We start from the raw sequence: 144,179 nt of genomic DNA, 5'->3' as shown, positions 1-144,179 counted from the left end.
AATATAGGCCGAAATCCCAAAGATTGAAGCTCAGGAAACAAAACAGGAGAAAACCCAGGATCGGCAGACACCGTTTAAGGGCCCAACCATACTAGTAGGCCCAATGCAGTTTAATATTAAAAATATAGGCCGAAAGCCTGAAGATTGAAGCTCAGGAAAATAACACAGGAGAAAACCCAGGAGCGGCAGACACCGTTTTAAGGGCCCAATCACACTAGTAGGCCCAATGCAGTTTAATATTAAAAATATAGGCCGAAAGCCTGAAGATTGAAGCTCAGGAAAACAAAACAGGAGAAAACCCAGGAGCGGCAGACACCGTTTTAAGGGCCCAACCACACTAGTAGCCCAAAATGCAGTTTAATATTAAGAATATAGGCCGAAAGCCTGAAGATTGAAGCTCAGGAAAATAACACAGGAGAAAATCCAGGAGCAGCAGACACCGTTTTAAGGGCCCAACCACCCTAGTAGGCCCAATGCAGTTTAATATTAAAAATATAGGCTGAAAGCCTGAAAATTGAAGCTCAAGAAAACAAAACAGGAGAAAACCCAGGAGCGGCAGACACTGTTTTAAGGGCCCAACCACACTAGTAGGCCCAAATGCAGCTTAATATTAAAAATATAGGCTAAAAGCCTGAAGATTGAAACTCAGCTTTGTTCAGTGGAGGACAACACCAGGGAGCAGTAGATACCATTAGTAGGCCCAACCAAACTAGTAGGGCAAATGCAGTTTAATATCTGATAATATCGTCCGAAAGCCTGAAGATTGAAGCTCAGGAAAATAACACAGGACGACATCAAGGTGCGGCAGACACCATTACTAGGCCCAACCAAAGTACTAGGCCAAATGCAGTTTAATATTTAAAATGTAGGCCGAAAGCCTGAAGATTGAAGCTCAGGAAAACAAAACAGGAGAAGACCCAGGAGCGGCAGACACCGTTTTAAGGGCCCAACCACACTAGTAGGCCCAAAGAAGTTTAATATTAAAAATATAGGCCGAAAGCCTGAAGATTAAAGCTCAGGAAAATAACACAGGACAACACCAAGGTGCGGCAGACACCATTACTAGGCCCAACCAAAGTAGTAGGCCAAATGCTGTTTAATATTTCAAATGTAGACCGAAAGCCTGAAGATTGAAGCTCAAGAAAACGAAACAGGAGAAAACCCAGGAGCGGCAGACACCGTTTTAAGGGCCCAACCACACTAGTAGGCCCAAAGCAGTTTAATATTAAAAATATAGGCCGAAAGCCTGAAGACTGAAGCACAGGAAAATAACACAGGACAACACCAAGGAGCGGCAGACACCGTTACTAGGCCCAACCAAAGTAGTAGGCCAAATGCTGTTTAATATTTAAAATGTAGGCCGAAAGCCTGAAGATTGAAGCTCAGGAAAACAAAACAGGAGAAAACCTAGGAGCGGCAGACACCGTTTTAAGGGCCCAACCACACTAGTAGGCCCAATGCAGTTTAATATTAAAAATATAGGCCGAAAGCCTGAAGATTGAAGCTCAGGAAAACAAAACAGGAGAAAACCCAGGAGCGGCAGACACCGTTTTAAGGGCCCAACCACACTAGTAGCCCAAAATGCAGTTTAATATTTAAAATATAGGCCGAAAGCCTGAAGATTAAAGCTCAGGAAAATAACACAGGAGAAAACCCAGGAGCAGCAGACACCGTTTTAAGGGCCCAACCACCCTAGTAGGCCCAATGCAGTTTAATATTAAAAATATAGGCTGAAAGCCTGAAGATTGAAGCTCAGCTTTGTTCAGTGGAGGACAACACCAGGGAGCGACAGACACCGTTAGTAGGCCCAACCAAACTAGTAGGGCAAATGCAGTTTAATATCTGATAATATCGGCCGAAAGCCTGAAGATTGAAGCTCAGGAAAATAACACAGGACAACACCAAGTTGCGGCAGACACCGTTACTAGGCCCAACCAAAGTAGTAGGCCAAATGCAGTTTAATATTTAAAATGTAGGCCGAAAGCCTGAAGATTGAAGCTCAGGAAAACAAAACAGGAGAAAACCCAGGAGCGGCAGACACCGTTTTAAGGGCCCAACCACACTAGTAGGCCCAATGCAGATTAATATTAAAAATATAGGCCGAAAGCCTGAAGATTGAAGCTCAGGATAATAACACAGGAGAAAACCCAGGAGCGGCAGACACCGTTTTAAGGGCCCAACCATACTAGTAGGCCCAATGCAGTTTAATATAAAAAATATAGGCCGAAAGCCTGAAGATTAAAGCTCAGGAAAATAACATAGGAGAAACCCAGGAGCGGCAGACACCGTTTTAAGGGCCCAACCACACTAGTAGGCCCAATGCAGTTTAATATTAAAAATATAGGCCGAAAGCCTGAAGATTGAAGCTCAGGAAAACAAAACAGGAGAAAACCCAGGAGCGGCAGACACCGTTTTAAGGGCCCAACCACACTAGTAGCCCAAAATGCAGTTTAATATTTAAAATATAGGCCGAAAGCCTGAAGATTGAAGCTCAGGAAAATAACACAGGAGAAAACCCAGGAGCAGCAGACACCGTTTTAAGGGCCCAACCACCCTAGTAGGCCCAATGCAGTTTAATATTAAAAATATAGGCTGAAAGCCTGAAGATTGAAGCTCAGGAAAACAAAACAGGAGAAAACCCAGGAGCGGCAGATACCGTTTTAAGGGCCCAACCACACTAGTAGGCCCAATGCAGTTTAATATTAAAAATATAGGCCGAAAGCCTGAAGATTGAAGCTCAGGAAAACAAAACAGGAGAAAACCCAGGAGCGGCAGATACCGTTTTAAGGGCCCAACCACACTAGTAGGCCCAATGCAGTTTAATATTAAAAATATAGGCCGAAAGCCTGAAGATTGAAGCTCAGGAAAAAAAAAACAGGAGAAAACCCAGGAGCGGCAGACACCGTTTTAAGGGCCCAACCACACTAGTAGGTCCAATGCAGTTTAATATTAAAAATATAGGCCGAAAGCCTGAAGATTGAAGCTCAGGAAAATAACACAGAACAACACCAAGGTGCGGCAGACACCGTTACTAGGCCCAACCAAAGTAGTAGGCCAAATGCAGTTTAATATTTAAAATGTAGGCCGAAAGCCTGAAGATTGAAGCTCAGGAAAACAAAACAGGAGAAAACCCAGGAACGGCAGACACCGTTTTAAGGGCCCAACCACACTAGTAGGCCCAATGCAGTTTAATATTAAAAATATAGGCCGAAAGCCTGAAGACTGAAGCTCAGGAATATAACACAGGAGAAACCAAGGAACGGCAGACACCGTTTTAAGGGCCCAACCACACTAGTAGGCCCAATGCAGTTTAATATTAAAAATATAGGCCGAAAGCCTGAAGATTGAAGCTCAGGAAAACAAAACAGGAGAAAACCCAGGAGCGGCAGACACCGTTTTAAGGGCCCAACCACACTAGTAGGCCCAATGCAGTTTAATATTAAAAATATAGGCCGAAAGCCTGAAGACTGAAGCTCAGGAATATAACACAGGAGAAACCAAGGAGCGGCAGACACCGTTTTAAGGGCCCAACCACACTAGTAGACCCAATGCAGTTTAATATTAAAAATATAGGCCGAAAGCCTGAAGATTGAAGCTCAGGAAAACAAAACAGGAGAAAACCCAGGAGAGGCAGACACCGTTTTAAGCGCCCAACCACACAAGTAGGCCCAATGCAGTTTAATATTAAAAATGTAGGCCGAAAGCCTGAATATTGAAGCTCAGCTTTGTTCAGTGGCGGACAACACCAGGGAGCGGCAGACACTGTTAGTAGGCCCAACCAAATTAGTAGGGCAAATGCAGTTTAATATCTGATTACATCGGCCGAAAGCCTGAAGAATGAAGCTCAGGAAAATAACACAGGACAACACCAAGGTGCGGCAGCACTGTTACTAGGCCCAACCAAAGTTGTAGGCCCAATGCAGTTTAATATTAAAAATGTAGGCCGAAAACCTGAAGATTGAAGCTTAGCTTTGTTCAGTGGAGGACAACAGCAGGGAGCGGCAGACACCGTTAGTAGGCCCAACCAAATTAGTAGGGCAAATGCAGTTTAATATCTGATTATATCGGCCGAAAGCCTGAAGAATGAAGCTCAGGAAAATAACACAGGACAACTCCAAGGTGCGGCAGCACTGTTACTAGACCCAACCAAAGTTTTAGGCCAAATGCAGTTTAATATTTAAAATGTAGGCCGAAAGCCTGAAGATTGAAGCTCAGGAAAACAAAACAGGAGAAAACCCAGGAGCGGCAGACACTGTTTTAAGGGCCCAACCACACTAGTAGGCCCAATGCAGTTTAATATTAAAAATATAGGCCGAAAGCCTGAAGATTGAAGCTCAGGAAAACAAAACAGGAGAAAACCCAGGAGCAGCAGACACCATTTAAGGGCCCAACCACACTAGTAGACCCAATACAGTTTAATATTAAAAATTTAGGCCGAAAGCCTGAAGATTGAAGCTCAGGAAAACAAAACAGGAGAAAACCCAGGAGCGGCAGACACCGTTTTAAAGGCCCAACCAGACTAGTAGGCCAAATGCAGTTTAATATTAAAAATGTAGGCCGAAAGCCTGAAAATTGAAGCTCAGCTTTGTTCAGTGGAGGACTACCCCAGGGAGCGGCAGACACCAGTAGTAGGCCCAACCAAACTAGTAGGGCAAATGCAGTTTAATATCTGATAATATCGGCCGAAAGCCTGAAGATTGAAGTTCATCTTTTTTCAGTGGAGTACAACACCAGGGAGCGGCAGGTACCGTTAGTAGGCCCAACCAAACTAGTAGGGCAAATGCAGTTTAATATCTGATAATATTGGCTGAAAGCCTGAAGATTGAAGCTCAGGAAAACAAAACAGGAGAAAACCCAGGAGCAGCAGACACCGTTTTAAGGGCCCAACCACATTAGTAGGCCCAATGCAGTTTAATATAAAAAATATAGGCTAAAAGCCTGAAGATTGAAGCTCAAGAAAACAAAACAGGAGAAAACCCAGGAGCGGCAGACACCGTTTTAAGGGCCCAACCACACAAGTAGGCCAAGTGCAGTTTAATATTAAAAATGTAGGCTGAAAGCCTGAAGATTGAAGCTCAGCTTTGTTCAGTGGAGGACAACACCAGGGAGCGCCAGACACCGTTAGTAGGCACAACCAAACTAGTAGGGCAAATGCAGTTTAATATTTAAAATGTAGGCCGAAAGCCTGAAGATTGAAGCTCAGGAAAACAAAACAGGAGAAAACCCAGGAGCGGCAGACACCATTTTAAGGGCCCAAACAACACTAGTAGGCCCAATGCAGTTTAATATTAAAAATATAGGCTAAAAGCCTGAAGATTGAAGCTCAGCTTTGTTCAGTGGAGGTCAACACCAGGGAGCAGTAGATACCATTAGTAGGCCCAACCAAACTAGTAGGGCAAATGCAGTTTAATATCTGATAATATCGTCCGAAAGCCTGAAGATTGAAGCTCAGGAAAATAACACAGGACGACATCAAGGTGCGGCAGACACCGTTACTAGGCCCTACCAAAGTACTAGGCCAAATGCAGTTTAATATTTAAAATGTAGGCCGAAAGCCTGAAGATTGAAGCTCAGGAAAACAAAACAGGAGAAAACCCAGGAGCGGCAGACACCGTTTTAAGGGCCCAACCACACTAGTAGGCCCAAAGAAGTTTAATATTAAAAATATAGGCCGAAAGCCTGAAGATTAAAGCTCAGGAAAATAACACAGGACAACACCAAGGTGCGGCAGGCACCATTACTAGGCCCAACCAAAGTAGTAGGCCAAATGCTGTTTAATATTTCAAATGTAGACCGAAAGCCTGAAGATTGAAGCTCAGGAAAACAAAACAGGAGAAAACCCAGGAGCGGCAGACACCGTTTTAAGGGCCCAACCACACTAGTAGGCCCAAAGCAGTTTAATATTAAAAATATAGGCCAAAAGCCTGAAGACTGAAGCTCAGGAAAATAACACAGGACAACACCAAGGAGCGGCAGACACCGTTACTAGGCCCAACCAAAGTAGTAGGCCAAATGCTGTTTAATATTTAAAATGTAGGCCGAAAGCCTGAAGATTGAAGCTCAGGAAAACAAAACAGGAGAAAACCTAGGAGCGGCAGACACCGTTTTAAGGGCCCAACCACACTAGTAGGCCCAATGCAGTTTAATATTAAAAATATAGGCCGAAAGCCTGAAGATTGAAGCTCAGGAAAATAACACAGGAGAAAACCCAGGAGCGGCAGACACCGTTTTAAGGGCCCAACCATACTAGTAGGCCCAATGCAGTTTAATATTAAAAATATAGGCCGAAAGCCTGAAGATTGAAGCTCAGGAAAATAACATAGGAGAAACCAAGGAGAGGCAGACACCGTTTTAAGGGCCCAACCACACTAGTAGGCCCAATGCAGTTTAATATTAAAAATATAGGCCGAAAGCCTGAAGATTGAAGCTCAGGAAAACAAAACAGGAGAAAACCCAGGGGCGGCAGACACCGTTTTAAGGGCCCAACCACACTAGTAGCCCAAAATGCAGTTTAATATTTAAAATATAGGCCAAAAGCCTGAAGATTGAAGCTCAGGAAAATAACACAGGAGAAAACCCAGGAGCAGCAGACACCGTTTTAAGGGCCCAACCACACTAGTAGACTCAATGCAGTTTAATATTAAAAATATAGGCCGAAAGCCTGAAGATTGAAGCTCAGGAAAACAAAACAGGAGAAAACCCAGGAGAGGCAGACACCGTTTTAAGGGCCCAACCACACAAGTAGGCCCAATGCAGTTTAATATTAAAAATGTAGACCGAAAGCCTGAATATTGAAGCTCAGCTTTGTTCAGTGGCGGACAACACCAGGGAGCGGCAGACACTGTTAGTAGGCCCAACCAAATTAGTAGGGCAAATGCAGTTTAATATCTGATTACATCGGCCGAAAGCCTGAAGAATGAAGCTCAGGAAAATAACACAGGACAACACCAAGGTGCGGCAGCACTGTTACTAGGCCCAACCAAAGTTGTAGGCCAAATGCAGTTTAATATTAAAAATGTAGGCCGAAAACCTGAAGATTGAAGCTCAGCTTTGTTCAGTGGAGGACAACAGCAGGGAGCGGCAGACACCGTTAGTAGGCCCAACCAAATTAGTAGGGCAAATGCAGTTTAATATCTGATTATATCGGCCGAAAGCCTGAAGAATGAAGCACAGGAAAATAACACAGGACAACTCCAAGGTGCGGCAGCACTGTTACTAGACCCAACCAAAGTTGTAGGCCAAATGCAGTTTAATATTTAAAATGTAGGCCGAAAGCCTGAAGATTGAAGCTCAGGAAAACAAAACAGGAGAAAACCCAGGAGCGGCAGACACTGTTTTAAGGGCCCAACCACACTAGTAGGCCCAATGCAGTTTAATATTAAAAATATAGGCCGAAAGCCTGAAGATTGAAGCTCAGGAAAACAAAACAGGAGAAAATCCAGGAGCAGCAGACACCGTTTTAAGGGCCCAACCACACTAGTAGACCCAATACAGTTTAATATTAAAAATTTAGGCCGAAAGCCTGAAGATTGAAGCTCAGGAAAACAAAACAGGAGAAAACCCAGGAGCGGCAGACACCGTTTTAAAGGCCCAACCAGACTAGTAGGCCAAATGCAGTTTAATATTAAAAATGTAGGCCGAAAGCCTGAAAATTGAAGCTCAGCTTTGTTCAGTGGAGGACTACCCCAGGGAGCGGCAGACACCATTAGTAGGCCCAACCAAACTAGTAGGGCAAATGCAGTTTAATATCTGATAATATCGGCCGAAAGCCTGAAGATTGAAGTTCAGCTTTTTTCAGTGGAGTACAACACCAGGGAGCGGCAGGTACCATTAGTAGGCCCAACCAAACTAGTAGGGCAAATGCAGTTTAATATCTGATAATATCGGCCGAAAACCTGAAGATTGAAGCTCAGGAAAACAAAACAGGAGAAAACCCAGGAGCAGCAGACACCGTTTTAAGGGCCCAACCACATTAGTAGGCCCAATGCAGTTTAATATAAAAAAATATAGGCTAAAAGCCTGAAGATTGAAGCTCAAGAAAACAAAACAGGAGAAAACCCAGGAGCGGCAGACACCGTTTTAAGGGCCCAACCACACAAGTAGGCCAAGTGCAGTTTAATATTAAAAATGTAGGCTGAAAGCCTGAAGATTGAAGCTCAGCTTTGTTCAGTGGAGGACAACACCAGGGAGCGCCAGACACCGTTAGTACGCCCAACCAAACTAGTAGGGCAAATGCAGTTTAATATTTAAAATGTAGGCCGAAAGCTTGAAGATTGAAGCTCAGGAAAACAAAACAGGAGAAAACCCAGGAGTGGCAGACACCGTTTTAAGGGCCCAACCACACTAGTAGGCCCAATGCAGATTAATATTAAAAATATAGGCCGAAAGCCTGAAGATTGAAGCTCAGGAAAATAACACAGGAGAAAACCCAGGAGCGGCAGACACCGTTTTAAGGGCTCAACCACACTAGTAGGCCCAATCCAGTTTAATATTAAAAATATAGGCCGAAATCCTGAAGATTGAAGCTCAGGAAAACAAAACAGGAGAAAACCCAGGAGCGGCAGACACCGTTTTAAGGGCCCAACCAGACTAGTAGGCCCAATGCAGTTTAATATTAAAAATGTAGGCCGAAAGCCTGAAGATTGAAGCTCAGCTTTGTTCAGTGGAGGACAACACCATGGAGCGGTAGATACCGTTAGTAGGCCCAACCAAACTAGTAGGGCAAATGCAGTTTAATATCTGATAATATCGTCCGAAAGCCTGAAGATTGAAGCTCAGGAAAATAACACAGGACAACACCAAGGTGCGGCAGACACCGTTACTAGGCCCAACCAAAGTACTAGGCCAAATGCAGTTTAATATTTAAAATGTAGGCCGAAAGCCTGAAGATTGAAGCTCAGGAAAACAAAACTGGAGAAAATCCAGGAGCGGCAGACACCGTTTTAAGGGCCCAACCACACTAGTAGGCCCAATGCAGTTTAAAATTAAAAATATAGGCCGAAAGCCTGAAGATTGACGCTCAGGAAAATAACACAGGAGCAACCCAGGAGCGGCAGACACCATTTTAAGTGCCCAACCACCCTAGTAGGCCCAATGCAGTTTAATATTAAAAATTTAGGCCGAAAGCCTGAAGATTGAAGCTCAGGAAAACAAAACAGGAGAAAACCCAGGAGCAGCAGACACCGTTTTAAGGGCCCAACCACACTAGTAGGCCCAATACAGTTTAATATTAAAAATATAGGCCGAAAGCCTGAAGATTGAAGCTCAGGAAAACAAAACAGGAGAAAACCCAGGAGCAGCAGACACCGTTTTAAGGGCCCAACCACACTAGTAGGCCCAATACAGTTTAATATTAAAAATATAGGCCGAAAGCCTGAAGATTGAAGCTCAGGAAAACAAAACAGGAGAAAACCCAGGAGCGGCAGACACCGTTTTAAGGGCCCAACCAGACTAGTAGGCCAAATACAGTTTAATATTAAAAATGTAGGCCGAAAGCCTGAAAATTGAAGCTCAGCTTTGTTCAGTGGAGGACAACCCCAGGGAGCGGCAGACACCATTAGTAGGCCCAACCAAACTGGTAGGGCAAATGCAGTTTAATATCTGATAATATCGGCCGAAAGCCTGAAGATTGAAGCTCAGCTTTTTTCAGTGGAGTACAACACTAGGGAGCGGCAGGTACCGTTAGTAGGCCCAACCAAACTAGTAGGGCAAATGCAGTTTAATATCTGATAATATCGGCTGAAAGCCTGAAGATTGAAGCTCAGGAAAACAAAACAGGAGAAAACCCAGGAGCAGCAGACACCGTTTTAAGGGCCCAACCAGACTAGTGGGCCCAATGCAGTTTAATATTAAAAATGTAGGCCGAAAGCCTGAAGATTGAAGCTCAGCTTTGTTCAGTGGAGGACAACACCAGGGAGCGGCAGACACCATTAGTAGGCCCAACCAAACTAGTAGGGCAAATGCAGTTTAATATCTGATAATATCGGCCGAAAGCCTGAAGATTGAAGCTCAGCTTTGTTCAGTGGAGGACAACACCAGGGAGCGGCAGACACCGTTAGTAGGCCGAACCAAACTAGTAGGGCAAATGCAGTTTAATATCTGATAATATCGGCCGGAAGCCTGAAGATTGAAGCTCAGCTTTGTTCAGTGGAGGACAACACCAGGGAGCGGCAGATACCGTTAGTAGGCCAAACCAAACTAGTAGGGCAACTGCAGTTTAATATCTGATAATATCGGCCGAAAGCCTGAAGAATGAAGCTCAGGAAAATAACACAGGACAACACCAAGGTGCGGCAGACACCGTTACTAGGCCCAACCAAAGTAGTAGGCCAAATGCAGTTTAATATTTAAAATGTAGGCCGAAAGCCTGAAGATTGAAGCTCAGGAAAACAAAACAGGAGAAAACCCAGGAGCGGCAGACACCGTTTTAAGGGCCCAACTACACTAGTAGGCCCAAATGCAGTTTAATATTAAAAATATAGGCCGAAAGCCTGAAAATTGAAGCTCAGGAAAATAACACAGGAGAAAACCCAGGAGCGGTAGACACCGTTTTAAGGGCCCAACCAGACTAGTAGGCCCAATGCAGTTTACTATTAAAAATATAGGCTGAAAGCCCAAAGATTGAAGCTCAAGAAAAAAAACCTGGAGAACACCAAGGAGCGGCATTAGTAGGCCCAACCCAAGTAGTAGCCCCAATGCAGTTTTCAAATTCCTATAGGCTGAAAACCTGAAAATTGAAGCTCAGCTTTTTTCTGAGGAGGACAGCTGTATTGAGTGGCGCAGAGAGACACAGGTAGTAGGCCTTAAACCAAAAAGTTGGCTCAATGCAGTTTAAAAAAGGTTACAGGGGTACACAGGCAGCATTGGTGTGGTCAGCGGAGGACGATTGCAAGGAGTGGCGCAGACTTACTAGGCCTAAAATAAAATAGCAGGCTCTATGCAGTTTTAATAGGTTACAGGGGTACACAGGCAGCATTGGTGTGGTCAGCGGAGGACGATTGGAAGGAGGGACCGCAGACAGACTTACTAGGCTTAAATAAAAAAGCAGGCTCTATGCAGTTTTAAATAGGTTACAGGGGTACACAGGCAGCATTGGTGTGGTCAGCGGAGAACGATTGGAAGGAGTGGCGCAGACTTACTAGGCCTAAAATAAAAAGCAGGCTCTATGCAGTTTTAAATAGGTTACAGGGGTACACATGCAGCATTGGTGTGGTCAGCGGAGGACGATTGCAAGGAGGGACCGCAGACAGACTTACTAGGCTTAAATAAAAAAGCAGGCTCTATGCAGTTTTAAATAGGTTACAGGGGTACACAGGCAGCATTGGTGTGGTCAGCGGAGGACGATTGGAAGGAGTGGCGCAGACTTACTAGGCCTAAAATAAAAAAGCAGGCTCTATGCAGTTTTAAATAGGTTACAGGGGTACACAGGCAGCATTGGTGTGGTCAGCGGAGGACGATTGCAAGGAGGGACCGCAGACAGACTTACTAGGCTTAAATAAAAAAGCAGGCTCTATGCAGTTTTAAATAGGTTACAGGGGTACACATGCAGCATTGGTGTGGTCAGCGGAGGACGATTGGAAGGAGTGGCACAGACTTACTAGGCCTAAAATAAAAAAGCAGGCTCTATGCAGTTTTAAATAGGTTACAGGGGTACACAGGCAGCATTGGTGTGGTCAGCGGAGGACGATTGCAAGGAGGGACCGCAGACAGACTTACTAGGCTTAAATAAAAAAGCAGGCTCTATGCAGTTTTAAATAGGTTACAGGGGTACACAGGCAGCATTGGTGTGGTCAGCGGAGGACGATTGCAAGGAGGGACAGCAGACAGACTTCCTAGGCCTAAAATAAAAAAGTAGGCTCTATGCAGGTTAAAATAGGTTACAGGGGTACACAAGCAGCATTGGTGTGGTCAGCGGAGGACGATTGGAAGGAGTGGCGCAGACTTACTAGGCCTAAAATAAAAAAGCAGGCTCTATGCAGTTTTAAATAGGTTACAGGGGTACACAGGCAGCATTGGCGTGGTCAGCGGAGGACGATTGCAAGGAGGGACAGCAGACAGACTTCCTAGGCCTAAAATAAAAAAGTAGGCTCTATGCAGGTTAAAATAGGTTACAGGGGTACACAAGCAGCATTGGTGTGGTCAGCGGAGGACGATTGGAAGGAGTGGCGCAGACTTACTAGGCCTAAAATAAAAAAGCAGGCTCTATGCAGTTTTAAATAGGTTACAGGGGTACACAGGCAGCATTGGCGTGGTCAGCGGAGGACGATTGCAAGGAGGGACAGCAGACAGACTTCCTAGGCCTAAAATAAAAAAGTAGGCTCTATGCAGGTTAAAATAGGTTACAGGGGTACACAAGCAGCATTGGTGTGGTCAGCGGAGGACGATTGGAAGGAGTGGCGCAGACTTACTAGGCCTAAAATAAAAAAGCAGGCTCTATGCAGTTTTAAATAGGTTACAGGGGTACACAGGCAGCATTGGTGTGGTCAGCGGAGAACGATTGCAAGGAGGGACAGCAGACAGACTTCCTAGGCCTAAAATAAAAAAAAGTAGGCTCTATGCAGGTTAAAATAGGTTACAGGGGTACACAGGCAGCATTGGTGTGGTCAGCGGAGGACGATTGCACGGAGGGGCAGACGCAGTTAGTAGGGCCAAAAAAGTAATAGGCAAAATGCAGTTAAAAATAGGTTACAGGAGTACGCAGGCGGCCTAGCTTTGTTCAGTGGAGGACAACTGTAAGGAGTATCTGACACAGTTAATAGGCCAAAATAATAAAGTGAGGTTAATGTCTTGAAAAAAAAAATAATTCACAAATAAACAGGTGGCATACCTAGGTACAGGGGTGGGCTCCTCTGCTGACTTGCAGACAGTGGTAGTTGGTGCAAAGTATTAACTGGTGTAAATGTAGGACAGGGCCCCTGAATATTTTTACTAGCAACAATCATGTCAACAAATTGGTATTGGCAGTGCCATTGAAGGATTTAACAGCACAGACTAAACAATGGTGGAGCAGTGAGAGGTAATTTTGCAAGTGGTAGAGCACTGTTTGAGCTGGGGGGGAAACACTCTCTCGTGGGCGGCGGTACTGGCCCAGGGCCCCTCATGTTACGACAGTGTGTCTGACGTTGGGTGTGCACCACCACCGCCAGAGACACTTCATTGTACTATGAGGGACCCTGTGCCAGTGCCATCGCCCAAAAGTGGGCACACCCACCTGTTCAGCCAAACGGCACTCAAACGGGTGCTTGCGCCAAGTGGTGACCACGGCCCCGTGGGGGGAGTCAGCCCATTTAGGGAGGTGTAAAAATGGCCTATGGTGGACATACAGCAGCTGCAAATGGAGAAATTGGAGCAGTCAGTAAGACGAGTCCAAAAGCAAGACCTTTTTACAGGAAAGCTAGGTGTCAGCAGGGAAAGGTGGGGCAAAATAATTAGAAATCAATGATTGGTAGTGTTGAGCATTCCGATACCGCAAGTATCGGGTATCGGCCGATACTTGCGGGTATCGGAATTCCGATACCGAGATCCGATACTTTTGTGGTATCGGGTATCGGTATCGAAACAACATTAATGTGTAAAATAAAGAATTAAAATAAAAAATATTGCTATACTCACCTCTCCGACGCAGCCTGAACCTCACCGAGGGAACCGGCAGCGTTCTTTGCTTAAAATGCGCGCGTTTACTTCCTTCCGTGACGTCACGGCTTGTGATTGGTCGCGTGCCGCCCATGTGGCTGCGACGTGACCAATCACAGCAAGCCGTGACGTAATTTTCAGGTCCTCAATGCCTAATTCTAGGCATTCAGGATTTTAAAATTACGTTCCGGCTTGTGATTGGTCGCGTCGCGGTCACATGGGCGACGCGACCAATCACAAGCCGTGACGTCACGGGAGGCAGGAAACGAGCGCATTTTAAAATTATGTCACGGCTTGTGATTGGTTGCGTGCCGCCCATGTGACCGCGACGCGACCAATCACAGCAAGCCGTGACGTAATTTCAGGTCCTGTATGCCTAATTTTGCATTCAGGACCTGAAATTACGTCACGGCTTGCTGTGATTGGTCGCGTCGCGGTCACATGGGCGGCACGCAACCAATCACAAGCCGTGATGTAATTTTAAAATGCGCGCGTTTCCTGCCTCCCGTGACGTCACGGCTTGTGATAGGTCGCGTCGCCCATGTGACCGCGACGCGACCAATCACAAGCCGGAACGTAATTTTAAAATCCTGAATGCCTAGAATTAGGCATTGAGGACCTGAAAATTACGTCACGGCTTGCTGTGATTGGTCGCGTCGCGGCCACATGGGCGGCACGCGACCAATCACAAGTCGTGACGTCACGGAAGGAAGTAAACGCGCGCATTTTAAGCAAAGAACGCTGCCGGTTCCCTCGGTAAGGTCCAGGCTGCGTCAGAGAGGTGAGTATAGCAATATTTTTTATTTTAATTCTTTATTTTACCCATTAATATGGATCCCAGGGCCTGAAGGAGAGTTTCCTCTCCTTCAGACCCTGGGAACCATCAGGGATACCGTCCGATACTTGAGTCCCATTGACTTGTATTGGTATCGGGTATCGGTATCGGATTAGATCCGATACTTTGCCGGTATCGGCCGATACTTTCCGATACCGATACTTTCAAGTATCGGACGGTATCGCTCAACACTAATGATTGGTTCATTTTAATGAAGGTTAGATCATCAACATTTTGGGTAGCCAGACGAGTCCTTTCTTCGGTCAGTATTGAACCAGCAGCACTGAATACTCTTTCTGATAGCACACTAGTAGCTGGGCAAGCAAGCTCCTGTAAAGCATTTTCTGCCAATTCAGGCCAGGTGTCTATTTTGGATGCCCAGTATTCAAATTAAAATGACGTGTGAGGGAGAACATCGATAAGGGAGGAAAAATAGTTAGTAACCATACTGGACAAATGTTGTCTCCTGTCACTTTGAATTGATGCTGCAGTACCTGTAGTGTCTGCGGTCATTGCGAAATCACTCCACAACCTGGTCATAAAACCCCTCTGTCCAACACCATTTCTGATTTGTGCACCTCTAACACCTCTGCCATGTTGCCCCCTGCAGCTCATGTGAGAACCATCACCGCCGCTGTGTGCTGGGAATACCTGAACCAAGCGGTCTGCAAGAGTGGCTTGTTTGGTAGCCAATATTTGCTCAAGGTTCTCATGTGGCATGATATTTTGCAATTTCCCTTTATAGCGTGGATCCAGGAGGCAGGCCAACCAGTAATCGTCATCGGTCATCATTTTGATAATGTGGGGGTCCCTTTTTAGGATACGGAAGGCATAATCTGCCATGTGGGCCAATGTTCCAGGTGTCAATTCACTGCTTGTGCTGGGTTGAGGAGCACTTTCTGGCAAATCAACATCACTTGTCCCCCTCAAAAACCCTGTACCTGACCTTGCAAAGCCACCAGTTTCTATTCCCCCCTGAGAAGCTTCCTCCTCCCATAAATATTCATCCCCATCATCCTCCTCGTCCTCCTCCTCTTCGTCCGCCACCTCGTCCAGGACATTTCCCTGAGCAGACAATAGCTGACTGTCATCAAGGCTTCCCTCGTCCTCGGCTGCAGACACCTGCTCCTTTATGTGCGTCAAACTTTGCATAAGCAGACGCATTAGGGGGATGCTCATGCTTAGGATGGCGTCATCTGCACTAACCAGGCGTGTGCATTCCTCAAAACACTGAAGGACTTGACACAGGTCTTGTAGCTTCAACCACTGCACACCTGACAACTTCATGTCTGCCATCCAACTGCCTGCCCGTGTATGTGTATCCTCCCACAAATACATAACAGGACGCCTCTGTTCGCAGAGCCTCTGAAGCATGTGCAGTGTGGAGTTCCACCTTGTTGTGTTGCAACGTCGATTATTAGGCAGTGGTGGGGAAGCTTCAAAGATCGCTGATGGTTCTGCATACGGCTGGAGTGTACGGGCGAATGGCTGATGTGCGAGCAAAGTCTTCGCACCTTCAGGAGCAGTGCGGGTAACCCCGGATAACTTTTCAGGAAGCACTGCACCACGAGGTTCAAGGTGTGAGCCTGGCAAGGAATGTGTTTCATTTGTGAAAGGGCTATGGCAGCCATAAAATTCCTTCCTTTATCACTGACTACCTTGCCTGCCTCAAGATGTACACTGCCCAGCCATGACTGAGTTTCTTGCTGCAAGTACTCGGCCAGACCTTCCGCGGTGTGTCTGTTGTCGCCCAAACACTTCTTTTCCAACACAGCCTGCTGACGCTTACCACTAGCTGTTCCATAATGGGACACCTCGTGTGCAACACTGGCAGCTGTGGATGGAGTGGTCGTGCGACTGCGGTCTGTGGACGAGCTCTCGCTTCTGCTGGAGACTGAGGAGGAGGAGGAAGGATGGTGATCGCCTACAGCCAACTGTTTCCTAGACCGTGGGCTAGGCAGAACTGTCCCACTATGGACCCTGCATCCAGCACATTAACCCAGTGTGTCGTGATGGACACGTAACATCCCTGGCCATGTCTACTGGTCCATGCATCTGTTGTGAGGTGCACCTTTCTAACGACTGATTGCCTCAGTGCATGGACAATGCGGTCTTTGACATGCTGGTGGAGGGCTGGGAAGGCTTTTCTCACAAAGAAGTGTCGACTGGGTAGGTCATAGTGTGGCACTGCGTAGGCCATCAGGGCTTTGAAAGCTTCGCTTTCAACCAACCGGTAGGGCATCATCTCTAACGAGATTAGTCTAGCAATGTGGGCATTCAAACCCTGTGTACGCGGATGAGAGGATGAGTACTTCCTTTTCCTAACGAGAGACTCTTGTAGGGTGAGCTGGACTGGAGAGCTGCATATGGTAGAACTAGCGGGGGTGGTGGTGGACATGGCAGACTGAGAGAGGGTTGGTGATGATATTCTTGCTGTTGGCCTACATACAGTGTTTCCACCCAAGAACCTGGTGATTCCCTGACTGCTTTGGCCTTGCGACGATACCTCCACATTTGCTGCAGGTGGTGTCGTAAACGGTGGGCTTACAGTGAGGGAAAAAAAGTAGCGTTGCTGACTAGCTTCATTGTGAGCGGGTGCAACAATGTTACGGGACGTTGGGTAGTTAGTCCAGGCTTGCAAGTGCATGGTGGTTAAATGTCTACGCATGCAAGTTGTTTTTAAATTTTTGACATTCTGACCTCTAAAGGTCCTTGAGCATTTCTTACAGATCACTTTGCACTGATCATTCGGATCTTGGTTAAAAAAATGCCAGACTGCACTCTTCCTACTATCGAATACCTTTTCAGGCATTGCACACTGTGCTACTTTAACCGGATGGCCACGCTGTCCTACAACTGTTTTTTGTTTTGACACACGTTTTTTGCCAGATATGGGCCTGCCAGATGAAAGGTGTTGCAATGTTGATGCCTGCTGCGGCTCCTCCTCCTCCTCCGCTTCAGAGCTACTGCCAGCGGCACCCTGTTCCCCCAATGGCTGCCAATCGGGGTCAACAACTGGGTCATCTATCACCTCCTCTTCAATCTCATGTTCAGCTATCTCTGTGTCACCGTGTAAGGTGCTATAAGGTTCGGGAAGGGGCACCATCGTCTCATCAGGGTCAGTTTCTGGCTCAGTACACTGTGAGGGCAATGTAGTGATGTGAGTCAACTGAACAGCATGACAATCTAGCTGTGGCTGTGCATCAGTGCACTCCATGTCCGAATCATCTTCTAGTGGGCTGTTAACTATTTCCCTTTCTAACCCAGGCACGGTATGTGTAAAGAGCTCCATGGAGTAACCTGTTGTGTCGCCTGATGCATCCTTCACTGTTGTTTTGGGGGAAGGACACAAGGAATCAACTTGTTCCTGACCGGGAGTATCCACCGATGACTGGCTACTTTTCAATTTTGAACTATCCGAAGAGGAGGCGAAAGAGCTAGAGGCAGAGTCAGCAAGGAAAGCCAAAACTTTTTCCTGCTGCTCCGGCTTTAACAGCGGTTTTCCTACTCCCAGAAAAGGTAGCGTTCGAGGCCTTGTGTAGCCGGACGATGACGCTGGCTCAACAACTCGAGACTTAGGTGCTATTTTGATTTTCCCTCTACCACCCGATGCTCCACCAGCACCACCACCACCATCATCAGCATTACCAGATGGCAATGACCGCCCACGGCCACGACCTCTTCCACCAGCCTTCCTCATTCTTGGAAAAATGTAACCAAACTAATAACCGTTATATGGTACTGAAAAACAAGGTAGAAGGTGTATGTTAACTTGTTGTGAATATAAATCTCCCTTTTTATGTGTGGATGAGTGCTGAATAAATCTGGCCCACTGTATGACAGTATGGTTTCTGTGGCAGAAAATGACTGACAGAGATACCACAGACAGGACTGGCGCAGATGCACAGATTTGTGTTATGATCTGGTGGCCTAAGAGCAGCATGAGACGTACTCTGGAGAAGGTGGTACCTGTACTGACTGCAGACCCTGAACTTAACACTAGAAGTAGCCGTAGAATGTACCTAGCGCTCCCTAGACATCTCGACACAGCCGGAGGACTAAATACCCCTAGAGATAGAAAAGGGAAATCTATCTTGCCTCAGAGAAAATCCCCAAAGGATAGACAGCCCCCCCACAAATATTGACTGTGAGAGGAGAGGGAAAAAACATACACAGACTGAAATGAGAATTTAGCAAAGGAGGCCACTTCTAGCTAAATAGAAAGGATAGGACAGAGTACTATGCGGTCAGTATTAAAACACTAGAAAATATCCACCACAGAAAATACCAAATCTCCACAGCTTACTAAAGATATGGAGGGTATATCTGCATCTCCAGAGATACCAGCTTGGCTAAACAAATCCTTATACAAACCAAGCTGGACAAGACAAAAACATGGAAAAGAACTAAACAATAAGGCCACAGCATGTGGACAGCAAAAATCAAGGCCAGAACTTATCTTTGTTGAAATGAACTGCAAAGCAGAAGAGACCAGGCAGGGATGTGAATCCTCCAGGAACAATGGACAACTGGCACTGACTAAAGGGTGAAGCAAGACTAAATAGCCCAGTCAAAATTGCAAAAAGTGAACACACCTGATAAATGCTGCGATTCAGACACAGCAGTGCTACCACTTACAACCACCGGAGGGAGCCCAAGAGCAGAATTCACAACAGTACCCCCCCCTTGAGGAGGGGTCACCGAACCCTCACCAGAGCCCCCAGGCCGATCCGGACGAGCCAAATGAAAGGCACGAACCAAATCATCAGCATGAACATCGGAGGCAACAACCCAAGAATTATCCTCCTGGCCATAACCCTTCCATTTGACAAGATACTGCAGCTTCCGCCTCAAAAAACGAGAATCCAAAATCTTCTCAACCACATACTCCAACTCCCCATCAATCAACACCGGGGCAGGAGGATCAACAGAGGGAACAATGGGCACCACATATTTCCGCAACAAAGATCTATGAAAAACATTATGGATGGAAAAAGAGGCTGGAAGGGCCAAACGAAAAGACACTGGATTGATAATCTCAGAAATCCTATAAGGGCCAATAAACCGAGGCTTAAATTTAGGGGAAGAAACCTTCATAGGGACATGACGGGAAGACAACCAGACCAAATCCCCAACCCGAAGCCGGGAACCAACACACCGACGACGGTTAGCAAAACGCTGAGCCCCCTCCTGAGACAACACCAAATTGTCAACAACATGAGCCCAAATTTGCTGCAACCTGTCAACCACAGAGTCCACCCCAGGACAATCAGAAGGCTCAACCTGCCCCGAAGAAAAACGAGGATGATAACCAGAGTTACAAAAGAAGGGTGAAACCAAGGTAGCAGAACTAGCCCGATTATTAAGGGCAAACTCGGCCAATGGCAAGAAAGCCACCCAATCATCCTGATCAGCAGACACAAAGCATCTCAAATAAGTTTCCAAAGTCTGATTAGTTCGCTCGGTTTGGCAATTTGTCTGAGGATAAAATGCGGAAGAAAAAGACAAATCAATGCCCAGCCTAGCACAAAAGGCCCGCCAAAACCTAGAAACAAACTGGGAACCTCTATCGGACACAATATTCTCCGGAATGCCATGCAAACGAACCACATGCTGAAAAAACAACGGAACCAAATCAGAAGAGGAGGGCAACTTAGGCAAAGGTACCAAATGAACCATCTTAGAAAACCGGTCACAAACCACCCAGATAACTGACATCCTCTGGGAAACTGGAAGATCCGAAATAAAATCCATAGAAATATACACTCACCGGCCACTTTATTAGGTACACCATGCTAGTAACGGGTTGGACCCCCTTTTGCCTTCAGAACTGCCTCAATTCTTCGTGGCATAGATTCAACAAGGTGCTGGAAGCATTCCTCAGAGATTTTGGTCCATATTGACATGATGGCATCACACAGTTGCCGCAGATTTGTTGGCTGCACATCCCAAAGATGCTCCATACAAGGCAGGATGTTTCCATGCTTTCATGTTGTTTACGCCAAATTCTGACCCTACCATCCGAATGTCGCAGCAGAAATCGAGACTCATCAGACCAAGCAACGTTTTTCCAATCTTCTACTGTCCAATTTCGATGAGCTTGTACAAATTGTAGCCTCAGTTTCCTGTTCTTAGCTGAAAGGAGAGGTACCCGGTGTGGTCTTCTGCTGCTGTAGCCCATCTGCCTCAAAGTTCGACGCACTGTGCGTTCAGAGATGCTCTTAGGCCTACCTTGGTTGTAACGGGTGGCGATTTGAGTCACTGTTGCCTTTCTATCAGCTCGAACCAGTCTGCCCATTCTCCTCTGACCTCTGGCATCAACAAGGCATTTCCGCCCACAGAACTGCCGCTCACTGAATTATTTTTCTTTTTCGGACCATTCTCTGTAAACCCTAGAGATGGTTGTGCATGAAAATCCCAGTAGATCAGCAGTTTCTGAAATACTCAGACCAGCCCTTCTGGCACCAACAACCATGCCACGTTCAAAGGCACTCAAATCACCTTTCTTCCCCATACTGATGCTCGGTTTGAACTGCAGGAGATTGTCTTGACCATGTCTACATGCCTAAATGCACTGAGTTGCCGCCATGTGATTGGCTGATTAGAAATTAAGTGTTAACAAGAAGTTGGACAGGTGTACCTAATAAAGTGGCCAGTGAGTGTACGTCCAAGGCCTCTCAAGGCCCGGCAAAGGCAAAAGCAACCCACTAGCGTGGGAACAGCAAGGCTTGGCCCGCGCACAAGTCCCACGGGACTGCACAAAAGAACGCACATCCCGTGACAAAGAAGGCCACCAAAAGGACCTACCAACCAAATCTCTGGTACCAAAAATCCCAGGATGACCAGCTAACACAGAACAATGAACCTCCGAAATTACTTTACTAGTCCATCTGTCAGGAACAAGCAATTTCCCCACTGGACAGCGGTCAGGATTATCAGCCTGAAATTCCTGAAGAACCCGTCGTAAATCAGGGGAAATGGCAGAAAGAATCACCCCTTCCTTCAGAATACCGACCGGCTCAAGGACCCCAGGAGAATCAGGCAAAAAGCTCCTAGAGAGGGCATCAGCCTTAACATTCTTAGAACCCAGAAGATACGAGACCACAAAATCAAAACGGGAGAAAAACAGGGACCATCGGGCCTGTCTAGGATTCAGCCGTTTGGCAGACTCGAGATAAATCAGATTCTTATGATCGGTCAAGACCACAATACGGTGCTTGGCCCCCTCAAGCCAATGTCGCCACTCCTCAAATGCCCACTTCATAGCCAACAACTCACGATTGCCGACATCATAATTGTGTTCCGCAGGCAAAAACTTTCGAGAAAAGAAGGCACACGGTTTCATCAAGGAACCATCAGAATTCCTCTGAGACAAAACGGCCCCTGCCCCGATCTCAGAAGCGTCAACCTCAACCTGAAAAGGAAGAGAAACATCCGGCTGACGCAACACAGGGGCAGAAGTAAATCGGCGTTTAAGCTCCTGAAAGGCAGAAACAGCCGCAGAGGACCAATTCGTCACATCAGCGCCTTTCTTCGTCAAATCGGTCAGGGGTTTAACCACGCTGGAGAAGTTGGCAATGAAACGGCGATAAAAATTAGCAAAGCCCAAAAATTTCTGAAGGCTCTTCACGGATGTGGGCTGGATCCAATCATGAATGGCCTGAACCTTAACCGGATCCATTTCTATAGATGAGGGAGAAAAAATGAAGCCCAAAAAAGAAATCTTCTTTACTCCAAAGAGGCATTTAGACCCCTTCACAAACAAGGCATTATCACGAAGGATCTGAAATACCATCCTGACTTGTTTCACATGAGACTCCCAATCATCTGAAAAAATCAAAATATCATCCAAATATACAATCATGAATTTATCAAGATAATTCCGAAATATATCATGCATGAAGGACTGAAACACAGATGGAGCATTAGAGAGTCCGAATGGCATCACAAGGTATTCAAAATGGCCTTCGGGCGTATTAAACGCAGTTTTCCATTCGTCACCCTGCTTAATACGAACAAGAATATATCCCCCTCGAAGGTCAATCTTAGTAAACCAACTAGCCCCCTTAATCCTAGCAAACAGATCAGAAAACAAAGGCAAAGGGTATTGGAATTTGACCGTGATGTTATTCAAGAGGCGATAATCAATACAGGGTCTCAAGGAGCCATCTTTTTTGGCAACAAAAAAAAAACCTGCTCCCAATGGTGAAGAAGATGGCCGAATATGCCCCTTCTCCAAGGACTCCTTAACATAGCTCCGCATGGCGGTATGTTCTGGCACAGACAGGTTGAAAAGTCGGCCCTTAGGGAACTTACAGCCTGGAATCAAGTCAATAGCACAATCACAGTCCCTATGCGGTGGAAGGGAACTGGACTTGGGCTCATTGAATATGCAGCGCCCCAGAGTCCTGGTCGTTGCAGTACTGTAGCTCCGCCACTATGGGGAGCTGCGGTGCGTCCGATGGCACTGAAGGAGTTCATCTGATCAGGTATCACAGACACCAATACATTTCACAGCTGGGCCTCCGGGGGGAGCTAAGGGTGCTATTCATTAGGCCACTCCCCACCATAGTGGGTAAACTGGGGGTCAGGAAGGAAGTTAGATGAGAAAGCTGACTGGATTGGACGAAGCAACACCTGGTGGCAGAGGGTGTTGTGGAGGAAGAGACAGTAGGGTCTCTGTCAGGGGTGGGATCCTGACATAGGCTTGGCATTGAAAAGAACGTAACGGGTCCGCGCCAGCTCCGGGAAGCGGCGGGACCCAAGAAAGGATTAGAAGTGAGATAGATTGTGCTGAGTGAGAAACGGGATCACGCAAAGGAGAAATACCAGTAGGAGTCGTGCTGTAAGACCGAAGCAACATCCTACTGAGGCGCACTACCGGTGGCCGGAACGCCGAGGGAGTAGAATAACATTCAGCTTCAAGCAATACTCCAAACAGCGGCAGGGCAGTCAGTCTCAGGCGGGCTGTCTAACTCAAATCACCTATGAAGTCTTGGGAGGCAATTGCGGGAGAGGGGCGTCTCTAGGGTCCCGGAAGAACTCCAGGCCTACCCGACAAACGGGTGCCGTTCCTACCCGAACCTCAGGGAGGGACGGAGGATTAGCAGAACATCATCTAGTCGAGTTGTGAGGGAACATCAGAAACAGACACAACAGTTGTGGGGTACTTTCCGTAAGCACAGCAGGGAAGGACTACAACACATAGCGCTAGGGGGAAGGCACAGATTTCCTCCTGTGAAGAGAACTCTGGAAGTGTCATTGGACCGGCCGGACTTGCGTAGCCTGGTGAGCCGTATTCTGGATTGAGGACTCAGAGATCTTCAGTAAAGAGGTAAAGAGACTGCAACCTGGTGTCCTCGTTATTTACCGCTACCTGCACCTCACAACTGCACCGTTACAACACCACTTATTGCACCGGACGTCCCCCACTGACAGACAGGGCCACGGACCGGGTCTAGCCACCGTGACAACCCCAGGACTGAGACCCAGAGGCCCGGCTCCGGGTACCCCTCGGCCCTGCGGCGGTGTGGGGGCGCTCCAAATACATCCTGGAAATCTGACAAAAACTCAGGAATTTCAGAAGAGGGGGAGGAGGCAATTGACATCAAAGGAACGTCACCATGAACCCGCTGACAACCCCAACTAGTGACAGACATAGATTTCCAATCTAATACCGGATTATGAACCTGTAACCATGGGAAACCCAGCACAATAGCATCATGCAAATTATGCAACACCAGAAAACGACAATCTTCCTGATGGGCTGGCGCCATGCACATGGTCAGCTGTGTCCAAAACTGAGGTTTATTTTTAGCCAACGGTGTAGCATCAATGCCACTCAAAGGAATAGGACTCTGCAAAGGCTGCAAGGGGAAACCACAACGTCTGGCAAATTCCATTAAGTTTAGAGCGGCGCCTGAATCCACAAATGCCATGACAGAAAATGACAATAATGAGCAGACCAGGGTCACAGATAACAGAAATTTAGGTTGTACAGTACTGATGGTAACAGAACTAGCGATTCTCTTGGTACGCTTAGGGCAATCAGAAATAACATGAGCAGAATCGCCGCAGTAAAAACACAACCTATTCTGACGTCTGAATCCTTGTCGTTCAGCTCTAGACACAATCCTATCACACTGCATAGGCTCAGGACTCTGCTCAGAAGACAACGCCATAGTGTGCACAACTCTGCACTCGCGCAAGCGCCGATCAATCTGAATGGCCAGAGACATAGAATCACTCACACCAGCAGGCGTGGGGAACCCCACCATAACATCTTTAACGGATTCAGAAAGACCCTTTCTGAAGATTGCCGCCAAGGCATCCTCATTCCATTTAGTCAGTACAGACCATTTTCTAAACTTCTGGCAATATGATTCTGCCGCTTCTTGACCCTGAGACAGGGCCAACAAGGTCTTCTCAGCATGATCCACTGAATTAGGTTCGTCATACAATAACCCAAGCGCCTGAAAAAAAGGTGTCTACATTAAGCAACGCCGGATTCCCAGGTTCCAGGGCAAATGCCCAATCCTGGGGGTCACCACGCAGCAGAGATATAACAATTTTAACCTGCTGGATGGGATCACCAGAGGAACGGGGTTTCAGAGCAAAAAACAGTTTACAGTTATTTTTAAAGCTCAGAAATTTGGACCTATCCCCAAAAAACAAATCAGGAGTTGGAATTCTAGGCTCTAAAACCGGAGTCTGAACGATATAATTGGAAATACCCTGTACTCTAGCAGCAAGTTGATCCACATGAGAAGCCAATCCCTGAACATCCATATCAGCGCCGAACTCCTGAGCCACCCAGAGGTAAAGGGGGAAGAAAAAAAAAAAACACAACTGACTACAGAAAAAAATGGCTCAGCACTTTCCTTCCCTTCTTCTGAGATGCGGTTAACTCATTGTTGGCCATTTGTACTGTTATGATCTGGTGGCCTAAGAGCAGCATGAGACGTACTCTGGAGAAGGTGGTACCTGTACTGACCGCAGACCCTGAACTTAACACCGCAACTAGAAGTAGCCGTGGAATGTACCTAGCGCTCCCTAGACATCTTGACACAGCCGGAGGACTAATTACCCCTAGAGATAGAAAAGGGAAAATTATCTTGCCTCAGAGAAAATCCCCAAAGGATAGACAGCCCCCCACAAATATTGACTGTGAGAGGAGAGGGAAAAAACATACACAGACTGAAATGAGAATTTAGCAAAGGAGGCCACTTCTAGCTAAATAGAAAGGATAGGACAGAGTACTATGCGGTCAGTATTAAAACACTAGAAAATATCCACCACAGAAAATACCTAATCTCCACAGCTAACTAAAGATATGGAGGGTATATCTGCATCTCCAGAGATACCAGCTTGGCTAAACAAATCCTTATACAGACCAAGCTGGACAAGACAAAAACATGGAAAAGAACTAAACAATAAGGTCACAGCATGTGGAAAGCAAAAATCAAGGCCAGAACTTATCTTTGTTGAAATGAACTGCAAAGCAGAAGAGACCAGGCAAGGATGTGAATCCTCCAGGAACAATGGACAACTGGCACTGACTAAAGGGTGAAGCAAGACTAAATAGCCCAGTCAAAATTGCAAAAAGTGAACACACCTGATAAATGCTGCGATTCAGAGACAGCAGCGCTACCACTTACAACCACCGGAGGGAGCCAAAGAGCAGAATTCACAACAGATTTGGCAATATTAAACTCCCTTTTGTTTTGTTTCTGGGAGACTAGTGAATAAATCTGGCCCACTGTATTACACCACAGTTTCTATGTCAGAAAATGACTGACAGAGATACAACAGACAGGACTGGCACAGATGCACTGATTGGCAATATTAATCTCCTTTTTATGTGTGGGAGACTAGTGAATAAATCAGGCCCACTGTAATACAGTATAGTTTCAGTGGCAGAAAATGACAGACTGAGATACCACAGACAGGACTGGCACAGATGCACAGATTTGGCAATATTAATCTCCCTTTTTTTTGTTTTTGGGAGACTAGTGAATAAATCAGGCCCACTGTATTACAGTATAGTTTCTGTGACAGAAAATGACTGACAGAGATACCACAGACAGGACTGGCGCAGATGCACTGATTGGCAATATAAATCTCCCTTTTTTTGGGGGGGGGAGACTAGTGAATAAATCAGGCCAACTGTGTTACACCACAGTTTCTATGTCAGAAAATGACTGACAGAGATACCACAGACAGGACTGGCGCAGATGCACTGATTGGCAATATAAATCTCCCTTTTTTTGGGGGGGGGGGAACTAGTGAATAAATCAGGCCAACTGTATTACACCACAGTTTCTATGTCAGAAAATGACTGACAGAGATACCACAGACAGGACTGGCACAGATGCACAGTTTTGGCAATAATAAACTCCCTTTTTTTTGGGGGGGGGGGAGACTAGTGAATAAATCTGGCCCACTGTATTACAGTATAGTTTCTGTGGCAGAAAATGACTGACTGAGATACCACAGACAGGACTGGCACAGATGCACAGATTTGGCAATATTAATCTCCCTTTTTTTTTGTTTTTGGGAGACTAGTGAAGAAATCTGGCCCACTGACAGAGATACCACAGACAGGACTGGCGCAGATGCACTGATTGGCAATATAAATCTCCCTTTTTAGGTGTGGGACAGTGCAGAAAAATACAGGTCCACTGTTTTACACTACACAGTTTCAGGGGCAGAAAGTGGCTGGAAGATATATATAAAAAAAAAGGGGACTGTACTACAATTACTATCTCCCTACAATAATCTCAGAAAAGTATGGCAGGCAGCAGTAAAAAGGACTGCTGCACACAAAAGTGTGGACGGACAAACAACAAGATAGCTGTGCAGAAAGGAAGGAGCAACAGGATTTGTGCTTTTAAAAGAGCAGTTGGTTTGCACAGCGGCGTACAAACAGCAATGCAGCTATCAGGGAGCCTTCTAGGGCAGCCCAATAAGCTACAGAGCTGATGAAGAAAAATCTAGCCTCCACTGTCCCTGCAAAGAAAAGGTGGTGTTGGACAGTGGAAATCGCTACAGCACAAGCGGTTTGGGGGTTAATGTACCCTGCCTAACGCTATCCCTGCTTCTGACGAAGCGGCAGCAACCTCTCCCTATGCTCAGATCGGCAGCAGTAAGATGGCGGTCGGATTGCACGCCCCTTTATAGCCCCTGTGATGCCGCAGAGAGCAAGCCAATCACTGCCATGCCCTTCTCTAAGATGGTGGCGGCCTAGACCTATGTCATCACGCTGCCCACACTCTGCGTCCACCTACATTGGCTGAGAAAAGGCGCTGAAAGCGTCATACGAAACGCGACTTTGGCGCGAAGATCGCCGACCCCACACTAGGATCGGATCGGGTTTCATGAAACCCGACTTTGCCAAAAGTCGGCGATTTATGGAAATGACCGATCCATTTCGCTCAACCCTAGTGCCCTGTGCTTGCCCCAAAAACAATTTCTGCCAGCCAGTAGAAATGGGAGAATCGATTCAAAGGACTTCGGTCAATTGACCAGGTCATCAATCTGTGATCATTTAAAGTGAGCTCCGCAAATCTCCTTATCTCCTGGAATTTACCTTTCCATTTGTAATGAGACATCACACCGGCATGACTAATCAAAAGAGGAGCAAGTAATGCCGGGAAATTCTCATTGTGCTTTTGTGAAATGTCATTTAGAGTTGAGCGACTTTTACTTTTTTCGGATAGAGTCAGGTTTCACTAAACCCGACTTTGTCAAACGTCGGGTCGGGTGAAATCGGCCGATTATTGCGAAAAGTCGGGGGCCGACTGAAACACGAAACCCAATGCAAGTCAATGGGGAATCAAAGTCGGCAGTGATCGGAGGACAGGAAAACACCTACAGTGCCCATTTTAATGCCAAAAACATCAATTCTTACTACTTAAGCTTGTCAATCTTAATTTACTTTATAATAATAGTAAGGCATTGAAAACTGGGGGTCATTTGGCTAAAGTTGTGGGGGGAGGGTAGGGCAAGTTGTGGGGGGGTAGGGCTTGCTCAAGATTTTCATAAGCCCAGGAAACGCAGAATACGTCACGGCGGGAGAGCAGGGAGAGGTAAGTATTTCAACTTTGCAAGTGCTGTGATCCTGAGCAAGCGGGGAGGGGCCACTCATTGGCACTGGCACAGGGCCCCTCATACTACGGCGGTGTGTTTGACAGCGGGTGGCGCCTCCCACTGGCAGAGGCACTTTTTCGTACTATGAGGGGCCCTGTGCCAGTGACGTCGCCAACGAGTATGCCCCCCCCACCTGATGAAGGAACCTGCACTTTCATCTGCACCTTCCTCTTTGTCCCCGTGTAAGGTGGTATAGTATGCGGGAAGGGGAACCTGACTTTCAGCAGGGTCAGATTCTGGCTGTGTAGAGTGCAAGGGGAATGTAGTGGTCTGGGTCAATGTACCAGCAGACTCATCTAGCAGTGGCTGGGCAATGGGCAGGATAAGGAGGAAACACAGATATAGGCCCAAATAATAAAGTAGGCTAAATACAGTTCAAAATTGGTAACAGGACTAAACAGGCGGCATTGCTTTGTTCAGTGGAGGAAAACTGTTATGAGTGGCAGACACAGTTAGTAGGCCCAAATAATAAAGTAGGCTAAATACAGTTCAAATGTGGTAACAGGACTAAACAGGCGGCATTGCTTTGTTCAGTGGAGGAAAAACTGTAATGAGTGGCAGACACAGTTAGTAGGCCCAAATAATAAAGTGGGCTAAATGTCTGCCAAAAAATTGTTCATAAATAAACAGGTGGCATAGCTAGGTACAGGGGTGGGCTCCTCTGCTGAGTAGCAGACAGTGGTAGTAGGCGCAAAGTATTAACTGGTCTAAATGGAGGCCAGGGCCCCTGTATATTTTAACTATCATCTATCATTTCAACAAATTTGTATTGGCAGTGCCATTGAAGGATTTCACAGCACAGACTACACAGTGGTGGAGCAGGGAGAGGTAAGTATTGCAAGTGGTAGAGCACTGTTCGAGCTAGGGGGGAACACTCTCTCGTTGGCGGCGGTACTGGCATAGGGCCCCTCATATTACGACGGTGTGTCTGATGTTGGTTGTGCACCACCACCATCAGTACCAGCTGGCAACCACCGCCCATGGGCTCTTCCACCAGACTTCCTCATTTTATGGAAAATCTAACCAAAATAACAACCATTATATGGTACTGTAAAACAAGGTAGAAGATATATATAAACTTGTTGAGAATTTAAATCTCCCTTTTTTTGTGAGACTGAACCAAAACTCAGGCCCAGTGTATAAAACAACACAATGTAAGTGGCAGAAAGTGGCTGTAGTACAATTTCAGTCTCCCTACAATAATCTCGGGACAAGTATGGCAGCAATAAAAAGGTCTGCTGCACTCAAAAGTGTGGACAAATAAACAAGATAACTGTGCAGAAAGGAGCAACAGGATTTTTGCTTTTAAAAAAGCAGTTGGTTTGCACAGCAGCGTGCAAACAGCAATGCAGCTATCAGTGAGCCTTATAAGGCAGCCTAATAAGCTACAGAGCTAATGCACTAAGATATAGCCTCCACTGTCCCTGCAAAAAAGGTGGTGTTGGACAGTGGAAATCGCTACAGCACAAGTGGTTTGGGGGTTAATCTTCCCTCCCTAACTATATCCCTTCTTCTGATGAAGCTGCAGCAACCTCTCCCTATGCTAAGATCGGCAGAAGTAAGATGACGGTCGGCGTGCACGCCCCTTTATACCCCCTGTGACACCGCAGAAGGAAAGCCAATCACTGTCATGCCCTTCTATAAGATGGTGGGGACCGAGACCTATGTCATCACGCTGCCCACACTCTGCGTCCTCCTTCATTGGCTGAAAAATGGCGCTGAAAGCGTCATATGAAACGTGACTTTTGCGCGCAGATCGGCGACCTCATGGCCGATCCCACACTAGGATCGGGTCGGGTTTCATGAAACCCGACTTTGCCAAAAGTCGGCGATTTTTTAATTTGTCCGATCAGTTTCGCTCAACCCTAATGTCATTGATTACTGACCTGGACCGGAGTCCGATGAACTGATTTTCCCATCTCTACCAGCCAGCCCCTAGTGTGGTTTATTGCAGTTGGTTACAGAATATGACCATAGACATTTGGACACATTACAGTACGTTATTTCTGATGAATTGTGGCTGTATCAAACTGTTAATTTGCAAATCAATCTGTACTGATACACTGACAATTCAGATGAGCTGCACCAACAGCCTCGTTATTATCTGCAAACCAGTGTTTGGTGCACGGCTTGGAAATGTGGATTGTGGGTCCAATATTCTTTGATGAAAATATGAACACAGCCATGTACACAGAGATCATTGAGCAATTCCATGAACAGTTAAGTGACCATTCACTAGTATTCTTCCTTTCAGAAACATGGGATAACGCCAGTGGCATAGCTATCATGGGGCTGAGGAGGCGATGTCCCCGGACTCCTGACCAGGAGTGACCATCACCATTAAGTGTATCAGTCTCCCTGCGATAATGGCAGAACTGTAGATTTCAGACAAAGCGACATAATTGTGTCAGGACATTGACGTCTCGTAGATGCCATGGCATAATAATATCACCTTGTCAGTCCACTGCACCTTGCTACTGTCTGCCAGTGCAGACTGCAGAGACCCGTGTGTCGTAAACAGTGCCTTTCCCCGTCCCGCCACTCCGTAATAAAAGATCCGACAAGCCTGGATGGGTTGAACAGGTCGGTCACAGTTTATTATTTGCAAAGTAGAGAAGTGCAATTACATTTCGCGACGGACTCATTGCTGAAGGCCCCGCCGATGACCGCTGGGCCAGCAAGCCGATGAGAGGTTACGAACCTTTGTCCCCCTCTACCTACCGCTGTGACGTATATATAAAAAAAAGTCAAATTTTTTTTTCTGCAAAATAATTTAAGACATTTTAACAATAATAGTACAGTACGTTCACAAGTTTATAAGGGAGGGAGGGTGGGACAACAGCTTCCAAGGGTCATCCGGGGAGAAAGAGGGAGAACCTGGTCCCGTTACTAGAATTTAACCCCTGAGGGTGTGGCCAGACTCCCCTCCTCTCCCCGGTTGGTCCGCTGGGCGTCCCAATCATGACATCACCTGGGGAAGTAGTGGGAGGGGGGAATTGGGCACTGCACAGCTTTCCCATCTAGCTATCCCTTAAGGGCTCTGCAGTCAGAGGCACGTTCCTTATACAGTACCGTGCCTACCAGAGTGCAGAGACCCGTGTGTCGTAAACAGTGCCTTTCCCCGTCCCGCCACTCCGTAATAAAAGATCTGACAAGCCTGGATGGGTTGAACAGGTCGGTCACAGTTTATTATTTGCAAAGTAGAGAAGGGCAACTACATTTCGTGACGGACTCATTGCTGAAGGCCCCGCCGACGACCGCTGGGCCAGCAAGCCCGATGAGAGGTTATGAACCTTTGCCCCCTCTACCTACCGCCACGGAGGATCATGTGTATGACCTACACAGGACTCCGACCCCCACACAACATTAGAGCCTGTTCAACACCATCCTGCAAACCCGCCAAGAATATGTCAAGCCCGACGTCCGTGAGGTGGATGCCATCCGGTCTTAGTACAGCTAAATTGTTCCCTTCTAGCTCTTGGTGGCGAACCACAATGCCGTAATTTTCTCTCACAAACTTCGACATCTTTGTGTTAATCCTTTTTCTTGATTTTTCGATGGCTTTCACGTCCTTAGTTCCGTGCCAAACCGCTCGAGGTATTATCTCAGACCACACCACCACCATATCCGGTAATAAACAAACAAACCGCTCAATATCTGTTGACATTACTGTGTACAGCTCGGCCCCTTTTCGTTTGTCCAAATCATTGCCTCCGGCATGTAGCACCAGAACCACCGGCCCCTTGGCCCTCTTGGCGATGTCGACCACCTCTGGGAAGATCTGATGCCACTGAAACCCTCTGATGCCTCTCCAGTTGACTTCCAGCTTCGGGAAGCCAAAATTTGTACCGCCCGGCCGCAGTTTGGCTCTTTCGTACGCCCAGTAGACAAAAGAATGCCCCACTACCCAAACTGTGGGATTAAAGCTGCCTGTAAGAGACAAAATGTGTTAAAGCAGGTCTGGTCTTATGTATCTGGCAAAGCATGCGGATTTCCAGCGGCCCATTCTCTGCACCTCTACTTTTGTTACCTCTGCTCTAGCTGCTTCGGTAGCTGCCCCTATTCGGAAGGAATGTGTCCCATATTCTTTCGGGGCAACGCCGACTGCCTCTAGGCACTGTTTAAAAATCGCTTGAAACTGATATTTTGTAAGCGGGGACCCGTCGGTGTGTGAAAGAAAAAATCTACCCATACGTCTTACTACCGTATAGTGTTTGACTATTTTTAGAGGGTATATAGGGCAGCCTGACGCCTTGACCAATACCCATGTCCCCCTCCCGGTTGGGTCACATTTGGATCTCCGTACTCTAATGCGCAGAGCTTCGCTGCATATGACAAGGTCTTCGTTGATTAACCCGCCTACTGATGCCGTTTTTGACTGCGGCACTAATTCGCTGATGCGAAGCGCCCCGAAGAAGGCGATTGCGAATGCTGCAGATATCAGCATTGCCTCGTATTGTGACTTGCACACTGATGAAGATATTGCAATAATGTCGTGCAGTAGCCTTAAGGAAACTGGGCGACGGCATTCCTGGCTAGGTTGAAGCCTTCTCCAGCCTTTAACGGCTTGTTTGATGAAAAAATATTTGGTTACATCCACCCACCCCAGCAGCTGAAAGAAGAAGGCTATTCCCGATAGATGATGTTGCGCTAATGTCCCTGACGCGCCCCTCCACCTGAGCCGTTCTAAGAGTTCTACTAAGACGTCGCATCTCGCCCGGTCGCACCTGTCGACTGGCCTTCCTTGAGTTAGCGAGCACCACTCCTCCCATGCCTTACCGTAAACCTGCCAAGTAGCCGGTGTCACTGAAGCGCAGATCAAGGGCATCAGTGATTGGCCACTATGTCCAAGAGGGAAGGAGGACATTGTAGGCCCGATGTTTGCGCCTTGGGGAGGAAGAGTTTGAATGCCTGCCAATCAGAAGATAACAAAGAGTTAACAATTTTATCATCTACAGTCGCTGTCAATCTGGCACAGCACCAGATGTTGTGTTTGAGGCATAATAGTGCTAGGCGGCGCAACAGCGCGAGTGCTGATTGAGAAGAGGAGGACATGCTGTTTAGGGTTTTTGCTGTTCTTGGCTGTTTGGTTAGAAATCTGATGTTCGTATTTTCCAATTGGGCACCCCATAGCTCGACTGATGTTACTATTGCCAAAATTTCTACCAGTGCTGGGTCACGGCCCCATGTGGCCGTGGTCCATAGTTCAGGCCATGGGCCTTTGCACCACTGGTCCTTGTAGATTGCCGTGAAACCATCTGTAATATTTCCACCGACCACTAGGCCTAAATCTTTGTTTTGCGTCTCCCGTGCCATAACGCATGTATGCCCATTGTAGGACTCCAGGAATGTCCTCCAGACCAGCAAGTCTGCCTTCAGGGAGTGGTTTAGTCTAATTCTGTGGCTCGGCTGGGCTATGCCCTTGGTTGCTTGTGATAGTCGGCGTGAAAAGGCTCTGACCGCCGGCATTACACGACAGGCAAAGTTGAGCAGTCCTAGCAGGGACTGCATCTGCTGTAGGGTGACTTTTTTTGCTTCGTGGCAGTTTTTAACCATTTGCAGAGTTTTTTGCAGTTTATCAGTTGGTAGTCGAAACACCATTGCATTGGTGTCTATTTCGATACCGAGAAAAGGCAGAACGTTACAAGGGCTGACTGTTTTATCCGGTGAAAGTGGTACTCCGAATTTACAAGCTAAAAACTTAAACTTTTGGAGAAGAAAGGAGCAGAGTCTGGAGTCCCCGGGACCAACGAACAAGAAATCGTCGAGGTAGTGAATCGTTGAATTGCTACCAGTTTCGTATCGTACTACCCAGTCTAGGAAGGTGCTGAAAAGCTCGAAATAATGTCAGGAAATGGAGCAGCCCATTGGTAGGCACATATCGAAGTAGAATAGCCTGTCCACCTCACAGCCTAATAAATGGAAACACTCAGGGTAAACGGGCAAAAGGTGGAAGGCTGCCTCTATGTTGGATTTCGCCAGCAGGGCACCGGGCCCAGCTGCGCGCACGAGCTCGACGGCCCTGTCAAAAGAAGAGTAGGTTACGGACGTCTCTTCCGCGGGTATCGCGTCGTTAACCAATGCGCCTTTTGGGTAAGAAAGGTGATGTATTAGCCGATATTTTCCTGGCTCTTTTTTGGGAATGATACCTAATGGCGAGATCCTGAGATTCTTGAATGGCAATGATCTAAATGGGCCCGCCATCCTGCCCAGTTCTACTTCTTTTTGGATTTTTTTATGTAAAATCTCAGGGAATTCGCGTGCTGATTTCAAATTACTTGCCGTAGTCGGTGAGGGGCTGGGTTTGAAGGGGATATAAAAACCGTATTTAAAAACGAAATATAGTTGCTGCGCCGCTTCTTTATTGGGATAAAGGTTTAGCCATGGGCCCATTGCGGTTACTTTCACCGGGGTTAAGCCTCGCGGGCGCTCTGTTTGCTTGGCGGGTACACCTGGGTGCAGGGTGTCCACCTCCGCAGGAGGAGCATTCGTGTCTATATTTACAGGACCCATGGAAACGGCAGTATCCATCGTTAAAAAGTAAGCAGGCCCCGGGTCCGCGTACTACCACTGCATTCTGGCCTGCTGCTGCTGCTGAGTAATAAGTGGTCGCTGCTGAAAAGGGGGGCTGTTTTTGGGACAGCATGAGTCGTAACCATACATCCATCGCTTTAACCCCCCAGCCCAAGTCTGGTTGCATGGCCAGCCGCCTGCGGAACTGCTTCCATGCAGACCCGCCGTGACACTTATATGAATTATAAATTAGGTCCTGATAAATAAATAGTGTGGAACAGCGTTCTGGGTGCTTTTGGCCCATGATGCAGCCGAGAGCCGCGAAGGCCTGAAGCCAGTTATTCATCGTTTGCGCTATTTTTTGTTTGTTCCTATCTTGTAGCCGCTCGCCTATCCTCCTATCCTTGTCTACGGACTGTTGGTCTGCTGATAACAGTGACCATATATCTACATAATCATTACCCCATATTTTCTGTTTTGTTTCTAAATCTACGTGTGTTCCCAGTGGGCTAACTCCACAGAAAAATACGTCCTTGTGAAGACTAGCTGCTTGGGTGGTGCTAGTGTCAGTTGGTACGCCTGGGTGAGTCAACTGCTGAACTAGGGCCTTTATAGCGGATGCTAGCTCGCTTTTTCCCACATTTTGTATGGTAGAGTGCTCACCGAAATCAGGGAATTCACCGCTGTCAGGTGCAGGCAGAGTGTCTCCGGACGAGGGACTCTGGCTCTGGCCATGGCGCTGTTCTGGTGCTGATCGCCTGCCCGGAAGGATGAAGGTGGCAGGCCAGTGGCCAGCACCATGGCACGGGGATGTTTTCTGCTGCATTGGGTCTGGTGCTGCGTGACCCCTGGAGAGGGAGGTGCTCCGGCTTCTATTGCCTCGATGGTTCGGTGCTGGCTGGTGGACCGGGGAGGTATGTATGGTAGTTCTCCCTGTGCGGCAGCCAGGGACGAAGCACGTGATGGATGAGATCTGTCGTGTGCTCGAGGACGAGAGGCTACTGGGGCTCCGACCTCCGCCTGGTCGGTGACGGGGGGTGTCAATGTCTGTTCCCACCGGGTAACCACTCTGGGTGACCGGTGAGACCGCTGTCTCTCGGCATGCGACAGGTACCGCACGTTGTGACTCCCTGATGTGTCTGAACCATCAGTTGTGGATGGCGAGCGCCATCTGGAGGAGCGGGATCTATGGTGGCTCCTGCGGCTCCTGTATGAGTGGTGTCGGCGACTGGAGTGGGAATGCCGACAGCTAGAGGGACAGCGAGGACGGTGGCAGGAATCTACTGATGAGGGTGAGGACGATCTGCGGCATCTATGCCTGCGATTGCCCTGTCTAGTGGTTGTGTTGGGGGCATTTAATTCGGGATTAGGGGGGATGTTATTTTGGCTATGGGGCGTGAGTGGCGGTGTAGGGCGTAGAGCCGGGGAAGGCGCAGCGACTGTTAGACTTGCACTGCGGGGCGAGCTTAAAAGGGGGGCTGATAGGAAACTGTCTGCGATTTGCGTTTGTGACCATGGGGGTGTTGGTGGTGCCTAATTTATTGTAGCTGTGTTTGTGCTTGGTGCGACTGTGTGCATGGTTGGTGCGTACACTCCTGGCTGCAGAGCGTGCTGGCCGGTCCGGTTAGACCAGTCATCACGCTCTGTGGCCGTATTCGTGGCTCTGGCCCCTGACCGCCCGCCCCCCCGCACAGGCAACGCTGATGTGCCTGCTGGGGGGACATGGCGGGCCAGGAGTGGGCTGGCCAGAGGTCCGCGGTGGTGCAGCCCTGGTGTGGCAGGGGCCGCTGCAGCACTCCGTGGCGGGACCTGGCTTGGGGGGTTAGGGAGCGCTGCATGTGAGGCGCCCCCCGAATGATTTGGCAGGCTGGGGCCCCATAGGCTAACACTGTGCTACTAGTGCGTGCAGGGGCGTAAGTGGTCGGGGGTTGACGGTCCCAGGCCGGCGTCAGGGAGGGGAGACCCCCCACCGCTGCAGGGGACCCGCGGCATGCCTGGACTGATTGCCCACGCCGCACCCTGGTCCTCTTGAGCGGCTGGGGCGCCGCCGAGGACACCGAGACGGCGGGCGGTCCCCTGCCTGCCCTCGCAATGCCGTGGGCCTGCAGGGAGGAAGTGGGGCCGGAAGTGGGCATGTCCCACCAGGCCCGCACTGCGCTCTGGGAGACAGGGCGGGCCTGGGCTATGGGAGAGGGCGGGGCTTCCACCACGCACGCCGGGCCCCGGGCTTCAGAGCGGGGACCGGAAGTGACCGGGGCCCGGGCGCGCTCGGAGTATGGCGCGGGCGCCCGGCACCGGCGGGCAGCGGAGCCCGGAGCAAGCGTCGCGACACCCGCCGCGCCCCCCAGAGCCATACGTGGGGCAAAAGCATGGCGGCTTGGCAGCGCCGGCTCCCCTCTGACGCGCAGGCGCTCGGGATGACGGGAGGAACGCCCCGAGCGTCTACCTGGCAGCGCCGCTGCGCCATGGTCAGCAGGAGTGCCGGGGGCTGGGAGCGGGAGCCCCGGAGGACCGGGGTCTGCCATGGCCGGGGCCGATACCACGGGCAGGTGAATGGGGATTAGCAGCACTGGGGCGACAGGAGAGGACGAGGCCCCAGGAGGGGGTGTGTGCAGGGATGGATCCCTGGAGGATGACGGGGAGGCTAGGGGGTGAGGAGAGGGCACAGGAAGGTGAGCACCCAGGCCAGAATTAAGGGATCGCGACCATTGCTCACCTTCCTGTGCAGCTCCCTGCTGTAGGGCCTCGATCGTAGTGGCAGCCATGGTGGTCAGGATGTCTGGGACAACAGCTTCCAAGGGTCAGCCGGGGAGAAAGAGGGAGAACCTGGTCCCGTCACTAGAATTTAACCCCTGAGGGTGTGTCCAGACTCCCCTCCTCTCCCCGGTTGGTCCGCTGGGCGTCCCAATCATGACATCACCTGGGGAAGTAGTGGTAGGGGGGAATTGGGCACTGCACAGTTTTCCCATCTAGCTATCCCTTAAGGGCTCTGCAGTCAGAGGCACGTTCCTTTTACAGTACAGTGCCTACCACTCACCACACAGAGAGGGAGCTATTGTGTGGGCTACTGTGAGTGCCATCTTACCAGGTGGAGGGTACTGCGAGGGCCATTATACAGTGTGGGGGCTACTATGGGGGCCATCATACATTGTGGAGGGTTACTGTGGGGCCATCACACAGTGATGGGGCTATGAAGGTGGCAATAATACAGTATGCATGCCATCATACAGTGTGGAGACAACTGTGGGGGCCTGCACACAGTGTAGGGGCTATTAAGGTGGCCATTAAAAAGTGTTGAATACCATGAGGGCCATCATACATTGTGGGGGGTTACTGTGGGGGACATCATACAGTGTGGGAGCTATGAAGGGGGCCAATAATACAGTATGAAGGCCAGCATACAGTGTGGAGACAACTGTGGGGGCCTGCACACAGTGTGGGGGCTATTAGGGGCCATTAAAAAGTGTGGAATACCATGGGGGTCATCATACACTGTGGGGGGTTACTATGGGGGACATCATACAGTGTGGGAGCTATGAAGGGGGCCAATAGTACAGTATGAAGGCCAGCATACAGTGTGGAGACAATTGTGGGGGCCTGCACACAGTGTGGGGGCTATTAACCCCTTAACCATGACTATGTCCATCATTGAACGCCTCCCCCTGTTTGGTGCGGGCTCTGGCGATAAGCCTGCACCTTTTCCAGGACATGACAGCTGATCTGATCAGCTGACATGTGCCCGCAACAGCCACAGGTGGAATCTCAATTCACCCGCGGCCGTTATGTTAAATTCCGCTGTCAGCATTTAACATGCATGCGCAGGAAGCCCATCATTGCTTTCTCCCATCGGCTCCCGTGTTACATGACCGTGGGTTGCCGATGGGTTCGCATGACAACACCGAGTCAGCAGGAGACCCCTGTGGTTGTCATTGCTGGATCGCTATGAGTGCTGCCTGGTGGTCGGTGCTCATAGCAAGTGAGCATGTCTGCTACATAAAGCAAAGTGCAGCCCTTCTCTATGTAACAGAGGTGATAGGACAAGAGCAGCTTGTAATCTGCCATGGAGATGGAGCGACCGCCAGGGCCGTGGGGTACTCGGTACCGGGTCTGATAGTTAAAGGGATGTGTCACGGCGGTAGTGACCCGGTCCGTGGCCCTGGGCGCCCATGTAAAATGGAAGGTCTTTAAAGGGGCTTGAATAAAGTTTGTTCATGACGCCACCTGTGGCACTCGGTCAGGGGTGACCGACGCTGCTTAAAGGGGTCCGCTGGAGTGATGTTATGGCAGCTGGGATGGTATGGCTTCCCACAGGTGAAGCTGGGTCCCCAGAGCTCCTGGTGTATAGATAAAGGTGGTAGGTGGTATAGCAAGAAACGAAGGACACAGGGTTGCAGTCTCTTTACCTTTTAACTGAAGGCTCAGGCAGCCACAATCCAGGGTACCAGATCACGGATGCTGGTGGTGGTCCGGCCGGCTTGGAAGCGAATCTGGAATCCCCCTTACCAGGTGGGGTTGGAAGCCTTCCTACTAACGCTGTGGTGTTGTAGTCCCTTGCTGCCTTAGGCCTCACACAAAGTCCTCACGTTATCTCTCTGTCCCCACAAATGGGAGCTCCTCAACACATATATAAGAAGATTTTTATATTATTATTTTAATTTTTATTGGTAAGTATCAAAAAGAGTTTACACGATGTATAAATCACAGACAATTGCCACACACAAGATTAAAAACACTTAAAAAATACAACACAGACCTATACACAAATCATGCCCTGATATAGGGGCTATGACATCCCACACCCAAAATTCCCCAAAATAGACAATCATGTAGTACAATACAATACAGCATAATATGGCACCTATCATCAATATAATGGCATTCTTTGCCCATGTCAAATCAATGCAGCAGCAAATATATAACCACAGTATCACAGTACCATATGAGTCCTTAAAAAAGGACCAGGGTGCTATTGGGCACAAAAGTACCTACTGCAAAAAAATACTGCAGGGAGTCAATCTGCAAGTTTGGCATAAATAAGGTCCATTAATAATGAAACATATGCACCAAGACAATTATGGAAAGGAGAAAACACAGCAAAACAATGAAGAGAGGAGATACTCAAATGAGCAGACCCAATAGTCAGAACATTAAGTACCCATACCCAGATTCAATATCACCCTTTTCTCCAAGTCCTGGAGTTAAAGCTGTAGCCATATATGCAATGAGGGATACAAAAAAAGAGGGATGTGGGAAAGGCTCCCACGCGTATCGCCGCCAAAAGTTGTGGCTTCCTTAGGGAAAGAATAGCATAATGTGTGCAATGTCCGGCGGATATATGTACACAAATTGACAATAATATAACAGCATTCACCCGTAGAACAACTCACAGCGAACCAACACATGGAGCAGAGTGGCCGCGGCCATCTGGTTCATGTCCATGGCTAGAGTTGTATCAATAAAGCTAAATGAAGCCATGGAACACGTATGCGCACCGCGATGAGCCAGAGACAAACAAGACACACGCGCAGATCGAATCATAAGCTCTTGCTCTAAATCCCTACTGCGCAAGTGTGCAGAAAGGAGAGAGACAGTATGTAAGCAGTACCGGCCCTCAACAAATCATCACTATAAAGGGCTACCTCAGCAATGTACAATGGCCATGCGCCTGCGCTGTTTTGGGCTCCACATGGAATATCTACGACGACCATTAGGAATTGTTTTCTTTGCAAGCATGTCATAAAAAATATATGTATATGTATTATTTTTAGTTTTTTAGTTTTTTGTTTATTGGATCATCTATGATTATGCATAAAGTAAAGAATTTTTTTTTTATTCTTCCTGGTTGTTATATGTATTTTCAAGCCCACAGTGAGCCCTCAGGCTTTATAATAAAGTGCGGTGCCCTCCACCTCCTTTCTGTTTTCATCTCTCTGTCCCCCTTTAGGTAGGACAATATCTGTATGACAGGTAACTCAAGCCTTTTCACAGGGTCTCCATCATGACCCGGGCTCTATGTGTTACTGTGTCTTCAGGTGTATGGTGGACAGGTAACTTACAATCTGCTGTCCCGCCGGTTTCTGCTGTGAGACGTAGAGTACTGCACAACCTTGGTCTTCCGGCTACCGGTTTCATGCGCTTCAGTGTGGAAGAAGTTCAGTCACAGCTTCTCCCCAACTCTTCACTTCGCCTGTGCCTCTTATCTACTTCACGCTCACTACAACCTGTTCTGCTTTCCTTTCTCTCTTTCCAGGAGCTGCAGCACCTCTTGTGGCTGCACAGCTCCACTCTTCCCTCTTTGCCTCAGACTGCTCCAGTCTGCTGTCTGGCACTCACTAACTAACTTCCCCTCCAGACCAGAATATATATATAGGGGAGCCACCTACAAGCTGGATCAGAGCTCCCCCTTCTGGTCTGGAGTATGAACATGTTGCATGTTTGTGATTATACCTGATAAAAGAGATCCTTCATCGCTTCGAAGCATGGCATCACTCTCCCCATGAGGAAAGCAATGCCACTGTAACAACCAGGAAGCTGGGATGTTACAGAGACTATTGAAGCGTTTTGCGTGGGCTTCGTCACACATAGGGGTCACACGTGCGACGGGCATCATAACTATGGGTAAGAATTATTGAACTTATGTGAGCCATAGTGGATGCCATGTGGTAATATGATTGGCTTTACATTTTTACTATATGTCACACTGACCACACTATATTTTGACATGGCTACCCCTATTATCACTATTTAACTCTGGATATACTTGAAGCACTGTCACTTTACTAGAAATGGTATATCTTCTTAAATGATCTTGCTTGGTTGTGCTGTTTGTCTGCATTGTACACAAAAAACCTTACATATGACATTTTAGCCATACGGGGCCTTTATCAAGCTATTGGCCCCTTCACGTCAAAATTTGTTTTTGCGGTTCCAATTTTTGCTCCCCTTTTTCCCAGAGTCATAACTTTTTTATTTTTCTGCCCACATAGATATATGAGAGGTGTTTTTTTTTTTTTGCAGGACGACCCCATTTATTTTATCACAGAGTGTACTCGGAATCAGGAAAAAAATTCCAAGTACGGTGAAATTGTAAAAAAAGCACAATTCTAGCATTGTTTTTTGGAATTGTTTTAACGGTGTACATTTTTTGATAAAAAATGACCGTGCTCTATGATTCCCTTACGGCAATACCAAACATGAACAGTTTTTTAATTATTTTAGTGGTAAAAAAAAAAATCAGGAGTTTGCAAAAACACATTTTGGGAGTTATGTCGCCATTTTCCCATTTATTTTTCAGCCGATGGAGCTGTGTGATAGCTTATTTTTTGTGAGGCAAGACAATGTTTTTATTGATACCATTTTAGGATAGATGTGACTTTCTGATCACTTGTTACAGCATTTTTTGGAGAACTGCGGCAAGCAAAAAACGGAATTTTGGAACATATGAAATTTTTCCGTTTACGGTGTTTACTGATCGGTTAATTGTTTTTATACTTTGATAGATCGGACTTTTCTAAACGTGGAGTTACCAAAGATGGGTATTCTTTTTATTTTTTATTATCTTTATTTTCAATGGGGGCAAAGTGAGATGCTTTAAACTTTTTTTTTTTTTTTCATATTTTTAAAACTTTTTTCTTCACTTTTTACTGTTCTTGTTAGCCCCATTAGGGGACTTGAAGATGCGATCATCCAATTGCTTGGGCTATCCACAGCGATACCTCAGCATCGCTCTATACAGCAGAAATCACAGTCGCCTTTGAAGCCCGGCCATATTCAAGGTTTCAAATGGGCCCATAATGACAGATAAGATGAATGGTGTCATTCCAAAGCACAATTCATCCCGCAAAAAACAAGCCATCATATGGCTATATCAACAGAGAAAGAAAAAAGTCACAACTCTTAGAAAAAGGAGAAGAAAAAACAAATGCACAAAATTGCAAAATTACTCTTAGAATGTGTTTCCATTAGTAATGCCTTATAGTTTGTCATCACCTAGTGGTGGTATGATTATACTGTCCACGAAAAAAATAAATGTTCTCGCCTATTAGTAAATTGTCTCTTCGGAGAGAAAGAGGACTAGAGCTCTAGTGTCACCTGTTGGAAGTAGAAATCCTAACAGTGAATGTCGACCCTGTTAGGATTGCTACTTCCAATAGGTAGCACTACAGATCTAGTTCTCTTCCTCTCTGAAGAGACAATTTTCATATTTCCCATTGGAGCATTGTGGATTTAAGTCTCCTCACCTCGACATGCTTAACATGTCACTCTCCGCAAGGAGAAACAATACTACTTGGATCCTTGCCTATTAGTAGAATAGGTGGTATTTTGCTGATTGCTGGGACTCCCAAAGATAACCTGCTGTCCTATAGATGATGAATGAAGTATCGGTGCACATGCTTGACCACTGCTCTACTCTACGGAAAGATGAACATTTTAAAGCTTGTTTCAAATCATTTCACAAACCCTCTAGGAAACAGTATATGTAAACCCAAAGTCTAACCATGGATTTAACCTGCAATACCAACTTAACCTATGGTCACCTACGGCTGCTCCTCCGTGTGATTGATTGCTTGTTGGTTCTTTAGTGACCGTCAATAATCCTTTGGCATGTTGATCGTACTAAAACATTTTATTTAGAGTGCATTGCTGCCAGTCCAGCCTATTTGCTGCTATTGTCAGAGAATGGTTCTAGGTGACAAACTTGGTGGGGTATTTCTGCATCACTATGAGCCCAGGCTGTGTGATGTTGTGCATCTGGCAAGTGTATAGTCACTGTGAGACAAATCGATGGGTGGCAGACACGTAGAGATCAAGTGGGTAAACTAGGTGGCTAGATAAGAGGCAAATTGAAGATTAACAAATTGTTATTCCTTCTGCACACCAGAGTTATGGTTTTAGTGTTGCACTGTGTTTTGCAAAAATATTACATCTTGTTGTAAGGGTGAACTTTATGTGGAAACCTGGAAGCTCTTAATAGGTGTTACGCTGCAGTACTGCAGGTAAATGCAAACTCCACTAGATGGCAGCAGAGTGGAAAAAGAGCTGAAAGATCTGCTCAGAGCAGACCAGCAGAACTGCAACGAGGCTACCACCAGGTGGCAGCAGAAAAGTCAGACAAGCTAGGTCGATGTCAGACAGTAGCTTAGTATCAAGGGAAATCCCAAACTCAGTGTCATAGGAGCGCCAAAGGTCAGTAACGGTCTGTAGCAGAAGTACTGGATGGAAGAGACAGAATCAGGTCAGAGCCAAAGCAGAGTCGAGTACCGGGGAATCCAAACACACAGGAACACACAGAGTCGGGGTGGGAAGAGAGGAATAAATAGAAAAGGGCAAAGAAGGCTAAATGCAGCAGCACAAATCAGGGTACCTCCAGAGCCAGCTAAACATGTCGTAGGCAGGACATATAACTGGCACTGAATACAGGGAGCAGCACAGATATATAGCAGACCTGACACGGGAATGAGGCTGTGAAAGTTAACCCCTGACATGACCAGACAGGGAATGAGGAAAAAGACCCAAAACTCAGTTTGGATCACGACAATAGCAGATCCCAGAAGAAACCTGGTCCTCTACCTTTAATCCACATGCAGGGATTGGGATTGTCTCGGGGCTATATGCGTAGTAGCCTTTGAGATCTTAACAAGGCTTCCTCAGTCAGGCTTTGCACTAGGCACTGTCTTCCAGGGACTCTGTCCCTGTCTACATAGGTTGCCCAGGCCATCACCTTCTAGCGCTCTAGCCCCTATAGAAATATCTGGACTTAAACAGAGCCCCATGGGTTGGGTATAAGGAGTAGGCTGTTGGTCAGTGGAGAATTTTGTCACAGAATGGTCAAGATGCTGCATCAATACCAGGAGGTCTGGAACTGGAGCAGAAACATAAGGCAGAAGAGTGGTCCAAAAAAGGACTGATGTCCCACACTGAAGATCATGAATTCTAGAGCTTAAAAACCAGCAACCCCCACCGGGCTAACAAGAGGAAGCCAACACAAACCACACCTTAACTTCAAGCTCCCAGCCTGGAAGGCACCTAAAATCTCAGAGACTTACACAGGACCACTGTGTTGTAGCATTGTGTCACCACACAATGATGGTGCGGCTCTGCCCAGTGACTGAGGCAGAAACAGTGGCAAGAACCGAAATTATTTTACATGGATATACAACACATTCTCCTGGGCTGCATCTATTGAGAGGCTTACAACCAGTCCAGTAAAGTGAGCTGGCAGAAGTTTGCCAAGTCAGGTCAAAATTAGAGATATAGGACAAAATCAGAAATCGGTGACAAGGTCAGGAGATAATCAAGGTCAGAAACAAGAGGACCGGGTAAGACGCAAAATTGACATGGAGTGTAAAGTCAGTACAACAGAAGCCAGCAAGAAGACTCAGAACAGAGCTACAGCAATATCAACTAGGCTAAATATAAACTTATAACTGGCAACATTCAGAGGTAAGCTAGGATTTTATATAGTGCTGTGTGACAGACAGAAGCTGCACTGCTGATTTAGAATCATCCAGCAACTATAGGGGGGACATTGGGAAAATTGTTATTGTGTGCTGGATATCCAAGAGTAAGGTATGTTTCAGAGAGTCTCCTGTCAGACTGAACTCAGACAAGTTGTATAGACCAGTTCTTCCAGAGAACCGATTGCTGTAAAAATAGGAGCAGTCAGGGCAGCCAGAAAAATCTTTATTACCTCAAGATTGAAGTGAGAGAGCTACAGCACCAGACTTATCCCCTCCCGCCACCTCACTGCATGAGGAGGGTACATTTCTGCATAGATTAAGACACTGTGTGTGAATAGAAGTTATCTGTGAAGAGACTTTCATATATTTTCATGAAGTATTGCATGAAGAGCAGTGATTACGTTTGATGAAAAGAAGCTTGAATAAAACCTCTGTGATCAACTTCAGCTCAAAACTGTGTCATAGTTGTGTTCCTGTAAACTATTACCTCCTTTCTACTGTGAAGAATTATAATTAATGGTAAGATTTCCCCAGGATTCCAAAAAGAACTCCTGTTTCCTTTATATTGCCTCATATCCTGAGTGGCATGCTTGCAATAGTTGTGCTACGCCATTGGCCACAGCAGTAAGCCGATATCTCTTGAATGTGGCCTAGCTGAGAGGAACCAGCCTGACTACATAGCTCAATAGAGCCTGTGGTACCCGGAGCTGCTGACCATGTTTCCTACAGCACAAGAGCCACTCATTAAATGAATACAGTAGCACCCGGTGACAGAAGCAGACATCGCTGGAAAAGGTCCAGATGGAGAAGTGACACCTGTATTGTTGTTTTGCACCTGTATAAACCAAATTGAATATTTATTTCATTAGATAGTATCTCTTTCCAAAATGCAATTGGACTGAGACTATTTGCCACTCAGTATGATGCACACCAGCAGCAGGGGATTCTTTGAAAGATATTACCATGGCTTTCCACAGAAAGAAAAGCAGAGCTATATCTTTACTAAATAGCTGGTGCAACCCCACATAGATAAGATAGGCAGTGACTACCTTTTTCCATGTGTCTCGCTGACATTAAACCACCAGAATTCTTCATTACGTCCGAATCTGTATTATTGTGGCGGCGCGGACTTAATCCACAAACTATCCTGCACAACATCGCTGACATTTTGGAAGAGCTGACAATGGCAGTTATGGAAGCATAGCACACACATCTGACAAGCACAGCATACATACTGTATCAGAAACACAACAGATAAGCATAGTATACAATCTCCAGAACACTAACATCAGACAAAGGCAACACATTTAATGGTCATTGTCATTTCAACAAACTTTGCCAAAATCTTCAAGTCAGGCTAATATAAAAAACTAATCTTATCAGATACATATGTGTCTCTCTCCATATATGAGGCCCCCCAATGCATCTTGAACTCACCATCCATTCTTAAAAACCCCAGCTCGAATCCATCTTGGTCAAAGCAAGATGGACTACTAGTGCAGTGAGGCGTCAAGTTACAACTCCTAATTTACTCTATGGAGAGTGGAAGGGACACTAACAGACAGGGGCAGACACAAGCGGATTGAATTTTACCTACAATCAACTGTGTTACTTTATTGCAGTGCTGGATTCACAGCCACACAGCTGCATACTGCAGTATAATGTCCTCTCTGCTGCTGTTACTTTTCTCTGTGTGAGACATCATAGCAGCGAGTCGACATCCACTAGGTCAGAGAAAACTGAACATTAGAGAAAACTGCTAAAAATGTAGGATATAAGACTTGTACTGGCAAGAAATGGCGGTTTTCCACATGTATACAAAAGTTACAGCGTTTTCTGAAAAGGTACTTCACAAGTAGTATTTAAACAAGCTTATCACTCATAATAGAAAAGAAAATATGATCATCGAATATTAACATTAGACAAGCTGAGCACATGCCATAATTACAGAGCAGCACCAGCAGCTGAAATTACACTACTGGTTTGTGAGCCCCTACCGGCCCAGTGTGAAAGGATGCAACTATCCCCTGCATGAGTGACCCCCAGGCCTGCCACTCACCCATCCAGGCTCAGACACCTGCTCTTTGTTCCCCTAGGGCCAGTTCCCTTTGTAAAAATCTCTTCTAGGTTACTGTAGTGACCAGAAACCACCTTTGATACCACCATCACCCAAGGCATTTTAAGACCAACTCTGACAGCCAGGGCCACCATTAGGGCAGTACTGTTAATACTGCTGTCAGGGGCCGGGCCAGAAACATGCATCAAAGGGGCCAGACACTACTCCTTTCACTATATTGCTGGCTTACATATAATATAGATTTGATAATGCAAAAAGAGAGATCAGATCACATAACCTGTTACCCCGGTGTAATATTGTCCCTCTCTAATCCTATGTAAACCACATCTTAAAGGGAACCTGTCACCACGTTTTTGGAAGATGGGATAAAAATAGCGTTAAATAGGGGCAGAGGTGGGCGTTACATTAGTGTGTGTGTTATGCGTTTATTACCCACCTAAGTTGCCGAAATAACTTTGCAAAGTCTCCGTTTTCGCCTGTCAATCAGGCTGGTCAGGTCACATGGGCGTGGTGTCTTCCCCCAGATTTTGCGTAGTTTTCCGTTGGTGGCGTAGTGGTGTGCGCATGCCCAAAGTCCGGAATCCTCTTCCAGGGGATTTAAAATAGCGCGGTGTTCGTTATTGCATTGGTGATCGGTGGGCGCGGCCATCTTCCTTTGGCCGCGCGTGCGCAGAAGCGGCGCTCTGCTGGCCGCGGCTTCAGGAAAATGGCCGCGGGATGCCGCGCGTGCGCAGATGGATATCGCGGCGGCCATTTTCCTGAAGCCGCGGCCAGCAGAGCGCCGCTTCTGCGCACGCGCGGCCAAAGGAAGATGGCCGCGCCCACCGATCACCAATGCAATAACGAACACCGCGCTATTTTAAATCCCCTGGAAGAGGATTCCGGACTTTGGGCATGCGCACACCACTACGCCACCAACGGAAAACTACGCCAAATCTGGGGGAAGACAACGCCCATGCGACCTGACCAGCCTGATTGACAGGCGAAAACGGAGACTTTGCAAAGGTATTTCGGCAACTTAGGTGGGTAATAAACGCATAACACACACACTAATGTAACGCCCACCTCTGCCCCTATTTAACGCTATTTTTATCCCATCTTCCAAAAACGTGGTGACAGGTTCCCTTTAAAGAGGGTTTGTTATCAGATCAAAAGTTATTGCTCTTATTTTATTCCCACTGCTCCCCTGAGTTTTTAGGTTTTTCATTTTTTAAATCCGCCTTATGGTACCAGAGATATGGGCTTTTTTACTTAGTGTTGTTATTGTCCTTAGCAAGGGGGCGTGGCTCACAGGTTATCTGAGGGTGTGTCTTCATGCTGCTCTGCATAATTACCCTGTCAGCCACGCCCATTTCATAAAGGTCATAACTAGGGTTGAGCGACTTTTACTTTTTGGGGGTCGAGTCGGGTTTTGCGAAACCCGACTTTGTCAAAAGTCGAGTCGAGTGAAGTCGGCCGATTACCGCAAAAAGTCGGGGATCGACCAAAACATGAAACCTAATGCAAGTCAATGGGGAAGCATAGTCGGCAGTGAGTGGAGGCCAGGAAAACACCTACAGTGCCCATTTTAATGGAAAAAACATCCATTCTTGTTACTGAAGCTTGTCAATCTTAATTTACTTTATAATAATAGATAGGCATTGGAAATTGGGGGTCATTTGGCTAAAGTTGTGGTGGGCAGGGCTGGTTCAAGTTTTTAGTGGGCCCAGGAAACGTGGACTACGTCACGGCGGTGGAGCAGTGAGAGGTAAGTATGTCAAGTTTGCAAGTCCTGTGATCCTGAGCAAGCAGGGGGGGCCCACTCGTTGGCATTGGCACTGGCACAGGGCCCCTCAAAGTACAGCGGTGTGTTTGCACGGCGGGGGCGCCTCCCACCGGCAGCGACACTTTTGCGTACTCTGAGGGGCCCTGTGCCAGTGACGTCGCCAACGAGTATGCCCCCCCACCTGATGAAGGAACCTGCACTTTCATCTGCACCTTCCTCTTTGTCCCTGTGTAAGGTGGTATAGCATGCGGGAAGGGGAACCTTACTTTCAGCAGGGTCAGATTCTGGCTGTGTAGAGTGCAAGGGGAATGTAGTGGTCTGGGTCAATGTACTCATCTAGCAGTGGCTGGGCAATGGGCAGGATGAGGAGGAAACACAGATATAGGGCCAAAGAATAAAGTAGGCTAAATGCAGTTCAAAATTGGTAACAGGACTAAACAGGCGGCATTGCTTTGTTCAGTGGAGGTGCAAACCCAGGAGCAGCAGACACCGTTTTAAGGGCCCAACCACACTAGTAGGCCAAATGCAGTTTAATATCTGCTACTATAGGCCGAAAGCCTAAAGACTGAAGCTCAGCTTTATACAGTGGAGGACAACACCAGGGAGCGGCACACACCGTTAGTAGGGCCCAACCAAAGTTGAAGGCCAAATACAGTTTAATATCTGGTACTATAGGCTGAAAACCTAAAGACTGAAGCTCAGCTTTATACAGTGGAGGACAACACCAGGGAGCGGCACACAGCGTTAGTAGGGCCCAACCAAAGTTGAAGGCCAAATGCAGTTTAATATCTGATACTATAGGCCGAAAGCCTAAAGACTGAAGCTCAGCTTTATACAGTGGAGGACAACACCAGGGAGCGGCACACACCGTTAGTAGGGCCCAACCAAAGTTGAAGGCCAAATGCAGTTTAATATCTGATACTATAGGCCGAAAGCCTAAAGACTGAAGCTCAGCTTTATACAGTGGAGGACAACACCAGGGAGCGGCACACACCGTTAGTAGGGCCCAACCAAAGTTGAAGGCCAAATGCAGTTTAATATCTGATACTATAGGCCGAAATCCTAAAGACTGAAGCTCAGCTTTATACAGTGGAGGACAACACCAGGGAGCGGCAGACACCGTTACTAGGCCCCAACCAAAGTAGTAGGCCAACTGCAGTGTGACATTAAAAAATACTTAATGAGAGCCTGAAGGTTGACGCTCAGACAAGGAAACCTGGAGGAGAACACCAAGGAGGAGGAGAACACCAAGGAGCAGCAGACACCGTTACTAGGCCCCAACCAAAGTAGTAGGCCAACTGCAGTGTGACATTAAAAAATACTTAATGAGAGCCTGAAGGTTGAAGCTCAGACAAGGAAACCTGGAGGAGAACACCAAGGAGGAGGAGAACACCAAGGAGCGGCAGACACCGTTACTAGGCCCCAACCAAAGTAGTAGGCCAACTGCAGTGTGACATTAAAAAATACTTAATGAGAGCCTCAAGGTTGAAGCTCAGACAAAGAAACCTGGAGGAGAACACCAAGGAGGAGAACACCAAGGAGCGGCAGGCACCGTTACTAGGCCCCAATCAAAGTAGTAGGCCAACTGCAGTATGACATTAAAAAATACTTAATGAGAGCCTGAAGGTTGAAGCTCAGACAAGGAAACCTGAAGGAGAACACTAAGGAGGAGGAGAACACCAAGGAGCGGCAGACACCGTTACGAGGACCCAATCAAAGTAGTAGGCCAACTGCAGTGTGACATTAAAAAATACTTAATGAGAGCCTGAAGGTTGAAGCTCAGACAAGGAAACCTGGAGGAGAACACCAAGGAGGAGGAGAACACCAAGGAGCGGCAGACACCATTTCTAGGCCCCAACCAAAGTAGTAGGCCAACTGCAGTGTGACATTAAAAAATACTTAATGAGAGCCTGAAGGTTGAAGCTCAGACAAGGAAACCTGGAGAACACCAAGGAGGAGGAGAACACCAAGGAGCGGCAGACACCGTTACTAGGCCCCAACCAAAGTAGTAGGCCAACTGCAGTGTGACATTAAAAAATACTTAATGAGAGCCTGAAGGTTGAAGCTCAGACAAGGAAACCTGGAGGAGAACATCAAGGAGGAGGAGAACACCAAGGAGCGGCAGACACTGTTACTAGGCCCCAACCAAAGTAGTAGGCCAACTGCAGTGTGACATTAAAAAATACTTAATGAGAGCCTGAAGGTTGAGCTCAGACAAGGAAACCTGGAGGAGAACACCAAGGAGCGGCAGACACCGTTACTAGGCCCCAACCGAAGTAGTAGGGCAACTGCAGTGTGACATTAAAAAATACTTAATGAGAGCCTGAAGGTTGAAGCTCAGACAAAGAAACCTGGAGGAGAACACCAAGGAGGAGGAGAACACCAAGGAGCGGCAGACACCGTTACTAGGCACCGACCAAAGTAGTAGGGCAACTGCTGTCTTATATAAACAACTACATAATGAGAGCCTGAAGGTTGAAGTTCAGCTTTTTCAGTGGAGGACAGCGTGATTGAGTGGCACCGCAGACAGACATTGGTAGTATGTGTTAACTTAAAATGTTGGCTCTATGCATTTTTAAATTAGTTACAGGGGTACACAGGCAGCATTGGTGTGGTCAGCGAAGGACAATTGGAAGGAGGGACCGCAGACAGATTTCCTAGGCCTAAAATAATAAAATAGGCTCTATGCAGCTTCCATTAGGTGGCAGCGGTACACAGGCAGCATTGGTGTGGTCAACGTAGGACAATTGGAAGGAGGGACCGCAGACAGACTTCCTAGGCCCAAAATAGTAAAATAGGCTCTATGCAGCTTCCATTAGGTGGCAGGGGTACACAGGCAGCATTGGTGTGGTCAGCGGAGGACAATTGGAAGGAGGGACCGCAGACAGACTTCCTAGGCCCAAAATATTAAAATAGGCTCTATGCAGCTTAAATTTGGCTACAGGGGTACACAGGCAGCATTGGTGTGGTCAGTGGAGGACAATTGGAAGGAGGGACCGCAGACAGACTTCCTAGGCCTAAAATAATAAAATAGGCTCTATGCAGCTTCCATTAGGTGGCAGGGGTACACAGGCAGCATTGGTGTGGTCAACTTAGGACAATTGGAAGGAGGGATCGCAGACAGAATTCCTAGGCCCAAAATAGTAAAATAGGCTCTATGCAGCTTCCATTAGGTGGCAGGGGTACGCAGGCAGCATTGGTGTGGTCAACGTAGGACAATTGGAAGGAGGGACCGCAGACAGAATTCCTAAGCCTAAAATATTAAAATAGGCTCTATGCAGCTTAAATTTGGCTAAAGGGGTACACAGGCAGCATTGGTGTGGTCAGTGGAGGACAATTGGAAGGAGGGACCGCAGACAGACTTCCTAGGCCTAAAATAATAAAATAGGCTCTATGCAGCTTCCATTAGGTGGCAGGGGTACACAGGCAGCATTGGTGTGGTCAGTGGAGGACAATTGGAAGGAGGGACCGCAGACAGACTTCCCAGGCCTAAAATAATAAAATAGGCTCTATGCAGCTTCCATTAGGTGGCAGGGGTACACAGGCAGCATTTGTGTGGTCAATGTAGGACAATTGGAAGGAGGGACAGCAGACAGATTTCCTAGGCCTAAAATAATAAAATAGGCTCTATGCAGCTTCCATTAGGTGGCAGGGGTACACAGGCAGCATTGGTGTGGTCAGCGGAGGACAATTGGAAGGAGGGACCGCAGACAGACTTCCTAGGCCCAAAATATTAAAATAGGCTCTATGTAGCTTAAATTTGGCTACAGGGGTACACAGGCAGCATTGGTGTGGTCAGTGGAGGACAATTGGAAGGAGGGACCGCAGACAGACTTCCTAGGCCTAAAATAATAAAATAGGCTCTATGCAGCTTCCATTAGGTGGCAGGGGTACACAGGCAGCATTGGTGTGGTCAATGTAGGACAATTGGAAGGAGGGACCGCAGACAGAATTCCTAGGCCTAAAATAATAAAATAGGCTCTATGCAGCTTCATTAGGTGGCAGGGGTACACAGGCAGCATTGGTGTGGTCAGCGGAGGACAATTGGAAGGAGGGACCGCAGACAGACTTCCTAGGCCTAAAATAATAAAATAGGCTCTATGCAGCTTCCAATAGGTGGCAGGGGTACACAGGCAGCATTGGTGTGGTCAGCGGAGGACAATTGGAAGGCGTGTCTGACACAGTAAGTACTCCGAGTCCCAAAACCTAAATTGATGTTAATGTATCCCAAACAAAAACAAAACCAAAAAAAAGAAAAAGGGTGGCATACTTAGGTACAGGGGTGTGCTCCTATGCTGACTTTCAGACATTGTAATTTGGCGCAAAGTATTTACTGGTGTAAATGTAGGACAGGGCCCCTGACTATTTTAACTAGCATCATACATGTCAACAAATTGTTATTGTCTGTGCTAGGCATGGAAGGATTTCAGTGCATAGACTAAACAGTGGTGGAGCAGCGACAGATAATTTTGCAAGTGGTAGAGCACTGTTTGACCTTGGGGGGGGACACTCTCTCCTGGCCGGCGGTACAAGCCCAGGGCCCCTCATGTTACAACGGTGTGTCTGACGTTGGGTGCCCGCCACCACTGCCAGAGACACTTCATTGTACTATGAGGGACCCAGTGCCAGTGCCGTCGACCAAAAGTGGGCACACCCACCTCTTCAGACAAACGGCACTCTGACGGGTGCTTGCGACAAGTGGTGAGACCACGGCCCCGTGGGGGGAGTTAGGCCATTTAGGGAGGTGTAAACATGTCGTATGCTGGACAAACAGCAGCTGCAAATTAAGAGATTGGAACAGTCAGTAACACCAGTCCCAAAGCAAGACCTTTTTACAGGAAAGCTAGGTGTCTGCCGGAAAAGGTGGGGCAAAATAATTTGAAATCCATGAGTGGTTCATTTTAATGAAGGTTAGATCAACATTTTGGGTAGCCAGACGAGTCCTTTTTTCGGTCAGTATTGAACCAGCAGCACTGAATACTCTTTCTGATAGCACACTAGCTGCTGGGCAAGCAAGCTCCTGCAATGCATATTCAGCCAATTAAGGCCAGGTGCCTATTTTGGATGACCAGTAATCAAATGGGAATGACGGTTGAGGGAGAACATCGGTAATGGAGGAAAAATAGTTAGTAACCATACTGGACAAATGTTGTCTCCTGTCACTTTGAATGGATTCTGCTGTACCTGTCGTGTCTGCGGTCATTGCGAAATCACTCCACAACCTGGTCAGAAAACCCCTCTGTCCTACGCCACTTCTGATCTGTGCACCTCTAACACCTCTGCCCTGTTGCCCCCTGCAGCTCGTGTGAGAACCATCACCGGCGCTGTGTGCTGGGAATGCCTGAATCAAATGGTCTACAAGAGTAGCTTGTTTGGTTGCCAATATCTGTTCGAGGTTCTCATGTGGCATGATATTTTGCAATTTGCCTTTATAGCGAGGATCAAGGAGGCAGGCCAACCAGTAATCGTCATCTGTCATCATTTTTATAATGCGTGGGTCCCTTTTGAGGATACGCAAGGCATAATCCGCCATGTGGGCCAATGTTCCAGTTGTCAAGTCAGTGCATATGCTGGGTTGAGGAGCACTTTCTGGCAAATCAACGTCACTTGTCTCCCTCAAAAACCCTGAACCCGGCCTTGCACCGCCAGCAGTTTCTATTGCCCCCTGAGAAGCTTCCTCATCCAAAAAATAGTCATCCCCATCATCATCCTCCTCGTCCTCCTCCTCTTCGCCCGCCACCTCGTCCTGTAGACTTCCCTGAGCAAACAATGGCTGACTGTCATCAAGGCTTCCCTCGTCCTCGGCTGCAGACGCCTGTTCCTTTATGTGCGTCAAACTTTGCATCAGCAGATGCATTAGGGGGATGCTCATGCTTAATACGCCATTGTCTGCACTAACCAGCCATGTGCATTCCTCAAAACACTGAAGGACTTGACACAGGTCTTGGAGCTTCGACCACTGCACAGCTGACAACTCCATGTCTGCCATCCAACTGCCTGCCCGTGTATGTGTATCCTCCCACAAATACATAACAGCACGCCTCTGTTCGCACAGTCTCTGAAGCATGTGCAGTGTGGAGTTCCACCTTGTTGCAACGTTGATGATTAGGCGATGCTGGGGAAGGTTCAAAGACCGCTGATGATTCTGCATACGGCTGGAGTGTACGGGCGAATGGCGGATGTGAGAGCAAAGTCTGCGCACTTTCAGCAGCAGGTCGGGTAACCTCGGATAACTTTTCAGGAAGCACTGCACCACCAGGTTTAAGGTGTGAGCCAGGCAAGGAATGTGTTTCATTTGTGAAAGGGCTATGGCAGCCATAAAATTCCTTCCGTTATCACTCACTACCTTGCCTGCCTCAAGATGTTCAGTGCCCAGCCATGACCGAGTTTCTTGCTGCAAGAACTCGGACAGAACTTCCGTGGTGTGTCTGTTGTCGCCCAAACACTTCATTGGCAATGCAGCCTAGCTGTTCCATAATTGGACACCTCGTGTGCAACAGTGGCAGCTGCAGATGGAGTGGTCGTGCGACTGCGGTCTGTGGACGAGCTCTCGCTTCTGCTGGAGGACGAGGAGGAGGAGGGGGGACGAACGCCTACAGCCAACTGTTTCCTAGACCGTGGGCTAGGCAGAACTGTCCCAATATTACTGTCCCCTGTGGACCCTGCATCCACCACATTAACCCAGTGTGCCGTGATGGAGACGTAATGCCCCTGGCCATGCCTACTGGTCCATGCATCTGTTGTCAGGTGCACCTTTCTACTCACAGATTGCCTGAGCGCATGGACAATGCGGTCTTTTACATGCTGGTGGAGGGCTAGGATGGCTTTTCTCGAAAAGAAGTGTCGACTGGGTAGCTCGTAGCGTGGTACAGCGTAGTCCATCAGGGCTTTGAAAGCTTCGGTTTCAACTAAAAGGTAGGGCATCATCTCTAACGAGATTAGTCTAGCAATGTGGGCGTTCAAACTCTGTGTAATCGGATGCGAGGATGAGTACTTCCTTTTCCTAACGAGAGTCTCATGTAGGGTGAGCTGGACTGGAGAGCTGCATACGGTGGAACTAGTGGGGGTGCCGGTGGACATGGGTGACTGAGAGAGGGTTGGTGATGGTATTCTTGATGGTGCCCTACATACAGTTTTTCCGACCACGAACCTGGTGATTCCCTGACTGCTTTGGCCTTGCGACGAAACCGCAACATTACCTGCAGGTGGTGTGGTAAACGGTGGGCTTACAGTGAGGGAAGGGATGTCGCGTTGCTGACTAGCTTCATTGTGAGAGGGTGCTACAACGTTAAGGGATGTTTGGTAGTTTCTCCAGGCTTGCAAGTGCATGGTGGTTAAATGTCTATTTAAATTTTTAACATTCTGACCTCTGCTGAAGGTCCTTGAGCATTTCTTACAGATGACTTTGCGCTGATCATTGGGATCTTGGTTAAAAAAATTCCAGACTGCACTCTTCCTATCGGATACCTTTTCAGGCGTTGCACACTGAGCTACTTTAACCTGATGGCCACGCTGTCCTACAACTGGTTTTGGTTTTGCCACACGTTTTTGGCCAGATACGGGCCTGCCAGATGGAACCTGTTGCGATGTTGATGCCTGCTGCGGCTCCTCCTCCTCCGCTTCAGAGCTACTGCCGCCTGCACCCTGTTCCCCCAATGGCTGCCAATCGGGGTCAACAACTGGGTCATCTATGACCTCCTCTTCTATGTTCTGTGCACCTTTCTCTGGGTCACCGTGTAAGCCGGTGCTATAGCGTTCGTGACGGGGCTCCATAGTCTCATCGGAGTCAGATTCTGGATCAGTGCACTGCGAGGGCAATGTTCTGATCTGAGTCAAAGGAACAGCATAATAATATGGCTGTGGCTGTGCATCTGTGCACTCCATGTCCGATTCATCTTGTAATGGGCATGGCCTGTTAACAATTTCCCTTTTTAACCCAGGCACGGTATGTGTAAAGAGCTCCATGGAGTAACCAGTTGTGTCGCCTGACGCATCCTTCACTGTTTTCTAGGTGAAGGACACAAGGAAGCGACTTGTTCCTGACCGGGAGCATCCACTGACGACGCACTGCTCTGACATTTGGCACTTTCCCAGGAGGAGGCGAAAGAGCTAGAGATAGAGTCAGCAATGAAAGCCAATACTTGTTCCTGCTGCTCCGGCTTCAAAAGCGGTTTTCCTACTCCCAGAAAAAGGAGCCTTCGAGGCCTTGTGTAGCCAGACGATGACGCTGGCTCAACAACTCGAGACTTAGGGGCTATATTGCTTTTCCCACGACCACCTGATGCTCCACGACCACCACCACTACCATTATTACCAGCTGGCAATGAACGCCCACGGCCACGACCTCTTCCACCAGACTTCCTCATTCTTGGAAAAATGTTACCAAACTAACAACCGTTATGTGGTCCTGTAAAACCAGGTAGAAGGTGTGCGTGAACTTGTTGTGAATGTAAATCTCCCTTTTTTATGTGTGGGAGAATGCAGGGAAAAATCAGGCCCACTGTATTACACAACAACACAGTTTGATTAGCAGAAAGAGGCTGGCAGATATGGCACTAACAGGAGTGACGCAGATGCACACACTGGCAATAGAAATGTCCCTCTTTATGTGTGGGAGAATGCAGTGAAAAATCAGGCCCACTGTATTACACAACAACACAGTTTGATTAGCAGAAAGAGGCTGGCAGATATGGCACTAGCCGGACTGACGCAGATAAAAACACTGGCAATAGAAATGTCCCTCTTTTTTTTGATATGGGAGACAAGGGATTGAATCAGGCCCACTATATCACGGTATAGTTCCTGTGGCACAAAATGACTGACAGATACCACAGACAGCACTCGCACAGATGCACAGGTTTGGCAAGATTATTCTCCCTTTATTTTAATTTTTTTGGGGGATATGTGAGACAAGTGATTTAATCTGGCCCACTGTTATACAGTAGGTTTTCTGTGGCAGAAAAACAAAGACAGATGCCACACACAGGACTGGCACTAATGCAGATTTGCCAATCTTAATCTCCCACTTTTATTTTTTTTTCTGGGAGAATTGTGAAGAAATCAGGCCCAATGCTACACAGTAGGTTTTCTGTGGCAGAAAAAAAAAAAAAAGATGCCACACACAGGACTGGCACTAATGCAGATTTGCCAATCTTAATCTCCCACTTTTATTTTTTTTTCTGGGAGAATTGTGAAGAAATCAGGCCCACTGTTAAAAAAGTAGGTTTTCTGTGGCAGAAAAACAAAGACAGATGCCACACACAGGACTGGCACTAATGCAGATTTGCCAATCTTAATCTCCCACTTTTACTTTTTTTTCTGGGAGAATTGTGAAGAAATCAGGCCCACTGTTAAAAAAGTAGGTTTTCTGTGGCAGAAAAACAAAGACAGATGCCACACACAGGACTGGCACTGATGCAGATTTGACAATCTTAAGGTACCGTCACATTAAGCGACGCTGCAGCGATAGCGACAGCGATGCCGATCGCTGCAGCGTCGCTGTTTGGTCGCTGGAGAGCTGTCACACAGACCGCTCTCCAGCGACCAACGATGCCGAGGTCCCCGGGTAACCAGGGTAAGCATCGGGTTGCTAAGCGCAGGGCCGCGCTTAGTTACCCGATGTTTACCCTGGTTACCAGCGTAAAAGTTAAAAAAACAAACAGCACATACTCACCAGCGCGTCCCCCAGCCTCTGCTTCCTGACACTGACTGAGCTCCGGCCCTAACAGCACAGCGGTGACGTCACCGCTGTGCTTTCACTTTCAGTTTAGGGCCGGCGCTCAGTGTCAGGAAGCAGAGGCTGGGGGACGCGCTGGTGAGTATGTGCTGTTTGTTTTTTTAACTTTTACGCTGGTAACCAGGGTAAACATCGGGTTACTAAGCGCGGCCCTGCGCTTAGTAACCCGATGTTTACCCTGGTTACCAGTGTAAAATATCGCTGGTATCCTTGCTTTTGCTGTCAAACACGGCGATACACGGCGACCTAGCGACCAAATATAGTGCAGACCTTCTAGCAGCGACCAGCAATTTCACAGCGGGATCCAGATCGCTGCTGCGTGTCAAATACAGCGATATCGCTATCCAGGTCGCTGCAACGTCACGGATCGCTGGCGATATCGCCTAGTGTGACGGTACCTTTAATCTCCCACTTTATTTTTTTTTCTGGGAGAATTGTGAAGAAATCGGGGCCACTGTATTAGAGTATATTTTCTGTGGCAAAAAGTGGCTTGAAGAGATATAACCAAAAAAAAAAAGGGACTGTACTACAATTACTATCTCCCTACAGTAATCTCAGAAAAGTATGTCAGGCAGCAATAAAAAGGACTGCTGCACACAAAAGTCAAAAGTGTGGACAAACAAACAAGATAGCTGTGCAGAAAGGAAGGAGCAACAGGATTTGTGCTTTTAAAAAAGCAGTTGGTTTGCACAGCGGCGTACACACAGCAACGCAGCTATCAGGGAGCCTTATAACCTACAGAGCTGTTGCACAGAAATCGAGCCTCCACTGTCCCAAAAAGAAAAGGTGGTGTTGGACAGTGGAAATCGCTACAGCACAAGCGGTTTGGGGCTTAATTTACCCTGCCTAACGCTATCCCTGCTTCTGACGAAGCGGCAGCAACCTCTCCCTATGCTCAGATCAGCAGCAGTAACATGGCGGTTTGCGGGAACGCCCCTTTATAGCCCCTGTGACGCCGCAGAAAGCAAGCCAATCACTGCTATGCCCTTCTCTAAGATGGTGGGGACCAGGACCTATGTCATCACGCTGCCCACACTCTGCGTGCACCTTCATTGGCTGAGAAATGGCGCTTTAAGTGTCATAGGAAACGTGACTTTGGCGCGAAGATCGTGTACCGCATGGCCGATCCCACGCTGGGATCGGGTCGGGTTTCATGAAACCCGACTTTGCCAAAAGTCGGCGACTTATGAAAATGACCGATCCGTTTCGCTCAACCCTAGTCATAACATTTTAAACCAATCAAAGAGACCCATATCTCTGGAACCTATCTTCAGGAGAACAGTGCGATAAAATTAACAGCAAACACTGGATACTTTTGATCTGCTGACAGATCCTCTTTAACTCCGAATTTTGGACTCTCAGTTGCAATGATTCATGAAAGATCGAAAAGGATCACGTGTAGGTGACAAGACTGTCAAAAAATATATTATAATTATTCAACATGGGAAAAAAGAAGCATTAGATGTGATAGTAATAAGTTTATGTGCACATCTGTCGCCGTCACAAATCAGTTTAGCGGATCCCGATAGATCATAGTTACATGATGGATCCATCACTCCATTGTGGTTACCACTTCTAAATATGCCTAAAAGTTGCATCCATCACAAATTCCAATAAACTTTACTTTAATAGAGCCCAAAATATCATGTGAACAAGACACAAAGAAGACGAACTATCTCCACTAGTGTTTTCTGCCTCCAGTTTTACATTTCGTCATTGCAATTCTGCCTGTGATGTTAATGAAGAGACCACTGATCATTGATCTCAACAGAACAGCAGGTGTCAGTCTGTCATGAAGCTTTTTTGAAAGCCATGAGAGATGTTAATCAATTTCTTGGAGTTTGATTGATTGATTTAATGCTTAACATACTCTTGAACCACAAGTTCCTTTAGAGTAGGGATTTCATAGTCAAAAGTTCTTCTCACCTTCATCTCATTTATCTGCAACTTTTCCCGTAAAGCCATGTATTCCTTGCCTGTTTTGAAAGCCAAAGAAATCAACGTGTCTAATAATGGCATATAGTATCTGTGTGTTGTGTGCTTCTCGAGAAGTTCTACTGCTTTCATGCCAACCTCATGAGCCATTTCTGATTCATTCATATCTCTGTGGCATATAAGTAATGCACACAAAGATGGCACCATTAATATAGGGCAATGTTCTACCAACTTTTCTTGAAGATAGATAACTTGCTGAAAGATCCTCATAGCCGCACCGTACTGTCCTCCTCGTATGCAGCAGTATCCTTCTTCCAGCTCCGCCTCAATGAAAAATGTAATAAATTTCTGGGACTTTCTTACACATCTTATAGGATATATTTCTCCAAGATAGTCTTGAAGGGCCATCATCCTCTTCCTGATCATCTCTTCAGTTAGGTTTCCCATCAGGAGTTTCTTAGGAAACACTACATCCTCCATTTCCTCCTTAAAGTCTTTCAGCAAATTCCGGTGAAGACGTTCAAAGTCAGAATATCTTCTCTCGATGAAGACTTTCTTTCCATCAAAACTTCCCGTTTTGATTATTACTATCTGGTACATCTGTAAAAACAAATGGAATATAACAATAAAAAGGGAAAATCTAAGAAACAAAAAACATCCAGCGAATCAGTATTATGGATTGAATCATGATCCTGTAATGTAGCATGGATCCTGAGGAGAAGACAGAAGCCTTTTTTAGATGCGTCTGCCTTTTCTTTTCCACCCTACTTTTCGTTCAATGAACTCTATGTAGTGAATTAAAGATTCATATGGTCACTGCGTCTCCCCCCAATCTTAGTAGACCCAGGTCAGTTCTGTCAGTGACTAATGCCTCGTTTCTCTGTGTGATTAGGGATCCTATGAATTACTCAGTTTCAATGGAAAATTGCAAAATAAAAGCAGATAAAATGTGAATGATTTGAAAAAAAATAATTGTCGTTAAAGTCTCCCTGTAACCAAAACCATCCTAAAGAGCTAGAAGAGTAAATTACAAAAAAAATTGTATTCTTGTACACATCACTCTTGAGAGTACTAAAAAAGTTTTAAAAAAATGATAAAACCGTGTTAAATAATAGTAAATTATGCACTTAGGAAAGAGAAAATCTTTTTGATAAGGGGTTAAAACTGGTCCAACTTGCTAAAATCTCTCCAACACTCCTCTCCTCTTTCATTATCATGATTAACAGCGTGATTGAGTAGGTTGTCAATAAAAAAGAGGTGGAAATACAGTGTGGAACTCTAAGACATGGCTGTAAAAAGAAGTTTTCCATTGTACTTTGTACTTACAGGGGCTCTTATATAAGAAAGTGACAATTGCTATCATTATTCATTTTGAAGGACTCTGTCAAAACAGCAGGCAACAATGAACTAACCTTCAGATTGCCATCCGACATCGCATGCAACATCAGGAGACCGATCAGGTGTTAATTTGATATTTCTCTGTATTTCTCTCTCTGATTAGATATTGCAGTGATGTGATTGTAAGAAGTATCGGGGGCAAGGAGGTCATATAGAAATATAGCATATTCATACAAGTACATACCATTTAGAGAGAATGTGTTATCAGAATCTGACCCAATATTTAAATCAGGTTTATTACATTAATATTAACTATATATCGTAAGGTGGCTACTCTACATATAGTTAATGGGAGGTATGTATCACAGAGGTGCTTGTCATCTGTGATGTAAACCTGGACAATGGCTCTAGTGCACATAGAACTAAGAGGGTTGTTGGGTGCATCTTGGTCAGGTTTTAAGGGCAGCCTGAAAGATTGATGGGTCTGGCTGCCCACATACCCCAATTCTGCGTGTGGTTCACATGTTAAAATGGAGTCTATTGTTTGACACTTGGTCTGTGTGTATGGAGGAAAAAGGCTTCTGGCATGTTATCTCCAGGCTGAGCCAGTATACTAGATGCTGCCCAGCCTGTGTGACCAGGACTGAGTCTAAAGGGTCAAGAACTGCTAATTTTGTTTTGCCTGCTCTGAAATGCTGTTGTGCTGTTTTTCAAAAAATCTACATGTACATTATCCACAATGTACAGACTCTAACTCTCTAGTTTGTACTGATGCATCTAATGAACGTTTGCAAAGGTGGTTGTGAAGGGAGCGGGGGCAGGATAGCTATGACATCTCCTACTGTGATTGGTGGATCCTGTGTGAGGTGGCCAGAGTGGTACTCATGGCGAGGGGCTGATGCGTTCCCATACCCTGGCACCCGGCAAAGAAATTGTAATATTCTGTCTATGGGGTGTGTTGCATTAGGAACAGAACACTCACTTTAATCTCTGGGATCTCCTCCTGTTCTGTTACCCTGGTTCCCGTTCCAGGGTCCACAAAAATGATTCCAGACTTAGGATTCATTTCCAACAAACCAACTTTACTCACACACAGGAGTTCCGGTACAAATAGAGTACAGTCCGTTTTTTTTTGCAGTTCCTGACCTTTCCTTGTACTTTCTGATACTCCTAGTACCGAAGATATTTCTTCCACCTCTGCAGCTCCAGTGCCCTTAGGTCCACTATCTTCAGTCTATCTTCCGTCCAGCTGCCCTCGGAAGAAGTATGAGGCATCCATAATTCTGCCTAGTCCCGGCCATAGGCCCCAGATAATTCTGTAAACTGTAAAGTGACTGTCCGCATGCTGCTTCTTCTTGGCGTATGTCCTTAACTCTCTCCAGCCCCTTGGCTTATCTGTCTCCTCTTTCCATATGCTCACCACACACTCTGACCTTTATCAGGAAGTTCCTAAACTCTAGTACACTATGCCCAAATCTAGCTCTACCTAACCTGGAAAGTCCCCTGTGATGTGAGCATAACTTCTCCTAATAATACTGCACTATAGTGCCCACCTTACTATTACTAAACTGTGCTTCCCATTCATAACTGTTATTTCTAACCCTATGCTGTCCCTTCTCAACACTGTACAGCATTATAAACCAGGCATGCAAATTAATAATCATAAAATACAATACATTTGTCTTAAAGGGGAAGGGAGACGTGCAACCCGACTTTGGGACACTTACACTTGTGTTATCAGCTGTTTATAGACGTGTTACCTGTCATTGTATTCCTGTCTCTGATGATAAGGAGCCTGCTGAAAACTCCTGGAAGAATAGGAAGTAGGTGTATAAAAAGTCCCAGTGTCCAGTGTGAAAATTGCAAGTTTACGAAGTTTAGTGTTGCTTTTCTCATAAAAATACTGATGTGAAAAAAAACATTGTCCAAAGTTTTTTTGTTTTTTTTTTTTACACAAAAACGTGAAACGAAAGTTCATTTTCTGGTGACACATTCCCTTTGAGTTAAGAGCCTTCCACCAGAAACAGCCTGGATATCACACAATTATTACAATAGATTGCCTTACCACAAATTTGGAGAGAAAATCCTCAGCTATGCGGGTGGACTGGATCTGAAAAAGGAGTTTAACTGGTTTTCCGTTGGATTTCTCTTCCTTCCAGTAAAGCTGAAGTTCTCTTGTGGTCATAAGGTGATGGTGACGAGTAGATCTGTTACCTAGAGATAAAAAAATAAAATAGGGAAAATTAATGCAGATATGTTGCTATTTACCAATGTAATGAGTAACACAATCAACTCATTATTTTGAGCTAATGCAAATTAAAATCAGTTTAAAGGGACCCTGTCACATGAAGAAAAACATATAGGGTTAATCTGCAGGGAAATATCAATTAAACTCTGTGTAGCCAGCCCTGCAGCCACTCCCTTCCAGGATATTTCATTTTCCCTGCAGTCGCTCATTGCCCGTCACCTGTAACCCCTCCCTGGTACTTTGATTGAAAGCCTGCACTGCAGTGTGCGAGTGTAAGCAGGCGGTCAGTCAATGTGCCAGGGACTGACTACAGCACTCAATGTGTAGTGAGTAGTGACTGTAACCGATCCCTCCATTGCCCTGATGACTGGAAGTCAGCAGCTGCAGGGAGAATGAAAATGAAATATTCTCCCATTAGCCGCTGCTCCAGTAAGCCAGCTACACTGGATTTAAATGCTAATTACCTGCAGATTAACACTATTCCTGTATTTAAAAAGCGTTTCTGGACATGAGATATTCCCTGTAAGTTTGTGTGTTCTTGTAGTACAGTATGTAAAAGAACATGCTTGTATAAAATGCAAATTGCATCAAAAAAGTGTTCTGTACAACTGTACTGTTCATCATTAATTATCTCAAAGCAAGTGGAGGCAATATAACTCGCAATCAGATACTGTAGCTCAAAATGAAAGAAAAGGGAGAGTAACATCTGGACAGTGGCTGCATTCTGACAGCCCCTGAGGAAGCTAAAGGCGAAACGCACATTGGGGTGCATTCCAACAGACTTTTATGTTTCTTTGACACGTTTGGTACACCCAGACCACATGTTATTCTCCATTTTATTTCATTTCTAGCTTCCCTGTTGTGGGTTACATGGCCTCTATTTGTTCTGTATATATACTAAGCCTAGGACATTATGGGATGGATACTTGTGTTGTTGGGCAATTCTATCTGAATTGATGTTTATGCACTTATATCGATTTTTTATATTAACTTGGTAACTCCCCATTTAGTAGGATTATTGAACACTTCGTGTCATTCCTAAGTAGTAGGTATTGTTCTATTAATCATGTTTTTAACCCTTTTTGTGTTGATCCAATAAAGCTCTTATTTGATTTGATAACTGTACTCAACTAGTAGATTTTATATAGTTGTTAATGATGAGCGAGTATACTCGTTGTTCGGGTTTTCCCTTGCATGCTCGGTGGACTCCGAGTATTTGTCAGTGCTCGGAGATTTAGTTTTCATCGCTTCAGCTGAATGATTTACAGCTATTAGCCAGCATAAGTACATGTGGGGGTTGCCTGGTTGCTAGGGAATCCCCACATGTAATCAAGCTGGCTAGTAGCTGTAAATCATGCAGCAATGTCATATGACATTGGCTGTATGTTCAGGGTCCTTGTCCTGCTGCAGATTACATTTGGAGCCAATCAGACGCCTACTTATTTGTACTGCATGATAGACATGTATCTGCCTGTATTTCTCAGTATTGAGGACACTATTACTAATAACCAAATCTCTACCTCCAAATGCAGCCCCAAACTTGCAGGAACCTTTCACCGCTCTTCATTGTTGCCTGCAGACACTCATTATTGTGCTGTTCTCCAGCCCTTTGGCGAACAAACTTCCTTATGTTATAGCCAAATATTTCAAATTTTGGACTCATCAGCACCTGTCTGACATTTTTCTACACCCTTATTCAAATGTTTTTGTGCCTAGTTGAGTGATTTGGCGTTCTTTCCATGTCGAAGATGGCTTTTTGGCAGCATTTGTTGAATGAAGGCCACTTCAGACCAGGCTTCTCTGAACAGTATTTGGGTGTAGCTGGGTCCCACTGGTTGCTGCCAGTTCTGAGCTTGGAAGTGCCGGTCAGTTTTTTGCTAGTTCTGAGCTGATGGCATCTTTCAATTTCAAAGGGAATAAATCATGATGTGTCTTTCATCTACCGATCAATCCCTAGTCCTCAACCTTGCCCATTTCTTGGTTCCCTCAATGCTGAGGAATACAGAAAGTTGCTTATTTATCATATAATACAACCATGGAGGCATCTGAATGGCTACAAATGTATTCTGCAGCAGAGAAATCATTCCAAATGACCCCAGAGTTACTAACCCACCACTGATCATTGACCACTCCTGCCAGAGATTCAGCTGCTCCCTGTCAACAGAGCAGTGGTTTCTCTTCCTGTTGACAGGATGGGACTACTGTTGTCATGCTGATTGACAGCTGCTTTCCCCAATTAGCCAGCAAAAGCGGGCTGTCAATCAGCATGACAACAATAGTCCCGTCCTGTCAACAGGAAGAGAGACCACTGCTCTGTTGACAGGGAGCAGCTGAATCTCTGGCAGGAGCAGTCACTGAAGGGTGGTGGGTACAACTGACAAGTCATTGTCTCTGTTAGCAACTACATGCCTTTATTTTCTAAAGTCTCAGATATCCTCTTTAAGAAAGAGTTTCAATAATTTTACTGTTAGAGAAATGATCACATGGAGAGTTTTTACATTGGAAAAATCTGCTGTGGAATCTGTGTCAGAAATCTGAAACTGACCCACTTAATGGGGTTAATCCTTGTGTCTACGGACTGTGTTTTTCAGGTATAACCTTTGGATCTGAAAACAGTGAAAAACCCCTCGGATGCTGTAAAACACTAGAAGGTGGTTTATTAGGCCTTTTTATGCAGTAATGAGTATACCCTGGCTGGCCTGTATTGGTCTATCATATTACCAGACCAGATTTTTATATTCTGGGAGTAAAGAATGAAGGTTCCTATTTTTTTGCTGTAACTTGGAATTCACTGTAATTTTTAAAATTTTGTCAATTTTTGATCAGTAAACAAATATTAGAAAATACTAGATGCACCGACTATAGAGAAACAAAAGCAGTATTCTAATAATAGAGAAGGTTGCTAGATAAAATCATTCACCTGAGGGGTTGTCACTTTTTAGATTTTCCTGGTCTGCTCCATTTCTTTTGGACTGAGAACATTTAGCTTCTTGAGAACATTCAGCTTCTTCTGGCAAGGTCGGAGAGTCACTTATTACATGGCTATCCTCCCGGGAGCTTTCAGCATTCCTGTTGTCCCTGTATGAATCCCTCATATCTGAATGGCTTCTGCTCTGTGGTCTTCTGGTCTTATCTGGTAGACTAGCTTCCTTCTCGAAATGTTCTTCTACTTCTGCTAAGGTTAATAGACCACATATTCCAACATTTTCCTGGGATCGTTCATTCATATTTTCCTTAAGACAAAATGGTTTTAGGCATGGAATGGCCAATAGTATCTTTCCATATCTATCAGAAAGCAAACTTCTGGGTTGTACTACCAGTAATGATGACTGATGTCCAGGACGTGGAACGATCCCAGTGCTGAGTTATACAATAAGCTGCGAGAATGGCAGGTGGACACGTGTCCGCCTGTGAGCAGGGTCAGCAAACGCTGTGTATTTTCAACTATGCTCACTATTTGGATTTACATTAAAGGTCCTGAATCACAAATCAGTAAAAGGAAAGTAGAAGAAACAATTGTTAATTGTGTGAGATTTATGATCTATAACCTTTATCACTGGTTTTGCCACCTCTGTTGCTTCCTCAGGCGTTTTATTGACTTACCCTTCCCCCAACTCTCTCTCAGTATAATATACTGACATGCTGATGTAAAACTCTGGGACCTTAAAGAGAATCTGTCAACAGGTTTTTGCTTCCCCATCTGAGAGCAGGAAAATGTAGAGGCAGAGACCCTGATTTCAGTAATGCCTCACTTGCTGCTTGCTGTTGTTCTGATACAATCACTGTCTTCTCTCTGTCTCTCTGAATAACTCCACCAACACCACTGATTGGCAGCTTTCTGTGTACACTGTGCATAGGCAGAAAGCTGCCAATCAGTGGTGAGTGCGGGGTTATACAGAGCTAATGAATATGGTGATCCATGTGATGAATTTGTTATTTACCAGGCTGCTTGATTTAGTTTTGATAAAATCACTGTTACAACTACAGGAAATTATCACGAGGACTAGTAAACCTGCTGCCAGGTAGTCCTGCATACTGATGAGCTCTGTATAACCCCACCCCCATCACTGATTGGCTGATTTCTGCTCATGCACAGTGCAAGCAGAAAGCAGCCAATCAGTGGTGTGGGCGGGGTTATACACAGCTCAGCATTCAGAGAACTGCTAGATCTCCAACAGTGATTTTTTTTAAAAACTACAGGAATTAGCCTAGTAAAAGTGATACATCACTGGAATCAGGCTCTCTGCTCCTGCATCATGCTGCTCTCAGTTGCGGTAGCAAAAACAATGTGATAGATTCCGGTCAACAGAATGTTGCCAATAGTGCAAAGGGCACAGTGAAGGAGTTGCGGGGGGGGGGGGATGCGACAACAAGTGTTCTATATCCTTGTCCTCGCCAAATACCCCCCAATTTTTTTTTTACAAGCAGTAGGTTTAGCAGAGCAGGCGACAGCAGGCAGCAGTTTGATCAGTCCCTCCCTCACAGCAGACAGGTAAACCCCCAACCCTGAGTATTTGGTGAATATTTCATGTTGCAGATTTTCTGCACGTATTACATAAATTAGATGAAATGCGTTTTTATTTCATTTTTAATGCTGCAGGTTCTCTCTTTTTGGTGTTATGTGATAAATAAAACTTTTGTTTTTGATACTTTTGGGTATTTGTCAAAACTTTGTGTACAGATTACATCTTTTTTCAATACGTGTCTGCAGCAGTAACGCAGGAAAAATGTATATGCATTTATTACCTGAGGATTTTTTGCATCTAATGCAAGTCTATGGGGAAAATCCGCACATAAAACTAAGCAAACCCACAAGGGAAATTGACTTAATGCAGACATAGAGCATTAAGAAAAGCACAACTGGCATTAGATTTCTATGAATCCCATACGCTTTGCTGGAACAGTAAGATTCTGCGCTTTTTCTCAGCAAAACTTCACAGCAAAAAAAACTCACCGCAAACTGAGTGTGAACTTAACCTAAGGATGCTGAGAGATGATGCAGCCACATTGAGCCATTCTACAATAGTATCACAACATTTTCGAAATTAAAAAAAGTATTTTTTTTTTTTTTTTTTTCAAAAATAAACAATGTATGCACATTGTGTCATCATTTAATTGTGGTTGTTAAAATAGTATCAGCCAAAGTGGCCTTTGGACCCCCAAAAGGACTTATGAATCAGGCCAGGGGGGCCATACTATTGGGGCAACCATGGGCCGAAGAGGTAAGGGGCCACTACCATCTCCAAAGTAGGTGGAATTGTGCATTATGATGAGCTTTTGGACTGTTCTTGCTCTGAGGTCCTCCGGTGGAGTCATGCAGTAAGCCTAGTACTGGAAGTATAGGGCTACGCTCACCAGTACAGCACGCTAGACTACGACACAGGTTAGTGGGACATATACAGTTACAGTTATTATTGCACATACCTTTTGTTATGGAAAATGCACAGAAATATTCCTATGTGATCACCAAATCTCCGATGTCACATAGCTCGGTGTGTCACCTCTGGGAGGGAACAGGCCAGAGAGTATTTCTGCTGCAGACTTAAACTCTACAAAGGAGGAAGTGATAGTTGTTGTTCCCTTTTGTTTCGCCTGGGTGTTTACCCAGCAGCTACGTCTCACATAAGTGCTGCCTGCCAGCTGCCACAAGCCAAGGACATGTCCATTGTGTAAAACATTAAAATTTCCATTGTGTAAAGCTGTGAAATGCAACAATTATAGGAAATTGCAGCAGTATACACAAGGATCATTCAAAGATTTCGGAGCCTTCATCTGCAATATTTTTCCAGTAAAATGGCGATCACCATAACAAAAATAGATGGTCCCATTTATTGCCCACAGATAGAGTCCTGTATTTATTTTATTGTGCTTTAATTATATAGCGCTATCTTATGCCGCAGCGCTTTACAGACATCATCATCAATGGGGCTCACAATTTATTTCCCGTATCAGTATGTCTTTGGAGTTTAGGAGGAAACCGGAGAACGTGGAGAAAAACTGCAAAAAAAAAACGGGTAGAACACACAAACTCCTTGCAGATGTTCTCCTTGGTGGGATATGAACCCAGGACCCCAGCGCTCCAAGGCAGTGCTAACCACTGAGCCACCGAAAAAAGAAAGCCAATGCCCTAAAGCCATGAGCCAAATTGGGCCTCTCCATGAGACCTCACTTGCCATCAATCAACCCACTGAGTTCCAATGGAAGGCGGTTTATTAGGACTTTTTATGTGAAAAAGGTCCAATGTGGTTTCCCCCTGTTAAACCCCTTAGATGTCAATGTCACTGATCACCATGGCATCTATTGGGTTAAACCAATGCGACCAGCATTAGTTCCAATTGCAACTGTTACTGGCAAGTTTTTACTGTATAAATCAGCCTGTACACACTAGATATGGGGCAGGCTCAGTAGATGAGCCCGCTCCATACAAATTGCCCTACATGTACAGCCAATGTCGGGAGAAGTGGTCAGATGCCAGATACTGTCGGTGTGCCATGTGGCAGATTGCCTTTCAAGCTATGCCACTGCCCATATTAGTGTCAATCATCACATACTGTAGGCCGGCACGGCCATCATTTTTGTACAATGATGAACACCAACATGTGCAGGGCCTAAAATAATAAATTAGTATTTTTATGGCTCCTACAAAACATCTTCACTGCGATCTACTGTATATACTGAAATTCTGATACATGTGGCAATAAAAATCCAAATGTTCGATAGAGCGGTCCTTGATGGGAAAACAAGACTCCCATGCAGATACGGGATTGTCAAAAAATGACTTCTATTACGGGGATGGCTGAATTATTGTCATAGATGATGGTTATAAGTGATCGCAGTATAGATCTTCTCGTTAATCTCTTTAATGCTCTTTTACTTCTGCATAAAGGTTAAGCAAAAAATAAACATGTCAGAAATGATCCAACACAAAGGGAGTATGGGAGATAGCAGATAGAAGAATTGAAGAGCAGGCTAAAGGTACCTTCACACTAAGCGACTTTGCAGCGAGAACGACGACGATCCGTGACGTTGCAGCGTCCTGGATAGCGATCTCGTTGTGTTTGACACGCAGCAGCGATCTGGATCCTGCTGTGATATCGTTGGTCGGAGCTAGAAGTCCAGAACTTTATTTTGTCGCTGATCACCCGCTGTCATTGCTGGATCGGTGTGTGTGACCGATGTTTACCCTGGTTACCCGGGTGCTGCAGGGGGACTTTGGCATCGTTGAAGACAGCTTCAACGATGCCGAAGTCGTTCCCCTGATCGTTGGTCGCTGGAGAGAGCTGTCTGTGTGACAGCTCCCCAGCGACCACACAACGACTTACTAACGATCGCATCGCTGGTCGTGATCGTTGGTAAGTCGTTGAGTGTAACGGTACCTTAAGACTATGTGCACACAGAGTATTTTTAAGGAGTCTTATCAAGCAAGTCCTCTCCGAAACACAGTTGAAAAATTGCTCAAAATTGTTTGAAACACTTTTCTTATTTGAAAACATTTCGATGGTCATATATATGGCCATACACTGCGTGCAGAATTATTAGGCAAGTTGTATTTTAGAGGATTATTTTTATTATTAATCAACAACTATGTTCTCAATCAACCCAAAAGACTCATAAATATCAAAGCTTAATATTTTTGGAAGTTGGAGTGGGTTTTTTTTTATTTGGCTATCTTAGGAGGATATCTGTTTGTGCAGGTAACTATTACTGTGCAGAATTATTAGGCAACTTAATAAAAACCAAATATAATCCCATCTCACTTGTTTATTTTCACCAGGTAAACCGATATAACTGCACAAAATTTAGAAATAAACATTTCTGACATGCAAAAACAAAACCCCAAAAAATTAGTGACAGATATAGCCACCTTTCTTTATGATGACACTCAACAGCCTTCCATCCATAGATTCTGTCAGTTACTTGATCTGTTTATGACCAACATTGCGTGCAGCAGCCACCACAGCCTCCCAGACACTGTTCCGAGAGGTGTACTGTTTTCCCTCCCTGTAGATCTCACATTTTATGAGGGACCACAGGTTCTCTATGGGGTTCAGATCAGGTGAACAAGGGGGCCATGTCATTATTTATTCTTCTTTGAGACCTTTACTGGCCAGCCACGCTGTGGAGTAGTTGGAGGCATGTGATGGAGCATTGTCCTGCATGAAAATCATGTTTTTCTTGCACGAGACCGACTTCTTCCTGTACCACTGCTTGAAGAAGTTGTGTTCCAGAAACTCGCAGTAGGTCTGGGAGTTGAGCTTCACTCCATCCTCAACCTGAAAAGGTCCCACAAGTTCATCTTTGATGATACCAGCCTATACCAGTACCCCACCTCCACCTTGCTAGCGTCTGAGTCAGAGTGGAGCTCTGCGCTTTTTTGATCCAACCTCTGGCCCATCCATCTAGCCCATCGAGAGTCACTCTCATTTCATCAGTCCTTAAAACCTTTGAAAAGTCAGTCTTAAGATATTTCTTGGCCCAGTCTTGCCATTTTATCTTATGTTTCTTGTTCAAAGGTGGTCATTTTTCAGCCTTCCTTACCTTGGCCGTGTCCCTGAGTATCGCACACCTTGTGCTTTTTGTTACTCCAGTAACGTTGCAGCTCTGAAATATGGCAAAACTGGTGGCAAATGGCATCTTGGCAGCTTCACGCTTGATTTTCCTCAATTCATGGGCAGTTATTTTGCGCCTTTTTTGCCCAACACGCTTCTTGCGACCCTGTTAGCTATTTGCCATGAATCACTTGATTGTTCAGTGATCATGCTTCAAAAGTTTGGCAATTTCAACACTGCTGCATCCCTCTGCAAGACATCTCACAATTTTGGACTTTTCAGAGCCCGTCAAATTCTCTCTTCTGACCCATTTTGCCAAAGGAAAGAGAGTTGCCTTATAATTAAGCACACCTTATATAGGGTTTTGATGTCATTAGACAGCACCCCTCCTCATTAGAGATGCACATCACCTGATTTACTTAATTGGTAGTTGGCTCTCAAGCCTGAACAGCTTGGAGTAGGACAACATGTATAAAAAGTATCATGTGATCCAAAAAACAATTTGCCTAATAATTCTGCACGCAGTGTATATTCAGTCTTTTGAAAGTTTTTCTTTGTGCACTTTAGGTTTTAAAAAACAGCTAGTGGAGAAAAAAAGAAAGTGCACGTTACGTCTTTTGAATTCCCTATTACAGGGCAAAATGCTCAAAACTAGGCACTGTCCAATCACAACACTGAAAAAAAATCTTCAAAATTAATTGAAAAACACTTCAAAAGCTCTCCAGGAAATGGAAAGAGTATCCAAAGAAAGAGTATCCAGAAGCGTTTTCCACTAGAAAGCTCGGTATTTTTGACCACCTCGAAAAACTCAAAACACTCTGTGTGCAGATACCCTTAAGTGACTAAATACGCAGCACACCTAAGGGTATCTGCACAAAGAGTGTTTCGAGTTTTTCGAGGCGGTCAAAAATACCGAGCTTTCTAGTGGAAAACACTTCTGGATACTCTTTCTTTGGATACTCTTTCCATTTCCTGGAGGGCTTTTGAAGTGTTTTTCAATTAATTTTGAAGATTTTTTTTCAGTGTTGTGATTGGACAGTGCCTAGTTTGGAGCTAAGTGACTAAATACGCAGCACACCTATTGTGTTGGATGCCAGATTGTGCAAATATCTGCCCCTAACAGCTTTATTTATGGAGCCACAAAATATGTGTGTATTACAGAACTATATGTGGTTACTTACTGGTTCATTTGCTAAGTCCTTGAGCCTCAAGATCCTATGCACACATTGCATATCAACTGTGGTTTTGTTTCTACATTTTTTCTTACCAACCAATCATCAGACACGGCTATGTACCCACAGAGCGTAATTGAGACTTTCCACTGCCGGTGGCATGCTGGAGTCAAGAGCTCCCGATTCATGCAGCTCTATGAATCTGGAGCATCTGACGAACGCTGTGCTGCACCAGAAATCTCACCCCAGTCAGGCACTGGAACGCCATAGCTGATCATGAATTAGACGAGTTGCGGTATCACGTCCCGCCACATCCCTGGTCTGCTGACTTTGGGAGCAACTGTCATAAAACCACCAGAGGTCACAAAATTTTCAGAAGAATGTAGGGCGGCCAATTTAACTGTGGTTTTTACACTGCGAAAAAATTCCAAAAGGGATACGTCATATGAGATTTTAAAAAACGTAATCCACTCGGTGCGCAAAAAAATCAGCAGAGAAAATTGAATTTTTTTTCGGTTTTAAAATCAGCAGCAAACCAGTGCGGATTTCATCCTTCTCAATACAAGGGTAAGTTTACACGCTGCTTATCTGATGTAGAAAGTTCAGCATCGCTGGAGCCGGGGAGGTGAGTCACAGCTCAACTTGTTATTTTAAATCTGTGTAAGAATTTGGGGAACAGAAAGGTTTTTCCCAAACAACAAATGAAAGCAATTGTAGTGATCACAGCGAGGAGGTGATTCAGCAGAATATGAGGTAAAGTATGTAGAAGTATGTAACAAAGGAAGCGTGTATAGACCTAGGAGGGGCCAGACACGTTGCCACTCCGTCCTGGTAACTATTCGCTTCATTTACACTCGGATGGGAAGTCGCACAGGAGCCGATCAGCGTCTTTACAGAGAACGTTGGAGCCTTCTGGACGTGTGCTGGTATGTGAGATGTATTATGTCACTGTGAGATCAGATTATCTACACTGTAATGTGTGTGATAGTTGTTGTTACAGCTAACGTGCTGAGATACCAGGAATTTACCGTATTCTGTCTGTTGGGCTGAAATGTCACTTGTATCAGACCACGGTACTTCTCCATTTTTGTTCTTGCTATATCATAACAGCATTATAGTGTATGTAATTACAATAATACATGTAATTAATGGGAGACAAATCTGGAGATGCTGCAGAAAATGGTAACACATATAGACCGCATAGGATGCTCACAGCAATGCAAGCAACATGCAGCCTGGCGTTGTCATGTTGTCAAATGGCTCTGTCACGATTCCTCCTCTCAGTGTGTCTTGGACACAATGACTGACAGCTCAGTTGTCTAATCTAGTACAGGTGCATGCTGAGCTGTCTGTATTTTGATTGGCATCCAATCTAGTGCAGAGGTGTGCTGGGCTGTCGGTGTTTTGATTGACAGCTCAGCCGTTCAATCTGAGACTGGAAGGTTCCCTGTTCCAAGTGATTACCCAGCTACTTAAGTGAGCTATAAGTCCCAGATAGTTGTCAGTCGTAGCTTTCAGCTCTGTGTGGGGTGTGCTTTGTTCTCCGAATTCAGACATTCTGATCTTCTGTTGCCGGATCCTGCATTTGCCTATTGACTACTCGTTTGAAATACCCCTTTTGCTTGATGCGTGCTGACCTTGGAATTCTGATTCTGGACTGTGATCTGACTATACCTTTGTCTCTTCCCTCTGTTTATGACGTACTCTGCTGGCTCTTGACCTAGGACTCCGTGACTACCCTGACTCACAGCTTGCCCGTGAGAAGTGACTCAGCATCGCAGATTGTGTCACAGACTCTTGGGACACTTTGGAGAAAAGGCTGTGCCACTGGTTGCACCATCAAATCAATGTAACATTGAGCTGTTAGGGTACCTGGTGGGAAGACTAAAGGGGTCCAGCTCCCATACATTTTGCCATCCCACGCTACAATCTAAGGAGCAGGACTGATGAGGCATTCCCTTGACATTGCCTTTTCATGGCATGGCCCACATGGTCTCCCGAACAATCTTTAGCTATCATTGCATCCAAAACAAAAGCAGGGCTCACCGCTAAAGAGGACAGATCTTCATTACAGCCTCCATTGCTGTCTTGCTCTGCACCATGATAGCTTTTGAGAGCTGTAACGTGAGCTCAAACATCTTCTGTTGGTCTTTGTAGAGACTGTTTGACCCCTTAGGCTTTGTACGTGACATGTATTTGACTTTTAGTACAGAATCAATCATACATGCAGGGATACGGCCATTTTTCAATAGTGTCCTATGTAGCTCATACCACTGTGAGAAGCCCGCATGGCCTAAATGTTCTACCATGGCCTGCAGTGTCTCAACATGTGGGATGTCATTGGTCGGCAATTGCAAAGGGAGCTGCCAGCAGTGGATCTTGATGATTTACCCAAGTGCATTTAGCGTGGCAGAACACTCCACAGACAACCATTAATAACCTCGTTAATAACATCCAAGGCTATTTCAGCCAATGATACTCAATGCTGAGCCAATTGAAACATTTGAAAAATTTGGTTTCCACTTTTTCATCATTTGCATATTATTAACCTGTCTGTTTATACTGTGATTTCCATAATTCCATGATTATTTCTTCCTGGTGTTGTAATTTCAATGTTGTTGCATTTGTAAACATAAATACATAAATTGAGGACCTGTCACTAAATGTGTACATTTTTATCTGGTGTAAATGTTGCTGTTCTCCTGAATCTGCCAGTGCTCTTCTTTAGTTACTGCTTTTTTTTTACATTCCTGAGATTTGTAAACTTTTTCCCTGTGTGAAAATCTAGTCTTCTAAACCAAATGGACACAATCCTCAACTCTTCTGTAAGAGATTCTTCTTGAGGACCAAGTCACCTTAGATAACCGGAAGTGATTTATATACAGGAATGGAAAACACACCTGTCTCTTCCAGCATGGGTGGACATATCATTGGTGTAACCTGTGCGGATGTATAGGGGCCCAAGAGGTAAGGGGGCCCATTTCTATCTCCAAAGTGTAATGCAACTGCAAGGCAGTTTCACGCAACCTCCACCAGGGGGAGCAGGTAAGGGGAAAAAGGTAGCACCCAACATATAGCACCACAGTCCAAAGCGCAGAGCGCCACTAGGAGGTGGCAGAGAAGTCAGAAAGGCCGATCAGCAACAAACAGGAAGACAAAGTACCAGAGGTCACAGCAATGCACGTGGTCAGAGACAGGCCAGAAATCAGAACCAGACGGGAGCGCGGGATCCAAAATGTGAGACAGAAGACGTAGTCCGAGTACGAGCCAAAGAGTCAAAGCCAGGCGGGAAACGTAGAAACAGAGACAGAAAGCAGGAGGCAGGGTTCAGAATTCAAGCCGAGTCATACACTGTAGGGAACCACCAAACACACACTATGTCAGGGATAGGGAACGGGTCAGGCACAAATATGGGTAGTCAGAGGCAAAAGGATCACTAGGGTATACGGGTCAGCTGCTCAAGCCAGAGACTGGAACTTATCACTGACAAATGCTACCAGAAATGGCACCAATAGCCACCCACAAACGAAAGAGAGGCAGGAAAGGTTAACCCCACCATAACCAGGCTGGGGAAAGAAAAGCAAGAAGCAAATCCCGACCTGGGTCATCACAAAGCAGGTACAATTTTGCATTTTTAGGAGCTGTTGGGCTGCAAAGTGTTTATATATACATGCACAGGAGCCCTTTTCTGTCTGTGTCCGCCAGCGCCTCTCATCTATGGCCTTTTACTACGTCTGTGTATTGACGTACAGCTGATATACATTTTATTGTAAGCTAATATATGGTAATAATATGGTATATTGGTCTATAAATGTATTCTGCTGTTTTTATAAAAAAAAAATAAAGATTAGTTTGTATCAATAACAGTTGTAAAATCATGTAAAATAGAAATATTGTCTTACAGAAACCTAGAGACTGTTTCAACAAAATATCCCATTAGTCTAGAATTCTATTAACAAGTTAATCAAAGTTTCCACCTACTGAAAAACAGAAGAATTCTTAAAATTAGCACAGTAAACATTAGATAAGGTTATGCGTCACATATCAAACAGAAGATAACATCTGCTTTAAAAGGAATCTGTCACCCCAAAAATCATATATGAGCTGCGGCCACCGGCATCAGGGGCTTATCTACAGCATTCTGTAATGCTGTAGATAAGCCCCCGATGTATCCTGAAAAGTAAGAAAAACAGGTTAGATTTTAATCACCCAGCGGTGGTCCCGATTCGTTTCGGGTCTGATGGGAGTCGCGGTCCGGTCCGGCACCTCCCATCTTCTTACGATAATGTCTTCTTCTTGCATTCACGCTGCGGCTCCGGCGCAGGCGTACTTTGTCTGCCCTGTTGAGGGCAGAGCAAAGTACTGCAGTGCGCAGGTGCTGGGCCTCTCTGACCTTTCCGGGCGCCTGCTCACTGCCTCAACAAGGCAGACGAAGTACGCCTGCGCCGGAGCTGCCGTGTGAAGACAAGAAGAGGACGTCATCGTAAGAAGATGGGAGGCACCCGACCAAGACCACGACACCCATCGGACCCGAAACGAACCAGGACCGCCCCTGGGTGAGTATAATCTAACCTCTTTTTCTTATCTTTCAGGATACATCGGGGCCAGGGCCGTTTCTTCAACAGGGCGGGCAGGGCGGCCACACGGGGCGCCGTGGGGCCGGGGGGCGCAGGAGAGGCCTCGGGCCCCGGTGGTCCCCTGCCCGCTGCTGCTGCTGTTTAAGGGCTGTCAGGGGCGCGGATGCCGCGCTCAGTGCTGAGCGCGGGCGCGCCCTGCCCGAACTCAGCTGCAAATCTGACAGCTGAGCGGTCAGATCATCGCCTCGCGTCGCCGCGCCCCCCCCCCCGCACCGCACATAATGGTTGCGGCCACCTCGGCGCCGCCACTCACCCATACCTCCCAACCGTCCCGATTTCAGCGGGACAGTCCCGCTTTGGCACCGGGGTCCCGCTGTCCCGCTTCGGGCATTTAAAATCCCGAATTTGCGGCCGCCGGTGAAGCCCCGCCCACTTCCGGGACGTAGAGAGAGCCTGTTTTTTTTTTTTTTTATATAAAAGCTGCCTCCTGACCGCCCGCGCAACACCCCCCCCCCCCTCCCGCCCCCTGTGCGGCGCTGCCACGCTGAAGGAGAGAGCCTGCAGCAATCAAGAAGAAAGGTCAGCGATTCACTACCTCTGGCTGTGTGTGCACGGAGCTCCGGCGGCTTCTGCTCTTAGCTGCTATCCCGGCAGAGAAGGAGAGACGGGGGAGGTGCCGGGATAGTGCAGAGCTGTGAGCAGGAGACTGAAGACTTCAGCAGAGAGCTGCACATGGACATCATCAGCCGCCCCTGCATCACAGAGGAGATTGTGTGTGTGTGATGTGTGTGATGGCTGCGTGTGTGTGTGTGTGATGGCTGTGTGTGTGTGATGGCTGCGTGTGTGTGTGTGTGATGGCTGCGTGTGTGTGATGGCTGCGTGTGTGTGTGTGATGGCTGTGTGCCTGTATGTCATTATACAGTATGGAGCATCATGTGTGGTCATTATACAATATGGAGCATCATGTGCGGTCATTATACAGTATGGAGCATCATGTGCGGTCATTATACAGTATGGAGCATTATGTGTGGCCATTATACAGTATGGAGCATCATGTGCGGTCATTATACAGTATGGAGCATCATGTGCGGTCATTATACAATATGGAGCATCATGTGCGGTCATTGTACAGTATGGAGCATCATGTGCGGTCATTATACAGTATGGAGCATCATGTGCGGTCATTATACAGTATGGAGCATCATGTGTGGCCATTATACAGTATGGAGCATCATGTGCGGCCATTATACAGTATGGAGCATCATGTGTGGCCATTATACAGTATGGAGCATCATGTGCGGCCATTATACAGTATGGAGCATCATGTGTGGCCATTATACAGTATGGAGCATCATGTGGGGTCATTATACAGTATGGAGCATCATGTGCGGTCATTATACAGTATGGAGCATCATGTGCGGTCATACAGTATGGAGCATCATGTGCGGCCATTATACAGTATGCATGCGGTCATTATACAGTATGGAGCGTCATGTGTGTTCATTATACAGTATGGAGCGTCATGTGCGGTCATTATACAGTATGGAGCATCATGTGCGGTCATTATACAGTATGGAGCATCATGTGCGGTCATTATACAGTATGGAGCATCATGTGCGGCCATTATACAGTATGGAGCATCATGTGCGGTCATTATACAGTATGTAGCATCATGTGTGGCCATTATACAGTATGGAGCGTCATGTGCGGTCATTATACAGTATGGAGCATCATGTGCGGTCATTATACAGTATGGAGCATCATGTGCAGTCATTATACAGTATGGAGCATCATGTGCGGTCATTATACAGTATGGAGCATCATGTGCGGCCATTATACAGTATGGAGCATCATGTGTGTTCATTATACAGTATGGAGCATCATGTGTGGCCATTATACAGTATGGAGCGTCATGTGTGTTCATTATACAGTATGGAGCATCATGTGTGGCCATTATACAGTATGGGGCACTGTGTGGCCATATTTTTTTGTTTATAATTATTGTATATGAAACAGTGTGATCGGCAGTGCTAAATGGGTGTGGTTGGGATGTGGATATGGGTGTGACTAATTATGAATGGGTGTGGTCAGAGGCGTGGCCTAAAATTTGCCGCGGCGCGCAAAGCGCGCCGCAAACTTTGTCCCTCTTTCCCATCTTCAAAAGTTGGGAGGTATGACTCACCTCCGCTCCGCGCTGGATGAACAGCGAGAATGAACAGCCAGGATGAGGCAGCTCGGCCACTCCCACACTGATAGCAGGGGCGCCGCGCTCTCGGCTGAGCACGGGCGCTCCCTGAGACAGTGATCAAAGAGCTAAGCACACACACTATCACTGTCAGACTAGGCTGCCTGGCTGTTGCCAATTTCAATGCTGGACAGGACAGGCTGCAGTCTAGTCTGACAGTGGTAGCAGTATAGCAAAAATGCCCACCCCCTGCCTATGGATTAGTCCTTCCCTTCCCAGCAGCCCCATTTAGCAGTCTGAGCGCGCTCAGACTCAGAGGGCAGAGGGCACTGACACACTGAACAGGTGAGGGGGTCTGAGGGATGGGATGGGTTGGGCTAGCCTTTTTTTTTGGATGGGGACCCCCACACCTGCCCCCCCCCCAACCACCCTTGGGGCATGCTGATTTGGCATGCCCCACAGCATGAAACCCGGGAGGGGGCCCAGCTGACTTACCTCATCTTTGGCAGTCTGGTGGCATCCTCACCCAGGCGAGAAGTGTTGGAAAGAGTTATGGCAGTAACTGTATACCTGGCAACCAATAATTTAGCTTTTCGAGGATCGTCAAATACATTGTTTACACCAAATAATGGACATTTCCTTGGGCTTATAGAGCTTCTTGGAAAATTTGAACCAGTAATGAGAGATCATTTAAAACGAATTACTTCCCAGGAAATCCATACACATTACTGTGGAAATTTAATTCAAAATGAAATTATCTGCTTGATGGCCTCTCAGGTGAAGAAATGTATTCTAGAAAAAGCCAAAAGATCTAAGTATTTTTCAATAATGTTGGACTGCACACAAGATGCAGGTCACACTGAACAGTTGTCATACACCTTAAGATTTGTTGATATAGATGATGATCACGTAGCAATAAAGGAACATTTTATTGGCTATCGTCCTGCTACTGATACATCTGGGGAAAGTCTCGCCAATCTCCTTTTAGAAGAGATTAGTAAATGTGACCTGGAATTAGAAAATGAACTGGCAGAAAAGCTGAATTATTCGGAAGCTATTAATGCTTTTGCAGCGGCTAAATCTAGAAGAGTCAGTTTCTCATAAATCTGCAACCTACAATTTTTAGGATCTGTTTCCAAAATAATTAATAGATATTATTTACCTACAACTTTGTTCTCACCGTTAATAATTAGCATACTTGTCCCTTTTCCCCAAGTTCTATATAAGTTAAAGGCAAATTATAATTTATTAAAAAAAGGGAAGATACAAGCCTGCTCTCTATTTATTACTCAAGCCCACAAAAATAATGTTTATTATTTTCGGTGCCGGGGGGGGGGGGGGGGGGAGAAATTTCCTACTCTCGCCCTGTGTCATTTTTGGGCTAGAAACTGCCCTGATCGGGGCTTCTCTACAGCATTACAGAATGCTGTAGATAAGCCCCTGATGCCGGTGGCCTTAGCTCATATACGATTTTTGGGGTGACAGATTCCCTTTAATTGGGCTGCCATTGCGGAAAACATGAACTTTACTGTACCCTTATTTTTCTCTGATTTCGTAAGGAGATATATGAAGAATTTTCATGATGGATTCTGTAGAAATGAAACATCTTGTGGCATGTTTCATCAGATTAATTCCGCCTGTAACACCAAATTCTCAATATCATGAGAGAGGTGAACAGAAAAAGCACACAAAAGAAAAATTCTAAATGAAATAAATTGCAATTTTTATTAAATATAAAACACAAATAATCAAATCAATAATGAAATAAAAGCAAATGTATCAAATGTGAGGGACGCTGAGTGGCTACGGACACCTTTAATCATATACTAAAAGTATGTAAAAAATGATAGAAAAAAGGTTCACATGTAGATCAGGGAATACAAATGCCTATAACAATACTACCTATGAAAAAAGGGATAAAGAGTACCATTAAAGTGCATGTGCTGAGGTAGGAAAGATGGCTGCCTAGGTAAAAAGACACGATTGGGGTGATCACCTGCTATATTAACTAGTGATGAGCGAGTGTACTCGCTGCTCGGGTTTTCCTGAGCACGCTCGGGTGGTCTCCGAGTATTTATGACTGCTCGGAGATTAACTTTGCATTGCCTCAGCAGAATTATTTACAGCTACTAGCCAGCCTGATTACATGTGGGGATTCCCTAACAACGAGGCATCCCCCACATGTACTCAGCCTGGCTAATAGCTGTAAATCATTCAGCTGAGGCGATGAAAACTAAATCTCCTAACACTAACAAATACTCGGAGGTCACCCAAGCGTGCTCGGGAAAACCAGAGCAAGAAGTATACTCGCTCATCACTAATATTAACCCCTTCATGACCAGAGCTTTTTTCGGTTTTGCATTTTCGTTTTTTCGCTCCCCTCCTTCCCAGAGCCATAACTTTTTTATTTTTCCATCAATATGGCCATATGAGAGCTTATTTTTTGCGGGACGAGTTGTACTTTTGAACTACACCTTTGGTTTTACCATGTTGTGTACTAGAAACTGGGGAAAAAATTCCAAGTGCGGTGAAAATGCAAAATAAATGCAATCCCACACTTGTTTTTTGATTGGCTTTTTTGCTAGGTTCAATAAATACTAAAACTGACCTGCTATTATGATTCTCCAGGTCATTATGAGTTCATAGACACCAAACATGTCTAGATTTTTTATGTGATATTTTCTGATACTTGTGGCGTCTCCATTTTTAGTGATCTTGGGTTGGGTGAGGGCTTATTTTTTGTGTGCTGAGGTGACATTTTTAATGATACCATTTTAGTGCAGATACGATCTTTTGATCGCCCGTTATTGCATTTTTGGAGACCAAAAAAAACCCTAATTCTGGCGTTTTGACCTTTGTTATCGCTATGCCGTTTAGCGATCAGGTTAATCCTTTTTTTACTGATAGACCGGGCGATTCTGAATGCGACGATACCAAATATGTGTAAGTTTGATTTTATTTTTATTATTTTATTTTGAATGGGGCAAAGGGGGGGTGATTTTTATTTTTTTATATTTTGAAACACTTTTTTTTTCCTTTTGCCATGCTTTAATAGTCTTCATGGGAGACTAGAAGCTGGCACAACTCGATTGGCTCTGCTACATAGAGGCGATGGTCAGATCGCCTCTATGTAGTAGAATTGCTGGCTTGCTATGAGCGCCGATCACTGGGTGGCGCTCACAGCAATCCGACAATGACAACCATAGAGGTCTCCAGGAGACCTTGGGTTGTCATGTCGAGACACCGATGACCCGCGATCACGTGACGCAGGTCACCGTGTGCATTTTTCCGGCGCGATTGCTGGAAGCGCCATTAAAATGCCACTGTCAGCATTTGACAGCGGCATTTAAATAGTTAATAGCTGTGGGTGGATCGCGATTCCACCCGCGCCTGTTGTTGGCACATGTCAGCTGTTCAAAACAGCTGACATGTCCCCGGAAAGATGTGGGCTCACCGCCGGAGCCCACATCAAAGGGAGGGATACTGACAGCGGCGTACTATTCTGAACGATCTCGGAAAGGGGATAAGCTATAGTGAGACTCCCATTTCAGTGAAAATAATAGTGCACCAACAGAAATCCAATGAGCACAAATATTGTTTTAATATACATGAAGGTAGAAAAAAGAAGAAGTATTCTACATAGCCCTGGAGATCATACCTGCAGCTGATGTGGTGACAGTGCTACGTCCCTCCACCCAGACGCGTGTTTTGTCCACACTTCTTCAGGGGGCGTCTGATGTTTTATCAGATGATGTATCTATTGATGTATGCTTTCCTAGAAGCACCCCAGTCTAGAAGAGATGTTTTCATGTTTTTATCCGTCCCTTTACCATTTAAAAAAAAATCCCATAGCAAAGTAAAAGAGAGCAGGAGATCCCCAGATCAGATGAGTACCGTTAAAATTAACTTGGAGAAAGTAACACTTACATTACGACTAACATTTAATTTTTTCATATTGCATATTCTGTTTAGACACTGAGGCCCCACATCATGAAACAGTTTTTGCCATAATTTTGGTAAAAAATTGTTTGAAATGTCGTAAGATTTTTGTGCAATGCATAGTTGAGAAAGAAATATTGTGACATTTGGCATTTTTATAGCAGTCTTGGTCAAGTTTTTAAAAGATGCACCAAATTCATAAAGAAGTGCGGTTTACGGAGCAAGAGGAACAGAACTATTACATTTTATATTTAATCCAGAAAGATAGGCAGTGTTTATAAAAATACAAAAGATTTTACAAAGAGGACGAAACAAAACAGCATATACAATTACATAAAATAAAAAGGAATAATGATAGAAACTTACTCAATTTGGTCACGGATATGGTGCAGATTTATGGACGGAAGTACACCTAGTGAAAACGTGGGTCAAGCCTACACAGCTATGTATCTTCTTGGCATTGAACAAGGATCATAATTGGCCTTAGCTTTTTATCAGCACAAGTTACACTAACACATCTCCACTCTGGTGACTCATAACAGGGCTGGACTTAAAATAACTATAGGATGTGTTTTAGGCTTAAGAAATTGTGAGATTCTCAACTTTACGATATCTCCGCTGCTGAATCTAGATTGGCCTCACATCTGCTAGCCTTTAGGATAATCCTTAATTACCGTACCTGTTTCCAAAGGGGCGTTCAGCTGGAAATGGTGCCATGTGAAGGTAACTGGTATGGTTAGATGGCAAGCTCTGGGTTAATTATCAAACTTATTATAGATTTACAATAATATCTATAACACAGTGGATCAAGAAGGGAGTATAAAATGCCAGTCTTATTAAATTCCCCATTTTAAATTTCAATGTGAACATGTTTACTAGGGCGATACGATGCAGATCTTCCTTCCAGATCTCGCAGGCAGAAAAACAAAATTAATATTGATATTACAGTATTAACCAAATTGATTAGATTTTACCCAGTTTCATCTACAGTATATGCTGCATAATAAATCTGTCTGAAAATTGACCTAAAATGTGGACAGAGGGCAAGCTTGATTCATTATTGCATTTGTGCTTTCATGTTGATTAGTTTTTGGCATTTTTTTAGTTTCACTTTATTATTCTACAATTTTTTGCCTTTTTAAGGTCTATTTATATCTGTGTGTTGTTTTTTTCATGTTTATTATTGTGTTGTCACGATTCCTCCATTCACTGTCTGAGACTCATTAATCTCTTCATGACCAGAGCTTTTTCCGGTTTTGCATTTTCATTTTTCACTCCCCTTCTTTCCAGAGCCATAACTTTTTTATTTTTCCTTCAATATGGCCACGTGAAGGCTTATTTTTTGCGGGACGAGTTGTACTTTTGAACGACACCATTGGTTTTACCATGTCACGTACTAGAAAACGGGTAAAAAATTCCAAGTGTGGTGAAATTGCAAAAAAAGTGCAATCCCCGTTTTTTGTTTGTTTCTTCTAGGTTCGCTAAATGCTAAAGCTGACCTGCCATTATGATTATCCAGGTCATTACCAGTTCATAGACACCAAACATGTCTAGGGTTTTTTTATCTAAGTGGTGAAAAAAATTCCAAAGTTTGCTAAAAAAAAAGAGCAATTTTCCGATACCCGTAGCGTCTCCATTTTTTGTGATCTCGCATTGGGCATTGGGTAAGGGCTTATTTTTTGAGCACCGAGCTGACTTTTTTAATGATACCACATTTGTGCAGACACGTTCTTTTGATCACCTGTTATTGCATTTTAATGCAATGTCGCGGCGACCAAAAAAATGTAATTCTAGCATTTTGATTTTTTTCTCGCTATGCCGTTTTGCGATCAGGTTAACACTTTTTTATTGATAGATTGGGCAATTCTGAACACGGCTATACAAAATATGTGTAGGTTTGATTTTTTTAATTGTTTTATTTTGAATTGGGCGAAAGGGGGGTGATTTGAACTTTTATGTTTTTTATATTTTTAAAAACATTTTTATTTATCTTTTGGCATGCTTCAATAGCCTCTAAGGGAGGCTAGAAGCTGCCATAGCTTGATCGACTCTGCTACATAGGAGCGATGCTGAGATCACCTCTATGTAGCAGAATTACTGCATTGCTATGAGTGCCAATCACAGGGTGGCGCTCATAGCAATCCAGCATCAACAACCATAGAGGTCTCAAGGAGACCTCTGGTTGTCATGCCGACGCACCGATGACCCCTGATCAGGTGACGGGGGTTAGCGGTGCGTGGATTTCCGGCCCAATGGAAGCACTCGTTAAATGCCACTGTAAGAGATTGACAGCCGCATTTAACTTGTTAATAGGCGCAGGTGGATCACGATTTCACTTGCGCCTATTGCGGGCACATGCCAGCTGTTCAAAACAGCTGACATTTCCTGGTTTTGATGCGGGCTCACAGCCGGAGCCCACATCAAAGCGGGGTACTGACATCGGACATACTATCCTGTCCAATGTCAGTAAGGGGTTAATGGACAACTCTGTCATCCTATTCTGTTCTGGGGTGCGCTGAACTGTCTGTGCCTTGATTGACAGCTCAGGTGACCTATCTGAGACTGGGAGGTGCAGAGATTTCTACAGTTGCTCCCTTAGTAATTGCACTTCTATCTATGTCAGCTGTCTAGCCAAGATCACTCCCAGTCAAAGCTTCTGCTCTCTGGTGCGTGTTTGCCTGATTCCTATGCTGTGAGTTCTGATCTACTACTGCCTGACCTTTGAACCTTGTTCTGACTACCCATTTGTTTTTGTCCCTTTACTTAGATCTGCTATTTCTCTGGTATTTTGACCCCGAACTGTGGACTGACTTACGCCCTCATCTTTTACCTTACTTTACTGCGTGCTCTTTTTGTACTGACCTCGAAACATCTGACTTCTTTTCCTCATACTCTGTCCATGAGTAGTGACTGGTGTCACATGTGTCCATAGTTTAGAGTTTCCAGATATTACCGGCTAATTCATCATTTGCAACTTTTTTAAAAGTTGCTAAATCTTTATGCAAATGTACTCCAGTCCTCCCTCCCAGAGTGTTTCTATGTATCCAGGTATTTTTTGCACTAGTTTTACTATATTTAAGTGAAACACGTGACTTTTTGCTTCAAAAAGGAGCAAAAAAGGTAAAATACAAAAACAAAGATCATTTTTTTATTTTGAGCAAAATTCATGAACCACGCGTGCTGTTTTGAAGAATTTGGTGCAAAACAAGTCAATGAATACCATGAGACCATAAAACAAAAGTGACTTAAAAGAATGCAATTATGAATTGGCCCAGAGTGTCTGAGGAACTGAAGGGAACATTCGCAAACTACTACTAAGTTACATGTACACACAATCTCTCCTTACGCTGAGGGTTTTGCTGAGATTACCTGTGCACGATACAGCCAGCAGGTTTCTATTTGGGATTTAAGCATAGCGGATCTATACCTATAATATGTTACAAGTATTGGAGAATTTCGACAGACAGGTAATAACTTGCTGATCAATTGTTGTCCCATCGATGGGATTCATACTGATTGGCAGAAAGGGATACTTTGGCAAGTTGGATGCCAGACTTCCGCTCCTCTTATTCTTTATTGGGTTTTGCCAGAAAAATAGGAACTTAATGGAGTGGAGGTCGAGCATGTGCACTTCCACGCCATTCTTACAGGGCTAAACGTCCCCCGTTCTGCCGATCGATGCAAATCCCAACGGTCGGCACTCCACCGATCTTTTCTATAGGTAACAACTTATTTTCACTGGACAATCGTCTTAAATTCTTCAGTTCATCATGAACAATTATAAGCTATTCTACCCCTTGATAATGATTGGAATTAAAAGGACTGTCAATTATACAAGGTTTCCAGCTCTATTACATCCCATGTATTGGAAATACAGAGCTTGTATTGCTGGTTTGAAAGTTTTACACACCCATCTCATTCGGAAATATGAGACCTATGTGGAATTACATACCATGAAGAAGGTGTGTAGGAGTAGAACAGGCTGAGCAGTAGCCCTTAGCTTCAAATATTCAAAATAGCACATATGGGAAGATGAATTCTGCGCAAAATAAAAGTTGCCTTTTATTCTTTTCGTGATGTGTTACAGTAAAAAGTTGCATGTTAGTCTTCAACTTCATACTCCAGTAGTGTATTAAAGTACAATAGCATAAAATTTTTGCACTTTGATAAGAAAAATCATGGGCTCATTGCTGAACAAAAATCTAAACAAATGAAAACAAGTAATGCTAACTGAAATAATGATTAAGGTAAAAACACAAACGTCACTATGAAATAAGTTCACAAGAGTGTATAAAGAAATTAATAGGATTTTATATCTGTATTGTCATCTGTGTGTATTTTTTTGTTTATATCCTTATAACATTTTTATAACTTAACGGTGAATAAAATTTACAATAGCAAATACAGTTTCCTATGCTAATCATTACAATGTATCCATAAAAATTGGATGCTATGTAGGTGATCCATATGAGATCTCATTTTTTTCTTTTTGCACACCCATAGACTTGAATGAGTGAGTTGTATATGAAATATGGAAGAGGCTAGAGCATCTGTCATCTGAACAGCACAATTGAATAACATTCGTCGTGCATAGGCAATTTTTTTTAATGGACAGCACTCGGTCGTGTCAATGTATCTTTAGAACTCTTTTACTCCAGAAAAAGACACAACAGCAATGATGAATGAGAGCCACTGTATCCCAGTTTTCTTCTATGGTTTTTGCTTTGGAAGCTGGATAGATCACTTCTACAACCCCTGGCAAAAATTATGGAATCACTGGCCTTGGAGGATGTTCATTCAGTTATTTAATTTTAAACAGGTATATATATAAAAATAATCCGCGCTGGGTTCTCCAGTTTTGTGACCACTAGATACCTCCAAAAAACAATAAGTATTTGCACCTTTTATATGACTTTAAAAAACTATTAAAAAATAAGTTTGTGCTGTGTTTTAAAATAGCTCCACCATGGAGCACGACATTACCATAAGGAAATTCTGAGCGAGATAATAAATTGATTTTTTATCTGGTGCAGTATAGTCGATAATGTCCACAGTTCCCTTTAGTCGGTCTTTGTTAAAGTCCAAATGTGGAAAAATGCGGCTTCGGTGGAGTTTTTTTCTCTTTTGCTTTCACGTGAGCGGGCTCCAGGCAGTGCCCCGGCCGGCGGCAAATAGCCCTATGCTCGCTCACTGCTAGTAGCGACTATGCGCTGTTGTGCAGCTCTCGGTTCTCTGCCTCTGCAGGACCTTGCGTGACGTCACGGTCATGTGATTGCTCACGTGACTTGCTACAGATAGCACGGTGGACCAATTTCCTACTAGTTTCGGAATAGGACGTATTCCTTCATCAGGGATGGTCCGTTCTAGATGTCCTCCACCTATATAGCCCACATTGGTCATATGTCCACATCATATATTAAAGGCGAAAAGCTCAATCTCACTGTTCAAGCCCTTCGGTGCTAGAGTGTCCAGTTGAAATATCATTTTTGTTTCCTCCCTGGACATCTGCTGAATATAATTTCCTCTCCGCCAGCTTTTATTAACAACTTTAAGGCCTGTGATTAGAATATCCACGCTTGCGCCATTATGATGAGTGAAAAAATGTTTCGACAGCGGGTGGCCTTGAAATTTTTTATTAATGTTTCTCAAATGTTCATTGATCCTTATTTGCAAAGGTCGTTTAGTTCGACCTATATATAATTTGTTGCAGGGGCATTAGGGGCAATCTTCCTAAGAAGATACGTATTTGCATTATACTGTGTAATAATGGGGACTGTTTCTAGAGGTGACTGGTTTTCACTTCTTCCCAGATCAAAACTACTTCAAATAAAAGGAAGAAGTGAAAAACAGTCACCTCTAGAAACAGTCCCCATTATTACACAGTATAATGCAAATACGTATCTTCTTAGGAAGATAGTAAAAAGACATTGGGACATTCTTAAAGAAGATAAAATTATGGGGGACAAACTTCCTGAGCACCCTCTGTTTATTTACAGAAAGGCTAACAATCTGGGAAATACAATAGCTCCTACGGTTCCACACGTTCATGGTGCAAACAAACATCCTCACATGTCCAGAGGTCATGGGCTCTATCCCTGTGTAAAGCGTGTAAATTATTAAAAACAAAAAAACAACTTTCACTTACTAACTGGAAGCACGGAGTGGCGAATAAAAGATTTTATATCTTGCAATACGACAGGGGTTATTTACTCTATTAAATGCCCCTGCAACAAATTATATATAGGTCGAACTAAACGACCTTTGCAAATAAGGATCAATGAACATTTGAGAAACATTAATAAAAAATTTCAAGGCCACCCGCTGTCGAAACATTTTTTCACTCATCATAATGGCGCAAGCGTGGATATTCTAATCACAGGCCTTAAAGTTGTTAATAAAAGCTGGCGGAGAGGAAATTATATTCAGCAGATGTCCAGGGAGGAAACAAAAATGATATTTCAACTGGACACTCTAGCACCGAAGGGCTTGAACAGTGAGATTGAGCTTTTCGCCTTTAATATATGATGTGGACATATGACCAATGCGGGCTATATAGGTGGAGGACATCTAGAACGGACCATCCCTGATGAAAGAATACGTCCTATTCCGAAACTAGTAGGAAATTGGTCCACCGTGCTATCTGTAGCAAGTCACGTGAGCAATCACATGACCGTGACGTCACGCAAGGTCCTGCAGAAGCAGAGAACCGAGAGCTGCACAACAGCGCATAGTCGCTACTAGCAGTGAGCGAGCATAGGGCTGTTTGCCGCCGGCCGGGGCACTGCCTGGAGCCCGCTCACGTGAAAACAAAAGAGGAAAAAAACTCCACTGAAGCCGCATTTTTCCACATTTGGACTTTTACAAAGACCGACTAAAGGGAACTGTGGACATTATCGACTATACTGCACCAGATAAAAAATCTATTTATTATCTCGCTCAGAATTTCCTTATAGTAATGTCGTGCTCCATGGTGGAGCTATTTTAAAACACAGCATAAACTTATTTTTTAATAGTTTTTTAAAGTCATATAAAAGGTGCAAATACTTATTGTTTTTTGGAGGTATCTAGTGGTCACAAAACTGGAGAACCCAGCGCGGATTATTTTTATATATATACCTGTTTATAGCTACTAATACAGAAGGGTGGCACTGTATTTGTATCCGCTGCAGGATTCACAGTTTCTGAAGCGCTACTGGTGTGCTTAGTTATTTAATTTTGTAGAAAAAAAACAGATCACAGACATGGCACAAAACTAAAGTCATTTCAAATGGCAACTTTCTGGCTTTAAGAAACACTAAAAGAAATCAAGAACAAAAAAATGTTGTAGACACTAAAGGTTACTTTTTTTTAACCAAGCATAGGGAAAAAATTATGGAATCACTCAATTCTGAGGAAAAAATTATGGAATCATGAAAAACTAACAAACAAAAAAGAGTGTCAAACAGTACTCTTCATCAATCTGGCTCAAACTTTCTCTGATTGCTGTTGCCAGATCAGCTTTGCAGGTTGGAGCCTTGTCATGGACCATTTTCTTCAACTTCCACCAAAGATTTTCAATTGGATTGAGATCCGGACTATTTGCAGGCCATGACATTGACCTTATGTGTCTTTTTTCAAGGAATGTTTTCACAGTTTTTGCTCTATGGCAGGATGCATTATCATCTTGAAAAATGATTTCATCATCTCCAAACATCATTTCAATTGATTCACCTACTGTATCCTCACCCATCCCTTGTAGATTATGAACTCTCGCGGGCAGGGTCCTCTCTCCTCCTGTACCAGTTGTGACTTGTATTGCTCAAGATTATTGTACTTGTTTTTATTATGTATACCCCTCTTCACAGGGCCATGGAATAAATGGCGCTTATAATAATAAATAATAATAATAAAGTGTCCAAAATATCAACAAACTTGTGCATTTTTTGAAGATGTAATGACAGCCATCTCCCAGTGCCTTTACCTGACGTGCAGCCCCATGTCATTAATGACTGTGGAAATTTGCATGTTCTTGTCAGGTAGTCATCTTTACAAATCTCATTGGAACGGCAACAAACAAAAGTTCCAGCATCATCACCTTGCCCAATGCAGATTCGCGATTCATCATTGAATATGACTTTCATCCAGTCATCCACAGTCCACGATTACTTTTCCTTAGCCCATTGTAACCTTGTTTTTTTTGTTTAGGTGTTAATGATGGCTTACGTTTAGCTTTTCTGTATGTAAATCTCATTTTCTTTAGGCATTTTTTTTACAGTTCGGTCACAGATGTTGACTCCAGTTCCACCCATTTGTTCCTCATTTGTTTTGTTATGCATTTCCTGTTTTGGAGACATATTGCTTTAAGTTTCTGGTCTAGATGCTTTGATGTCTTCCTTGGTCTACCAGTATGTTTGCCTTTAACAACCTTCCCATGTTGTTTGTATTTGGTCCAGATTTTAGACACAGCTGACTGTGAACAACCAACATCTTTTGCAACATTGAGTGATGATTTACCCTCTTTTAAGAGTTTGATAATCCTCTCCTTTGTTTCACTTGACATCTCTCATGTGGGAGCCATGATTCATGTCAGTCCACTTGATGCAACAGCTCTCCATCCTTTTTAGATGCAGACTAACGAGGGGTTGTATTAGAAGAGCATGTAAGTGTAAATGGTCACTTACATCTAGAGAAATATGCAATGGTGCAGCACGCGGGGTTTTCATTTTGTTCGAACGTCTCTTGCCGTCTATTGGCACGACTCACTACTCACAGACAAGCTGTGAGGCTGGGTAGTCAAGAGGTCCGAGGTCAAAAGCCAAGAGGGTACATCATATACACAAGGGTGAAATGAAGGCATGGTCACGAAAAAGTCCAAGGCCAATACTCCAAAAAGGTAGCGCATCACAACAAAAGGGCTAGGCAAAGGGATGGTCAAAGCAAATCCAAGGTTCAGCGGCAAAGATCAGAATACCAGACAAGGAGCACAAAGCAAACACACACCTCATGAGCAAAGCTACAATTGGCATCAATCAAATGGACAAGGTTAGGGTTACATGGTGACTTTGACCATTCTGCACATCGTAGTATGAAAACTTACATTGCAGCAAAATAAAAGTGAATGTAGTCACAACAGGTTTTGCAATAAATTCAGCAGTTGTGTATTTCACTTGTGGCAACGAGAGTGACAATAAGTTCACTTTCACTTTCATTATTTTGCAATGTAGCATTGCTGTACTGCAGTTTATGGCTGTGTAATGTGCACGGTGGTCACAGATATGGATCATAAATCACAGGTGACAGGACGCTCAGGAGAAGATCTATATAATAATTGCATACTGTATGTCATACAGGAGTACCGTAATAAACAGCTGGAAACAAAAACATAGAGTTGATGTTCAACTCCTGGCTGAGTCATGTAGCAAAAAAAGGCATAAGAGAGTAATAAATGGCAGTGGAACTGCTCATAAGCTTATTAGATTACAGCTAAAGATCCCAGGAATGAGCTGGAAGGTATAGCAGAGGAGAGGACCAGTTAAACCAGTAGAGCTTTAAAAAAAACATTGGTATGAAACGTTCTACATGGTGACGGAGTGGGAGTGGGGACAGGTGGAGGGACACTATTGACGAATAAGAATGTCCAAACCTACTGAGTAATTTATGAGTTGAGTATGTAAACTTTTCAATGGACTGTAGCAACAAAATCTCTTATATGACATTGTTACCGAAGCATTTGCTACCTATTGAAGTCAAAGAATAAAAATAAGCCCAAAAATGAATCCATCAATTTCAGTTAAAAAAAAAAGATAAGGTAATTCGGACAAAGAAATAGAGAAAAACATTGCAACAAATAAATGAGACAAATTGGAAAGCCATAGTACAAAGGGTAACAATTATTTCCGCCAAGCTTTACATACCTGATACAATAATTGATGATCGTTGTTGACAGATGACGTCTATGCCTCTTTTTGTGTCTTTTTAGGAGTCTATCTCTTCTCTACTGGACATAGACTACTCCTCCATAATCAGAATGTGGGATGAGCTCACTGCAGACTGTTCAGACTAACAGAGGTCACTTGGTGTCTACCTTGGCTGGAGAGTCAGTGGAGAAATATGAATTTGTGCTTGACCATCTTCTTTCTCAAAATGTCCTTAATTGGGAAGACTATGAAGAACTGAGTCTTCTCAGTCATCCACTGTCTGCTCTGGTTAGGAGCCTCCTGGACGCCGTCACATGCAAAGGCGAAATCGCATGTAAACAGTTTTTAGATGTTTTACATAAAATTGAGAATTCTCCTCCAGAAGACCACCTTGTTCTGCAGCCTCCTGAGGACCTCTCTAAAGCTTCTCAGTATCTACAAAGGGAGCGACCAAAAATTATTAGATTAATCCATAACTATATAAATTCACTTTTGCAACAACTTTTGGCGCATCGCTATGTCACGCAGATGGAAATTGAGCATATACAGCTGCCTATATATTCCACATCACAGAAGGTGACTTGATAAATGCAAATTTACCTGTAAAATAATTTATTTATAGATTATTTTATGATTACATAAATTTTATCCTGCCTTACATCATATGAAATAGTACAACTTTTTCAACCTTAATCACAGTTTCTAAGATCTCTGTTTGCGGTCATTTATATGGAACCGTTATTCTTTAAAAATGGCTAAAAATGTGTCCAGGTCGTGTGATGGACAGACGGGTGCAAAGCTATTTACAGTAGGCTGTGAAGTATCCTGTTTAAATGGAGCAATGGCCGTGCATACGCCCTAGTGTCCCGTTTATTGTTTGGGACAATGCAATCAAAACAATCAACCTACTATATGTACCATAAAATGGAATAAATAAAAATGTCTACTCATCAAACAACAAAAAAAAACTAACACAAACGCTCACCATGTGTGGCCACTAAGTCCTTTTGATGAATTTTTGAATTAGAAACTGAGAAGAAACGCTAAGTTTTCGAGAAGTTTTGAGACTTTGAGGAGGATTTAGAGAGTTGACACTCAGTTTCTGCTCCAGAAAGTTCTCAAAAAAACTTTGCGCACATAACTTTAGGGCATGTGCACATAGCGTCTTTAAGATGTAGGTGGACCCACCAAAATTTACAACAAAATTTGCTTTAGGAAAATGCCGGCATTCATTTTCCTGCAAATTTGCAATGGTCCTTAGAGATGTTTTTTAGGTTGCTCCACCTCCACCATCTTTTTTCTGTAGCTTCAAGTATATAGAGTAAAATGAACATTTTACTTCTTTTCAAGGTTTCCAGACCCTGAAGCATTTAGAAGAAGTGACAAAAGACAGAACGTGTATATGGGAATATCGTTTTGACATTGCGTTTGTTTTTTGAAGCGTTTTTGCTGTGCTTTTTAGGCAGATTCCATGTGGAATTAGACAAATGTCTTTCTTCTTCATTTCTCCTGTGGTGGTGCTGCAGAAGAAGTAATCACATGCTGAATGTCTCTCCTGTAAATCACATCTGATCGAATGGAGGCACCACCACAGGACACCTTGTGATCAGCATAGTTTTCTACCTATCAAGAAGAGATTGTCAAAAGCAAACAACTTTAACCTTTGAGGAGAAGAAAGATTTCTTTCAACATCATTTCACTACTGTTTGACCTTTTGCCTTTTTTATATTATAATGGGTCCCATTGTGTTTTTGGTTTATCAAGGCAAGAAGACTCCTTGATCTCCTCCGGATGAAGGGAAATGAACCCGCAAGATACTTAATAGAATTCATTCACAATTTGGGCCAAGGGTTAGTCGGACAAGTTGCTGATAGTAAGTGAAGGTCACTTTTTTTGTATTATGACTTTATGTTGGTCATCAGAGTAAAACTGAACAGCAATGTTTCTCATAATATTATTTTCCAGACATGCTTGGCTAATTGTAAGCCATTGGGGCTAACGGTAAAGAAAATGCAACAATTCTTCTATTCTTCATAACTATGAGGGATAAAAAAAAGCATAAAAAAACCCTTTCAAGCTTTTTCCCTTTTTCCTATAATGCTGGTGTAACAATACAACAACTCACTATTTTTAACCAATGTTTAGACTTCCTTGAATTTTTTACCACATCTGCCAGACTTTCTTATGAATCCACATGATTAGTGTTTCACAGAAATTGTCTTCCTCTTCTGTATCACGAATTATGATTCTGTTGTGTATTAATTCGTGTTAAGTGACAGCACATGTCATATCTGTTGGCTAAAACCTTTGATAGGGGAATTTTATTTAAAGGTTAAAAGTCCATTAATATTTTTTTTCAAATTTTGTAATGTAAACTGTGTCGTAAACCAGTCTGTGAGAGTTCATGTATGCACAAAATTCTGAACCTTGACCCCTATGCATTTAGGGAACCAAGCATTCAAATAGTACCTGCAGTGTTAGTGCACCAAAAAAATTCTCATTATCTGGATTTTCATACAGTTTTCAATAATACAATACAATAATACAGCCATAGTTATTTAAGTCTCTTCAAAGGGAATCTGTCTGGACAATTTTACTAATGATATTAATTGTATGGTCCTAGGACACCAAAAAATGATAAATGTCTTGTTGTAATTAGTGATGAGCGAGTGTACTCTTTGCTCGGGTTTTCCCAAGTACGTTTGGTGGTCTCTGAGTATTTGTGACTGCTCGGAGATTTAAAGTTTTTGTTGACACAGCTGCATCATTTACAGCTGCTAGCCAGCCTGAGTGCATGTGGGGGTTGCCTGGTTGCTAGGGAATCCCCACATGTAATCAAGCTGTCTAGCAGCCGTAAATCATGCAGCTGCGGCAAGGAAAACTAAATCTCCGAGCAGTCACAAATACTTGGAGACCACCCGAGCTTGCTTGGGAAAACCCGAGCAACGAGTATACTCAGTCATCACTAGTAGTAATGTAAGAACACTAAGAAATCAAGATTTGAAGCTGCGACCATGATGCTCCTAATACATTTCCAGTCTAATTCACATCTGGTTTATAAGTGTGATGGCAACTGGAGTCGACCCACTATGTTACTGGTTTGGTTTACCCTGGATGGGCGTAGCTATGTGCCTACCTGGTCTTCACTAGAGCTTCTCATAGTGAGGATAGGTTTGGGCTGTTAGTATAGTCAGCAGGTGTCACTCCAGAGCAGTCCCCGGACCTGCAGGAGCTGGCTAATGGGTTAAAGGTAAAATACAAAGCACAGAGGGCAAAGACAGAGACGTGGTTGTAAAGTCCGAGGTCGGGACTGGCAGTACAGGTTCAAAATACAAAGCCAGGCCAGGAGTGGAGAGATCAGGTAAAATAAAGTTAACAAGCCGGGTCGGTAACAGGAGAGTCTAAACAATAAAGCACCTTGACAGGGAACTAGTAATGTACTGCAACTAGGACTTAAGCTCAGGCAAGGTATGGAGGTAGGAGCTGTCTAATATATCCACTGCTGAGAAGGGATAGGCCAGGGAAGCAAAACTCTTCAGGACACAGTGGTTTTAAATTCCTGAGGAGTCTGGTTGCACCTCCCTATAGCCGGGTGGAGGCTCTCCAGGAACAGGAGAATGTGACAGTGATGGAAGTGGCGCACAAGGCAGCTCAGTGAGATGGTTTGACACTGGGATGGGCAGAGCAGTGCACCCAGTGAGTAGGATGGTGCTTACAAATCATGCAAGTCACCGGCATGACAAAACTTGATTTTTCATCATGAGCACATCAAATTACTATAAGACAGGTAAACATTTGTTTATTGTTTTTTCTAGGACCTGTACCACTAGTTTTATTAGTAGTTATTTTGACACATTCCCTTTAATTAGGTGAGCATAGACTTTCATGATAGCTATCAATAGATTGCACTAGTAAGACAGTTTTCTTCTTTTCTTCTTATTAAACAGAAAATGGCCTATTGTTTATATCACCTTTTTGTGTTATGTGTATTAATAGAAAAACAGAAATTGCCAATGTTTTTGTTTTTATATAACGATCTTTATTAAAAAATAAATAAAAAAATAGCAATCTTGTAATTTTCACAGTGGCCATTTTTAGAGCCAAACTTCCTGTCCTTTAAGGAAGCATTATCAATCAGATCCTTATCATCAGACATAATTACAATGACAGGTAACAGCTCTATTTACAGCTGATAACACAGAATCCACCAATTATAATAGCTGATGTCACACTTGACCTTAACAATGATGTTTGAACAGGCTCATACCACACTTCATTGTTGGGATCTGACAATTGTGTACATGTATTGTTTCCTGAAACAGCAGAAAGCTAGAGTCTAAAAAAGCCTCAGTGGTCATTATAAAAATTGCAAGGTTTCTATTACTTATTTTTCGTACAGATTGTAGTATGTTAAAAAAATAAATAAAAAAGAAGACTGTTAATTAACAAAATACATTTACCAAAAAAAGTCTGAATTAAACAATAGGTCATTTGCTAATGAAAGCTTACCTTTAAAATAGAGCTAGTTTGCATGGCATCCAACGGAATATGTAATTTTTTTTCCGTAAGATTCCATGCACTTACGAATTTTCAGTCTCGAGCTGTATTTCCTGCCTAGCGCCACCCTCCTCTGTTTGGTCAAGAGTTGTTGGCTCTGATACAGGGCAGGAAAAAAAGAGCATGTGGCTGTTGAGCTGTAAGTGCAGGACCACGCCCCAAGGCACTTCCAAACATATATGTACAGAACTTCAATTGCAATTTCTCATTGCTGGCACATCACTTTGGGATCATAAAAGGGATCAACTTGTTTATCTTTTTAATGGCTACACAGTCACAAAAATGGTTTAGGAAAATAGAATTTTCTGACAAGTTCCCTTTAAAAATAACAAAAGCATCGTTACTTAAACCCTGGCGCTCTAAGGTTGCCTCTCTGCTGCTTACCGCTGGTCATTGTTGACATGGCTTCACCAGTGACAGGTCCTATTTACAACACATGAGCTATAACTGGACTCAGTGGTGATGTTAGCATACACAACACTGATTACCGTAGCTTAGTCCAGTGATTGGATGCAGTGGTCGCATGATGTCATCGTGACATCTCCACTACAGCCATGTCAACAAATGCTATAGGTGAGCAGCAGACAGAGTTGGTGGTGGTGGAGCAGCAGGGTATAAGTAATAATGCTCTTTTGGTTTTTAAGAAAAGTAATCCTTTGATGTTTTAAAGTGTAAAATCAGTTAACCCCTTTAAGGTCATCCCCTTAAATGAAGGAGAAACAAGAACAATTCAGTATTAACAAAAAAAAAGTTAATTTTTCATTCTATTTTGTTTCAGTTTGTTTAGCATATCAAGCAAAACTGAAGAACACAATATCTGCCCAGTCAAAGTTCCTTAGCACGTATGATGGATCGGAGAACGTGCATTTGGAGGACATTTACACAGAGAACATTCTGGAGATACCAAAAAATTCAGACAATATTCAGGGGTTCCAAAACCAGGATCTCCTGAGCATATTTAATGCCCATGGCCTTGTTAATGAGAATGCAGATACAGTTCTCATACTTGGAGATGCTGGAAGCGGTAAAAGTACATTGCACCAACAAATCCAACATCTCTGGGCCGAAGGTCAAGCATTCCACAACTTCTGCTTCATTTTTCCATTCACATGTAGAAGGCTGTGCCGTATTGCCAAGCCAATGTCTTTAAAAACACTTCTCTATGAGCAGTGCTGCTGGCCACCAGATCAACTTCAGGATGAAATCTTCCAGTACATTTTGGACAATCCAAGGCAGGTCCTCATCACTTTTGATGGATTCGATGAGTTCAGGTTTGTTTTCACGGATGACAGTAAACACTGCTCTCCTACTGAGCCAACAAGTATAGCAGATCTTGTCTTCAACCTCATTCAAGGAAATCTGATGAAAGATTGTATAAAAATGGTCACCAGCAGACCCGATGTTGTGAATGTAAGTCTAAGGAAATATGTTAGGAAAGAGCTGCACGTAAAAGGGTTTTCTGAAGAAGGGATTGAACTTTTTATTAAGAAACACCACAGAAACACAGATACAGCAGGATACATCATCAGTTTGGTGAAAGCCAATTCTTCACTGCATGGACTATGCAATATTCCTGTGTTCTGCTGGATTGCTTCAAAGTGTCATAAGCAACTGATAGGTTGTGGTAGCAAAACTCCACAGACCATGACTGATATGTATGTCCTAACGCTTAAACATTTCCTCCTCCATTCATCAGCAAACTTGAAAGGAGCAGAGAATTTTCTCTCTAAACATATCGATTCCATCAGACATCTTGGAAAACTGGCACTTAATGGACTCTGCCAACAATTATATGTATTTTCTTATCATGATGTTTCAAAGGAAGGGCTTACCGAGGAGGACTTATCATTAGGGTTTCTTGTTCTTTCAAGGAACTTTTCAGATGAAAACCAAGCTTCATCTCAATATTATGAATTTCTTCATATTACGTTACAGTGCTTTTTTGCAGCACTATATATGATAATGAATGATGATGTGGACTCATCCTCACTCCAACAGTTGTTTAAATGGAAAAGAAAGCCAAAAAGTGAATCCTGTAGAAGTCTACAGAGAGTTTCTCAATTTTGTTTACAGCCAATCCTACATAGACAATGGAAACCTCCCCTGTACAATATAGAAATGAGAAATCTCCAGATCACTGCAACATTTGCAGCAGGCCTGTTCTCGAATGCACTTTACAACAATCTGGTTGATTCATGGCAACCAAGAAAACTTCCCAGGAAATGTCAAATTATTAAAGGATGTTTGGAAAAAGCTATCCAGAAACACTTTGATTCTATACCACCTGCTTTGAAGGACGAGAAGAAAAGCATGCATGCTATGCCAGACTTTGTCTGGCTCATAAAGTGCATTTATGAATTACAAGACATGACCTTGTCTGTGAAGGCCGTGCAAGATCTAGATGTTGATCACTTGAAGTTGACCTATTGTGGGATTGGTCCTGCAGAATGCACTGCAGTGGCATATGTGCTGAAACATCTAAAGAAAGCAGTCGGCATCCAGTTGGATCACAATTCAGTCGGTGACATCGGAATTGAGCAGTTGATGCCCTGCCTTCAGAAGTGCCGTGCTCTATAGTAAGTTATGTTACAGTCATGTTTGCTTAATGTATTCATTGCAATTTCCTAGTGTATGCAAATGACCTCTCCAGAGAAAATGAGGACTTGAACTCTAGTGCCATGTATTGATGAAGCAATCCTATCAATAAGTCAATATCAACCCTTTAGCGATTCTTACCATAAAACTTACGATAAAGATAAAGCTGAATGTCTAAACAGCCGCTTTCTTTGCACTGATGAAGGGCAACACCCTGAAACATGTGTCTGCAAATAGAGATTCTAGTTTGACTTTTATCCTAAGTCATTTGTCAAGGATTGTTATAGGGTCAACATTAAATTGTAGGATTGCTACTTTCAAAAGGTGGTGCTAGAATTCAAGTCCTCTTCTTCTTTGAGAGGAAATTTGCATATTTTTTTCCCATAGGAGCATTTAATGCGTTATAAGTCTCCTTACACTGGCATTTTTGGCATGTCCCTTTCCACAAGGAATGTATAACTATTGCCCTCGCCACCATCAATGTTCCGCACATACTCAGATCCTACAAAATGTGGTACTTATCTGTAAATACACATATGAAAAAACAGATCTAAAGAGAATATATTATCAGTAATTTTTTCTTATTACCTAAAACCAATTAATGACTCATGGTATTGGGCAAAACCAAACAATGACATACGGTACTGTGCAAAACCAATCTTATTACCCAAGACTAATCAATGACATACGGTACTGTGCAAAACCAAACAATGACATATGGTACTGTGCAAAACCAGTCTTTTTACCCAAGGCCAACCAATGACATATGGTTCTGTCACGACTCCCAGGTGTCCCAGGACAAGGGGCTCCTTCCCCGTCCCTAAAGCTAGGGTTGCAATAGCTCGCCCTGTTTCCTGATTACTTCTGATAGTGAAGATGCCATGGCCACGTACCTTGCCTTCACTCCTGAATCCGCCCTGTCTGTACCCTTCCCCCACCAAGGGAAGAGGGGAGCAGTAGTGTACCGTAATACACCAACCAGGCTAATAAGATAATATGATCAGGGATAAAGAAAAATACCAAACATACCAATATAGACAAAAGAGGAATGCAACGGGGAGTGGAGGATGGGGTAAAACCAAAGTAGGAGAAGAAAAGGAATTATCACGCACTGAAAACCTAGCAACAGTCACAGAAAAATCTACCAAAAGCCTTCTGCAATAATAACCAACAACAACCTCCAATCATGCAGCATAAGCTACTCTGACAATGAGTGCTAGCCAGGTCCCAGATTATATAGGGGATGGGAGTGGCTAAAAGTGCAAGACTGAGAGCCTTAACACTCCAGGAGCTCTCAACAGAGCAGATTAACCCGTGCACTGCTAAAAGAAACTTACACCATTTAATATGAAGCACTTCTAATCAGTGCAGTAGTAGGAGAAATTAGATGTGGAGGACTTCTGGCTCCTCTCTGTCGTGGTAAACCTGTGATAGGTACTGTGCAAAACCAATCAATGACAAACGGTACTGTTTTATAAAATAGAAGTGTTAATAGTTTATTTTTATCAATTAATAAAATGCAAAGTGAATAAATAGAAAAGAAATTCTAAAATCAATATTTGGTGAGGCAGCTCTTTACCTATAGAAGAGCATGAACATATCAGTTCTTCTCGGTACACTTGCAACAGTTTTTGAAGGAACTCGGCAAAGATGTTATTCCAAACATCTTGGAGAATTGATCACAGATGAAGGTTTGTGTAAATCCTTCTGTCTCATGATGTAAACCAAAACACACTTGAAAATATTAAGATCAGGGCTCTGTGGCGCCATATCATCACTTCCAGGACTCTTTGCTACTCTTCACGCTGACGATAGTTCTTAATGGCATTGGTTGCATGTTTGAGGTCATTGTCCTGCTGCAGAATAAATTTGGAGCCATTCAGACGCCTTCCTGATAGTATTACATGGTGGATAAATATCCGCTTATGTTTCTCAGCATTTTTGCACAGTATTGTACAGCCATTTTTCTAACCTATTTATATTTTCTATTTTTGTATTTTTTTCTGTACAGGATCTTAGAGGTAGCCATTTAGCCAAAGTTGCTGCTCTGCTCTATGAATAGCAATTCAATGCTCAGCTTCACAGCAGGCACATGGACATGTCACAATAGTCATCTAGAGATGGCGTTGTGATCATGCTTTGCGGTATGACAGCTGTGTCCATAACCGATTACGTACCCTGCATTTTAATAGATGTGTTACCTTTTACTACAGTCATGTATTGACAGTGAGAAGACTGCTGAGAAGGGACCTCTACAGAACAGTATCAGTCATAGGGTTCGGCAGCTAGTGCAAAAGCTACACAGTTACTGGATTATTTTAAATATAGATAAGATAAAAAATTAGAAAAAAAATCACCAAAGAAAATGTAAAAACTACATATTTACCATAAAAAAACTGATTTAATCAATAGGTAATTTTCCAGCAATACATTCTCTTTAAACCTGTTTAGGCAAAATAGAGTTTCTTTGTATTCTGTCTGTAATTACAGGGGTTCCATCTGCCTTTTAATCCAAGAGCCTAATGATAGGTTAGGATTGGCTTCTCTTATTAGTGGTCCTAGCATGCGTTTGTCTCTGTGCATGCCAAAAGTAGTGAAGCTAGATTGTAAATTAAAGGTTTAATTCCATCGCAACTCCAAGAATGGGTCTCTGGAACTCGGAAAACCGGGACCCGCGAAGGCCGTCATGAATGAACCGGAGGGGCAAACTACATTCATTCTCCATACACTAGGACTGCTGCAGAAAAAGATCAGAGAACTCATTAATTCTCCAAGATTCTATTCTTCTTCCTGTTGCCCTCTACATAGAACCTTGTTTCCTATCTCTGTAATGTAACAATCTGTCTTCACTGAACAGATTTTACCTGTAAATTGAGAATTTTAAGTATTTATGATTAGTCCTGGTGGAGAAAAACAGGACATTTCTCTCATAAGGTACATTATAAAGTTTCTTATTTTCATGTGTTTTATTGATTTATGAAATTGAAAGGGGCCTTATTCCCTCACTGCCATTTTAAAATGGCGATTGGGAAAAAGGCTGTAGCGCCCCCCAGAGTTGGAAAGTCTCCGAGGTTTCAGCTACACCCAGTAGTTGAGACCATGATCAGGGCAGGATTTTCCGGTCCCCTATCATGGGATCGTCATTATTAACTGAATAATGGCGATCATGAAAAAAAAAACTGTGCCCGCTGTCAAAATCGGGCCCTCTGCATCATATTCCTGGGGAAAAAAAATGGTGGGCGCAAGCGCAGTGCACCTGTCGGGATCAGCCGGCTGGTACCCAGCAGGAATAGGGAATTTTTCTTATTGGTTCATTTTGATCACTGTGATAGGGTCTATCACAGTGATCAAAATAAAAAAAATATTAAATCAAATCCCCTTTTTTCCCACAATTAGTTAGATAAAAATTATAAAATAATTGGGTTGTATTAGGGTTGGAGCTACAATTGTTTTGTTTTTTCAAAAGGTAAAAAAAAATGATGACATAACAGCTAGCGCTGAGTGCAAGTGCATCAGGTGCTCGGGTATGCACAGAGTACCGTGGATCCCCGCAAGTTTTTTTGAGCATCTAGCAGCCACGAATCATGCGGGTGGGGGCTCGATCATGTCACCCAAGCACCCACGATATTCGGTGCATATCCGAGCACCTGATGAAAACTTTAGTAGCGAGCACTTGCGCTCAACACTAATGACGAACTATTCAATATGACCACCTAATGTTATCAAATTGTGTCATAGCTGTGGGTTCAAAATGCTCACTACACCCCTGGATAAAATCATCCTTGAGGAATGTGGTTTGAAAATCTTTTCACTTGTGGGGAGTTTCCACTGTTTAGGCACTTCAGGAGCTCCTTCCCTTCCAAGCCCTTCCGTGTGCCCAAACAGTGGACTTCCCCCACAAATGGGGTATCAATGACGTAATCAGGAGAAATTGCACAATACATTTTGTGGTAAATTTTCTCCTGTTACCCTTATAAAAATAAAAAAAGTTGAGTCTTAAGCTAATTTTTTTGTGAAAAAAAATTAAATGTTCAATTTTTCTTTCCACATTGCTTCAGTTCCTGCGAAGCAAGTGAAGGTTTAATAAGCTTTATTTTAGCGGCTTTTAACCCTTCTAACACAGAAAAAAAGATGTTTCACAAATTGTGATGATGTGAAGTAGACATGTGAGAAATGTAATTTATTAACTGTTTTGTGTGACATATCTCTCTGATTTGAGGGCATACAAAACAAAAGTTTGAAAAATTGCAAAATTTTTAATTTTTAAAATGTTTGCCAAATTTGTGTTTTTTTTCCAGTCATAGTGAAGAAATTTTACCACTATCATGAAGTACAAGATGTCACAAAAAAACACAAAACTCAGAATCAGTGGGATCCATTGAAGCGTTCCAGAGTTACTAAAACATAAAGTGACACTGGTCAGAATTGTAAAATTTGGCTTGGTCATTAAGGTCAAAATTGGCTCTGTCACCAAGGGATTAAGTAAGGTGCTTAGGAAGACCTTGAGATACCTTTTTATGTAGAGATCAGTGGAGATTACTAATGGAAATTTCTTACATATGGTAATTTAGCGGACATGGTTTCTAAAGCCAGTGGGTCGCTGTTAAAAAATAAAGTATGGTAATTGTAATTTTTGGCTAACAAACAATATTTTACTCTTATAGTTTGAGAGACAACAACATTACTGACAAAGGGCTCTGCAGACTAATGGAGCAAGCTCCACACTGGCCGAACTTCCAGAAGATTGCGTATGTACACATGAAGGGATGTGACTAACATCACCGTGAACGGATGAGATAACTAATGGACAATGGGCTATAGATGGGCATGGAGATCCTCCTTATGATAATTGCTATGTATGGACATGTAGATAGAATGGAATTTCCCTACTTCACAATAGGCTTTGGGCTTTTACACAATTGTTTTTACTAATGGTACTTTTTTGCTCTTCAGTCTCATTTTTTCATAGGAAAAAATAGAGAACCATTTCTGTTAATGGCTTTTTCGAGGTCAAATTACTGTTGACGTTCATGAAAAAAAGATAAACATAAAACATTCATCATCATCATCATCATCATTCTTTTTCACAAGGTTCATAAAAAAATCAAACAATATTTTGATTTACATGCAAATATAACACGATCGGTCCGGCCTTGGTATCTCATGGCTGGCAAAGTAAAATTAATATTGACTGATATGTATTTAAAGGGAACCTGTCAGCTTGAAATGCTTTGAAATCTATGGACAGCATGATATAGATCAAGAGAAACATGCATACAGACATAGTAGGTGCGAATATCTGGTTAGGGCCGCCCACTGGACTCCTAAGTACAAAAACAGCAGGGATTTAACTATATAATACACAAGTTATACTGAATCTTTTCCCACAATAATAAACATCAGTCTACTCAATATGTTTCTGTATCCAAAACGCGTTGTATTTTGAGACTTTACATTTTACATTAATTTAATAAAGAAGATCACTCTTTTTCTAAGCTGCTGTTATCATCCATCAGGGATCTGTTTGCATGTCTATCTGAAGTCTAGTATGTCTCTCCAGACCTCATCACAGAACATCTCTATTAGCATCTGTAAAGTATTACATAGCCATTAGTCACCTATGCCCTACGTTTGGCCGAGCTCTTGAATTGAGCTGTGAATGAAGCCTTAGAGATATCTGAATGGTTCCTGACTGAACATGAGCTTGATGTGAACATAGGCAAACCATGTTGCTTAGCTCAACTAAAGTGCCACTCCAGCTGGGGTCTTCTTCTGTCATTAGAGCTGCTCTGGGCCTACACAGTGAACTTGTGATCACAACTTGTGACTGACCAGAAGTCAGAGGTAACGGTCACAAGCCTTCAAAGTAAGTCTATGAGAACCTCATTCTGGCCTCATCCTGGCTCTCATAGACCCACATGGAGTTGTGACTTCCAGCTCACCCAGCAAACACTGGAGTGATCCAGTAGGTCTCAACCTGCAGAAGACCGACCAGAGTGGTACTGATAACAGATAAAGACGGCATCTAGTAATCATTATACAAGGGTAAGGAAAGTTAGATTAGTTGCACCAAGGCGTGGGATTCAAAATTTTAATGTCAGGTTCACCGCTTGCGTTTGGAAACCATGCCAATTTTAAAACCCCACCCCATTTGGATACCATGCCCATTTTGTTAGCCCCACCCATTTCACACACACTTTACTCACTGTCAAAATACAAGTAATGGTTACTAAAAGTAAAGGTGCTTCCCCCTTCTTACCCCACCTATACCTTCACTGGTCTCATTGCCTCATGTCAAGTTCACGTTCCAGTCACTGTCAGTCACTTCTTAGTATGGAGTACAGTCTTAAAGACTTTCTGTAATGCTGTAGATAAGCCCCCGATGTTACCTGAAAGAGGAGAAAAAGACGTTAGATTATACTCACCCAGGGGCGGTCCCGCTGCGGTCTGGTCAAATAGGTGTCTCCGGTCCGCTCCGGCGCCTCCCATCTTCATTCCATGACGTCCTCTTCGGGTCTTTACGTTGCAGCTCCGGCGCAGGCATACTTTGTCTGCCCTGTTCAGGGCAGAGCAAAGTACTGCAGTGCGCAGGCGCCAGGCCTCTCTGACCTTTCCGGCACCTGCGCACTGCAGTACTTTGCTCTGCCCTCAACAGGGCAGACAAAGTACGCCTGCGCCGGAGCCGCGGCATAAAGACAAGAAGAGGACGTCATGGAATGAAAATGGGAGGCGCCGGAGCGGACCGGAGACACCCATCCGACCTGACCGCAGCGGGACCGCCCCTGGGTGAGTATAATCTAACGTCTTTTTCTCCTCTTTCAGGTAACATCGGCGGCTTATCTACAGCATTACAGAATGCTGTAGATAAGCCCCTGATGCCGGTGAGCTTACCTCACCAGCCATTTTGGGGGTGACAGGTTCCCTTTAAATCTTTCTGCTATTTTAACAAGCGGTTCTACAGAACCCCCTGAATTTCACCAGCACAGTAATAAAAAAAAACCCGCTGGAGTGGTGTTTTGGCTGATAGTGCAAGAATGTTTTACGTTCTAGTCAATCACTAGATCAGTACATACAGATAGATCACAATGTCATAAATTGGCTTACACTAGAGTAGGCACATCCAACCTTTTCTTGTCTAAGGGGCCCACTGTAATCTTGAAGCAATCCCATGAGCCCCCAAAAATTAAAGGAATATTTCCGTCTGACACATATTTACAATAAATGTATGATAGACATTGGTTCTGAAGCTCCCATTCTGTCCAATTCCCATTCGAGTAATGACAAGACCTTAATCACATGCAGTTTTCTCCATTGCTGTTAATAGGAGTTACTGAAAAGCCTAATACTCCCATAAACTACAATGAAAATACCAGCACACCAGCATGGCCACTTCTCCACTATTTTTACTTTTACCAGTCACTTTACTTGAAAGTAGTCAAAAAACCCTCAATGATACTGATATATGGCGATGCCAGAGGTGGCCACACAGTAGACCGTGGTTGAAATTGTCCTAATGGATGACAATAACACAGGTCTGCAAAAAAAATTTTTCAAGAGCTGTTTTGGTTATTCCACGTAATCTTTATGTTTTTAAGTGCGCTGAATCCGAAAATGTCCTCCGTTTTGTCACAGGACATCACATTTTCTGACAATTTAAGTAACTATGTTAGATAAGACAATACCTCAAAATAAATGAAAATAGACTCATAAATTTAATTTTTTATTACAAATGTTTCATGAAAATCATTTTTTAACTGCAATGAGCTCACTAGCACACACTAAAATCGATTCTTCTTCCCTGTGAGGCTTCTCTTGGTACATTTACGCTTGTGAGTAGCATCTGGAATGTCTTTCTGAAGCATCCAACAGTAGTCTGCCATCATTGTAATGCTCCATCTTCCCTGGTATCTTCTTTCCATCTCTTTAATGTCCTGGTGGAATCGTTCACCTTGCTCTTCACTCACAGCTCCCAAATTTTCAGGAAAGTAGTCAAGGTGGGAATGGACGAAATGCACTTTCAAACTCATCAGGCAACCTAAAGCTTGAAATGCTTTCAGCATTCGTTCGACAATTTTTTTGTAGTCAGGGTCTTTGTTATTGCTTAAAAATTTCTCTACAACCTCTTTAAATGCAAACCACCCTTCTTTTTGAGGATGCGTCATGGTATTGATAAACTCTTGATCAGCTATAAGCCTTCTAATGTCTGGTCCGACGAACACACCTTCCTTCAATTTTGCCTCCGAGAGGCCTGGAAACTTGGTGACCAAGTATTTGAAGCATTCTCCATCTTTTGGAAGTGATTTTACGAATTGCTTCATCAATCCCAAGCCTGCTCGTTCAGCTTGCAACATGTTGATGCTGGCTTCATTAGCTCACTCTGAAAGTTCTTTACTTTGAAAGTTATATTTTTTTGGCATTGTATATCTTCAATGCATTGATGTGAATTAATTAATAGTAATTTTAACTTTCAAAACCCTAAGATAAAAAAATACCAAAAATTTAGAAAAATATACTAAATTTTAAGAGAATTTTGCATTTTGTGGCAAATAATGATGTCCAGGATTTTTTTCAATATTTTTTTCGTTTTCAGCACACCAAAATACATGGAAATTAGATGAAAATAATCAAACAGCTTTTTAGTCACAGACCTGTGGAATCGCCACTGTGTGGCTGCTTCTCTTATTTGCGAAAACCTAAGACGCCTAGTAACTTATGTCTTACTAGAGTACATCTCTGCCTGACCATGGTTGTATGCCCTTGTATTAGGTTATTCAACAACAAACTGACGGATGAATCCATGGATTCCATTGCTTATATGTTGAAGCGCAAGCAGAACTTTCTGGCCCTAAGGTAAATTAAAAAATTGTGATGCAATAAGAAAAGTATGAAATGTAACTTTAACATGCTGTATTCTTTTCAGTCGGGGAAGGGCTGAGTCTTAAGCATTTCTTGGGTGGCCAAGGTTTCCATGTGAAACCTTTAGAGACATTTCGCACCCCATAAATTAACTTGAACGTTGCTAAAATTCACTAAGGTCCTTGGCAGCGCCCAATCAAGATCCATTTAAAAAACACTCAGTTTTAGATTCGCCTTCGCCCTATGTGCATAAAGTCAGGGGTGTCAGGGATATTAATAAAAAAGTCTTCTACATATGCCTTGTTGGGTGGTTCGAGATCCCTATTATGAGCCTGAGCAAAGAGTAGTAGCCCTATGTTAGGTGGAACCAGTCCTTTTAATAGACAATAAGTAATATTACATTTCCACTGCAGTGGTATTTTTATTGTAGGTCCATTTTTATTTAATAAAGGGCATCGATATAGGGGGTGTACACGAGCAGTCACACCATGGCTCAGGTGCCTCAGAAGGAGTGAAGCACTTCTCTGAAAGAGAAGAAGACGACAGCATTAGGCCAGGTTTAGTCAGGAGTATTTCATGGTCCATATATCGACCAAAAGGGTCTGGACTGACCACGGGTCTAGACTCCTGACCCGAACTTACAGCCTAATGGACAAATAAGACTAAATTTGGGTGCGGTAAGTCTAATCATTGCGGTCCATATTTGGATTGTGAAACACACCCTTTTGAATCAGGTATTAAGCCATTTTCACACCAATGCATTCGTGACACATTCTTTTTGAAATCTATTTTCCAAAAACGCAGCAGAAATTTGGCGATTTTACTGTTTTTATAGAAAATCATGGAAAAAAAACAGATTGGGAATGCATTGTTTGTACTTCCATAAAAGCTTCAGAAATGAAACCACAAAATTATGTACATTTTTCCCATAGGCTTGGAAATAATTTAATTACTGCTATTGGTGGACAGATATTAGCAGATGGCCTACGCGAAAATAAATCCATTCAATTTCTAGGGTGAGTAAAGACATCATCATTAATAGGTTTGGCTTTTTTTTTCTCAAACATCACTAAGATAATCAAATGTTTTATTTTTCAGTCTCTGGGGGAATCAGGTGGGCGATACTGGGGCAAAAGCAATTGCAGATGCCCTACAGGAAAACAAAAGCTTGATATGGCTCAGGTAAGTATTGTTTTTTCTATGTATCAATAAAATATGATTGAAAGTAAGCAAAATGTATAAAGGATCATTTCGGAATATTATATTCCATCCCTTGCAAAATAATTTGGATCTGCAACTTGTCTCTATGTCCTCAAGCTGTGTTTCTAGATGAGGACACTGTCATGCCAATGATAACTTCACATTATGATCACCATTACCCGTAGACAGGCACTATATATTCATATTTCATCTCCATTTTATATAAAGACTTACAACATCGGGCAAAAGTTTTAGGCAGATGTGAAAACACATTCATGCAAAGTAAGAATTATTTCCAAAATAGAAGTGCTAATAGTTTATTTTTATCACTGAACAAAATGCAAAGTGAATGAACAGAAAAAAAATCCATCCCATATTTGGTGTGATCAATTTTTGCATTCAAAACAGTATCAATTCTTGTAGGTATACTAGCAGACAGTTTTTGAAAGAACTTGTCAGGGAGGTTGTTCCAAACATCTTGGAGAACAAACCATAGCTCTTGTGTGGATGTCATTTGTGCAAATCCTTCTGTCTCTTCATGTAATCCCAGATAGACTCGATGATATTGAGATCAGGGATCTGTGCGAGGGTCATAGACACTGTGGTTACAATGAAACATAAAAGAGTGTGGATTTGGTTAAGCTATTTGACCAATTCAGATTTAGGAAAATATAACATGTGCTTTTATTTTTGGAGAGATCTGCATTATTGTAGTGGGGTGGATCTCTCCCTCCACTCTAGGTCATGGGAGAGGCCCATGTCCACGATTCTCATTTAAACTTTCAATTTAGGTTTAGATGTGTCAGTTTTTGGTTTGCAAGCACCAAAGCAGGAGGCTCTGTGCAGGACAAGTCTGTGTGAGACTGAACATAGAGCCAGAGAAAGCAAAGCCATTGACTCACCCACGAGTGATACGGCGATGCAGTTGTCCACAGCAACCGATTTGATCCGGACTGTTATGGACGATCCGGCTGCGAACCGGGGGATAAAGTTTGAGTAATTTTTGTAAAATAAAAAAAATAAAGATGTTTAAGTTGCACTAACCTTGGTTACTGCCTCTTTTCCGCAGTGTCGTGAAAGCTGCTCTATTACACTTGGTATAAATGAAAGATAAATAATGTAAAACTGAGGCTCTGCGTGACCAATCAGATTTCTGGTGTAAAACAGCTTAAAATATCACAAAATATTTGCACAACACAGAGATTGGCAAAAAGTTTGTCCTACTCGCCATTTTCACACAAATTTCAGCCAAAATAAAAGTAGTTGGGGAGGAACAGAGCATGGCTATGATCTCCCTACAAATTCATTAAATGTGGCGACGTATATTACACCAGAAATGTTACTCCAGGTTCTGCTGAACTTTTCTGGCACAGCTCATGGAGGAGCACACCACCAATAAGATGCGCCAAACTCATTAAGTGGTGTTCACCTATAATGATTTAGGCTTCATATTAATATTTTCATATTGATGTTAACTGTAAAAACTTGAATTCATAGGTTAATATAAAAATTATATTTAATATAGGGGATAATTGTAAAAAACGTTGCTTCATAAAACAACAATTGTCAGAGTTTCTTTTATTAAATAGTGATTCTCCTAGATAGTGCAAAAAGATGGATGGTTTGGGATTGCTGGCAGTAGGTTTATGCTCTTATGCTGTGCTGATTGGGAACCCCCACCAGTCTTACTGTGCTGCATCACATTGTATATTTATCCAGGCACAGTGGCTCCTCCTTATTTTTGCTTGGGACTGCAGATTTCTACATTTGGCCAAATAACAAGCTTTGCTGACCACTTCCACTAGAATGGTTACCTTTTTCGCCAAAAAATACCAGCAACAGTAAAAAAAAGTGGTGTACTTTAGTTGGAAGGCTCAACAGGGAGTGACATTTCAAAGATAGATATAAAAACATGTTTTGTTTGTGTACAATTGACATAACACCAAGGATAAATAGTGAAAGTCATCGCTGACAAACTATATTCTATATGTAAGGCTACTTTCACACTAGCGTTAACTGCAATACGTCGCAAATGCGTCGTTTTGCCGAAAATACGCATCCAGCAAAAGTTCTTGCTGGATACGTTTTTTCGTCATAGACTAACATTAGCGACGCATTGCCAAACGTTGCGTCCGTTTTGCGACGCTTGGGCGTGTGGTAGCGGACCGTCGGGAGCAAAAAACGTTACATGTAACGTTTTTTGCTCCCGACGGTCCGCTTTTTCCTCCCGGCACCTCACAATGGGGCAGCGGATGCGTGGGAAAAATGCATCCGCTGCCCCCGTTGTGCGGCGGAGACCACGCTAGCGTCGGGAACCTCGGCCCGACGCATAGCGACGGGTTGTTCCCGACGCTAGTGTGAAAGTAGCCTTAGATACAAGAACGGTCATGGAAACTATTATGCCTTAACTATAATGAGGCTGTTTGGTTTCAATTAAGGTGTTTATCATTTGGCAGATATCATAGTGGAAACTAAACACACACTATTTTAGATAAAGGGATACGCTCTTGCATCCGTCACGTGACAAATACAGTTTTCAACAAAACTAATGATGGTGCTGATGCCATAATCTTGAACAGAGAGTGGTTCTGTTAAGGTATTCTTGTAGTGATGGTGGTTCTGGTGTGAAATTCCTGTTTGGATAGTGGTTCTGATGCTGTTTTCATGTACTACTGGTTGCTCTGGTGATGTATTCATGTAGTGATAAAGGTTATGGTGCTGTATTCATCAGCAGAATGACCATAAGTACATGAATATGAAACCAAAATAACAGAACATAAATTGAATACCAGAGCCATCAAAAGTACATATATGGTATGAGAACCATCATCAGTAAATACATAGTACATAGAACCACCATCAATACATGAATATGTGGTGTTCCAGTGTCCTGGTCGTCACAGTGGTATTGCTTTCCTCTCGGGGAGAGTGATGCTACGTTTGGAGGCAAGAAAGGATAACTGCATCCAGGTATCACAAACATGCAACGCACTTCATACTCCAGGCCACCAGGGGGAGCTTTTGCTCCTATTTATTAGGTCACTCCCCATATATATACAGTACAGACCAAAAGTTTGGACACACATTCTCATTTAAAGATTTTTCTGTATTTTCATGACTATGAAAATTATAAATTCACACTGAAGGCATCAAAGCTATGAATTAACACATGTGGAATTATATACTTAACAAAAAAGTGTGAAACAACTGAAAATATGTCTTATATCCTAGGTTCTTCAAAGTAGCCACCTTTTGCTTTGATGACTGCTTTGCACACTCTTGGCATTTTCTTGATGAGCTTCAAGAGGTAGTCACCGGGAATGGTCTTCCAACAATCTTGAAGGAGTTCCCAGAAATGCTTAGCACTTGTTGGCCCTTTTGCCTTCACTCTGCGGTCCAGCTCGATTGTGTTCAAGTCTGGTGACTGTGGAGGCCAGGTCATCTGGCGTAGCACCCCATCACTCTCCTTCTTGGTCAAATAGCCCTTACACAGCCTGGAGGTGTGTTTGGGGTCATTGTCCTGTTGAAAAATAAATGATGGTCCAACTAAATGCAAATTGGATGGAATAGTATGCCGCTGCAAGATGCTGTGGTAGCCATGCTGGTTTGGTATGCCTTCAATTTTGAATAAATCCCCAACAGTGTCACCAGCAAAGCACCCCGACACCTTCACAACTCCTCCTCCGTGCTTCATGGTGGGAACCAGGCATGCAGAGTCCATCCGTTCACCTTTTCTACGACGCACAAAGACACGGTGGTTGGAACCAAAGATCTCAAATTTGGACTCATCAGACCAAAACTCAGATTTCCACTTGTCTAATGTCCATTCCTTGGGTTCTTTAGCCCAAACAAGTCTCTGCTGCTTGTTGCCTGTCCTTAGCAGTGGTTTCCTAGCAGCTATTTTACCATGAAGGCCTGCTGCACAAAGTCTCCTCTTAACAGTTGTAAAGATGTGTCTGCTGCTAGAACTCTGTGTGGCATTGACCTGGTCTCTAATCTGAGCTGCTGTTAACCTGCAATTTCTGAGGCTGGTGACTCAGATAAACTTATCCTCAGAAGCAGAGGTGACTCTTGGTATTCTTTTCCTGGAGCGGTCCTCATGTGAGTCAGTTTTTTTGTAGCGCTTGATGGTTTTTGCAACTGCACTTGGGCACACTTTCAAAGTTTTCCCAATTTTTCGGACTGACTGACCTTAATTTCTTAAAGTAATGATGGCCACTCGTTTTTCTTTACTTAGCTGCTTTTTTCTTACCATAATACAAATTCTAACAGTCTATTCAGTAGGACTATCAGCTGTGTATCCACCAGACTTCTGCTCAACACAACTGATGGTCCCAACCCCATTTATAAGGCAATAAATCGCACTTATTAAACCTGACAGGGCACACCTGTGAAGTGAAAACCATTCCCGGTTACTACCTCTTGAAGCTCATCAAGAGAATGCCAAGAATGTGCAAAGCAGTCATCAAAGCAAAAGGTGGCTACTTTGAAGAACCTAGAATATAAGACATAATTTCAGTTGTTTCACACTTTTTTGTTAAGTATATAATTCCACATGTGTTAATTCATAGTTTTGATGCCTTCAGTGTGAATTTACAATTTTCATAGTCATGAATACAGAAAAATCGTTAAATGAGAAGGTGTGTCCAAACTTTTGGCCTGTACTGTATATATATAACTGGTAGTCTGTAGGGAAAGATAGTTCCTGACAGAGCTCCAGACAGGAGTTCTGTAGAAGTCAGTTCCAGACAGAAGTTAGTTGCTGGCTGAGCTCAGCTTAGTTAGTTCCAGACCGGAGTCTGAGGAAGACAGAAGGTTAACGGAGCTGTGCATGCCCTCAGAGCTGCAGCTCCCAGAAAGAGACATTGAAAGGCAGAATTGCATTGCAGCGAGCGTGAAGGAAGTTGAAGCAAAGGATAGGATACCAGGAGGGGACCAGCCCCGCTCAGGCTGCCTCCTTCTGAGGTGCAAAATCCTGGTAGCCGAAACACCGAGGGAGTAAGGCCCTCTACGCCTTATTTCAGAGACCGTCAGGACAGCTAATTGCAGATTACCTGTCCGCACTTACACCCAGGAGGCACAGTGACACCTACAGAGCCGGGTTATCTAAGAGACTCTATAAACAGGCTCAAGTCACCAGTCATATGGGTTTTGTCCTATCCTAAATGGGGGACAGAGAGAGCACATCTGTGAGACCCTTATGAGAAGCCATAGGCAGTAAGGGACTACACCACCGCAGCGCAAGGGAAGGCTACTGATTTCCACCTGGACAAGGGAACTTTGGACTTGCCTCCAAACTGGCCGGACTCTGCCTACCCTGTGGTCTGGTGCCCTGGAATGTGGATGCTGAAGTCTTCAGTAAAGGTAAAGAGACTGCAACCTTGTGTCCTCATTCTTCTCTGTGCCTCCCACCATACCACCATCTGCACACCGGGAAGCCCTGGGGACATACTTCACCTGTGGGAAGGTATACCATCTAGCTGCCATAACATCACCCCAGCGGACCCCTTAAAGCTTCGGTCACCCTGACCGAATACCACAGGTGGCATCACAAACATAAGCTTTATCCCTTTAAAGACCTTTCCCTTTTATACGGACGTCCCAGGGCCACGGACCGGGTCAGCCACCATGACATCCCCCAGTGAACATCGGACCCAGTACCGAGTACCCCACGGCCCTTGGGGGGCGATCCAACTACATCACCAGAACCACCATCAAAACATTAATGCGTCACCAGAACCATAATCAGTACCTTAATACATCACAAGAACCACTGTCAGTAAATAAATACACCTGTACATGAATACATCACCAGAACCACCATTAGTAAATGACTACATCACCAAGTTTAGTACAGAAATCAATTGTAATGTCACATCATCCCCATATATTTAGATTGTGAGCCCCATTGGGGACAGCGATGATAATGTGTGCAAAACTGTAAAGCGCTGCGGAATATATTAGCGCTACATAAGCAATGCATAATAAATAAATAAATATATATTTGTATATTTGTATCACATGAACAACTCCCAGCGTGTCCTTAACAATGGTAAGAAGATGCTGAGAGTTGTATCAGTCATTATCAGACTTCAGACCATACAGGAACCACAATATTGATTAGGTGAAGTCAGTATCAACAAGTAAACATTTACATCCAGGTACCTTATAAGTGACATCTTACCTGATTGATGTTGTTATTTCTTTTCATCTCCGTCTAGTCTAGATTCCCTTATGACTTTTGACATCTACATCACGTGTCTGCAGACTCCCCTCTTCTCCTGACTCCTCCAGCAGATCCCAACACAGTGCCCTTAATAAGAGTGTAATATCTGTGCATACTATGCCCTAAGTAAGCCTCCTATGGTATATATCCACGGCAGCCCCCTATGCTGTAAGATGTCCACCACAGTCCCCCATTAAATAGTGTTGCCATCACCACAGCCCCATATATAGTATGATGACCCCACAGCTCCCCATACAGTACTATGGGCTCCAAGGCACTGATATAGTGTAATGGCCCCCACAGCCCCTTATATACAGTATAATGTCCCCTACAGCACCCCACATGGGACAATATCCACAACAGCCCCCCAATATACAGTATTATCTCCGTCAAAGCCCTCTATACAATATGGTCACCACAGCCACCTATGCAGAACAATGTTCCCCACAACGACCTATGCAGATTAGTCACAACAACCCCCACTAAAGTATCATCACCACAGACCCCAGTATGTCCTCTACAGCCCCTTACACAGCATGGTCATCACAGCTCCCATTATTATGTTCCCCACAGCCACCTATAAAGTATGATGCCCCCCACATCCCCTATATAGTATGATCTCCCCATTCCTCTATACAGTATGATGTTTTTACAGCCAGTCCCCAGTGTAATGTCTCCACAGCCAGCCCCAGTATAATGTCTGTCACAGCCAGCCCCTAGTGTGATAGTCCTCCACAGCATGCCCACAGTATGATGTTCTACATAGCCAGTGCCTTATTGTCCCCCACAGCCAGGCCCCACTCTAATGCCCCCTACAGCCAGCAGCCCCAGTCTTGTCCCCAACAGGCAGCAGCCCTCCGTATTGTCTCCAACAGACAGCAGCCCCAAGTATTATGCCCCCCCAGTCAGTAGCTCCCATTATTATGTCCCCAACAGCCAGCAGACACCAGTAAGATGTCTTCAACAGCCAGCAGCCACCAGTATAATGTTCTCCACAACCAGCATCACCCAGTATTACAATCCCTACAGCCAGGCTCTCTTTTGATTGTCCGCATTCAGTGTTAATACAATATAAGAAAAATGAAAAACATTTTATACTCACCTAATCAAGGCCCCTCATCCAGCACAGTTTCATCTCCCCCTCTCTCTGGTACAGCAGTGGACACTGAACAGCGCGATGACGTCACTGCATCACGCCATCCGACGTCCCCTGCCTAATCCAACAGGACGCAGTCCTGCGTTCTGCTGGAGATCCCGGGGGAGCAGGAGGCTGATTACAGCTACTCTGCTTCTGTGATGGCCGCACTCACAGCAATTGTATTTGCGTCTGACAGATGCAAATTCAACTGCGTGCTGGGAGGTAACACTGTCCAGGGCAAAAGGGTTAGTGGTGTCGATGACTGACTCTGTTCGTTGGTGTGCCTGTTGCTGTTCTGAATGCCTGCTGTCTGAAGAGGGTAATGGTTGGCCGCAGGCATTCAGCAAGGTCATGTGCTTTTATTTTAACTGTGCCCTCCTCGGGTAGGCAGGAGATAGCACCCTCAGCAGGCACCTACCTTGCCTACCCCTCGTCCTGGCCCTGCCGGGTACATTGCACAGGTGGCAGCCAATATCTCAGTGCCTGACATGACTGGTGTGGTATGTGGGTAGACAAGTTTGAAGGTCTAATTTTTTAGTCGTTATTCTAATTTTTTAGTCATTAGAGATCAATAAATTCATCATACATAAATATCCCATGACAATTCAACGTTTGATTTTATTCCAATTCTAATCAGTTATTTCTTTTAATTTTAAGCTTGGTGGGAAACAACATAGGAAGTGTTGGTGGAGAAGCCCTGGCTGGTATGCTGGAGAGGAACACAGCTCTGGAGGAGCTATGGTAAGTGTCATTATAGTAAGTTCCCCATATCACATCTCTATGGTGCTAAAGTACGGCACTTATGGAAGTCTTGGGGTTCCTGCCATAACTCTATATTTCATATATGTCATGTTTGATCCCATCAGATGTTGTAATGTTGAGGGATAGCGTTGTTTGCAGGGGAGAATACCTCAATAATACGGCACCCTACTAAGACACCATTGAAAAGTCACCGAGTGTCTACACTTCCATACAAGAGCCAGCATGAACCCCATGAAAAAAAAGGTTTTGCCACTTTCAGGTCATAAGAAATAAAGATTAAAAATACTGTTAGAATGCTTATTTTACAGGACAGCATTGTGATACCACATCTAAACTTTTTTTAAGTGGTTATTAATTCTGGAGAGTCATAATACGAATTAGACATGGAATCGTTTTTTTTCAAAGAAATGCACTGCAGGTTTTTTTTTTTTTTTTTTTTTTTTTTTTTTTAAACTAGTGTAAAATCAGTGCCAGGGTCTCTATTTAGGTGGTATGAATAAGTATTTGCCCCTTTCGTGATTTTTGCATGTTTGTTACACTTAAATGTTTCAGATCATAAAACAGATTTAAATACTAGACAAAAAAACACACGTAAACAGAAAATGCAGTTATAAAAGAAGGTCTTTATTATTAAGAGAAAAAGAAATCCAAACCTACAGGGCCCTGTGTGAAAAAGTGACCACCCCACATTTAAAACATAAATTAATTGTGGTTTATCGCATCTTTGGGAAGATAAGTTGGGACTTTCATTTAAACCCTTAGTGAAATAGCCCATTTTGACCTTAATGACCAAGCCAATTATTACAATTCTGACCACTGTCACTTTATGAGGTTATAGTTCAGGAACGCTAGGGTCTATCTCCTATTTTTGCTGGGTACCGGCTAGCAGATCTCAGCGGGCACACTGCACATGCACCCGCCATTTTCTTTCAGGAAGAAGACGCAGAGGGCAGAAGGACAGAGCAGGAGGGACTGGGGATGGCGAAGGTACCGGGGGGACTCCATTTCTCTCTTCTCTGGTATGCTAGATCATATCAGAGGAGCGAGAAATGAATTGAAAATGTGCCTTTTTTGGTGACTGATCTCCGTTATTCAATTACAAAACTGATGGTGGTAAAAACTGACCCGAATCATGTTCTCCGGGGGCTCAACTACTCCCAGTAGCCGAGACCCCAGAGATTTTCTGACGCTGGGGGACGCTCTACCCTTATTTCTCAGCGTCGTTAAAAAGTGGCGCTGAGGAATAAGGCCCCTTAACTGCATTTTGTGATTTCTTGTGTTATCTTTGTCTAATATTTAAATTTGTTTGGTGATCTGAAGCATATAAGTGACAAACATGCGAATGAATAGGAAATCAGGAAGGGGCAAACACTTTCACACAACTGTAGCAGCATGGAGCCCTCAGGCACCAAGGCTTTGAGTGTGATTTTTACCTCTGTATCCCCAATATGAATATGGTTTTGACCACTTTCCTATTTATTTGAATGATATATTCTTGCTATTGAGGCCCCCATCCAGTAAGTTAGTCAAAGGTGTTTACAGCCCCTGAATTAAAACAAAAACATGCAGAATTCTTTAGGCTATATGATCTTGTATAGCCCCTTTTCCAACGATGCAGAGGTTAGATGCCCATCCACATTGAAAAGGAGGCTCTGAGACCAGCAGAGGACCTGGCAGCATTCAGCATTAGAAAATGAGAGACACTGGGTTTTTTTGTTTTGTTGTTGAAGCTGTCCAATGTATGGAACGACAGAGCAGAATGGGGGGTTATACTTACCAGCCCACTGATTTCAGTGTATTAGGTAATGCTCAGAGGTGGAACCAGAAAATATTATCATCATCTCACTGCGCCTCTCCGTTTCATTCATTGGGGTGGGGTATAGTATGTATGATTATAATCTTATTTTTTGGTTCCACCACTGACTGATACCAATTACACTGAAATGATCTGTGCACTAATCATAACTAGTGATGAGCGAATATACTCGTTGCTCGGGTTTTCCCGAGCACGCTCGGGTGGTCTCCGAGTATTTGCAACTGCTTGGAGATTTAGTTTCCTTGCTGCAGCTGCATGATTTACGGCTGCTAGACAGCTTGATTACATGTGGGGATTCCCTAGCAACCAGGCAACCCCCACATGTACTCAGGCTGGCTAGCAGCCGTAAATCATTCAGCTGCGTCAACAAAAACTAAATCTCCGAGCAGTACCACCCAAGCGTACTTGGAAAAAACCCGAGCAACAAGTATATTCGCTCATCACTAATTATAACCCCTAGTCTACTCTACTTTTACTTACATAGGGAATTCTGACCTAAGAAGTTTTCTTGAAAGAGGATCTGTCACCAGTCAAAAGTGATCAGTTTTTGCTTTTATTTTATTCCTCCTGCTTCCCTGAGTATTATGCTTTTTGTTTTGTTTTTTCAGTTTTTTTTAAGCCACCATACGGTGCCGGAGATATGAACCTTTTTATTTGGTGTTACTTTATTTAATTTTTATAAAGGGGTGGTGCTCAATAGGTAATTATACAAAGCAACCTAATGACACGCCCCAGAGGATCCTGTGAGTCCATATTTTTGGATTAAAAAAATAATACTCAGGGGAGCAGCAGGAATGAAATAAAAGAAAGACCTGGTGACAAGTCCTCTTTAACAACCTATATAGAAACATTTTTAGCGCTTGCTATTTTATTTTGCAGGCTGGATGACAACAAACTTCAGGATAGTGAGGCCATTCTGATAGCAGAGAGTCTTAAGAAAAACCATACCTTGAAGGTTTTAAAGTAAGAAAATGTTCAGTATATGAAGTAATAATAAATGTGTAGTTAAAGTCTCCGTTCTCTATGTAGATTTCTCATGCGTGCAGTAGAAGAGAGACAGCTAAATAAACACTTATATACTGTATATTATATAGAAATTGGGATAAATGGATGCCTTAGGTCAAACATTGCATGAAAGTATTACACAAATATTCATGTCCGCTTTCACTTAACTGATACAATGTCTGTTTTTGTTCTTCTAGACTTTCTAACAATGAATTCAGTAAAACTGGTGTGTCTGCCCTAGCTGTAGCACTGAAGTCCAACAACATTATCACTGCCATCTGGTTAGTTGGGTACCTGAAGGTGCATTTACATCATCCGATTTGTGGCATTAAACGACTGGGAACAGCATGGGGAAGACGCCTGCACGCATCTCTGACTCCCAGTTTGCTGCTGAGAACAATGTTTTCAGAGTATTACTGCACTTTTATGGACTGACAATAAAACATACAAAACCGCAGCAGGCACAGTTTAACCTGGCCCACAGCCTTGGCCTCTGCGTGCACCATCAGCAGCACGTCCACTTCCCCATCCCTTACCGCACGCCTTGCGCCTTTTAAATTAGGTACGACAGCAAAATTTCCTGTAGTAATAGGGAAAAGAAAGTATGTAGCCCTGAAAAGGACTTTTGCGTCAAGGTTGCAGCAGCAGTATACCTATTGAAGGACTATAAGACAATTAAGCCTGCCTATATGTCTCTAATTCAAAATTATTCCTTCTCCACCAGCTATCCCTTCACTGAATGCAGGTACCAACAATTTTTCTAGAGAACTGACAGTATGTAGCCATGAAAATTACTTTTCTTTTAATGGTGCGGCAGTGGTATACAAATACTGCAATAGAAATTAAACCCTGCCTATATGCCTGCTCTAATCTACTCTCTATGAGCTACTTCTACAGCAGAGTGTGCTGAGCATCGCGTGACCCAGTCAGCTGACAAAACACAGTAATGCCAGTAGCCAACATAGCTACGACATTACCGCGTATGGCAGGCAATCCCCGCATATTTAATGGCTGTCTAACAGGTGAAAAACATGCGGGGTGGTAACTCAAGCTTGACGCTCAATCACCCATGATACTCAATCTAGTAACGAGCATATCCGACCATCCCATGCTCGCTCATCACTAGGGATTATCCAGAACGGCAAACAATAATCCTCCCTGCATCTTCCTTAGATAAAAGACACTAAAGAATATAATTTTGGTGTGACTGGTCATAAAACAGTTCTTTATGTTTCCCTGAAGCAAGGCAGTATATAAGCATGATCTTAGGTGAGATCTGACTCTGGCTTCAAAAACTAATAATTCTGCTAATGTAATGAATTTATCAATCGGTGATTTTGTCTTTTTGTTCTCGCTAGGATGAAAGGAAATAAACTCACAACTGAAGAACAGGAAACATTTGAACAACTGGAGCGACTATTTGTTAAAGGATAATCAACCTATCGAAAAACTACGAGCAGATATATTGTGACTTTCTTAGGCGCCTTGATGTGCCTCTTGTGGTGACTCCCTCAGATGTTATGACTAGGATTAGACCTTCATTGTACTAGAGGTCTCAAAGTTGGGAATTTCTGAAATAATGATTACTGATACTAAATCAAAAATTAAAATAAAAAATGCAAAAATATGCCTTACTTGGAAGTACTTTGAAACTTGAGAATAACAGTATTTAGTAATTTTGGAATTGAGAATTTTGTGGCACATGACAATTTATGAACATATTGTTAGTAGGCCTAAAAAGAAGTAAAGTAGTTAGGCACTTAGAGAAGTTTGTTGGCCCAAGAGTTTGGATACAGACTGTAGGAGGGGGTCTGACCACTGTAGTGCGAGTGATCACTAGAACAAAGTAGTAAGATGGTGGACTATCCTACCAATATGCCATCAAAGCCTGGTGAACTGACCCGGTTAAGTCTTAAGGAACATACTAATAAAATATGCAGACTTTTTTAGTGTAAAGTATAAATTGAAGAACCAATGTTTTCTCTATGGGTAATTCGCATTAGCAAATGGAAGACATAAACCTGACAATTTCTTACACTTAAAAATGTGTGAATATTAGTCAATAGTCTGGTTGGGTTTTACACATTGTATGTTGCATGTATGATGGTAAAGTTACTGTACAGGTGATTTGCTATTTTACCCTTGCTGTAATTTAAGGCCCCTATGCACATTAGATTAGCCTGCCAATTTCAATGTGTTCAGCCAACGCTCTAATGTGCAACGGTGCTCCGGCCAACTCATCGTTGGGAGAGTTCTCGAGTTGGTGATGCCCAATTTTAGAGTTACAATTGCTTTGTTCTCCTGGAGATAAACTACTGGCAAACACATCAGTTAGTGGCTTTCTCACAGAGAACATAAGGGCGTTCGGCCGAATGAGCACTCCTGCTTATGGAGAGGGCTGTCGATCTGTCAAAGCATCGTTCGACTGAAAGCCATCTCATGTGTATGGAGGGCTTATGTTTCTTTTTTACAGACTACATATGGTGAAACTTGTGTATTTTGCATGTATACACAATAGGCCCTTCATAATAATCTATGTATTACATCTCTGTATTTCTCACAGATGCTTTGCCTATGTCGTATGAAGGAAATAAAATCATTGCTTTTTAGAGAAAAAATGAAGGCATCACATGGGCGGCATTATGGGTTTATATCGTGACTCCAAATTGCAATCCATCCATAGTATCCATGAGTCATACATATTTGCAATGGAATGTGTATTAAGAAACTTTCTAAATATGAAATCATTTACTGTACACACAAACTTTAAAAGGGATATGAGGGTCTTGGGTGCATGGTGCCAATATTCATTTTGTAACCTCCAATACTATTATATAAAAGATCAAAACATTTTCACCATGAGGCAAATTTTAATGGGGGTTAGGTGATCTTTACGTACTGTGAATCGCAGGTCTTCCATTTAGCCTGTGTGCTCTGTTCCTTATAATAATTGGACTTTTTATTCCTTTGGCACTGAAAAGGTTAATGACTCTTTGCATACTGGTTAGAGACATGCAGCTCCAACTCCAACTCAGCTGCTCCTGATCTACTCATTTTCTCTCTCTATAAAACCTGACCAAACCTTCTCATCCCTGCCTGTGAAAGTTTACTTCCTGGCATGCTGCAGTTGGTGTGCTGAAGTTGGAGTTCATAGTTGCTGCTGGAGATTGCTGTCTGCTGTATTTTAGTGTATGCGTTCTCCATTATCCTATTCCTATTTGGTTTGTACCTTCCTATCCTTCCCTTTATTCCTCTCTACCCTAGTTGAGTGTTTTTGTATGTACTGTAAATTGCTTTTTGTTACCCCTGTTTGTCTTACGTGTATATACACTAATACATCTGTCCCAGGTCTCCTGGGGGAGAAGACAGATTAGGACATTAACAGGAGCATAGTAAGGTCAGAGACTCAGGCCTGTCTGCCTTTTAAGAGTACCACCACGACAGGGATAGTCAGGGTCCCAGTAATAGGGACAGTTTGAGGCCTTTCCTTCCTTACCAAAGACCACCACAGAGTGACAGCTACACTGTTTATCAAAAGTTTGCTTCAGGGTGGGAAAACCCCTTTAACTATGGACAGATTTGACATAGAAGCCATGATATTATATTTACATACGTTTTAACTAAAGGCACATACTATCTTTCAGTCTGCAATGTTCATCCCTATATTCCTTTTTAGACTCCCTAATAAGCAGTTTGCAACCTGCTCCTCATTTCAGATTTTCTCTTGTGGGCCTGTCCCTCCTAGTAATACATGCTGGATGTGAAGTCTGTATGTCCAGTAAGCAGGCTGCTATCCTCACTAGCTCTCATGTATCAGCACAGCCTCACTCTTTACTGACTATCCGCATTCTGAATGAGTTAACCTCCATAACAACTGCACTTGTGATCTCTGCAGCCAATCACTGGACTCAGCAACTCATACCATTTTCATCAATGGAGCAACTTAACCCAATGACTGGCTACAATGATCATACGCTGTTGTTATGACATCACCGCTGAAGCCTGTCAAACAAAGACACAGCGCAGCAACAGAGTGGGATCACTGGCGGGAGAAAGGGTTGCAATTCTGAATTTATTGTTTGTATTACAAACAATCAAATATGCATTTAAAAATTATAAATGGAAAAACATTTATTTGTTTCACTTCACCCCAGTGCTGGAGTCACAGCTGCAATGCTCAGGCTGGTTTCACACTTGCGTTTTGATCTGCAGCGTTTAAAAAAAAAAACGCATGTGGTGAAAAAACGCATGAAAACGCATGCAAACGGTGCGTTTTTTTGACGCATGCGTTTTTGCGCCAAAAAAAAATTGCGGCAAAACGCGTCGTTTTCCCGCGTTTACATGCGTTTTTTCCCGCGTTTGCGTTTTTGAAACGCATGCTGAGAAGTGTGTGACAGCTGCCAAACATCAAAATCAACTAGAAAACACACTATTAATAGAATTAGCTAGGGTTAGGGTTAGGATCCCTAGGGTTAGGGTTAGGGGTAGCTTTTTATTAGAATGTCCTGGTCACCAGGTCACTGATAAGCCACCCTGTCATGATCTCAATGGCAAGAGAACATAGCATCAGCATATATAGGAACTAGCTCTTGGAAGATGGGAACTGAGCTGACCATGAACTAAACCTAACACACAACTAGCAGTGGCCGGGTAGCATGCCTACGTTGATTCTAGATGCCCAGCACCAGCCGGAGGACTAAATAATGCTAGCAGAGGAAAATAAGTCCTAGCTCACCTCTAGAGAAATACCCCGAAAGGAGACAGAGGCCCCCCACATGTATTGGCGGTGAATTAAGATGAAATAACAAACGTAGTATGAAAATAGGTTTAGCAAATTTGAGGTCCACTTACTACATAGCAGAAGACAGAAAGAACACTTTCATGGTCAGCTAAAAACCCTATCAAAACACCATCCAGAAATTACTTTAAAACTCTGGCATTAACTCATAACACCAGAGTGGCAATTCCTGTTCACAAGAGCTTTCCAGACACAGTAACGAAACTACAGCTGTGAACTGGAACAAAAATGCAAAAACAAACATGGACAAGAGTCCAACTTATCTAGTAGTTGTCTAGGAGCAGGAACAAGCACAGAGAGGCTTCTGATAACATTGTTGACCGGCAAGCAACTAACAAAGCAGCAAGGTTATATAGCGACTCCCACATCTTGATGGGAACAGGTGAACAGAGAAGATGAAGACACCAGTTCAATTCCACCAGTAGCCACCGGGGGAGCCCAGAATCCAAATTCACAACAGTACCCCCCCCTCAAGGAGGGGGCACCGAACCCTCACCAGAACCACCAGGGCGATCAGGATGGGCCCTATGAAAGGCACGAACCAGATCAGAGGCATGAACATCAGATGCATTCACCCAAGAATTATCCTCCTGGCCATATCCCTTCTACTTGACCAGATACTGGAGTCTCCGTCTGGAAACACGAGAGTCTAAGATTTTCTCCACAACGTACTCCAACTCACCCTCAACCAACACCGGAGCAGGAGGCTCAACGGAAGGCACAACCGGTACCTCATACCTGCGCAATAATGACCGATGAAAAACGTTATGAATAGAAAAGGATGCAGGGAGGTCCAAACGGAAGGAAACAGGGTTAAGAATCTCCAATATCCTATACGGGCCGATGAACCGAGGCTTAAACTTAGGAGAAGAGACCCTCATAGGGACAAAACGAGAAGACAACCACACCAAATCCCCAACACAAAGCCGAGGACCAACACGACGGTGGCGGTTGGCAAAAAGCTGAGTCTTCTCCTGGGACAACCTCAAATTGTCCACCACCTGCTCCCAGATCTGATGCAATCTCTCCACCACAGCATCCACTCCAGGACAATCCGAAGATTCCACCTGACCAGAGGAAAATCGAGGATGAAACCCCGAATTACAGAAAAACGGGGACACCAAAGTGGCAGAGCTGGCCCGATTATTGAGAGCGAACTCCGCCAATGGCAAAAAAGCAACCCAATCATCCTGGTCAGCAGACACAAAACACCTCAGATATGTCTCCAGGGTCTGATTAATCCGCTCGGTCTGGCCATTCGTCTGAGGATGGAAAGCGGACGAAAAAGATAAATCTATGCCCATCCTAGAACAGAATGCCCGCCAAAATCTAGACACGAATTGAGTCCCTCTGTCAGAAACGATATTCTCAGGAATACCATGCAAACGAACAACATTTTGAAAAAACAGAGGAACCAACTCGGAAGAAGAAGGCAACTTGGGCAGAGGAACCAAATGGACCATCTTAGAGAAACGGTCACACACCACCCAGATGACAGACATCTTCTGAGAAACAGGCAGATCTGAAATAAAATCCATCGAGATGTGCGTCCAAGGCCTCTTAGGAATAGGCAAGGGCAACAATAATCCACTAGCCCGAGAACAACAAGGCTTGGCCCGAGCACAAACGTCACAAGACTGCACAAAGCCTCGCACATCTCGTGACAGGGAAGGCCACCAGAAGGACCTTGCCACCAAATCCCTGGTACCAAAAATGCCAGGATGACCTGCCAACGCAGAAGAATGAACCTCAGAGATTACTCTACTGGTCCAATCATCAGGAACAAACAGTTTATCAGGTGGGCAACGATCAGGTCTATCCGCCTGAAACTCCTGCAAGGCCCGCCGCAGGTCTGGAGAAACGGCTGACAATACCACTCCATCCTTAAGGATACCTGTGGGCTCAGAGTTACCAGGCGAGTCAGGCTCAAAACTCCTAGAAAGGGCATCCGCCTTAACATTCTTAGAACCCGGTAGGTATGACACCACAAAATTAAACCGAGAGAAAAATAATGACCAGCGCGCCTGTCTAGGATTCAGGCGCCTGGCGGTCTCAAGATAAATCAAATTTTTGTGGTCCGTCAATACCACCACCTGATGTCTGGCCCCCTCAAGCCAATGGCGCCACTCCTCAAAAGCCCACTTCATGGCCAAAAGCTCCCGATTCCCAACATCATAATTCCGCTCAGCGGGCGAAAATTTACGGGAAAAGAAGGCACAAGGCCTCATCACGGAGCAGTCAGAACTTTTCTGCGACAACACTGCCCCAGCTCCGATCTCAGAAGCGTCGACCTCAACCTGAAAAGGTAGAGCAACATCAGGCTGACGCAACACAGGGGCAGAGGAAAAACGGCGCTTAAGCTCCCGAAAGGCCTCCACAGCATCAGGGGACCAATCAGCAACATCAGCACCCTTCTTAGTCAAATCGGTCAATGGCTTAGCAATATCCGAAAAACCAGCAATAAATCGACGATAAAAGTTAGCAAAGCCCAAAAATTTCTGAAGACTCTTAAGAGAAGAGGGCTGCGTCCAATCACAAATAGCTTGAACCTTGACAGGATCCATTTCAATGGAAGAGGGGGAAAAAATATATCCCAAAAAGGAAATCCTCTGTACCCCAAAAACACACTTAGAACCCTTCACACACAAAGAATTAGACCGCAAAACCTGAAAAACCCTCCTGACTTGCTGGACATGAGAGTCCCAGTCATCCGAAAAAATCAGAATATCATCCAGATACACAATCATAAATTTATCCAAATAATCGCGAAAAATATCATGCATAAAGGACTGGAAAACTGACGGAGCATTTGAAAGACCAAAAGGCATCACTAAATACTCAAAGTGGCCCTCGGGCGTATTAAATGCGGTTTTCCACTCATCCCCCTGCCTGATTCGCACCAAATTATACGCCCCACGAAGGTCAATCTTAGAGAACCACTTGGCCCCCTTTATGCGCGCAAACAAATCAGTCAGCAACGGCAATGGGTATTGATATTTAACAGTGATTTTATTCAAAAGCCGATAATCAATACATGGTCTCAAAGAGCCGTCTTTTTTTGACACAAAGAAAAAACCGGCTCCTAAGGGAGATGACGATGGACGAATATGTCCCTTTTCCAAGGACTCCTTTATATATTCTCGCATAGCAGCGTGTTCAGGCACAGACAGATTAAATAAACGACCCTTTGGGTATTTACTACCCGGAATTAAATCTATGGCACAATCGCACTCTCGGTGCGGAGGTAACGAACCAAGCTTGGATTCTTCAAAGACGTCACGATAGTCAGACAGGAACTCAGGAATTTCAGAGGGAATAGATGATGAAATGGAAACCAAAGGTACGTCCCCATGAGCCCCCTTACATCCCCAGCTCAACACAGACATAGCTCTCCAGTCGAGGACTGGGTTGTGAGATTGCAGCCAAGGCAATCCTAGCACCAAATCATCATGTAGATTATACAGCACCAGAAAGCGAATAATCTCCTGGTGATCCGGATTAATACGCATAGTTACTTGTGTCCAGTATTGTGGTTTATTATTAGCCAATGGGGTGGAGTCAATCCCCTTCAGAGGAATAGGAGTCTCCAAAGGCTCTAAATCATACCCACAGCGTTTGGCAAAGGACCAATCCATAAGACTCAAAGCGGCGCCAGAGTCGACATAGGCGTCCGTGGTAATAGATGACAACGAGCAAATCAGGGTCACAGATAGAATAAACTTAGACGGTGAGGTGCAAATGGAAACAGATTTACCAAGCTTTTTAGTGCGTTTAGAGCATGCTGATATAACATGAGTAGAATCACCACAATAGAAACACAACCCATTTTTCCGTCTAAAATTCTGCCGCTCGCTTCGGGACAGAATTCTATCACACTGCATACTCTCTGGCGACTTCTCAGTGGACACCGCCAGATGGTGCACTGGTTTGCGCTCCCGCAAACGCCTATCGATCTGAATAGCCATTGTCATGGACTCATTCAGACCCGCAGGCACAGGGAACCCCACCATAACATCCTTAATGGCATCAGAGAGACCCTCTCTGAAAGTCGCCGCCAGGGCGCACTCATTCCACTGAGTAAGCACAGACCATTTACGGAATCTTTGGCAGTAAATTTCCGCTTCATCTTGCCCCTGAGATAGGGACATCAAAGTTTTTTCTGCCTGAAGCTCCAAATGAGGTTCGTCATAAAGCAACCCCAAGGCCAGAAAAAACTGCCCACATTGAGCAACGCAGGATCCCCTGGTGTCAATGAAAAAGCCCAGTCTTGAGGGTCGCCCCGGAGCAAGGAAATCACAATCCTGACCTGCTGTGCAGGGTCTCCGGCAGAGCGAGATTTCAGGGACAAAAATAATTTGCAATTATTTCGAAAATTCTGAAACCCAGATCTATTCCCCGAGAAAAATTCCGGCAAAGGAATTCTCGGCTCAGATACAGGTGCATGACAAACAAAATCTTGCAAATTTTGTACCTTCGTGGCGAGATTATTCAAACCTGCAGTTACACTCTGAAGATCCATTACAAACAGGTGGACACAGAGCCATTCAAGGGTTAAGAGGAGGTAAGAAGCAGCTAGACAGCAATTAAGGGCTAGACAGCAAAACTCTGAAGGGAAAAAAAAAAAAAAAAAAAAAAAAATTCCCTTAAACACTTCTCTATCTCCTGCTTCAGCCCAAACAATTAACACTTTGTGGGCCGGTCAAACTGTCATGATCTCAATGGCAAGAGAACATAGCATCAGCATATATAGGAACTAGCTCTTGGAAGATGGGAACTGAGCTGACCATGAACTAAACCTAACACACAACTAGCAGTGGCCGGGTAGCATGCCTACGTTGATTCTAGATGCCCAGCACCAGCCGGAGGACTAAATAATGCTAGCAGAGGAAAATAAGTCCTAGCTCACCTCTAGAGAAATACCCCGAAAGGAGACAGAGGCCCCCCACATGTATTGGCGGTGAATTAAGATGAAATAACAAACGTAGTATGAAAATAGGTTTAGCAAATTTGAGGTCCACTTACTACATAGCAGAAGACAGAAAGAACACTTTCATGGTCAGCTAAAAACCCTATCAAAACACCATCCAGAAATTACTTTAAAACTCTGGCATTAACTCATAACACCAGAGTGGCAATTCCTGTTCACAAGAGCTTTCCAGACACAGTAACGAAACTACAGCTGTGAACTGGAACAAAAATGCAAAAACAAACATGGACAAGAGTCCAACTTATCTAGTAGTTGTCTAGGAGCAGGAACAAGCACAGAGAGGCTTCTGATAACATTGTTGACCGGCAAGCAACTAACAAAGCAGCAAGGTTATATAGCGACTCCCACATCTTGATGGGAACAGGTGAACAGAGAAGATGAAGACACCAGTTCAATTCCACCAGTAGCCACCGGGGGAGCCCAGAATCCAAATTCACAACACCACCCCCCACCATCAAGGTGATAAAGGGATCCAAACCCTAACCCTACCCCTACCCCTAACCATAACCCTAACCATAACCCTAACCATAACCCTTGGGATCCTAACCCTAACCCTAAACCTACCCCTAACCATAACCCTAACCATAGGGAGCCAAACAATAACCCTAACCCTACCTCTAACCCTACCCCTAACCCTAACCATAACCCTTGGGATCCTAACCCTAACCCTACCCCTAACCCTAACCATAACCCTTGGGATCCTAACCCTACCCCTACCCCTAACCATAACCCTAACCATAGGGATCCAAATCCTAACCCTAACGGTTAGGATCTTAACCCTAACCCTAAGGGTTAGGGTTAGGATCCCTTGGGTTAGGGTTAGGATTCCTAGGGTTACTAGGGATCCTAACCCTAACCCTAACCGTTACCCTAGGGATCCTAACCCTAACCCTAAGGGTTAGGATCCTAACCCTAACCCTAAGGGTTAGGGTTAGGATCCCTAGGGTTAGGTTTAGGGTTAGGATCCCTAGGGTTACTAGGGATCCTAACCTTAGGGTTAGGGTTAGGGTTTGGATCCCTATGGTTAGAGTTAGGGTTAGGGTTTTCTTGTTTTTTTTTGTGTTTTCTTGTGTTTTTCTATAAAAACGCATGCGTTTTTAACGCAAACGCATGTGCTTAAAAACGCATGCGTTTACATAGACAGCAATGCATTTTTTTGCCGCGAAAAAACGCATGCGGTTTTTTGCGTCAAAAAAACGCCGCTAGAAATTACTACAGGTTGCATTTCTGCAAATGAACGCACACGTCAAAAAAACGCATGCGTTGCCGAAAACGCGTCAAAACGCATGCGGAAAAACGCATGCATTTTTAATGTTAAGTATAGGGGAAAAAACGCAGCTTACAAAAACGCAAGTGTGAAACCAGCCTCAGTACTGCTATATAATGTTCTCCAGTCTGCTGCTGAACATCTGTTACATGTAAACAGGATAGCAGACATCGTCATGTCCCATGTAGTTTATGGGAAGCATCAGAGTACCTTAGTCCTTACTTACTATTTCAGAGACAGATGAAACTAGAGTTAGAGCCCGTTGAGGTGAAATCTGCTAGGAATTCAGGATGCAACACAGATAGCGACCAATGACAATATTATTCCTCAAGAGCAAATATGAGAGATTATTGCGAAAGTTAAATGAGAGATACACTTTCATGCATAGAGCAGGCGACACAACAGTTCAAACTTTCTTTCCCCATTTGTCCATGTTATAACATTTAAAAAAAAAAAAACCTTATAGTTTGCCTGATTTATTTATTGTGTGAGACCAAAATAACTACGGTAAATATATTATATATACAAATGAGCTCTGGCAAACTATAAAAATTTCATTTTTAAGGTTCTACATTTTCAAGGTTTTTTTATATGTTCTGCTTACGGACAATTGAGAGAGATAATATTGTTTGAATTGTGTTTCCTGCTCTTTGCATGACATATACACCCACATATGGTGGTATATTTGGAAACACAATAATATGCCCATTGTTCTGCTTTGCTGTATACTGAACATGTGTCATTTCTTCTTTTCTTCTAGCCCTGCAGTTGCTCTTTTATCATAGTTCTTCCCTGTACTAGTTCAAATGGGAACTGTCCTTTCAATAAATTTGCCATAAATCAATCAGTAAGTGACTGTAACAAACTTCTCAGAGAAATCTGCTTCCTTCTTCACTTATCAGCCACTTCTTCCCTTCCCCTTGAACTTATTATCCACTCTGAAAAAAACAGCTAAAATTTTACTGTCATCACAGTGAGGTGGTAGGTTACAGAGCCCATTTTACTCTATGAAGAGGGGAGGCAAGAAGAGGAGTGAGGAGCAAGGAGCAGAAACAGGCAGGAGGAGAGGCAACGAGATGGTGCTGAGAGTGCTAACAAGTCTTTTAACTCCAATCAGAGCTTGATTCACATTAACATTGCTTAGTGGACGGAAGATAAACCTTGAGTAATGCTTTAGTACATATAGAACTAAAAGGGTTAATCGGCCATGGTAGGTTGATTATGAGCAGCTGATAGCTGCTCACCATATTTCCACCCCTAGGTGTGGTTCATTTGGTTTGACTCACACATGGCTGTGTGTACAGAGGTATGCATATCTCCTGGATTGAGTAACTTTGCTAAAGGACTAAGAAGCTGGACTCTAAGCCAGGCAAGCTAACCAGCAATATTGTATGGACATGCTACTTGATGTTTTACTGTGCCGAACAAAGGCTGTATTTAAGTTTTCCTGTGATGTGGTTAATGAGGACTGAAATAAAACAGCCGGACTTCAAATAGAAATGGTTCCTATGATACCTCAGATCGCTCCCAAGTGAGTCGCACTGTCAAAGGTCTGGGTCAAGTTCATGACACCTTTCCAGCATCCATGCCCTAATGAGCAGGTATTATTGAAAATGAGGGAAAAGTTTTTAAAGATCGTCAAGCGAAACCTGGCCAACAAAACCAGTGTACTCCCTAATAATTCTGCGACCTTCAGCTATTGGGTTTCAAAGCTGGACACCTGGCATGAGCTGTCCCTCTATGCCTTGGAGGTGTTGTGCTGTCCTGCTGCTAGCATCTTGCCTGAGCAGGTATTTAATGCCACTGGTGTGAGATGGGTCATAACAGACAGGCGCTTTCGCCTCTCAACAGAAAGTGCTGGCAGGCTCACTCTAATAAGAATGAACAAAGCCTGGATTAGACCCTACTTTTCCACACTACCAGATGACAGCAGCACATAAAATGTTTTTATTGTTCAATATTTGAATGAGGCATGCCAGTTGGGTCTATGGATGACTGGATAACTCCACTTATAATGTTTTTTTGGTGCCTTCAAGGGTGTATGTAATTTTTTTTTTGTGTGACTAGCAGCGGACACATTGTAGCGGATACTCAGCTATGACATATAGCACACACAAGCACATCATTTACAAATTGTGTTGGATATTATTGTAGCAGATGTATAGCTATGATACACAGCATACATAGGCTACATTGGATGTTATTGTGGCGGAGGCTCAGCTATGATACACAGCATACATGGGCTGCATTGGGTGAATGGTAGCAGATGCTCAGCTGTGATCTGCAACATACAGACTACTATTTTTTTCTTTTTTCTCTTTATGCTATTGCAGCAGATGCTCAGCTTTGACATATAGCACACACAAACATATTGCATACAAATTGTGCTGGATATTTATTGTAGCAGATGTATAGCTGTGATACACAGCATACATAGGCTACATTGGATATTATTGTGGCGGATTCTCAGCTGTGATACACAGCATACATGGGCTGCATTGGGTGATATTGTGGCGGATGCTCAGCTGTGATGCACAGTGTGCATAGGCTGCAATAGACGATATTGTAACGGATGCTCAGCTGTGACACATAAGATACACAGGTTGTACTAGATGTTATTGTAGTATATGCTCAGCTGTGAAACACAGCACAAACAGACTGCAGTGGATGTCATTGTATCAGATGCTCAGCCATGACTTTATTGTCAGCCATTATTGTAGCAGATGCTCAGCTGTGATGCACAACACACAGGCTAATCCTGTGTTATATTGAGTCAGTAGGGATATCTCTCACAAACTTATTTTGTGTGGGATAAGGAGGCGATAATCTGAGTAGGCGTCGTGATTTTCTTGTCGGCTGTCTCACATTTGATTTTGTAATGAATGTAAACCAATCATGTCAAGCAACAGGTGTACATGGTTTTACTTAATGGAATGGGTATATAAGGATGTTTTTATGTATTGTTCACATGCCTATGACTAAGAACTTTGTTCGAAACGCGTCAGGCGTTTAGGGGCTGCGTCCCCACATGATGTTTTTTTCTTGACATGAGAATAAAGTAAAGAAGATTTTATGAAGAGACGCCTGGTGCTGGAACTTTTTCCTTTCCTTTTTTGCTGTTGCTATTGAGTGGTATCCAGCCACTTGTTCCTGGCACCTGTGTTCATTTGGATTCTGGTGAGGCACCACTAATCCCTTTCCCTGCTCTCTGTGTGATGTTGTATGGATGACCCTGCTTATAATTTTTGGTAGGATTTGCACTTAGTGCGTGGCCTTTATGAGTCTAGGAGTACCACTACATTACAATTTGAACAGAATGTGTATGAGGCCCTCCTTTATGTCTAATACAGGGTGTATCTGAACACCTCTGAGTATCTAATTTTTAGCACTTCTTGTTTCCTTCAAAAATTACACTGACATTTCCATTTTGTAAATAAAAAATGCAATTTTGGTTTACCTAAATTATATTTGTTTTAAATCCTTTTTAAATTTTGACTTATATACAAGAGATTATATAGGAAAGAATGTTTCTTAACATTTTTTCCCCCTGTAGACTTCAATTTTTTGTTGATTTTGAATGTTTTACTGTTAGTTCTTAAAGTGGAGTAAAAGTGTGACCCCATGGTTCTCAGCAGTGATCTTGGAGTCAGAGATGCCTCCAAGGGTCTTCCCCATGCTGTTCTCTTTCCATCCAGCACATTTTTCCATCTATTTCAACATTTTCACTGCCCCCCAGACCTCTCTGTAGGGTCTGCCGGAAAAATGCTCAGATTTCCCATTGACTTTCGTTACTCGATCCGAGATTCTGGGCATTAGAAACTGCTCGGTTCGAGTAACGAGCCACCCAGCATCTTAGTGCTTGCTCATCTCTATTAATAAGTCATTACTTCTTCATTTTCCAAGCAACAAACCAAACAGTTGCCCATTCTGAAAAATGAAAACATTTTTTGAATGGTTTTTTAAAGCAGTTGTCTAGTTCTATGATAAAAGTCTGCAATGACTACAGACTTCTCAGTCCTGAAGGCATCAGGTTACATCACAACTAGATGTGGTCGGCCTCATTCAGAATGATTGAATATAAGTCCAGTATGCGCTGTAAGGATTCAGAAGCCAGCAGTCACATAGAAAAACTGCAGTCTTTTATCAGAAGACCGAAGAACCTTATTATATTTCTTCTTCATAGGCCATACTGTCTTTGTTTATTGGGCAAGAAATTTTACTATTTTTACAACAAAAATGTTAACGTTGCTAACAACAATTTGAAGTTTGCTGTCATGGTGAAATAACATGGTTGAAATAACCTAAATATAAGTTTTCTTTTGCTATTTTTTTTAGCTTTACTGCTGTCCTAGAAATGTTTCAAATTGTCATGGGTTGGCTGAAATGACCTTTATGCTGCCGTGGCCACGTCAAAAGTCATGGCTTCTTCTTCAACATTTTTCATTTGAAACATTACTCATAGGCAGATATGTTGTGGTCACCGTAACATTACTAAGGCTGTGCTTGCATTAAAGAGCATGAAATGAATTGGGTACAGTCCTAGACTTATAAATGTCTTTTGTGGCAATTGGAGGCTTTAGTATAATTTCAATTTGCAACAAATTGATTTGTTGCAAATCAAATTTTTGGAAAATTTTGAATTCGCTGGTGGATTCGGACTGCAAATTTTTTTTGCCTATTTCTACTTAATTGTTAGAATATTCAAAACCTTAGAAAATTCTAATAATTATAATTTCTGCCTAACAACAATTCAATGATCTCACAAAAAAGAAATACAATAGGCTAGCAGCTAATATCTCTCGGCAGACTCAGACATGCAGAACGTTATGTTGTACTGCCCTGGCTTCGGTCGAGATGAAGCCGCTAATGTCATATTTAGATCTGGACACGGGCATTGCCATTTATATTTCATTAGTCAGTGAAACCAGAGATCCTAGAAGAAAAGAAATAGACCATGAATCATTCATGGGACACAGGCATTTGTAGTGATTGTACCTCTACTGTCACTTGAGAATGATTTTTGGCTCTTTTCTTCACCACCAAAGTATTCTTTATCTTTGCTGGAATTTGTTACAGAATTTGTTATAGAATTTGTTACAGAATTTGTAGAAAATAGGAATATTATCAGTAATATTATATCACAATTTATTTTAAACTATAAAGTATATTTTAAAAAAAACAGAATGGAAAAGTGTGAAATAACAGATTCATGGAGGACGTGTATTTTATTTTATTATACTCCCCAAAATGAAGCGGACTAGTGTAGTTGGTGTAGCATTTAAAATATATAAAACAGGTTTTCTCCTTTTCTTTCTAATAAACTGGTTCCATTTTGATGCTATGAACAAAATTTATAACTACACCAAAGAAATGAGCTGGAACATGTGTTGGTATTAGTGTAGGAGCACATTCACACTGTGGCTATTTAACAGACAGAATCCAACATAAAAACAAAATGAGCAAATACCCCTATAGTAAGTGGAGAAATAGTACATGTAAATAACATAGGGGACTTAGTTAACACTATTTTGATGAAAAAGCGTAAAAACCAGACCACCATACCCAATCAGGATGGTCTTAGCTCTATTATCTCTAGTATTAAACCTCCCCATGTGTCAGCACACATCCATATAGATGGGAGCAGAGATGGACCGGGACCAGACTCCTGGCCATAGAAAACTATATAAAAAAATGCAAAACCCCCCAAAAGGGGGATCTGCACCCGTTTGTACAAAAAAAACAAAAAACTAAAACAAAACCAAAGAATATACAGCATAACTCTAGTATGTGCTAGTTACCTTGGTTCTTAAAGAGTTAACGTAGCTTTAAGGGTTATCCGTCTTAGTTACAAAGTTTTATAAAGGTTTTTTTTTCGATTTTAGAAAAGTGGACCCCAACCAATCACATAGTAGTGGAAAAAAAACCAAACCAATACAGATAGTATTCATTTTCCTTCAGTCCAGTCCTGGCTCTCCACTGCTGGTCTGATGTCTGTGTTTTGGCTGCAATGAGGATGTCAGGACTACAGCGTGCATCAACGCTGCAGCCAATCACTAGCCGATGCAACACTGTATCAGCCAGGAAAGCGACCTAAGTGCCCATTCTTGCTGTCAGGCAAACTCACTATCCAAAGTCTCTTTGGTGGTGGCCGTTGTTGCATCGGTGCTATGACTTTATGGAATTGTAAAATGTTCAAATAAAATCATAAAATGGAGGTGAATAAATGGATTTGATGCTAATCAAATTCGTTTTTAGGAATTTGAACTATTTGTGCTTTGATTTGTCATTCACCCAAAATGCTAGTAGCTATTTTACACAATGCAGAAGATTGCATGGCCCAGAGTAGGCTCACATGACCTTGGGTGTGACCGAACGGGCTTCTCCATAATGCCTTGCAGCTATCACATCACATAGTATAGGAGAACCATTAGATAGTATTGCAAATCACATAGTATAGCTCATTAACTGGTATAGTGCTGCCTTTCATAGCCTGTATAAAAGCCAAGGCAGGGAATGCAGAGCAGCAATCATTTTGGGGTGAATCTGTTTAATGAGAGGATATCACAACTCACAGCTTAGCAATAGAAATAGGGAGAAAAGGCCCCAAAACTCTGAATATACTGAAGAAAATAACAAAACAGTGAAGAATGGTTACCATTAGCCATATACATTATGTGGATAGCACTTTGACATTACTAAGCATTTGGGATAAATAGCTTGAATGGGGCAGGATAAATACCTAAGAGACCTAAGAATAGTATCCACATTTTCAAGACACTTGGAAAAATTTGCCATAAATCAATTTTTGTTGAAAAAATTTGCCAAATCTGCAGAATTTTCAGTTCAAAGAATCCGATCATCTTTGATATGAATTGCAAAACTAAATAAACAATGGCAGTGGGATTATGTAATTGTAATCAAAATGTTAACTAAGAACCTCTTGTTCATTTTGGAATATTTTGATTCTGAGAGATTTGAGTCATTCTGTTTGTAACATATTTGTTCCTCAATATATATGGAATTTAATCCATGATGCACAAAATACTTGACATGCCAAAAGAGAACCGCTCGGTCTCTGATGGGGCGGATTATACAGTAGGTGCAGCCATATGTATTGTTAGTTAACTGGTGACATCGTCCTTAGTCACTTGGTGCCTCCCCAAAATCCCATATATAGCAAAAACCTGCGATCTAAGAAGTGATTCCAGACATTTGTTCAGGAATTGTTTATATGCTGACATCACCGGTTCAGAAATGTCATAAGAATTCCAATGTGATAGCAGAATTTTCTTTTTAAGACGACAGACATGTGATGGTGGATGAGAAATACTCATTAACCAAATGTTCCTAAATGTAGCTGCTTCTGCTTATGGGTACTCTTCTGTAATTAATATTATTATTTATTTCATAAAAACCCTTAAAGGGAATCTGAGAGTAGCATCTGTTGTAGGCTAGAAAAGATACTGCAGGTGAGGGCAGTGTAAAACCTTCCACTGATACCTGTTTTGTCACTATCTGGAGTTCCCTTGTTGTGAAATTTGTCTTTTATTCATATGCAAATTAGGACTGCACGTTCACTATAGCCTATGAGTGCACTTGCAGACCTCAGCTCCTCTTCACTTCTCCCTGTTGGAGTGATCCTGCACTTTTTGATTGACAGTGGAGGAAAAAGTGACATTATGCAACAGGGCCTCTGTCTCTTTTGTCAAACAAGAATCAAGACCTCTGATCCTCTTCTCCATGTCAGAGACATCCTGTACTTTTTGATTGACAGTCGAGAACAGAAGTGAATTTGCGCAGCAAAGCCTCTGTCATCATTGTCAATCCAGAAGTGGGGCTGGTGGGGAGGAACGAAGAGGAATGGAGAATGCAAGGGCACGGATATGGCCTTTAGTGCACTTGAGGGGCTAATTTGATAATTTTTATACAGTCATGGTCGAAAGTGTTAGCACCACTGAAATTGTTTTAGAAAATGAAGTATTTCTCCCAGAAAATTATCACAATTACACATGTTTTGTTATACACATGTTTATTTCCTTTGTGTATTGGAACAACAACAAAAAAAATTAGAAAAAAGGGTAAATTGGATATAATGTCACACAAAACTTTAAAAATGGGCCAGACAAAATTGTTGGCCCCCTCAACTTAATATTTGGTTGCACTTTGGAATAAATAAATGCAGTCAGTCACTTCCTATAACCATCAGCAAGCTCCTTACACCTTTCAGCTGGAATTTTGGACCACTCTTCTTTTGCAAACTGCTACAGGTCTCTCATATTTGCAGGCGCCTTCTCCCAACAGCAATGTTAAGATCTCTCCCAGGTGTTCTGAACTCTCCAGTGCTTTTTTTTACATCCATTTCTTGGTGCTTCTTGAAATATGTTTGGTGTAATTGTCGTGCTGGAAGACGCATGACCTAGGAAGCAAACCCTGCTTTCTGACACTGGGCACTACATTGCGACCCAAAATTCTTTGGAATTCTTCAAATTTCATGATGCCTTGCACAAAGTGAAGGCACCCAGAGCCCAAGGCAGCTGAACAACCACAAAATGTCTTTGAACCTTCACCATATTTGACTGTAGGTATGGTGTCCTTTTCTTTGTAGGCCTCATTCCATTTTCATTAAATAGTAGAATGATGTGCTTTACTAAACAGCTTTAGCTTGGTCTTGTCTATCCACAAGGATTTTGGCTTACTCCGATACATTTTGGCAATATGCAGTCTAGCTTTATGTCTCTATGGCAGCAGTGGGATCCTCCTGGGTATCCTGCCATAGCGCTTCATTTTATTCAAATGTTTCTGGATAGTTTACGCTGACACTGATGTATACTGAGCCTGTAGGACAGGTTGAATTTTTTGGAACTTGATTGGGGCTGCTTATTTACTATCTGGGCTATCCTTTCATCAATGTTTCTCTGCCATCCATATCCAGGGAGATTAGCTACAGTGCCATGGGTTGTATACTTGTTGATCATGTTGCGCATCGCATCGTGGACAAATGAACATCAACATCTGTGGAGATTGACTTGTAACCTTCAGATTGTTGATAACTTTTAACACATTGGGTTCTCAAGTCCTCAGACAGATCTCTTCACCTCTTTCTGCTCTCCATGCTTACTGCAGCACACACAGACACAAAGTGCAAATATTGAGTCAACGTATCCCCTTTTTAACATTGATTTTCATATTGCCCACACCTGTTACTTTCCACAGGTAAGTTTGAACGAGCATCACATGCTTGAAACAAAGTTGTTTACTCTCATATTCCATAAGTGCCAACAATTTTGTCTGTTCCATTTTTAGGTTTTGTGTGAAATTATGTTCAATTTGCCTTTTTTTTCACTGTTTTGTTTGTTGCTCCAATACACACAAAGGAAATAAACATGTGTGTAAGAAAACGTGTAATTGCAATAATTTTATGGGAGAAATACTTTATTTTCTGGAACAATTTCAAGGGTGCCAACACTTTTGGCCATGACTGTATGAGTAAAAGACAAATTTTACAGTAAGGGAGCACCATATAGTGACAAAAATAGGTGCCCTTTGAAAGGATTTACACCCCATTAATCATTTAGATGCTTATATAGGTCATTGAAAGATGCATTGGATAAACAGAGATACCTTTTTATTTGCTGTCTATTCCATTATTCCGGACAAATCCAAGATCATATCAACATGGAAATGAGGTGGTAGATGCTTCATGCCACCCAGAACACCTAATGAATGATGTCCGGCTCTATCTGATAAGTGTGTGTCATGTTTCTGGATTCAAACCCTTGATCCTGTCCTTCTATGGTCTTTGTCTCTTTCCGCTGAGCCACAACTGATGCACTTTTCTTTTGGTGTTTTAGTTCTATTATCTTTGTTTCTGTCAGTTTTGGGTAACAGGTTGGTGAAGATCTGAGGTTGTGGGTTGCAATAATCACCTAGCAGTAGCGTAGCTACCGGGGGGCAGAGGGGGCCATCG

At 43.8% G+C, this 144,179-nt stretch overlaps 2 protein-coding genes across 3 annotated transcripts; one reads left to right on the top strand and one right to left on the bottom strand.

The window, feature by feature from the left end:
• Window positions 1–60,630: 60,630 nt before the first annotated feature.
• SNX20 (sorting nexin 20) lies at window positions 60,631–70,247 on the bottom strand. Its single transcript, XM_077288217.1, has 4 exons — window positions 70,112–70,247; window positions 67,608–67,920; window positions 64,505–64,653; window positions 60,631–61,701 (listed from the first exon to the last, which is right to left on the bottom strand). Exons 2-4 carry the CDS (start codon window positions 67,912–67,914, stop codon window positions 61,021–61,023), a joined length of 1,137 nt encoding a protein of 378 aa, XP_077144332.1. The 5' UTR covers window positions 67,915–67,920; window positions 70,112–70,247; the 3' UTR covers window positions 60,631–61,020.
• Window positions 70,248–75,213: 4,966 nt separating this feature from the next.
• NOD2 (nucleotide binding oligomerization domain containing 2) lies at window positions 75,214–127,675 on the top strand. 2 transcript variants are annotated; one of them, XM_077288215.1, is made up of 12 exons: window positions 75,214–75,334; window positions 95,068–95,581; window positions 96,770–96,878; window positions 100,341–102,138; window positions 106,822–106,905; window positions 110,924–111,007; window positions 111,946–112,029; window positions 112,112–112,195; window positions 120,235–120,318; window positions 123,035–123,118; window positions 123,358–123,441; window positions 124,519–127,675. In XM_077288215.1, exons 2-12 carry the CDS (start codon window positions 95,123–95,125, stop codon window positions 124,592–124,594), a joined length of 3,030 nt encoding a protein of 1,009 aa, XP_077144330.1. In that variant the 5' UTR covers window positions 75,214–75,334; window positions 95,068–95,122; the 3' UTR covers window positions 124,595–127,675. The 2 variants fall into 2 exon arrangements, with proteins under 2 accessions (XP_077144330.1, XP_077144331.1); XM_077288216.1 differs by lacking the exon at window positions 95,068–95,581 and having other exon boundaries at window positions 75,268–75,334.
• The last annotated feature ends 16,504 nt before the right edge of the window (window positions 127,676–144,179 follow it).

The sequence above is a fragment of the Ranitomeya variabilis genome, chromosome 2, assembly GCF_051348905.1.
Source record: "Ranitomeya variabilis isolate aRanVar5 chromosome 2, aRanVar5.hap1, whole genome shotgun sequence".
NCBI classification, from domain to species: domain Eukaryota; kingdom Metazoa; phylum Chordata; class Amphibia; order Anura; family Dendrobatidae; genus Ranitomeya; species Ranitomeya variabilis.
The sequence above is the reverse complement of the archived record's forward strand: the minus strand, read 5'-3'. Positions and strand labels throughout refer to the sequence as shown.

Coding starts and splice junctions, on each gene's coding strand:
- SNX20 (XM_077288217.1), bottom strand. CDS start 67,914: ATGAATGAACGATCCCAGGAAAATGTTGGAATATGTGGTCTATTAACC. Junction 64,654..67,607: donor AAAAAGTGACAACCCCTCAG/GTGAATGATTTT, acceptor TTTTATCTCTAG/GTAACAGATCTACTCGTCAC. Junction 61,702..64,504: donor ATTTTCTCTCCAAATTTGTG/GTAAGGCAATCT, acceptor TTGTTTTTACAG/ATGTACCAGATAGTAATAAT.
- NOD2 (XM_077288215.1), top strand. CDS start 95,123: ATGAGCTCACTGCAGACTGTTCAGACTAACAGAGGTCACTTGGTGTCT. Junction 96,879..100,340: donor AGTCGGACAAGTTGCTGATA/GTAAGTGAAGGT, acceptor ATTTTGTTTCAG/TTTGTTTAGCATATCAAGCA. Junction 123,119..123,357: donor CATACCTTGAAGGTTTTAAA/GTAAGAAAATGT, acceptor TTGTTCTTCTAG/ACTTTCTAACAATGAATTCA.